The following is a 138081-nucleotide window of genomic DNA, read 5'->3' on the forward strand; positions in this document are numbered from 1 at the left end:
ACTGTCCTGAACCTGGAAGGCTGTGCTGACGGGGGCAGGGAAGCAGCGGTCCCCACTGACATGCCACCCTGTTTTGACAGTCCATGCCCTGCTGTCCCGAGCATTCTGGGGTGGGGAGCAGGGTGGCAGCAGCTCGCCAGGCCTCAGTGCCGTCTCTTCAGTTTGTCAGGTGTGCCTATGTCATCATCCTCATGGCGATTTACTGGTGCACAGAAGTCATCCCTCTGGCTGTCACTGCCCTCATGCCTGCCTTGTTTTTCCCGCTCTTCAAAATTCTGGACTCCAAACAGGTGAGCAGCCCCAGCGCATCCGGGCGGCTTCCTGCTTCTCTCCCAGTGGCTCCTTCTCCGAGCCCTTCTCTGAGCTGCCTAGGACCCGGGGGACCAGATAATACCCTGTTTGTGGGCTCTCTCTGGCATAGAGACATACCCTTGACCCTCCATCCCCATTCCAAGCTGCCCTGAAGTCAGCATGCTCTGCTCACCTATCTCTGGGGACTTGGGTGACCCTGAGCCCAGGTAGTGTGTGGCCAGGGGGCAGGCCTGATGGGGCCTCCATGCCGTCCTGCAGGTGTGCGTCCAGTACATGAAGGACACCAACATGCTGTTCCTGGGTGGCCTCATCGTGGCTGTGGCCGTGGAGCACTGGAACCTGCATAAGAGGATCGCCCTGCGCACGCTCCTCTGGGTGGGGGCCAAGCCTGCCCAGTAATTACGCCTTCTCTCTCTTACCGCAGGGCTCTGCAGTAGGCCCCAGGGCCAGGGAGGGGCATGTGGCACAGGCCAGATCCCCCACAGGCACGGACTGGCCATGGCCTTACCTGGGCTTTGCAGCCAGCAGACCCCTGGGTGGGTGGAGGCTGGATCAAGCCATGCCTGATACCCCTAGGGGCTTTGTGGGGAAAGCGGGAAAGAGATGGCTCAACTATGCAGCTCAGGGGGGAGCAGAAAGGTCATCCCTCCAAGGCTGGCACATCTACTCCCTCTGCAAAGCTGCTGCTTACCCCACCCTTCCCCCATTACTCAGTCGTCTCACCCCTCTCCAGGATCTCCCCTGACAGTCACAAGCCATTCCGACCAAGCCATGGAGTTGATACAGCAGAATCACATGGGTGTACCGAGCGCCCACAGGGCCCCGGGCATGATACCGGGGGCTTATTTACCACCTCATCTGACTCTCACCGCACCTCTGAGGGTTGGGGATTATTCCCATCACCCGCGTTCTGTTCTGAGGCAGAGAGGGGTTAAATGGTTTGCTGACGTCACATGGGGATTAGACCGGGCCTGTCTGATGGGGCCTTGCCCCCTCTAATTGGGAACTCAGCATGCACCTTTTTTTGAGGCAACGTGCTCCCTAAATGATGGCGTGACCCAGCTCAGCCCTGGGAAGGCAGGTTGGTAGCTCACAGTAAATCCCTCCTGCTGCGTCCTCATGTCAAGGGCCATGCTGGGCTCTGAGCACACAGAGGCCCCTCCTGCTGCGTCCTCACGTCAAGGGCCATGCTGGGCTCTGAGCACACAGGCCCCGGCCCGCCCGCCCGAGCACCCCTGGCGCCTCAGCAGCCTTGAGCGAGGGCTTTGTGACTCTCCGACCTGTCACCCGAGCCCCTCCAGTGACTGGTTTACAGTGTCAAATCAGAAGCCATTGCATTTTCTAGAAATGTGAGGCCTCAGAGTTCCTGTTTTCAGGATCCTCTGAGTGGTTGGCTTTTCTCCGTCAGCGGGGGTGGGGCTCATTCTGGAGTGTGCTGGAGCGCCTTTGCTCCCAAACCCACACGCTTCTCTGCTCCTTCCTGTCACCTGGCTCCTCCTCCGAGCCTGGCTTCCAGCTGTCCAGGGCACTGCCTGTGCTGGGGGCGACCTGTATGTTGAGGCTCCCTTGATGCCTCGGAGCATCATGTTGAAGCCTCATTCATGTGAACTCTGACCCTCATCCTAGCCTGGATCCCAGCCTTTGTACTTATGGGTCCATGAGGTCTACCTGCATGGATACCAGCTAAAGCCCAGTGCAGTGCAGCCCCGAGACCCTTCTTCAGGCAAACAAATTAGTGGCCCTGGGGAGGAGCCTGACTGCAGAGGGGCATGGAGACCAAGAGGTTGAGTTCCATTTAGCCAACCACCCCTCCCAAGCTCCTCTGCTCCTGGCCTTGTGCCAGGTGTGTGGGACCCATGGAGAGGAATCAGACCTTCCCTGCTCATGTGCTAAGGAGAGAGCAGACACGGAAACAGTTTCAAATCCAGCCAGCGAGAAGTGTCCTAGAGAAGACTGAGGAGGGTGTGGTCAGCCCTACCTGGTGCGCACTGGGAAGGAGGTGACAGAGAAGGGATGCTGCCTGAAGGCTTTGAGAGACCGTGAGGAGTTTTCTAGGCAGATGACACAGGTGGCACAGAGGTGGAAGGTGGGGTGTTACACGGAAAGGGAACGTTTTCTGAATACTGTTTGGGGATCTGGTCCACTGCAGAGCGGAGGGTGGCAAAGAGTGTGAATGGAGGGAGGTGGGGCAGGGGATCAGCCGTGAAGGAGGTCCCACTTCCCAAGGCCCTCCCTGGCTCATCCTACCCTTGAAGGCTGACTCCACGCAGCCCTTCTGAACTCGTGAGGGGAGAGGTGGGGTCAAGGTGGGTGGGAATCTTCTAGATAGAAGTGGGAAGTTTGGTCTGCCTGCACACAGGGCTGCTCAGCGCACCCCTACGTCATACTAGGGCCGACTCTCCACACTGGGTCCACACAGACTGGATGCTGGTGCTTCCCTGGCTAGATGGTGAGCGCCTTAGGACCACGACTAGGCTTAGGCTGCCTGGTGACCCGGTAGCCAGCAGAGTAGATGTCAGTAATGTTTGTGGGAGAGAGGGGCAGAGGGAGGAAGGGAAGGGAGGGAGGGAGGGAGGGAGGCAGGCACTAAAACTGCAATCCCCTCCTGGATAGCCAACCTTGAACTGGCCTCAGCACCTTGGCCCTGACCCCTGGCTTCCCTGCAGGGGCCGCCTCGCCCCCCGCTGCTCCCTAGGGGCTGTGAGAGGTGGGGGCGGGGATTCTCCGGCTTTCCTCCCTGCCCCTCCTCTGCAGGCTGATGCTGGGCTTCATGGGCGTCACGGCCTTTCTCTCCATGTGGATCAGCAACACGGCCACCACGGCCATGATGGTGCCCCTTGTGGAGGCCGTGCTGCGGCAGATGGAGGCCATGAGCGCAGCCACCGAGGCCAGCCTCGGGGCTCTGCAGCTGGCAGACAAGGGCAAGGCCGGCGAGCTGCCAGGTGAGGCCCTGGCCAGGGCAGCCTTCCCCTCTGTTGCCAACAGCTTTAGCCACTCCCTGCTTCCTGGAGCCCTCCTTTTAGCAGGCACGTAGAGAAATACTTAGAAGACACTGTTTTCCTAAGTTTTAGGAATGTGATTAGTGCATAAAAGTTAGATCCTTGAGTAGAGCTTATAGCAAGTTCCTGCCCTCCGTTCCCGCCATCACTGAAATGAATATGTGTTGATTTGATCATTCATTTGGGTATCTTTTGAGCACCTACTGGATGCCCCTCAACCCCTTCTACCCCTACTCATCCTCAGGGCGGCCTCCTCTGAACAGGCCAAATCCCTCCACACTCTGTTCCCGCAGGTACTGGGGTTGGTCGTCCCACCTTTGCTTCCCCGCTAGGCACCGAGCTCAGGAGAGTCAGAGAGTGCCTGTGTTTTTCTCTGTCTTGTTCGCTACCCCATCCCCAGGGCCCGGCGTGGGGCCACTCAGGGCCTGTGCTGACAGCCTGATTGCCGGACCCTGGGCCAGGTCCTGGGGCTGCAGAGATGAAGCAGACACACTCCTATCGTGCAGCCCGGTGGGACGGAGTCAAGAGGCCCCTTGGAGAGTTCGTCTGACTTGGGGGAGGCCAAGGGTTGCCATTAGCCAGACACTGAGGGAGCGCAGAGAAGGGAGAGGCCTTGCTAGGAGGAGAGGACATCTGGGATGGATTTGGGCCCCTCCCTCCAGATGAAGGGAGCAGCTAGAGCAAGGAGGCAGGAAAGGAAGGAGTGTGTCTGACGTCGCTGACTGGGCTCGCCGAGGGACGTAGCTGGGGGCCACGTGGGGCCGGATAAGAGCACTGGGCTGGAGGCGGGGGACAGAACCTGGGCGGGGAGCTGGCAGACCTGGCACGCCTGGGTCCTCAGGTCAGCGGCAGGGTCAGGAGCTGAGGCTGGGCAGGTGGTCCCCAGTGTGCCCACGGCAGTGTGCCCACCACAGGGAGCCAAGAGAATTTTGAAGGTCCCTCCATGAGGCAGCGGGAGGTCGACAGGAAGAACATATGCAAGGCCATGACCCTGTGCGTGTGCTACGCAGCCAGCATCGGAGGCACTGCCACCCTGACCGGCACGGGACCCAACGTGGTGCTCCTGGGACAGATGCAAGAGTGAGTCGCTGGCCATGCCTTTTGGGGACAATAGTCGGGGGAGGATGGGGCTGGAGGGGCCCACCCACCTCTCCCTCCTCTTCAGCTGGGCTCTGGAGCCTGGATGGGGGTGGGGGCCGCCTGGCAGGGGTGAGAGGGTGGGCCGCCATCAGCCTCTGTGGCCCAACCTCCCTGCACATGCTCAGGACCCCACAGCACAGGAGCTGATGTCCACAGACCGGGTTGCTTTCTGCTCAGGACAAGTCCTGCCTTTCTTTCCTGGGCTCAGGATTCTCGCTCAGACAGGGAATGTGGACTGAACGTGGAGCTAGTCATGGGAATTGACAGTGTAATTCGAGAAGCGGGGTCCTTGGTTAAAACTTGTAGAAAATAGATGCCCCTGAAGATGCTCCCCTCAAAGCTGGCTCACGACCTCGGTTGTTAATGGCGATGGTCCTATGACACCTGGAAAGGTTAGAGGTTAGGTCACCTGGTGCCTCACCGGCTCTTTCACTATGGCCCCTCTAATTGCCCTTGAGAGGGACGTGTGCTCCTGTGAGGCTCCAGGTGGACCATGGGGTCGTTTAGAACTTTCCAGCCTTGGCCACAAAGGGACCCAGGCTTTGAGGACCCAGTTCTGTTCTTGGTCTTGTGCCGGGTGGGGCTTGGGTCACAGAAGTGAGAGGAACCTGGGCTCTGCCCATGGGATACTCGTGGGCAGCTGAGGGTAGCAGACACCCAGAGAGTTCTGGCGGGTTGTGTTAACGAAAATAAGTACAAATTGCAGTGGGCGCAGAGGGAAGGAACAGAAGTACGACGGTGCCCGTCCTGTGCAGACAAACACCCTGGACAGGGGTCGGGAGGGCAGCTGGGAGGTGGGAAGGGCGGGCCTGCAGACACTCGAGATCCAACAAGCAGACTGTTTTGCTCCTGCGAGTGTTTTCTGTAATGACAGCCTTATGGTTTCCCCTGAAGTTCCTATGGGCTGAATGGGAAAAGCTCTGTGGCTAGTTTGACACCCTTGGGCTAAAGGGAGCAGTGCCTGGGGTTGGGGGCGGAAGTGACCCTCCTCCAGCCCCCAGGAAACATCTTCTGGTCCCACCCTGGGAAGCTTTTGAGATTTGATTTCCTAAGGGGGGGCCTTCCCTTGCAGAAGCCCACGGGGTGAGGTTCTGAGGCATCTGTGGACCCCCTGAAGCTGTTGGCCAAAATCTGTGTGTACAAAGGGGTATTTTTCTGGACTGAAGGGCCATGCCTTTCGTGAGCTTCTCAGCGGGGTGTGGACCTCCAGGAGGGGCAGTTGGTCGCTCCTCAGGCTTGCCTTGTGCGTGGCTGTGTTCTGGGGCCCTTGCTTGACTGGGGTAATGCTGAGGGACAGTGTGGGTGGCTGGACTTCAGGAGGAGGGGGCCCCACTCCAGACCCCCTCTCGGGGCCCGGCAGCTGCTCAGCCTCCGCCCGCTCTCCGCAGCTCAGTGTCTGGTAGAGATGTGGACCAGCATTTTCCCCTTCAGATTGTTTCCTGACAGCAAAGACGTGGTGAACTTCGCCTCTTGGTTTGGATTTGCCTTCCCTAATATGCTGATCATGCTGCTGCTCTCCTGGCTGTGGCTCCGGTGTATTTATATGAGATTCAAGTAAGTTTGAGATGCTTACGGCACAGAGGATCTAACCGTGCCTCGGCTCAGCAGGGGAGTCTAGAGAGTCCCTCCTGTCTGGCCCTGAGCATTTCTGCAGCCCCATCTCCGGCTAGTTTGCCCTCCAGTTCGCGCTACCCCTGCTGCTCACCGTGCCTTTGCACATGCTGTTCCCTCTTCCTGGAATGCCACTCCCTGCCTTCCTACCTTCCAACCTCCTCAGTCCTCAAGGCCAGTTCAAATGCTCCTTCCTCAGCGACACCCTTCCCAACTCCCCCTACCCCCATTCTGATTCTGACGGATTGCCTGCTCGCTGTTCCGGACTTCCCTGGGCACACCACGCCTTGCCCCTTGGCACCTGTAGTCATGCTCCAGTGCCAGCCCTCCCCTGACCTGAGCTCCTCTGTGGCCTGCGGTAAGTCCTCTCTGACCCCTACACCCGGCCGGGCTCCCAGCCCAGGGAGAAAGAGTAGGTGTATCGTTGTCAAAGCAATTAACAAGAAACTTTGTTCTTGGTGCCGGTCAACACTGCTGGACAGACTTCCACTTGGCTGCCAGTGTCTGTCAGGCCAGGTCACAGCAGACCTCCTGATAACATCCACGTCAGTCCAAACCCAGATTTACTGAATGCTTACAATGTTCCCAGCAGCGCACAGCTTCTGCAAAGTTTACCTTCCAGTTCCCAGCACACAGTTGACCAAGAGTCAACCTTGACAGCAGCCAGACTTTGGACAGAAACCATGATGTGTGGCTGACAAATACCTCAAAATGTTGTTGTCATTTTTAAATGCACAAACTTCTCTATGGCGTGAAGGTGACCCTCTCACACTGGAGTATAAAGTTCCTAGCTGTGAGCCATGTGCTCTGTGCCTTAACTCACATGGCGCTTGAGCCCAGCAAAAAAACAGAGGCCTATGCGGCCCAGAGATCTCAGAGCTGACAGGTAAAAGCGCCCACGAAGACCTGTGCGTTAATGGGAAAAGGGGCACTCTGGTTAAGCTTTCTCCTGAAGGAGGAACTGTTTTCAAGACTGCCGTTCAAAAAATCTCTGTCCATAATCAAAGCAGCCATAATGACGACATAACGGTAGCTGTAGGCATTCGTCGCACACCCCACCCTGCCCGGTGTCCGGGCCCCCGTGTGAAAGGGAAGCTGCTCCTACGGGTGCTTGGCTGCACAGTAGGAGTCCCTCATCTGGTTGGTCGTGGAGAGCAATGTCAGGGTCATTCCCTCCAGCCTAATTCTGAAAAACTCTATCTTCCTGAGTCTATGGGCAGCTTCCTAGGCCACATCCAGCCAAGGGAGCCACAGACCCTCCCAAGAGCACCCAGGACTCTTGGGATATTCCTGCTGGCTTACACCCAACTTTCCTCACCAGGCTAAGCCCTGAGTTAGGCATGACGGTTCTCCTGGACCCTGCCACGGGGCTCGGGGTCCCTTTGCCTCTCCTGCAGCGCACTGACCCAGTTCGTCATGCACCCACCCAGCTCCCGGGGCCCCCACAGGAAAGCTGGATCCATCTGCCTGCATCCCGTGCCAGCCCAGCGGTCACCAGACGGATAAACCCAAAGATGAATGTGAAACCACTTAGTGTGGGAGGGACCTGAAGGCCCGGGGGCACCACTGCAGGGGGCCGGCACTGGACAACTGCATATATGATGCAGCCCCCGGAGTCTGCAGCCAGTGTGGTGTCGGGATGTGTCTCCAGCATCAGACAGGGGCTGGGTGGCTACCAAAGTCACCCCTTATCCTGGAAGCCTGAAGCCTCTGGTCCAGTCCCCGAGTCTCGAGAACGACAGGTGGCAGCAGATCGGTAGTGGGTGGAACACAGACGCTCTCAGGCCAAGGGGGCGAGGACAAGGAGGCCAGCTCCCACGCCAGCAGAGCCATCCCCATGCTGGATGATCTGGAGGTATCCCTGGCGGGTGACCCTGAGGACAAACGTCCTTGCCCCTTGTCCAGAACGGAGATCTTGGCCGGCGGTGCAGACCTGAGTCCCCATCACTGCCACTTCCTTTCCTAACCCCCGAGCACCACGGGAAGCTGTGTCCCAACCTCCTTGAGTCCCTGCTCTAGGCCGTGCCCCATGCCCTGCATGGCCTTCACCCTCTCAAGGGTGGTTCCCGTCCAGCCCTGGCTTCAGCATTCGGCACCTCAGCATGTATTCCATTAACCCCTGTGCTCCTGGGAAGTCTGTTTTAGGGTCCCAGGAAGGACTCCCACAAGGGAAGCCTCTCTAGGGATAATCCTCTTGGCCTTGCCCCCCACCTTCAGGCTGACGGGGGCTGGAACGTGTGATTGGAATCCTCAGCGGATCCCTCGGGGTTGGCATCCTGTGTGCCAGTGGCCCCAGTCAGCCCCTCCCCAAGGCTAGGTACCCTCTATAACTCCTCCGAGATCCCTCCTCCTTCCTGCCCCTTCCTGCCAACACTCCCCAGGGAAGTCCTGCAGGGTGCCCTGGGCAGGCATGTTGGCCAATGGGCACTGGTTCCTAGGGAGCCCATCCAAGAGCAGGACCTGGCTGGCTTCCCTCCTGCCTTAGCCACAGCTACTACGAGCCCCAGAGTCTTCTGGGTCCTTAATCCTACAGGTCAGCTCCTTGCAATGCAAGTACCCACCCTGTTCCTGCCTGACCCAGTCTGCTGGGACCTGTCCTTTTCCTTGTGTCCTCTTGAGCCACCTGCTGATGGGGACTGGCATCCTGGCACCATCGAAGGCAGCTCCAGGCCGCAGTGGGAGGAGGAAGACGGAGCACGTGAAGGAGCCTCGGCCCCACCTTGTGCCGGTTCCAGATTTCTCACGGCCACCCCCAGATGTCGGCAGCCACCGGTCTCTAGGCGACTGGCACCTGCCGGGACCCCCTTGCCAGCAGTGGCCTCGGCTCTGCTTCCTTCTGCTTCCGATGCTCCTGTCCATCCCCTGTTCCCTGTTTTGCTCAGCCTCCCACCCTCCTGACCATCCTCTCTTCCTACCGCCACTGTCCCTGACACCCCACCTGTGCCATCTCAGGCTTCTTCTGGGGGCACCCTGGGGGCATATGCTGGGCCCATAAAACAGAGACTTTGCCCCACTATGTCCTGTGAGGTAGGGTAGGCAGATGACAGAATTGGGGAGTGGGAAGGGACTTGCTCAAGGGCCCCCGGGTGACAGGCAGCCCTGTGTGGCTTTCTATCATGTTCTGCTGCCCAGTGTTCACGCTTCCATTCAACCAGCCCTGAGTCAACCAACGCGCCCCGCCATCCTCTTGTCTTTGCATTCTCTAGTATTAAAGAGTCCTGGGGCTGCGGGCTGGAGAAGAAGAGTGAGGAGAAGGCTGCCCACGAGGTGCTGTGGGCGGAGTACAGGAAGCTGGGGCCCCTCTCCTTCGCTGAGGTCAACGTCCTTCTCTGCTTCTTCCTGCTGGTCGGCCTGTGGTTCTCCCGGGACCCCGGCTTCATGCCCGGCTGGCTGTCAATCACCTGGGTGGAGGGCAAGACAAAGTAAGTGGCTCCTCCCACAGCGCGCCCACATGGCTCTCCTCCTTTTCTGCTGTCCAGTTCTGGAGCACTCTGTTGGTTTCTGGACTCATTTTTGTCTCACCAGTCTTCCTGACAAGCTCACAGATGTGTTCTTGTGGCCCCTCTTGCCCCAACAGGCTGGCAGGGTAGCCAGGCTGTTATAGAGAGAGGTCGGTTGGGCTGGGACTGGGGCTCTCAGCGCTCTGGTTTCCAAGTCTCTGTTCTGCCATCTTTCCTTTCTCATCTTTCTTCAGGTCCGGGCGAGTCCCTCTGAAGACACACATCCTGGGGTCCAGAAGCTTCTTTAGACAGAGACTTGGCAAAGGGGGGATATGAAGTTTCTCTCCTGGCTGTTATGTGGTCAGAATAGAAGAAAGGTTGAGAAACATGCGTATCCTAGAAAGGGCAGGAGATGTGGACAGGGAGATTGCTGCCTGTTGCTGCTCACTCCATTTTGAAGGTCTGCTTGGGGTAGCCCCAAAGTCCTTGTGGCCACCCTGGTGAACCCAGAATCCCAGAGAATCTGGCTGGGAAGAGCTCATGAAGTTCACCTATGGAGCAACACAGACAGAGAGGGAAGTGAGCCGCTCAGAGCCACTTGAAGTTGGTGGCAGAGCTAGGCCAAGAACGCCGGAGTCTCGGTGTCCAGCCAGGATTCAGTCTACCTCACCCCTCCTGATCTTGGCCTTTGGGGTTCCAGTTTTCTTACTCAGATGAGCCTGTTTCCTCACGTGGGAGCATTCAGACACAGAGCAGGCTTGCTGCATGACTGTCGTGTAGCCAAGATGGGCTAATCCCGTGTGCTCCTCCCTGCCCAGGTATGCCTCCGATGCCACAGTGGCCATCTTTGTGGCCATCTTGCTATTCATTGTGCCTTCGCAGAAGCCCAAGTTCAACTTCTGCAGCCAGACTGAGGAAGGTAAGGCTCCTGTCCTGGCCTCCCATTCATCAGGGTTGGGGCCCCGGCAGCTAAGGATCTCCATGGTGTTCCCTGGGCCTGGGAGGGAGAACATCTCACCCTGCTGAAAAGGACTGTGGCTAGATTACAAAGTCTGGGCACAGCGTATTTTCCAAGGCTTCTCTGCATATTGTTTAGTGCAAAATCTCCTCTTTTGCTTTTTAAACATTTGAAATCGTATTTATTTTACAACAGGAACAGAAAGAGATTTCACATTTCCCATAATGCCATCAGTATTTTGGGGGTTTCTCTCTCCCTCCCAGTCTTTGTTAATATGCATATATATTATATGGCTATAATCAAAACACACATAATTTCAATCCTGTTTCTTTACTGGTTTTTGTTTTCATGTTTTTGCTCGTGGTTATGCTAGAAACATTTCCTGCTATTGCCACAGTCTTCCAATTCATTTTCTCTAATACCGGCATTATATTGTATCGGGGGCTGTAACCATTCCCCTGTCATGGAGCATTCTGGCTGTTTTGAATTCTTCATTATTATAAATAAATGTTTTCGTGAATATAGCTTTTTCTTTGAGGGTGTTTCTTCTTTAGGATAAATTTCTTGCAGTGATTGCAGCTGGGGTAAAAGAGTATATATGTCTTCAAGACTTTTAAAATGTATTGGTAAATTGCTTTTCAAAAAGACTGCACCAATTTATAACACTAACAGGAGTGTGTAACAGCTTTACCATACCATGTCTTTACCAGCAGTGGGTGTTGTAGTGATTACCGTAAATTTTAGCTAATTTACAGATATGAGATGGCACTCATTGTCCTCGCAGGCTTTTATTCCCCTGCATTAGATCTGTTTTATCTCTTTTGCTTGCTAATGCTGCTCTGGGCTATGTATGGGTTTTTGTTTTGTTTTTTTCCCTGGCCACGCTACGTGGCTTGTGGGATCTTAGGTCTCCAACCAGGGACTGAACCTGGACCCTCAGCAGTGAAAGCACGGAGTCCTAACCACTGGACTGCCAGGGAATTCCCAATGTATGTGTGTGTGTTTTTATCATCTCTTCTCAGAAATGAAAACACCATTTTATCCACCTCCGCTGCTGAATTGGAAGGTGGCCCAGGAGAAAGTACCCTGGGGCATCGTGCTGCTCCTGGGGGGTGGCTTTGCTCTGGCTAAAGGATGCGAGGTAACTTCTCCACTGTGGGCTGCCTAGGGCCCTTTCCTTCACCAAGAGGGCAGCTGAGAACTGCTGCACCCCTCCTTCTCAGCACCCCAGGCCTGTGCCTGTGTGCTTCTGTGTCTGTCTTCTCCATGTAACTGTTCATTTCTTGAAGACAGGGCCTCTGCCTTGTCATCTAGGTACCCTGCAGCATGAATAGTGCCTGGAATAGAGAAAGTACTCTCTGAGTGATTTTCAGAAATGAGTGAATGAGTGACCCTGGTTAGCCAAAAGGGATGGGGGATGCTGGGAGGTCTCCTGTGGGGTTTGGTAATAACAATCTCTGCTTTGATTTATTCTAGGCAGATCTTTCTTTCAAGTCTTTGTGAATATTTTCACCATTACCTTTGGTTCCTCTTCCTGCTGAACTTTGTTCATATGGTTGCCATTAAAATTTTTTTTCTCTAGCTAGGTATGTAGTGACATAGGAGGAGAGGAAGAGCTTTTGGGGGAAAACACCCAAAAATGCAACTTTCTTACCTCCCCCCTTCCCTGATAGGGAAGAAATGAGCCAGAGGGAGGGATGCTTGGTGCTGCTCTCCTCTGTCCAACCGTTCATCCATCTATCCAGGAATAGAGCGTAATACACAGACTTGGTCTATCTTACTATTGCTGTTTCCTCAGCATCTAGGACAGAGCCTGGCACATAGTGGGTACACAACTATTATTTGGATGAACAGATCCATCCATTTAGTCACCTCTCCATCCATCTCTCATTCACTCATTCATTCATCATCAAACCTTCCTATCATGTCTGTGTTAGGTCAGGCACAGGAATTACAGAGGAGATTGATATATGGTCCCTGTTCTTGAGGATTTCACAGCCTAGAGAGGGGGGCATGTTTGGAAGAGCATTTCAGAAAGAAGTGACACATGAGTAAAGAAATCAGCGTGTTGTATCCAGCTGAGGAACAGCAGACGATAAGGCTGGTGAGGCTCACAGAAGCCACTTCACTGAGGGTCAAGACAGGGAGTGTGGACCTTATTCTGAAGGTGGTGGGTAGCTACTAAAGGGTTGAGGCCAGAGAGTAACTTGGTCAGATCTGCACTTGGGAAAAATCTCCTGGATGTCTGAAGTGGGGGCCTAGGCCGGACAGGGGTTGGGGAAGACCCAGTAGATGCTCCATAGCCTTCACCTAACACAGGCTCAGAACACTGGACTCCATGGACCACTGTCTCCTCCTTGAAACTCCTTCCTCCTTTGGTCCCCAAGACATCATTTTCTCTTGTCTACTTCTAACTCTGACCATTCCTGCCCTGCCTCCTTGGTTGACTTTTCCTCTGTTCTCCCTTAAATATGAGTGTTCCTGAAGGTTCTGTCCTTGGCTGCTTCTTTGTTCACGTTCCATTCTCGCCCTGGACAATCCATTCTTAGCCTAAAGCCCCAAATCTAAATTCCCAATTTCTGGCTCAAATCACTCTCTTGAGCTTTAAGAACTGTGGGAGACAGAGAGGAGATGATGGACATGAGATGTTTTGGGTGACATGGTGACTGGGCATAAGAAATAAGGGGGACAGAGACCCCAGGATGACCCCCTAGCCTTCTAGGTTGGACACTAGGTGAGTCTAGTCACTGGGCTGGGGAGCCCAGGGGGAGCAGAAGATGAATTCAGGTTGGGGCATGTTGGGTCTGACACACTCATGGGATATCTGGGTGGAAGTCCAGACAGCAGACCAGCTGGGCTGGAAACGAGGATTTAGGAGACAGCAGAGTGAGGATGGAGATTGAAATTGTGGGTATGAATTAGATCACCTATGGTAATGTATGCAGAGAGAGAGAATCAGAAGTGAACGTGGGCTGAGCTCTTTGGAGACAGATGAAAGTCCCTCCAGGCTCCGGAGGAACCGTGAGCCACGAGCCCTGTGGTGACTGCCCTCCCTGTATTTCCCAGGCCTCGGGGCTGTCAGAATGGATGGGGAAGCAGATGGAGCCCTTGCATGCTGTGTCCCCAGCAGCCATCACCTTGATCTTGTCCACACTCATTGCTGTGCTCACAGAATGCACAAGCAACGTGGCTACCACCACCCTGTTCCTGCCCATCTTTGCCTCCATGGTAAGTAGCCCTGCTGGGGGTGATGACCCTTAGTCGTCATTTCATAGGAAGCTGACCATATCCTGGGTCCCTAGAGAGGCAGTGACATCAGGGGCCCAAGCCTGGCCAGGTTCTGGAGACCTGGGTCCTGAGCCCTGCTCCAACACAGACTTGTGTGCCCTTGATGGCCCTGGGCCTGCGCTCAATGCTTTGCTGGTTCTTCTTTGTATCCTCCACGCTGACCAAAAGTGCTAAGCAACAACCAGGTGCCCTAAATTTATTTATAAATGTAATAGATTATTTCTCAAGCTGGGGAGACAGGGCTTACACCAAGGATGCCATGGGGGAATGATAGAGGGTCTCTCAGAATATAGCACAGGAGAGCAGAAGGCCTGCAGGACAGGGGGACACCATTGGCTGGAACCCACCAGGAAGAATCTTGGGGGAAATGGAGCCTGGGAATGGTGGGAGGGGAGAGGACGTTCTGGGAAGATGGAGCAGCCCACATAAAGGAAATGAAGTGCATGACTGAAAACTCCCAGAAGCCTTGCTTGGCAAGCTCAGGGACTGGGGATCGGTGGGCACTGAGCCCAGAGAGGCTGCGGGTGGTGGTGGACGGGGATGCTGAGTGCCAGGCTAAAGAGCTGTGTTCCGTGGGCAAGCATGTTTTGAATTGGGACTAAGAAGAAAGCAGAGCTTACAGGAAGCTCGACTGTGACCTTCTCTTGCATTTCCTTTTGTCACTCATCACTTGGCAGTACCAACCTCAAGGTGGTACAGAAAAAGCCCTAGGTTCGGAGTCAGAAGACCTGAGTTCAAGTTGTGGGATCCTCAAACCCGTCACTCGAGTTCTTTCTCCTACTCTTGTGCTGAGGGTCAAGTAGGATGAGGCCTATGAAAACCCGCTGTAGATGTAAAACGAGCTGGGGAGAGGCTGGGGCTGTCATTCTGGAGTTGGGAGGACAGACTTACAAAGGCCTCAACACAGGATTTTGAAGTTGGTAAATTGTCATTCAGTTGCCAGGGTGTTCACGTGTAGAAAAAGCAAACCCAAGTGATTTTCTCCTTTTATTCCAAGAGAAGATGGAAGTATTAGAAAGAGCAAGGCGGCCCATCTCCCCCTCCCCTAAGCAGGCTGCCCAGGGCGAAAAGATGCCGAGGAACGTCTTCTGATGCTGGTCATGCCATAGTGAGGACTCCTTCCCCTAGTAGAGGCCTGGCTTTGTCACCTCCAGACACTAGTCAAATGGGGGTCTTCACCTGAGAGGGTGGCCAGGCCCTTCGAAAACAAGCTTTTCTAGAATCCAAAGTCCTGACTTAGATTCCACACAGACCTCACACTCCTGCCTCAGCACCCACCTGCAGGCAAAGGGAAGGTGGTGACCCCCCAGCTGGGTCACAGAGGCACATGGGGTGCATACCCCATGGGGAAACCAGGAAGCAGACTGGTTCCTCTCAGTTACTCCTAGGAGTGTAACTGGCGCAGCCTTTTCAGAGACCTGTTTACCCATGGGAACCATAACCTGAAACCTGCTCATACCCTTTGACTCTGGGAATTTTTAATTTTTTTTTCAATAAAATAAATATTTATTTTTTCCTATGGTTTAGAATATATCAATACAGTGATACCTGTATATATGTTATAATAAAACCCCCTATATTAAAAGTATATGCTAAAATACTTTCCTGATAGTGGTGAAAATAAAGAAAATTGGAGGCCACTGGTAAAAAAAATATTATGTACATATTTATATTTTGTGCATAGAAAGGTTTAAGATATAAGGTTTGTGAAAATAAAATGACAAGGATTTAAAAAAACCCTACTGCTAAGAGATTATACCGGACTCTGAGAATTTTATGTCCAGGAATCTGTCTTAGGAAAATCATCAGAGATGCCTACAAGCTTAAATTATAAAGATGCACACCAAAGAATTATTTGTTATAAAAATACTTCCATAATAGCAGAGATTGGTGAAATAAGTTATCATATATTCATACAATGTAATACTATCAAGCCATTTAAAAAAAAATCACAGTCCTGAAGGGTATTTCATAAAATGGGAACACATAATTTTTCAAAGCTGAGAATGTGATACATACACACAGCCAGAAAACGTCTAATAATACTGAAGAGTATACAGACCCTTACAGACAACTCCTGTCTAATAATACCAAAGAGTATACAGACCCTTACGCTCTAGCTTCCTCCCTAGAGACAGCTCCTGTTATTAATTTCTTAGGTATCTTTCTGGACGTATTACACATACAGACACACACACACATTCTCCTTTTAAACAAATGGCATTATTCCATGGTCCTGTTCTGCACCTTATTAAATCTAATCATATATCTTGGCGATCCTTCCATTGTTAGCACATAAGACCTACTCAATTCTTCTTTTCAGCTGCAAACTATTCCATTGTTTGTATATATGTATTTTATTTGACTGTCCTGCTATTGATGGCCGTCGAGTCTGTTTCCTGTGTGTTTTGCTGTTACAATATTGCACTGAACATCTCCGCATATGTGTCTGCTCTCATGTGCAAGTAGATCTGCATGATAGATTATTAATTTTGATATTGACAGACATTACAAATTATTATATCATTCATTCATTCAACAAATATTTATGAGCATCTGTCTACTCTGTGCTAGATGTGGCTGAATTTTAAGCTTTGAACAGATGGATACCAAATTTCATACACAAAATGATCCCAAATGTGTACAAAAACACATCCATCCAGAGGCACACACACAGGTGAGAGATGTGGTCCCTGCCCTCTAGGCTCTCTCTGTGTCAGGACAGACAGACATGTGCACACATGGGCTGCAGCAGTGCCCAGCATGGTCTCTGGCACATAGTAGGTGCCCAAGAAGTATATGCTGAGTGAATTGAGGGGGTTCAGAAAGGCTTTCCGGTAAGTTTAGCCTTCAGGGTCCAGCAGAGTTATCATCCAGCTGTGGCAAAGGGTAGAGGAGCCAGCAGGACAAAGGCACAGAGGTGGGAATGTACACAGTACATCAGGGAAAAGCTTTTTAGAGTGATGGTCCCCAGGAGCTTTTGTTTTCTGCATCTGTGACGTTGTAGTGCTGTGTTTTTCCCCAGTCACGTTCCATTGGCCTCAACCCGCTGTACATCATGATCCCCTGTACCCTGACTTCATCCTTTGCCTTCATGTTGCCCGTGGCCACCCCACCTAATGCCATCGTGTTTTCCTATGGACACCTCAAGGTTTCCGACATGGTAACGCAGCCGCTTTTATTCACTCCTATCAGTTATGATGCTTGTGTCATGAGGGATGCCCCATTTATTAATGACTTGTGGTGTCAAACAGTTTGGGACCAAATGTCCAGACCTAACTCATTATTTGAATTTATATGCAGCTTTTTTCTTCTTTTTTGACATGATCTCTTATTTCATAGACTGTTCTGTCTCCCAAAGCTGAGAGGTGGGTTACAGAATCTCCCACCTGGAAGTGCCCGAGCAGCCACCAGGGGAGCCTTCACTGAGCACTTGCAAGGGGTGAGGGTGGGAGTCCCACATGGACAAGATGGACTTCACAATCTAGTAAGAACCCGTGAGGACAGTCAGGAGGGGCAAGGCTGAGATGAGGGGAAATGTTAATGGCAGCCAGAGAGATCGACAGAGGTGTCTACAGACATGGAAGCAGGCAGGGGGAGAGACACCACTGCCTGGGAGCAGATGCTGCCTTGGAAACAAACGCTGCCAAGGGAGGAACTCTTCAGCTCTGCTTTGGCTTTATCCCAGCCTCCGGTGGGAGGAGGGCAGCTCTGCAGCTCCGGAGTGGGGAGAGGCAAGTGGGCAAGCAGGGGAGGCCAGGAAGGCGTTAGCTAACTCAGAGCCTCCGCTGGGTATCTTTGGGACTCCATGGAGCATTCTCACACAGAGGGTGGGTCCCAGAAACCAGGAATTGCAAACTCAATTCCAATCCCCAGTGAAAACTCTGCCACAGGGTTTGAAAGCAATGGTTAGTGAGCACCCGAAGAACGCAGAGCATGCCCTAGAAAGGCCAGCACGTGCCCGTGGGACAGTGAAGGCGCTGGGGTGAGCGCTGGACCTGCAGTCAGACCCGGGCCCCTCCAGTCACTCCCTCGCCTCCCTGAGGCCCAGGTTTCCAAACGTCCCAATGGGCCTGAAGAGCCCACCTGTCCTGCCTGTTTCCCAGGCTGCTTTAGCAGTGGTGCTTCTTACTGGACACCAAGTTGCTCTGCCTGGGGGGTGGGGTGAGCACAGGGCCTGGCCCGGGGACGGGAGGCCCAGCAAACAGTCTGTCTGTCCTTTGTTCCCTTCTCCCAGAGTGCTGGTTCCCAAGGCCCATTCACCTTTGTTCTGACAGCTTGGCAGACCCCAGGGTGCTGACTCTGACCCTGTTTTTTTCCAGATGAAAACAGGACTAATAATGAACGTCATTGGAATCACCTGTGTATTTTTGGCCGTCAACACCTGGGGACGGGTCATATTTGACTTGGACAGTTTCCCTGACTGGGCTAATGTGACAGCACATTGAGACTTAGAAAGAGCCGCAAGACCACGCCCAAGGCCCCTGCCTTCCTGAGGACACCCGAACCTTCCAGTACAACTCATAGCAGAGCTTTGGGGTTCATGCCCCAAGGTGACCCCATGATGCCCACAGCCCACAGAGACCCAGCCAACGGGCCACCTCTTCCTCTAAGCCTGGGGTCTCAGCTGGGGATGGGTGTCTGGAGGGCAGGCTCGGAAGTGAAGGGAGCCTCCCATAAGGCTGCTGGCGTCCATCTTTCCTGGGGGCCTGCCATCATCTCTGGGACAGGCAGGGTCCGACCCCCACTAAGCCTCGAGCTGGCCCCATGGCTGGGCTCTGGTGTTCTCTCGTCATCCAAATGGCAACCAGATCCCAGCTCTGGAGGTGAGAAAACAACCTTCCAGAGCCTGTGTCTCTCCCAGCTTACCTCGGGCTGCCTCAGATCCCTCCTGTCACTCGGAAGGGACAACCCAGCCTGGGGACAAAATGTCTGGTCCTGGGAAGCTTTCCACTGCTGGAGCGAGTGGGAATCAGAGCCTCCTGGGACCACCAGGAGTATGGTGCCACCCCCAAAGGATGAGGAATTTGAGTCGATAACTTCCGGACGACACCACCTGCAGCACCCCACTGACAGTTCACTGCTCCATTTGAACTGACAGTTTGGACCCCCTTCCCAGCTCTGTGGGGCACCTCCTTCAGCTCCTAGGCCCCTCTAATGTCTGGCCGACATTTGCTGGAATCCGCCCCTTTTGTCCCAGGCAGGTCAGTTTGGCTCTTCCGGGAGATGCTTTTCCTGCCCCACGACAGCTGGGATCACACTCCAAGTATGGGCAGTGATGGCCTCCTTTGGGGCCACAGGCGGAGGTCTAGGTCCTCCCTCACCTGCAGACCCAGAGGGAATACCTGTTAACCGCCAAAAGCAGGGTTCCTTTAGGGTTTGTCTGTCATGCCAGAGTTTGGGCACCTCTGGGGAAAGCCTCCCTCTGCTGACGTCTTGGCAGTCTAGCCTGCTGCTGACAGAGCATCGTTGAGAACAAGCAGTGCCCAGCAGTCCCTGAGCAGACAGCCCCTGCCCATGAGCGAATCTCCCTGAAGCTGCTAGACAGACTCCAGAGTGGTCTGGGAACCCTCAGAACAACCTGTGAGAGACACATGAGAGAATCCTATCCTCCTACCACCAACCCAATTTCCCTTCCTTCTTGTGCTGCTCCATTGATGGTATTTTTCAGAGCAGGAGAAAGTATGGGAACCCAAGGAACCCCCATGCCCCACCCGAGGACCAAGCATACGCCACCTGGTTCCTGGGTGGGACGATGTCTGAGCGCCCAGTCTGTCTCCCACGGAAGGTGCACGGCGCTGTCTCTGGCTTTCTGCTGTGTGTAGGGTGGGGGTGGGCAGGCAGGTGGATGAATGAACACTTACTGCCCACCTCCAGTGTGCCAGGCCTCCCTGGCCCTGGTGCATCAGACAGTTATCTCATTCAGTCTTTGCAGCAGCCTGTGAGATAGGCAGGCATTATTAACCTCCTCTGTCTTTCATTAATACTGGGGCTCAGCGAGGCCAGGCCATGTCCAAAGTCACACATCAAGTTCGTGGTGGCTAAGGTTCCAATATGGATCTTCTGCTGCCATGTCCACTGCTGCTTCCTCTAGCCATTAAGGGCCTTGGCCTTACAGGGACGGTAGGGAAAGGTGGGTGGCCAAGAGCACATCTACCCCAAGGCCCTGCCTGCTCAGGGATCATTCACAAGAGCCCTTTCTGCTGCCTCCTCTGCGATGGGCTTAGGTCAGTCCTGGAACAGACAGGGCTGGTCTTTGCCCAGAGAAATAAAGCCTTTGGTTGGAGAGAGCAGTATGGAAATGGCTACCTGCTCCCCTGCCAAGATAAAACCGACCCACCCCTCTATCACTACTCCCTACACGGCCGCTGTTGATGTGTCTGCCCCACCAGTGAGGGCTCCCAAGGACTTGCACTCCCTGCTGGGTCCAGTGCTAGCCCTATGGCTAATCCACAGCACACCACCACAAGTGTCATTGGTAAATAAATGATTGATCAGTGTTGTCAATCAGATGTATGCCTGGTGGTAGTGAGCAAGGTCAGTGAAGGTCATCCAACGTGGGCAATGAAGGATGAGTAGGACTGGCCAGGCTGATGGGGGAGGATGTGGTGGGGTGGGTGGAAGGGTGGGGGGATTCCATCTGGTTGAGGAATGACAAGAAAGCTGGGCGGGGGTTCAGGAGAACAGATCCCAAGGTTGAGGAGGCTGACCAAAGGCTGTTTCTAAACAGCGTCTTTTGAAGTTGGCTGGAGCTGCACTAACATTTATGGCCAGTGCAGATCAGGATTGCTTTCGGCTGCAAGTAGGAGAAAACCTAGCTAACAGCGGCTTAAATCATAAGAGCATTTAATATCTACTTAACAAGAAGTCTGGAGGTAGACGGTTGCTGGCACTGGTCCAGCAGCTATCTCGGGCCACCAAAGACTTGGGATTGATCACCCACTTTGCTATCTTAAGGGTGCTATGCCTTTGCTGTCATGCTTGACCCTCATTATACACATCTGCATTGAAGGCAGGAAGGAAGGTGTGCGAGATGGGGGCATGATGGCGCCTGCTGCATCTTTCCCTTTCATTAGAAAAGCAAAAGCTCTCTCAGAAGGCCCTACAATCTTCCCTTTATGTCTTGTTGGCCAGAACTAGATCATATGCCCACCCTTAGGCCAATCACTGACAAAGGGGAATTGGAATACCATGAGACCAATTAGGACTCATTTCTTGGGCTTGGGAAATTGGCCTGTTTCCTGAAATCAAGAGGTTTTCACCTACTACAAAATATGGCTTCCGGCAGGGGAAGAAAAGGGGGAGCGGCTGGGTAGGTGATGAACCAGGGTCTGCTATTATGACCCTTTCAGAGGGCTGCCCTCACTCCAGGCTACTTGAGTGGCTCCCTTTCCATGGAATTCAGTAGAAACACATTCCTAGGTAGGAAGAGAGTATGTGTTTGGTCAAGGGCTTCACCTCTGCCTCCACTTCCAGGAGAACCACTGGATTGGGAGGCTAGAGTCTGAGTCATGGACCAAGCTCAGTCCTGACGTTGGATACTGAACAAGTCAGTACACTCTCTGGGCCTCAGTTTCCATTAGGAAGGGGCCGGACTAGAGCATCTGTAAGGGCCTTTCCCCAGAGTCATGAACACCCTTACCCCACTGACCCTTCATCTGCTTGGGCGAGATGCAGCCCCTGCCACATCCCCATGATGTCTTGGTTTAAAGTCTATTACATGGCCCACTCCCTGCTCCCATCTGGGTCTTAGCCATTTGCTGAAAGCCCTCTGAGACCTTTTCCCCACTGATATTTTTGCCTCTTATATTTTGTAAAGAGGTTCTACCCAAGACCCTTGATTTCCTTCTTCTTTGCATACATCAAACATTTGGGCCCAAGGTTAGCTGAACACATAATCCTGACCAGGATTGCTCTCTGAACTGTTTTGCCAGGGACTTATGACTCCACAAGGATCCCATGCATTCCAGGGTTCCTTATCCTTTGATCTGGAATTGGGATCCTTCCCTGTCCCTCTGAGCTGAGGACTTCCTTAGGGAAAGATCTGGACTGCCTCCTCTGGCAAAGCCAGTGAGCAGGGCATCTCCCTGGGACAGGAGAAGTCTTCCTTCCTCCCCACCATCCCTTACACACAAGAATAATGGATAATGAAACTTTTGCTCTGGACTTCAAGCAGGGAGTCAGCTCACTAGCACAGAGTCCAATTCTCAAAATGAATACGGACATTCCCTGGTAGGACCCTTGATGGCATGTTCTTGTTTGTGGAAATAAAGACCAAATGCTGGACTGTCTGGTTAAAAATTACACCTGGAAGTCCTATTCTTAGCTCAGAACTCCTTTTTCTGGGGTACTCTCTCCCCTGGTCCCACATCCTCTTAAAAGCCTTGTCTTCCAACCCACCAAAGCAGCTTCTTTTCACATTAAAAAAAATTCCATCATGATAAATCTTCCACATCATGGGATGGCTTTTGACATTCTCCGACAGAAAGCTTATCATTTCCTGCCCAAATCCTTGTGCTCCGATAGATATTCAGTTTACTTCCTGTGGTGTCCTGAGCCAGGATTCAGGTTCTCACTTCCCTGCCCCAGAAACGCCTTCCAGGCGCTTCCCCTGATATGCTCGTGCAAATGCCCACTTCTACTCTGAGACATAGGCCTACCCCACTGCTGGCAGTGTTAGAGTAGCATTTATGTCCCTGCTTCCAGCTATCAAGGGTAGAGAAATATGACAATTCAACCTCAGAACACCCTGTTATCCAATCAAGAAATTTTAATTAGTTTTTATATCTAAAAAGTTACCATGAACACAGTGAAAAAATTCCAACAGTACAAAAAAGTACTGAGACATGTCCCTCCACTTTAGACCTTGAGGCCTCCAGGCCCTTCCAGAAAGGCAACCATTGCCCAACATTTTCTTACATGTCCTTCCAGACATGTTACATATACAGTCAGCCCGCAGGGGTTGGCTCCAGGATCCCTGAGGGTACCAAAATCTGCAGATGCGCAAGTCCCTTGTATAAAATGGCCTAGTACAGTTGGCACCCCCGTATCTGTGATCCTGCATGGTGGTTGGTTGAATATGCAGATGCAGAACTCGAGGATACCAAGGGCCAACTGTATACAAGCTTATGTAATAGGTATGTGTCCTCTTTATTACATCTGGGAGCATACTATACACATTTTCTGTCCTTGTTTCCACCCCTCCCCCTTAATTTATTTGGAGATCATTCCATTTCAGGACATATTAAATTTGACTTTATTTCCCCATTCAATAGTTAATTTTGTTTTTATTTTTTCATTTTTTATTTTTGGCTGCTCTGCAGCTTGTGGGATCCTAGTTCCCCGACCAGGGATTGAACCCAGGGCTCGGAAGGGAGAGCACCAAGTTCTAACCACTGGACCACCAGGGAATTCCCAATTTTGTTTATAAACTGAGGTAAAATTAAATTCAGTGAATTGCACAGATCTTAAGTGTACAATTCAGTGATTTAGACAACTGTATAAAAGGTGTAAGCAACACCTCATTTCCATCTCCTTAACCCCTGACGGTTCTCTTGCCCCTTCCAGGAATCTGCACCTTCTTGAGGCAACCACTGTACTGATTTCTGTCAGCATGGGTTGGTTTTGCCTGTTGAAATTCATGTAAATGGAATCATACAGTACCTATTCTTGTGTCTGATTTATTGTGTGCAACAAAATGCTTTAGAAATTCATTCCTGTTGTGTGTATCCATTCATTCTTTTTATCGTTGTTGCTAAGTAGTGTTCCATTGTATGAATATGCCACGGTTTGTTTATTCTCCTTTGATGGACGTTAGGTTTGCTCCAGTTGAGGGCTATCTGAATAAAGCTGTTATAAAATTCTCTGCATAAGTCTTTTTGTGGACATGTGTTTTCACTTCTCTTGGCTGTGTGCCTAGGAGTAAGCCTCAGTCTTTTTAAAAGCTGCATAGTATTCTATTGTAAGTGTATACCGTATAATAAACAAGACCCCTGTTGATGGGCATTTGGGTCATTTCCAATCTTTTGCTAGGACTGTAATAAACATGTCTGTACTTAAATCTTTGTAAACATACCTGAGTAGAATACTTGCCTAGAATGGCATGCTGGATGAAAACATATATGTATTTAAATCTGGGACAGAGGGGAATTCCCTGGCAGTCCAGTGATTAAGTTTCTGCACTTTCACTGCTGAGGGCCCGGGTTCCACCCCTGGTTGGGGAGCTAAGATCCCACAAGCTGTGTGGCACCTCGGCCCCCCCACCCCCCAAAAAAAATCTGGGACAGATATTGCCAACTTGCTTTCCAAAAAGGCTATGCCAATATATATTCTCAAGAACTGTGCATGAGGAATCCCTGGTGGTGCAGTGGTTAAGAATCCGCCTGCCAATGCAGGGGTTCGAGCCCTGGTCCGGGAAGATCCCACATGCTGTGAAGCAACTAAGCCCGTGCACTGCAACTACTGAGCCTGCACTCCAGAGCCCGTGAGCCACAACTACTGAGCCCGTGTGCCACAACTACTGAAGCCCGTGCGCCTAGAGCCTGTGCTCCACAACAAGAGAAGCCACCGCAATAAGAAGCCCACGCACTGCAATGAAGAGCAGCCCCCAGTCGCCACAACTAGAGAAAGCCAGCAACGAAGACCCAATGCAGCCAAAAAAAAAAAAAAAAAAAGAACTGTGCATGTGGCCATATTCTCACATATCCTGAATAACTCTGTATACAATCAAATTTCTCAATCATTGCTACTCTGATAGTTGCAAAATGCTATCTCATGATTTTCATTCTCATTTCTTTAAACTGCAAGTAACATTTATAATTTTTTCACATATTTATAATCCATTTGTGTATCCTTACTGGGGGGGTAAACTCCTTTTTTCCTATTTTTAAGAGTTTTTTAAAAAGGCCTTTTCTTATTCACTTATAAGAACTCTTTATATATTAAGGAAATTAGTCATTTGTCGTAAGAATATTTATAGTGTATGCTAAAATATGGTAAAACTCTGTTTATTCTTCTTTTTAATCCTCCCCACATCCTGCCCCCAGCTATTATCACATATTTTTCCATAAGAATTTCTGAATCAGCTTCTCTAGTTCCAAAAAAAACCTGGTTGGCAGTTTACCTCTCTGACTATCTCTTTGCTACTCTGCCTCACTCTCCAGGGTTTCCTGACCTCAGCACAACTGGCATTTCAGACCAAATAAATCTTTGTTGTAGGAAGCTGTCTATGCACTGCAGGATGTTCAGCAGCATCCCGGCATCTATTCACCGAAGACCAGCAGCAACCCCGCACTTCCCACCCCCCCGTTGTGACAATGAAAAATGTCTCCAGGCATCCCCAAATGTCTAAGAACCACTGACTCACTCTGATCTAACTACACAGGCCTCTTTGCTGCTCCTAGAGCACACCAAGTACACTCCTGCCCCATCACCTCCTTTAAATCTCTGCTCAAATGTTACTACTAGTCAGCCTGTTTTAAATTATAACTCCCCACCCACCCCACACTCTCTATAATGTCTTTGATTTTTCTCTATTGCATTTTTCATCTAGCGTACTATATAATTTACTTCTTTACTTCTTTATCTTGTTTGTCTACCTCTCTCCTATCTTTAAGACTGTAAGCCCCATGAAGGCAGGGATTTTTGCCTGTTTCGTTCAATCCTGTATTCCCTGTGCCTAGAACACACCTGGTACACAGTAATGGCTCAATACACATTATGAATCTAAATGAATCAGAACAGGTTTATAGATTAGGTTAGATGAGAAATGACATCTTTATAATATTGATCCATGCTACACAACAAAATGTCATTTTTTCATATATTAAACTTTTATGTCCTCCTGTAAAGTTTTCAAGTTTCTTACAAATAAGATATACTAAATGTTTTTTGCAGTAAACATTTGCCCAGCCTGTTTTTCCCCATTTGTGGACTTGGGAAGCCAAAATACCTGACTCAAAAGGGGTGAGGACAGGCTGCCAGCTGCTTCCCTGGCCAGTGACCCTTGGGCCTGGCGTCATGTCTAGAAGCCCTCGCTGTCTCTCTTGCCCATCACCCAGCCCAGAGTGCTTCCTCCTGGCAGGGCCTCCACTGCGGCTGATGGCACTCCCTAGGTATCCATCTCTGTCCACCTCCCTGAGGGGCGCCAGCTAAGGGATATTGAAGTGATATCGCTCAAGACAATCCCACTGTGTGGGGACTCCCCAGAGACCCAAGGGCTCACCTCTGAGCTCTCGTGTGGGGCAGGTGACAGACACACTGAGGGTGACTTCACCTTTCCTGGCCAGCTCCCTAGCCTAACAGGAGGGGCCTGTGCTAGGGGACAGATTGTCCAGCAGAGTAGGGGTATTGGAGAAGAGGCCTGTCCTTGACAGGCTCTGAGAGGAGAGAAAGAGGCGGCTTCCTTCCTGTTCTCTGTTTCCCCAGACCCTTCCAGATGGGCCCCTACTCCCCACCTTGCACTGCACTCCCGCCCAGGTCTGAAGTATAGGAGTGGTGGTGAGACCTGAGGCACAGCCGAGCTCTGGACTTCCTTCCTGGGTGTGGTCTCTCACCTGTGAAACAATGACCCTTCTATGGTCTGAGAGCTCTGGGCTGGGCACAGGGTGGGCACTTGGTGAAGGGGCTGCTCTTATTTTATCAGGCATCACTGCCGCTCCTGGGGTCTCCTTTTTGGCAGGGCCTATGAGGATGCCCATCAAGACCACATGAGCCCCAGGTCCACCCCAAGGTCACCCTGACTGTGCCCAAGGTAGCCTCCAGATGGATCTGAAGCTGTGACTCAGTACCACCCGGGGGGAGGAGTGAGACCTTGAGAAGCAGTAAGCTTCAAAACGATTACGGGCCCCCCTCCTTTTGCATAAGTCAACATAAAATAAGATGATGCTTGTGAGGTAAGACCAGAGGCCCTGACTGCTGGTGTACAAAGTGCTGTGTGGTGTCCTGCCTGCCCTGCCCCCAGCCGGGCCTTACACTATGCCTGGGACCTCCCGGGGGTGGGAGTGGGTCAGCAGCCTTGTTCAGAGTCCAGAGCGGAGCCGGTGGACAGGCCTGGGCTGTCTCAGAGGGCTGGCGGGGCCTGAAGCTTCCTGGGAGGCAGGGAGGCTGGGTGGGGGTGGGTGGGCTCCTGCCCACTGTGGGGCTGCGGCAGTGTCCCATGGTTCACCACTTCACATTTATAGCTCCAGTGCTTCTCAGCTTACTGTCCCTGCGGTGGGAGGCCCAGCTCTCTGGAAACCGCAGCCGTGGGTAGTTGGATGCCTGCCTGAGTGCTGAGCTGTGAGGGAGGCTCACAAGTTTCCCAGGACGGTGGGCCTCAGCCCCAGCCCCTGCCTCAGGCTTGCCCTGGTCTCTTCCTAGAATTTGGCTGGAGGCTGGGGGGAGCTGCCAAGGTATTGAGGGTCCATCACCCTGTTGGCCCTCTGTGAGAAGCAGGAATCTTGCCAAAGAGTGGGGTGCTCCCTAAGGCTCCAGTGGGACTCTGGGACAAAGGAGCTAATGGAGGAGGTGAGGATGAGCCAGAATGAGGCTCACAGAACAGGGCTGGGGTGCCTGGAGCTTCTTTTTTTTTTTTTTTTTTTTTTTGCGGTATGCGGGCTTCTCACTGTTGTGGCCTCTCCCGTTGCAGAGCACAGGCTCCGGACGCGCAGGCTCAGTGGCCAGAGCTCACGGGCCCAGCCGCTCCGCGGCATGTGGGATCTACCCGGACCGGGGTACGAACCCGTGTCCCCTGCACTGGCAGGCGGACTCTCAACCACTGCGCCACCAGGGAAGCCCTGGAGCTTCTTTTTTAAAAATAAATAATTAATTAATTTTTGGCTGCGTTGGGTCTTCGTTGCTGCGCGGGCTTTCTCTCGTTGCGGTGCGCGGGCTTCTCATCGCGGTGGCTTCTCTTGTTGCGGAGCACGGGCTCTAGGCACGTGGGCTTCAGTAGTTGTGGCTCACAGGCTTAGCTGCTCCGAGGCATGTGGGATCTTCTCGAACCAGGGCTCGAACCCGTGTCTGCTGCATTGACAGGTGGATTCTTAACCGCTGCGCCAGCAGGGAAGTCCCCAGAGCTTGATTCTTGATGAGCACACGGGAAGCATGGAGTTGCTGCTCTCCAAACCAAACTTCTCACCCTGCGAGAAATTCATCGTGGCGTGGCCCTCAGCAGACCCGTGCAGCAGGTCTGGCTCTGTTTGGCCAGGGAGGGGTCTGAAGCTGGGAGAGGGTGGGAGGTAGGCGACCTGCCTAGATGCTGGCAGCCGAGGAGGAGGAGCCAGGCCCAGGCCCAGCACCGCGACAGTGACACCAAAGCCTCGTTCTCTTCACTGCGTCATGCAGACCTCGAGTTTTGTCTGAACTAGGGAGTGGGGCCCTGCTGGCTTGACAGAGACCTGGGAGGAGCACGGCCTGGCTCCTGTACCCCTAGCTGTGAAGCTGCCCTGCTCTGGCTCAGTTAAGGGGCTGACTCCCTGCCCTGCCCCTCCTCCACCCCCACCCCCCAAGGCCTGGGCCCTGACAAGGGTAGGTCAGGGAGGGAGGGAGGGAGGGAGGGAGACTGGGGCCGGCATGAAACAGGCCTCTGGGGCGTCTGGAAGCTCTCACCCTGCAATCGAGGGAAACCCCAGAGAGCAAACAGGGGAGGGGATGGGGGCAGGTAAGGCCATGATTACCGGGTGCGGTGTAGAGGGGCCCTGTGGGAAGGCAGGGCCCACCTTGGGGAGGTGAGGCAGGATGGCAGTTACCTAAAAACAGAGCTGATTTTCATAGAAATAGAACACCTATTGGGTGTGTTTCTTTTTTAAAGTTAGGCTTTATTTCAGTGTTCCCTTCCTCAGCAAACATCCCTAGCACGCCAGCCCTCGGTGGTTTCAGCCAGGTGACTTGGGCAGCTGGCTGGTTCAGGTCATGGTGCCCTTTATCTGGGACTCTGAAGCAAAGAGCAATTCAGTTCTACATTTACTGACCCCTGCTAGATGCCTGCTCTGTGCTGACAGACAGGGTCACAGGGAAGAATTGGGTTCTGTCCCTGCCCCCAAAGGGGTACCCAAGTAAACAATCCTCCTACTGATTGTATAGGAGCAGACGGGGTTAACTCAGCTTGTGTGACTCAGGAAAGCCTTCCCAGGATCTATCCTAGGCATACTTTTGAAGGATGAATAGTTTTTCAGACTCTCCTTTTTTCTTGCAACAAACAGCAAGCAGGGACTTCCCTGGTGGCGTAGTGGTTAAGAATCTGCCTGTCAATGCAGGGGACACAGGTTTGATCCCTGGTCCGGGAAGATCCCACATGCTGCGGAGCAGCTAAGCCCGTGCGCCACAACTACTGAGCCTGCGCTCTACAGCCCGCGAGCCACAACTACTGAAGCCCACGCGCCACAACTACTGAAGCCCACGCGCCTAGAGCCCATGCTCCGCAACAAGAGAAGCCACCGCAATGAGAAGCCCGCGCACCGCAACGAAGAGTAGCCCCCGCTCGCTGCAACTAGAGAAAGCCCGCGTGCAGCAACGAAGACCCAACACAGCCAAAAATAAATAAATTAAAAAACCCCCAAAAAACAAAACAAACAGCAAGCAGCCACTACGTGCCAGGTGTCAAACTAGTAACAAAGAGACAGGACACAGGCCCTGCCCCCGAGAAGTCTAGTAGGAGAGTCATGTGAATGGTGACAATAATGTCTTAAATGTCAAAATAGAAGTACAAGATGCATCAAAGGCCTGAGCAAGGAACTGTCCGTTCTTCCTGTGGGACACGAGAGCAAGGGTCTGTGCAAGGAGCTGGCTGAGGCAAGGAGCTGTGTGCTGCAGAAAGTTGTGCTAAGACAGGTACTGGGATTGGGCTTTCTTGGGCTCAAGTGCTTAGCAAGTTGCCGGGGGTGTGAAACCACCAAGCAGCAGCTGGGAGCAGGCCTGGTGGTTTCAGGCAAGCTGCCTATGGACGAGCCGTGTGATCTGGGGGAGTCTGACAAGTGGGTTCCAGCTCCCACTCCTTCACATATGGACTGGGTGGCCTGGAGCCCCATACTTTACCTCTCCGCGCTCCATTTCCTCATGTCTAAAGTGATGATTACGAGATGTGAGTAAATGGGATGGTACATGTGAAGGACCTCCGACAGAGCCCAGGCCTGCCTGCAGTTTATGGATAAACGGGAGCTAGCCCATCTCCCCCCCAGGGTTCCCTGGAGGCAGGACTGGGTGTGTGGGGCCACGTGGAGGAAGGGGCAGTGGGGCTCCAGGTCTGTGAGGAGGGACCCAACCCCACTCTTGCTCTGTTAGGGGTGTCTTCGTGGGGCTGAGAGGTGGTGTTCTTTGGTGGATCCCAAGATGGGGAGGGGGCCTTAATTAGCCTAGGCCTGGTTAGTCACAGGGGCTGCCTGTGTAAGCCCAGCTGGCTTGTGCTCCCTTGGTTTCCTTTTTCTCGTCTTTTCTAAATTAGGCCCCTTTGGGCAATGGCAATGCCAGCTTATCTGTGACAACTGTGCCCAATAGCCAGGGCTTGGCCTATCTGACCCTGGGACCCTGGGAAGGGTCTGGGGGAGAGCAGCATTCAGGAATCTTCTAGAGTGCAGAGGCTCTGAGATGGGCCTGACCAAGGGAGGCTGGCCTGCTCCAAGGTGGTGCTCCCTCAGCTCTCCAGGCCCCTGGCTCAGGCCTGAGGCTCAGGTTGGGCAAAGCATCACAAGTATCGGGGGTCTTTTCAAGAGCCCAGTGTTGACCTGGCCTTCGTGCAGGCTGCCCCGAGAGGGGCTCCACCAAGACGAGCCTTGTGAAAGGCCGGTTACCTGACAGTGCTTGGTGTCTAAAATAGAATCTGGAGAAGCAGCAAAGCCTTTAATTCAATGTGTCTCAGCAGCGGGTCGGTGTGAGGATAACTATGATCTGACTGGTCTTGAGTTATAATTATGGAGTCAGAATAAAAAATTACAGGCATTGTGTGGGCTTGTTTTAAATATAACGTAATCCATACCATCCTCTCTCTTATTTGCTAGATTTGAGGTGGAGTCTTTGGCCGTTGGCACAGGTTCTGCCTGACATGTAGCAGATAAAAATGGCCCTTGCCCAGTGAAAAGGGCACAGGAGGAGGCCTCCCCAGACGCCTAATGTTTCCAACTGCCCACAGCCCATAACCCACAAGCCCACGTGCGCATGGGTCTGTGCAGGCCTCTTTGTTGTTCACATTATCTGTGTGCTGCACCTCCACAACCAGCCTCCCTGTCACCAGCCTCCCCCAGCCAGTCTACCAGAAATATCTTTGTAAAACACAGTCTTGAGGCTTAAGAACCCATTAATGGTGCCCCTCTGTCTATAGGGTAAATCCAAACTCCAAGTCCTTTCAGGTCTTGGCCCCAAACCACCTTTCAGCATCATATCTGGGAACGAAGAACAGCCAAAGAACAGAGGTGAAGGGCCCTGGGTTCCAACTGTGGAGGATTAAACTCAGGCTCCACGTCTCATGCGCTGAGTGAGAGACTGGGCAGGTTACCCCATCTGTGTGCTTTAGCTCCCCACTATCATAGGTTGTGAGGATGGAATGAGATAACACACTCCTGGGGTGACCCCAGGCAGGTCCCTTTTCTCACTGAGTCTCAGTTTATCTATTAAAAGGAAGCAACAGACACACTGCCTTTCAAATAAGTAAATTTTTTAAAAAATGATATTTTTTCATGTAGCTGTGTGTAGTGAGATAAGCGTGTGTTTTTTTTTGTTTGTTTGTTTTAGGCATGTGTTATTGGTTCAAACTTTCTGGAAAGCAAAATAGAAAGACTAAAAACATGTTTATACCCCTATGAGTATGAATTTAATCTAAGGGAAAATTCAAATTGTGGACAAAGATTTATACTTAAAAGATGTTTACCTCAGCGTTTTTTTTTTTCAGTGTGTTTTTACATTCTTGAAAAATGAAGAAACATAAATGCCCAACATTTGGATAATAGTAGGTATTTATGGTGTGTCCACTCAAAACTCTTATTCAGGAATTAAAAGTGTTTATGAAGAATATTTTGGGACTTCCCTGGTGGCACAGTGGTTAAGAATCTGCCTACCAATGTAGGGGACATGGGTTCAAGCCCTGGTCCGGGATGATCCCACATGCTGTGGAGCAACTAAGCCTGTGCGCCACAACTACTGAGCCCATGTGCTGCAATTACTGAAGCCTGCGCGCCTAGAGCCCATGCTCTGCAACAAGAGAAGTCACCGCGATGAGAAGCCCATGCACCGCCACAAAGAGTAGCTCCCGCTCGCCACAACTAGAGAAAGCCTGCACGCAGCAACGAAGAGCCAATGCAGCCAAAAAAAAAAAAGAAGAAGAATATTTCATTATGTTGAAAATACTTATATCTAATTTAAAGTGAATAAAGCAGATACAAAATTGTATATACTATATGATCTCGGTGATAATAAAAATATACACAACCATAGGAAAAAATGTTGAGATGGAAATATAACAGCAGTTATCTTTGATAAATCTGTAGTATTGCATTTCCTTCTTTACTGTTTTCTTTATTTTTCAAATATTTAAGAATGGGCATATGCACTTCTTATATAATAAGAGTTTTTAAAACAGCCGAGCGTTGGACTTCCTTGGTGGCGCAGTGGTTAAGAATCCACCTGCCAGCTCAATATCAAAAAAACAAACAACCCAATCCCAAAATGGGCAGAAGACCTAAATAGACATTTCTCCAAAGAAGACATACAGATGGGCAACAAACACATGAAAGAATGCTCAACATCACTAATCATTAGAGAAACGCAAATCAAAACTACAGTGAGGTGGTGGGATGAATTGGGAGATTGGGATTGACATACATACACTAATATGTATAAAATGGATAACTAATAAGAACCTGCTGTATAAAAAGTAAATAAAATAAAATTCAAAAAAACAAACAAACAAAACTACAATGAGGTATCATCTCACACCGGTCAGAATGGCCATCACCAAAAAATCTACAAACAATAAATGCTGGAGAGGGTGTGGAGAAAAGGGAACCCTCTTGCACCGTTGGTGGGAATGTAAATTGATACAGTCACTGTGGAGAACAGTATGGAGGTTCCTTAAAAAACTAAAAATACAATTACCATATGACCCAGCAATCCCACTACTGGGCATATACCCTGAGAAAACCATAATTCAAAAAGAGTCATGTACCACAAAGTTCACTGCAGCACTATTCACAATAGCCAGGACATGGAAGCAACCTAAGTGTCCATCAAAAGATGAATGGATAAAGAAGATGTGGCACATATATACAATGGAATATTACTCAGCTCATAGAAAGAAATGCAATTGAGTTATTTGTAGTGAGGTGGATGGACCTAGAGTCTGTCTTACAGAGTGAAGTAAGCCAGAAAGAGAAAAACAAATACTGTATGCTAACACATCTATATGGAATCTAAAAAAAAAAAAGGTTCTGAAGAACCTAGGGGCAGGACAGGAATAAAGACACAGATGTAGAGAATGGACTTGAGGACACGGGGAGGGGGATGGGTAAACTGGGACGAAGTGAGAGAGTAGCATGGACTTATATATACTACCAAATGTAAAATAGATAGCTAGTGAGAAGCAGCCACATAGCACAGGGAGATCAGCTCCATGCTTTGTGACCACCTAGAGGGGTGGGATAGGGAGAGTGGGAAGGAGATGCAAGAGGGGATATGGAGATATATGTATACGTATAGCTGATTCACTTGGTTATATAGCAGAAAATAACACAACAATGTAAAACAATTATACTCTAATAAAGATGTTAAAAAAAAAAAAGCAAACAAAAAAGAATCCGCCTGCCAATGCAGGGGACATGGGTTTGAGCCCTGGTCCGGGAAGATCTCACATGCTAAGGAGCAACTAAGCCTGTGCACCATGACTACTGAAGCCCGCGTGCCTAGAGCCCGTGCTCCACAAGAGAAGCCACCGCAATGAGAAGCCTTCACACTATAACGAAGAGCAGCCCCTGCTCGTTGCAACTAGAGAAAGCCTGCGTGCAGACCCTGCTCGTTGCAACTAGAGAAAGCCCGGGTGCAGCAAGGAAGACCCAACACAGCCAAAAATAAATTAATTAATTAAAAAAAAGAGAAACAGCTGAGTGTTAAGAATATTAGATGAAAGGGTAGAAAACTTGATGTTTGAGTTCCTGTCTGGCTTTTAACAATCTCTTGGATTCTAATGTGCTAGGACCATCCATGGAGTCTGAGAGGTGACTGCAGGAGCCCAAACTCTCAAGGCCTGTCTGCCTCTGTGACAAGTGGCAGCAGGCAGGTCCGGAGCCTGGATTCAGCAACCCACCAATCACGGGGGTTCATCAAGGGCACCTGCACAGCTTCCCTTGAGGTCAGCTGCCTTTCTGAAATCTTCCCAAGTGCCCATGAACCTTCAAGGCCATTGGCAGTGGAGCAGTGTGCCAGCCCCCCGTCCCTGCCACACTATGGAGTGCTGGGGGCTTCCTATCCACTTGGGGCCAAGTGGGTTTTGTGCCTGAGAGGTGAGCTCTTTCTGCCACTTCAGGCAAGGGGCTCACTGGAGCAAGAAGGCAGGTCAAGCTGCTGTCACCGCTGTGGGCCCCTCTGCTGTCCACACGTCTGGACTCTGGGGGCCCCACTCACTGGCTCTGTCAGACCACACATTCCCAACTGCCAGGATGTGCACGTCTGTTTGGCGAGTTGTCCTGAGGCTGGAGAGCCTGGAACACATCATTGGAGGAGATCACTGAGGGACAGCCTGGTCATTACCAGCTGTTCCTCGGGAGGTCAGCCCAGATGAGCCCGCTTTGTCTGAGTTCACTGGGGAGGGAGGGAGGCCTTAGAGGCCAGGGGGCAGTGTCCAGGTCCAGCCAGCAGCTTGTCAGGGCTCGTCTAGGACCTTCATAAATCAGCCACATGTCTGCCCAGTTAGAAACCAGAGAAAGACAGGATTCAGAGGCTGAAAGACCGAGACAGACAGGCTTAGAGAATGAGGCCAACACTCAGTCAGTGAGAGGCGGGGAGGTGGAGAGAGACAGACACACAGGGCCGGTGACGCAGCAGGAAGGCCATCGCAAGAGTGGACCAGTACCTACAACAGGCTCATCCTCGATGCAGTCAGGGAAACGCACACTGGAGTAGCAATGTGCCACTCCACACCTCCTAAATTAGCACACATTAAGGAAATGGTAACATCTCATGCTCCCGTGGCTGTGGAAAAAGCTGCTTAAACACAGTCAGTGGCCCCATAAATTAGCACAGCCTTTTAAGGAAGGAATTGGGCAATACGGCTCTAGAGCTATTTTAAACGTTCATCCCATTTCCCGTGGTAATTCCACTCCTGGGAATGGGTTGCAAGGAAATAATAAACAGAAAAATAACAGCTTTGTACATAAAAGATGATGAGTGCAGTGCTATCCACATGTCCAACATGCTATAGTATGGCTGCTGTGAATATTTTTGCCAATAGGGAATACGAAAACCATGGTATGTGCAAATAAACAAAAATAAAACTATCTGTACATAAAAAGTAATAATTACATAAAACAGCCACCTGGATGCTTGGGCGGCCCACCGTACCTGGTGAAAGGTGCTCCTTGACTCCTGACACACTCCTGTCTTCCCAAGGGACCTACCCTGTCGCTCCCTGTCTGGAGCTCTCCAACCGTGAAGCCTAACCCGCAGACCTCAGACTGGTTGGGAGACAGTCTCAGCTGAGGCTGCCCACCTGGCCAGCTCACTCTGGTGGCCCCAGGGAGTCTGGGTGATGCCCGCTGAGTCACTCCAAGGTTATGATCAAGAAGCCAAACCAGAACAGACATGGTAGAGTTGGATCTTCATTTAAGAAAAGGGATAAAGTGATTTGCAGGCTCTGAAGTGCCTTGCTATTTGTAAGCACAGCAATCTGTTTAAGCAGCTGAAGTCTGGACTCCCAGCAGAAGCATCACGGGGTGAAGGCAATTTATAACAGACTGAAGGCAAAGGGAGGGAGGGGTCGTGGGGTCACCCCTCCTGGCCTGCCCCAACGGTAGGCACAGGTCTGATTCTGAACTTGAATCTTCCCGTTTACATCTTCCCCTAGCTCCTGGAGGCCATCTCAGAATCACTGGGTGGGATTTCAGTAAATCATGGGTGAATAAAAAGAAGGGGAAACAACCATGTAGTATATGAGTGAGCGTCTGTCACCGAGCAATTCTGTCTTTCTTCAAAGTCTGTATGGCTTTCCAAATGTGCCCTTAATTGTGCTCTAGAGAAGCTACACCCCCTGCTTACTGCCAGGGGATGCCCTGCCTTACAGGGGCTGAGAACATTCAGTGATCATGCCTGCGTCCAGACAAACCTAACCTTGTTCATTCGGTCTAGGCATAGCTACTGAACACACAGAGGCTTTGTGATAGTCCCTGCCCTTGATGTGCTTTCAATCTCATGGGAGAGACAGGAGTAAACAATGAGAGTAATTTAAAGAGCAATCACATGGGTGCTGTAAAAAGAGGGAGCTGCAGTGGGGAGGAACAACACTCAGGAAGTGGGCTCAGGGTGGGATGGAGGGGAGGTGGAAATAGAGCAGGGCCGTGAGGACAGGCAGGATTTTACCTGGCAGAAGGATCATCAGAGGGCCAAGGGTAAATGTGAGAGTTCACCTGGCCTCCCCCAGTTCCTCACCCTTGAACCTACCAAAGACCTGGGCTCACCACCAGCCAATCCTGCCCAGACTGACAGACGGCAGTGGCAGTCTCAGTCTGAGTCCAAACTGCTGAGGGTCCTGAAATTCATCCTGACCATTCATTCATTCTCTCACTCATGTTTACCACAAACACTTATTACACACCTGATCTGTGCTAGGTATCATTACAGGCTTTTGGGGATATAGTGACAAACAAGTCAGGGTCCTTGCCTTTCCAGTGGGGAACACAGACAGTAAACCAGCAACAAATAAAATAAATTCGCATTGTGGAAAGTGCTACGGAAAAATGTGAAATAAGGGTTGGGGGTATTTAATCAGTAAAATCAATATTTTATGTAATACCTAAATGATGTGAAGAGGCAAATCATTAAAAAATCTGGGGAAGAGCATTCTAGGCAGCATACATGGAAAGTGCAAAGGCCCTGAGGCAGGAATAAACTTGGCATATTTAAGGATTAGCATGAAGGCAAATAAAGTGAAAAGGAATTGGGGGTAAGGGGAGTGATAGGAGGTGAGATCAGAGAGGCAATGGGGAGCCCGGCCTGGTCATAATGTTGGTTCCTGGGAATCATAGCATCTCTTGCATCACAGCCAGGCTCCTGCCTTGAGTTAAAGAGGTCTCAGGACTGGACGCAGGCCCTGCACACTAATGTGCTTGACAGGGTGTTGGTACATGACACACCCTCATCCAGAAGTGCCCACTTGGTCACACAAGGACAATGGATAAGCCACACCTGGTGTATCGTCCTCACAGAACACCAGGTCCTGCAGCTGCTTTGGCTTCACCTTCTCCCATTCCTCTGTTCCTCCTCTTGCTCCTTCAGGGAGTGGCGCTGGAGTCCCAGCGTATGTTGGAAAGACGGCACAGCAAGTGTGCTTTCAGGAGTGAGCACAAGCACAAAGTGGCCGTAGCACAGAGCGCCTAGAGGGACCTGGTGGCAGAGATGCCAGAGAGCTGAAGGCCAGGCCAGGCGTAGCACAGGAGGTGCAGAAGCCCTGAAAGTGTCTGAGGGAGAGGGGAATGAAAAGAGTGAAACGTGTTTCACAAAACATAATTTTGGTCGCATGCTGGAGATGGATCAGAAGAGAGAAAAGGAAAACCAGGCAGAGAGATGACTCTGAACTAAAAAACTCTGAACTAAGGCAATGGCTGGTCTCAAGAGACAAAACAGACAGATCCACTGGACTGACTTGTATGAAGGTGTAATAGTGAGAAGTCAGAGGTAACAGATTTCTGCCCGGCAGCTGGGCAGATGACGTTATTCACTGAGGAAACGCAGGCAGAGGTGTGTGGGAATATGCCCGAAATTATGGGGTGGAGTTGGGACAGGAGGAAGATGGGCCAGTTTTGGACATTTTGAGTAGAAGATAAATCTAGGCCGTCAAGAGCAAGATGTCCAGGCCAGTTGCTCAGGAGAGACGTCTGGGTGGGAAGGCCATCAGCTCTCAGGCAGCAGTTGGCACCATGAGTGCTGGGGTGAGGTATGCACAGTGATAAAAGAAGGCTGAGGAAAGAACTCTGGGGACCGCTGATGTCTGCAGGGTTTCAGGGGCAGGGAGAGGACTCAGTGAAAGAAGACGGGGCCAGAGTGAAGCTCATGGAAGCCAATGGGGGAGAAAATTTCCAGAAGGGGATGGTCCTTGGGGTCAAATGCTACAGAAGGGTCAGGGAAGATGTGGACCAAAGAAGCCACTGGATATGACACTGGGAAGAGCAGGCAGAGACTTTGGGAAGGCTCTCTAGCCCTCTCTTAGAGCACAGCAAACGCTAGTGGCGAAGAGCACAGCAGAGGAGCCGGCCTGGGTTTGGGGCTTGGCTCCTCTTCCTCCTAGCTGGTAACCTGGGGTAAATCACTTAACCTTTCTATGCCCCAGTGTTCTGATCTACCGCATGCAGATGTGAGGAACAGGAGTGCTTTGAACGGTGCCTGGGGGAGAGTGAGTGCTCAACGCGTGTTGGGTGCTCTCCAATAATCAAGGCGAAGGGAATGTGAAACACGAGAGTGTCCCCCTAAATCAGTGTGGGCACATAACATGAAGATACTGTGACTTTCCAAGATGAACATGGCTAGGGCCGCATCCTGAATCACAGGGCCTTAGTCTGAGAAACACTAGACACCGAAGCATCCCCAGGGTGTTTTGAAAGTCCAGAGATGAGAATGCAATCTGGGGATGGAAGACGGGAAGTGGCTGTGGCAGTGCCACCTGGAGTGTCCCGCTGCAGGGGAGGACCAGGGTGCTTGTGGAGCTCTGGTCGCTCTCAGTAGTGGTCACCCCTGAAGGCCAATGAGCTGGATTTTCTGTTAACAATTGTCACCTCAGGCCTGGCGTCAGGCCTGTGTGCCGCTTGGCATTCCCTTGAGGTTTCTGCTGGGCTAAGGATCAGCCTTTGCTGCTGTGCGGGGATTGCCTGACCTCTGCTGTCCACTGTCTGTCATGGCACAAACTCAAAGATGGTCACGGACTCACAGGATGCACTTTTCTCCAACTTTCTGGACAGTAACTCTCAATATTAACATATTTTACACTGTGACAATACAGAAAAGTTTCACAAAGAAATTCTTACCTTTACTATGTGTGAACACTCTGATATATTCTATATTTTTCTATTTTTATTTCATTAATAAGAAAAATGCTGATTACAATCCACTAAATTGATGTCACAGCCCCAGGCTTTCTCATGGAGTTCAAAAAACATTCCCTTAAGGAACTAAATTAGTGCCTCGTTTCCCAAACACCAGTCAGTGTATTCCACATTACTTTCAAACTTCTGGCCACACCCAAGGCCGATTGTTTATGGAATCTGATTATTTTTTCTTTAAATCAATTCATTTAAACATTTAAAAATGCCTACTATAGGGCTTCAATGGTGGCGCAGTGGTTGAGAATCTGCCTGCTAATGCAGGGGACACGGGTTTGAGCCCTGGTCTGGGAGGATCCCACATGCTGCGGAGCAACTGGACCCGTGAGCCACAACTACTGAGCCTGCGCGTCTGGAGCCTGTGCTCCGCAACGAGAGAGGCCGCGATAGTGAGAGGTCCGCGCACCGCGATGTGGAGTGGCCCCCGCTCGCCACAACTAGAGAAAGCCCTCGCACAGAAACGAAGACCCAACACAGCCAAAATAAATAAATTAATTAATAAACTCCTACCCCCAACATCTTCTTTAAAAAAAAAAGCTTACTATAGCTGAAGTAAAATATTGGTGAAATAACAAGTTTGAGGGCTAGTTATATTTTTTAATCTAATACACACTGAAATAAATATTTAATTATCAAAATAAAAAATGTTTCCATACCTCCTAAAATCCTCTTGCACACCAGCAACGTTTGCATTCCTCACTTTGGGAATCACAGATCTGAAGATTAGTCCAAACATCTCATTTTCAGTGGGGGCAGTGAGGCCCAGAGGGGTGAATTCACTAATCCGAGGTCTAGTTTTTCAGTCAGTGGGAAGGTCGGTCTGGTCAAAGGAGGGAAGAAAGAAAATAAAGGAAACTGGAGATCTCTAGGCTGTCCCCGGCCAAAGTCTTATCAGTCTTATCTTTTGAGAGAGGCCCTACCTTGTCATCTCTCCAGAGTCCAGATATCAGTTTATAGTTACCTTGGCAGAGCCATTTTAAGACCTGGGTCTTAGATATTCTGATTTTTGGAGGTCCTGACCCGTATCCTATCACATATATTACAATGTGTGCACATTGGCACTTATTAATTTTAATTTTGCTATTTTCTTCTTCTTGTATTTTGAAGCCAATGAAGTTTTCAAGCTTCAACCATTGTGGCAGGCCCTTACAAAGTTCACAACTTGTAGGGTTAGAGCCTGCCACGCCTAATGGATGAAGTGGCTCTGGATGTGGTAAAGGAATCTGATCAACGAAGACACACTAAAGAGCAATTTATTTACTTCAGCCCTTTCTCCTGGTATATTTAAAGGGTAATGTGGACAGGCCACTGACAACTAAATGAATGAGTTTCCAGTGGCAAAATCTTTGCTATTCTGACAGAGTGGTTGGGGCAGTGCCACTGCAGGTAGGCTAAGTGCCATGTGACTGGCAAGATGTTCTCATTCTGTGCCTCAGTTTCCTTATTAAGTAAAACAAACAGATTAGACTACATTGATGATTTTCAAAATATATTTCAAAAATGAGGGCAAAATCAAGACTTTATTGGACATATAAAAACTGAAAGAATTCATCACCAGCAAACCTGCACTAGAAGCAATGATTAAGGAAGTCCTTTAAGCAGAAGGAACATGCTACCAGATGGAAATCTGGATCTATACAAAGGAGTGGAGAGCATCAAAACTGCTAACTATGTGAGCAGAGCTTTTAAAAGTTATCACTTAAAATTCTTTAAAAGACAATCAACTGAATATTTAAAATAGATAACCAACAGGGACCTACTGTAAAAAAAATTTACAAAAAAGACAATCGGGGCTTCCCTGGTGGCGCAGTGGTTGAGAGCCCGCCTGCCAATGCAGGGCACACGGGTTCGTACCCCGGTCCGGGAGGATCCCACGTGCCGCGGAGCGGCTGGGCCCGTGAGCCATGGCCGCTGAGCCTGAGTGTCCGGAGCCTGCGCTCCACAATGGGAGAGGCCACAACAGTGAGAGGCCCGCACACCGCAAAAAAAAAAAAAAAAAAAAAGACAATCGACTGTTTAAAGCTAATATGCTAACAATGTACTATGGGATTTGTAACATGTATAAGTAAAATGTATGACAACAATAGCAAAAAAAGTCAAGAAAAACAGAAGTATACTCTTGTAAGATTCTTATACTATGGGTCAAGGAGTATAATATCATGTTAAGGTAGAATATGAAAAATCAAAAAATGTATATTAAACCCTCATGAAACTACTAAAATGAAAAGAGTAAATATGCCAACAAAGGAGATGAAATGGAATAATTAAAAGTACTAAATTAGTCTTAAAAAAAAAAAGGAGAAAAGGCAACAAAGACCAGAGGGAATAAATATAAAACAAACAGCTAGATGGTAGATTTAAACCCAGCCATGTCAGTAATTACAGAAAATATAAATTGTCTAAACATCCCAAGTAAAAGGCAGAAATTATTAGGATAAAAAAGAAAAACCAACCAAGATCCAACTATAATACTAACAACAAATCTACTTTAAATAAAGACACAAATAGGTTGGAAAAAGATGCACCATCTTAACAATATCAAAAGAAAGCTAGAGCAGCTATATTGATATCAAATAGATAGATTTCAGAGCAAAGAACATTACCAGAGATAAGGTTATTTCATAATGATAAAGGGGCCAATTTATCAAGAAGCCATGATGATGCTAAATGTTTCTGCACTTAATAACAGAGCTTCAAAATAATAATGTTTTCGGAGTCTCACATGAATGAGAGTGTTCTGTAGAATTCAGTATAAATGTTACTTCTGTCTCTCTTCCTTTTCTATTTTTAGTATGATCCACTATGCTCATTGTAAATTAAATTTAAGGACACTAGATCTACCTTCATTTGGTTATCAAAAGAAACCATCCTAGGAGGTAGTCAAAAGTGGTTGCTAGCACCTCTGCTCCTGGCCAAATTACTTTTGGCTTCTATGGACTTCAGTTTTTCCATCTGTACCATGAAGATCAACCATTCGGAAAAAAAGTTTTTAAACGGTGAACTGTTTCTCCAGCCTAACAGTTTGTGGAACCCCCTAGAGGCTGGGTCAAGTACCAGCTATCGTGGGATGGGAGCAGCGGTAAGAATGGAGGAACCGGAATCCTGGGAGATCCAGATGGGCCCTTGACCCAAATATCTTGCTGGTTGGGCTCCTGATTCTTTCCATGGCTCATGTGATCTGGGGAAAGAGTGTTGTAGTAACAGAATTCTTTCAAGTATTTTCAACACAGCTGACAGAAAATAATATGCTGAACTTTGTAAGCTGCCTTCAGCTTATATATAAATGAATGGATTATGAGAATGACAGGTGCTGACAGGTACTTAGTTTTTCCAAACTAACCTGGTTGGCAACAACTGAAGGCAGGTCACGGCTACTACCTAGATCAGTAAGTCTAACGGATTAGTAGATGGAGCCATGCGACGCCTTCTTGGCTGGGAATAGAGGACAGCACTGCTCTTCGTTCTTCATTGCACGCACGTTGGGCTAGCGATTGTATACCATGTCACACATACAAAAGCACCTCAATTTATCAAGAAGCCATGATGATGCTAAATGTTTCTGCACTTAATAACAGAGCTTCAAAATAATATTGTGGGACATATTATTGTGGGAAATAATATTATTATTGTGGGAAATATTTTTTTGCGGCACGCGGCCCTCTCACTGTTGTGGCCTCTCCCGTTGCGGAGCACAGGCTCCGGACGCGCACGCTCAGCGGCCATGGCTCACGGGCCCAGCCGCTCCGCAGCATGTGGGATCTTCCCGGACCGGGGCACGAACCCGTGTCCCCTGCATCGGCAGGCAGACTCTCAACCACTGTGCCACCAGAGAAGCCCTCTTCTATTCCTCTTTCCCTCACTTTCCATATCCAACAGTCATGTCAGCTCCACTTTCAGAACACATCCCTAATCTGCACTCTTTTCTCTAGCTCCACTTCTGCCACCCTAGTATAAGCCACTATCATCTCTTACTGGACCACGTTATTAGCTTCCTAACTAGTTCCTGTTTCCTCTCTGGTCCCCTACACATCACGGTTTCTCAACCTCACACTATTGACATTTTGGACTAAGTGTGTTAGTCCAAACGTAGTTCCCTTTGCTTGGGGGAGGGGGGCTGTCTTGGGCACTGTAGGAGGCCTAGCAGCATCCCTGGTCTCCACTCACTAGATACCAGTAGCAACTGTCCCCCCACATCGTGACAAACAAAAAAAAAGTCTCTAGACATTGCCAAATGTCTCTTGGGGGATAAAAATCACCCCTGAGAACCACTGTCCTACATCCTACACACAGGAACCAGGATATTTTTTAAATGCAAAATGCATCATGTCACTCCCCTGCTGAAAACCCTCCAGCGTCTTCCCACTGACCTTAGAATAAAACCCAAGCTCCTTATTGTGGCTTTCAAGACCCTCTATGAACTGGCCACTGCCTGCTTCTCTAACATCCTCCCTTCCATACAACGCTCTCCCTCCCTAAGCTCCAGCCACACTGGTCTTTTTTCTGCTCCTTGAACAGTCCAAGCTTGCTCCCCTTCATCCCTTGGACTTGGCTGATTTCCTCTACCTAGAATGCACTCTCCCCAGACCTTTGCATGGCTCACTGTTCACTAAACAAGTCCCAGATCAAATGCTGCCTAATCAGCAAGGCCTTCCCTGACCATCCCATCTAAACAACCCCCTTACATTCTCTATCACATTACCTGTTTTATTTCCTTCATAGTGCTAATCACAATACAAAACTCTTGTTTTGTCATTTGTTGTCTGCCTTTTCACTAGAGTGTAAGCTCCCCAAGAGCCAGGACCCTATTCGCCTTGTTCACTGCTATAGCCCAAACGCTAAAATAACACCTGGCACAGAGTAGGTGCTCAATAAATATTCCTCCCCTGTACCTCCTCAAATCACAGGTCAGGTTTCCTTTCTAAGATTATTCTTGACTGGGGATGTAGTTTCACTTTGAGCTACATTTGACCTATGTTAAAATGCGTGTGGCTCGGGCTACCATGCACAAGAGCTTGGCATAAAGAAAATAACAATTCTGAAACATAAACACAGGCCAACTAATTAATTAAGGAAAGTCTGCTCCTTGCCCCTCAGGTTTGCTGCAGGCATATAATCATTCCACTGGTCATGACTTCAGTTTGCTCCTTGTCCCTAAATTTGAAGCAGCAAAGGTCGTTCAGGGGCTAAGAATCCAAAACTCACCTGCCTCAGAGGTTCAAACAGCCTCTTTGTCCATCATCTCAATATATACAATATATAGGGCCCGAAAACTTGTGCTGGCTTCAAGTTAAAGTAGTTCACTGGGTCAAAGGCAGGAAAGGATGGTCCAGGGTGCAGCAGGGTCAATGAATGTTGGCTGAGTCCTGAAACCGCAGCTTGGCTCTTAAATTGATTTGTGGTCTGCTTCCAGGAAACCAAAGATGATCGGTCCACCTGGCAGCAGGCTGGCTGCGAACTGGAGGCAATTCTGCCCTGGCCAAGGGCCATGGCCCTCTCGTGGCTCCGAGGAAGGAAGCATTTCATCGGGCCTTTTGGACATTTTGGCGAGCGGCCGGCTGCTCCCGCCGCGGCGGGCTCTCCACGCGGTGCAGAGACGTCTCCACCCGCAGAGACAAGGCCCTGACGCGGCGGGAGGCCGTCTCCGTGCGCTGCGAGGCGGTTTCCACGTGCTGGTAGGACACCTCGAAGACGCGAGGGGCCCGTTTGCCAGAGGGGGAGACGGAGCACCCCTCGCTGCGGCACTGGGTAGTCTCCACCTGCCGGGAAGACCTCCGCACCTCACGGGAGGTCGTCTCCACGCGGTGGGACGACGTCTCCACGCGGACCGTTGCCGTCTCCTCGGAGCGGGTGGCCTCAGCCCGGGGCGGAGAGGGCTTTCCCCCAAGGGGTGAGGCCATCTTACAGGGGTAATGGAACCAAGCAGGCCTCGCGAGGCCCCACTGCCCCACGCTCCTCGACGGGTTACGTCACACGGTGAGGTGTGACATCACATGGCACTGTGACGCATGCACAGCGGTAGCCGAGGATCCCATGACACAGCCACGTGCAGGAACAGTGGTCCTGGCGGGGGCTGGTGACGACCCCTCTGAAACCCTGGGTTAGGCCCCGCGCTAGGTCAGCCCCCGCATCGCCCCCTAGCTTGCCAGGAGCCCGCGCGGGCGGAGGCGGGAACAGGCCGGGCCGGGGCGGGCTTGGGATGAAAGGAGCCGCCCGCCCCCGCGCGAGGCTCGGCCCGCCCCCCGCATCCCACACTGCACCGCGGCAGGAAGGGGGAGCCGCGGCTTCCGGCACCTCCCCCGCCACTCCCGGCGTTCGCGGTGTCGGGCTGCTGGCTGCTTAGTTCCTTTGCTGGTGATGGCAGCAGCTGTCACTATGGAGACAGGTGAGTGGCGGTCCGAGCCGTGCGTTTTGGCAAATAGAACTATCCTGGGCCCAGACACCTGCTCCCGCTTCCCCAGGTTCTCCTTCCAGGCCTAACTCCCCGCAAGGTGATTGTTCGGACCGGGAGGGGCAAGGGCTCTTCTAGCGTCTGGAAGGGCGAAGGTAGTTTGGCCTTTTCAGAGTTTGTTTTGTTGGTGTATCCTTTCTCCTCCCTTGTTATTCAGACAGCGACCCCGGCGAGGGGTCGGCTTCCGGCGAGGGGTCGGCTTCCGGCGAGGCTAAAGGAGAGATTTTGGATCATAAACCGCTTCCTCGATTTGTTTTCTGCGTCTTAAATGAGCTTGCATAAGTTTAAAACATCATCGACAAACTCGTGTATTATTTTGCAACTGACGCGTCTCACCGAAGCAAGCGTTCCCTGATCTTGCGTTCTCACCATGGTCTCTTTCAGCTTGCGTTCTGAACTTTTCTTGATAGGTTTAGCGTTTGCTTTGTTTTTGCTTAGCTTAATCACTTAACAACTTGTAACACATTAAAATAAGGCAAGGCACAGTTACCGCAACTTACCACAACAGTGGTCAATGTTAAAATCTCAACATAGTGGCTCACGAGTGATAAATGTTCTGCCCCGTGTGTGATCCTGTTTTCTTTGATAACTTGTCTTTAACATTAGAGAATTCATTCATTCCTGATTAAACATTCCTTTTAATCAGGGCTTTGCTTTCCTTACACTTCTAAGGAAGATTTTTCTCCTCCCTCGCCCAGTTTAGGAAAACCTTCACGTGCCCTTCTTTATGTAGAAACGTATCTCATCATTAGTCAGGTTTCTTTACTGCTGTTTTCTTTCTACAAATTAGTATTGTATATGGTGACGTTTATTTTGGATGATTTTTGCTATCTTCTCTCCTAGATGATGCTGGAAATCGACTTCGGTTTCAGTTGGAGTTGGAATTTGTGCAGTGTTTAGCCAACCCAAATTACCTTAATTGTAAGTTGTTGAACACCTCATTGAATTGAGTAGCTATTTATAATTTCTGATAGAAGAGTTCCAATTCATAGTTGGCCCTTTGTATCCTCGGATTCAACTGCAGTTGGTTGAATCTTCCCATACGGAGGGCGACAATACTGTCATTGTCATTGCGCTATGTTATTTTATGTGAGACTTGAGCATCTGTGGGTTTTGGTGTCTGTGGGCTCTCTTAGAACCAGTCCCCTGTGGATTTGAGGGATGACTTTCGTATCTGCTTTTGTACATTCTCAATTGAACAGAATTATTGCTACACTTACATTGGTATATATATAATTGAGCAAACTGGGACTTCTGTTGTGAATTCAATGAGTGTCGGTGGTGGGGATGTTATGTAAGTAAATTCTTTACTTGTATGTTAGGAGTCACAAATCAGTAGTCCAAGGATTGATTTGCTCTACAGGTATATTTTTTTTTTTATGCCTTTCAGTTCTTGCCCAAAGAGGTTACTTCAAAGACAAAGCTTTTGTTAATTATCTTAAGTACTTGCTTTACTGGAAAGAACCAGAATATGCCAAGTATCTAAAGTAAGTTTAATTTTTATAGTCCTAAATATGTGTGTACTTTATTATACTCCAAAGCACTGATATTTAATAGACTTCTTAGTTTCACATTGGAAAAAATACAGTTTGAATCTCTGCACTTCTTTTAGTTGTCTCCATTTTAATATGAGACACACTGATCTCTAACTTAACTTGGATTATTTCAGTGATATACTCACCAGTATCCCTGCTTTCTCCCCACCATTCCCCGCCCCCAAGCCAAACAAAGAAGAACCATTTTCTACACAGAAGCCGACTTGGTATCTTAAAAATAGAAATCACAACATTCCATTAGAACTCTTCAGTTGCTTCTCATTGCATGCAGAGGAAAATCTAGTCTCTTTTCTCGAGCTAAAGACCTGTATGATCTGGCCCTGTCTTGTCTGACCTTACCTTGTACCACTCACTCCATCTCACCGGGTTTCTGACCCAAAGGAACCCACAGTCTATATATGCAATGACATAGCCATAGCCTGAACATGAAAGACCATAGAAAGGGGTACATACTTGTAAGGAAGGTTTTCTGGAGGAGGTAGCCTTACCTGAGTCTTAGTAGCTGCTTATTTTATTTTATATATTTTACATAATAAATATATGTATTATTCAAGTTGTGCAATAGATGCTTGCTTTTTAAGGCTTATGAATTGCAAGGAGCATACTATAATCATGAACTTATTCCTTTTTTTTTTCTGCTAATTTGCAGTAGTGCTATAGCTTACTTTTTTTTTTTATTTTAAATATTTATGGATTCATTTGGCTGCACCAGGTCTTAGCTGTGGCATGCGGGATCTAGTTCTCTGACCAGGGATCGAACCCGGGCCCCCTGCATTGGGAGCGTGGAGTCTTAACCACTGGACTGCCAGGGAAGTCCCTGAACTTATTCCTTTTTAATGGTAAAAAAGAAACCGTGAATTCCCACCTGTGCTTTGTCTTAACTGGGTAGTCAAAAAGCAATGGTGAAACTTTTAGTCTTTCTTTTTCCTAAACAAACACAAGTTTGAGAGGAAAACGTTTCAAACTTGTACTCCCACTTTTCTGATCTGTGTCTTATAACAAGGAGGATGTATGAAGCCCACATCCTCCTGTAGCTTGCAGGACCCTTGGCACCCTTACTGGCCCTTTATAAAGAACCATTATTCATTTAATAATCCAGAGAAAAGACTTTTTTTTATTAGATTGCAACATGTTATATGTATGTAGACTTAGAGACTCAGTGTTGGACACTGGGCCCTAGACACCATCAAGTTCAGTTTCACCCACAACATTGCTGAGATGGTCATCTACATGCTGGCTGGAGGTTTCCAGTGAGCCCATACTACTCCATTCAGGGGCAACCAATTCCATTGTTAGCTAGATGCTAGAAAGTTCTTCCTTGTATAATAATATGATATACCTCCATGTAACTTCAACCCATGTTGAGTTTTATCCCTGAATTAATCCAGAACCAATCTATGCCCTCTTGAGGAACAGCCATTCAGATATTTAAATTCAAGAGAGGTTGCAAATTAACCCCCATTTCATTTCTGCACAAGGTTTTCATTTAATAGTTGCCAACATTTGAAGATTAGAAAGTTTCATATTTTAATCCAGATTTCTAGCTACTCTCTAAAATTCTGGAGGATCTGGTAACCCCAGGTCTTTGTTCTCCCACGTCAGCCACTGGCTAGAGCAGAGGAGCAGTTGCCTCTTCTAGACAGTTTCCACCATTTCACTAATAGCCACGACTTGCAACTATAATTTATCTCTTACATCTTTTTTTCTCACCTACCTTCAGCCATTTCTCATGTGCCCACCTTTGGATATTTTGCACTTATGCCTTATGTTTTTCAGCCAAGAGCTAAACACAGGCCTTCAGATGTCAAGGTACAGTGGACCAAATAGCTTTTTATTCTTCATATGGACATTATACTTCTATTTGTTCAACTTAAGTTTACATTACCTTTTGGGGGGGCAGGGAATGAGGGGGCAAGGATTCATATTGTTGACTTGCTGGGAGCTTTATGTCAACTAAAATCTTTCAGTTCTTATTTTCATCAATGCTGTTAGTTTAGTTCTCCATTTATTTCTTATTTATTTTTAAAAAATCTAATTGCAGAACTTTCCTTTTGTACCTCTTCTATTTCATCTGGTTGGTTAATGCTATAATTGTAGCCTATTAACATATTTATAATTCCTTATTTTGTCATGTAATGTATTCTGAGCATTGACTCTACAAGTCTGATAAATGATCACTGTGTGTCTAAGTTCCAGTTACTAAATGCTACTTGAAGACCATTCTCTTGGTCGTCACATTAACTTATTTTACAGTTGAAGAAACTAAACCTTAAGGGAGTTTAAGTACCTTGTTTGAGGCCACTCAGCTGGAGAATGGCAGAGCTGGTTTCAAACCTAGGTCTTTTTAACTACCAACACTATCCTCATGAAAAGGAAATAGCCAGGGTAGGTGTGAGTAGGGCTTTCCAGGCTTAGCTGCTGACAATTACAAGCAACTGTGAATCTTTGGAGTATAGGAAGCAAATCTGTAATAAGGACAACACGGTGTAGGGCCCTGCTACTCAATGTGGTTCTCAGACCAGCAACATTGGTATCACTTGGGAGCTTGTTAGAAATGCAGTCCTCAGGCTCCACCCCAGACTTCCTGAACCAGAGTCTGCATTTTAAGAAGTGATTCACGTGGGCTTCCCTGGTGGCGCAGTGGTTGCGAGTCTGCCTGCCGATGCAGGGGACGCGGGTTCGTGCCCCGGTCCGGGAGGATCCCACATGCCGCGGAGCAGCTGGGCCCATGAGCCATGGCCGCTGAGGCTGCGCGTCCGGAACCTGTGCGCCGCAACGGGAGAGGCCACAACAGTGAGAGGCCCGCGAACCGCCCCCCCCCAAAAAAAGAAGTGATTCATGTGTGCATTAAAATTTGAGAAGCACTGCTGTAGTGTACTGTCCCCAAACTTTAGTCATTTGAATACCACTTGTACAATTTTGGCTCTATCTGTGTACTCCCTATAAGACTCACTGTTTTTTAATTGACTCATTTAAATTTTATGTCTTTTCTATTTGAAATAATTTTACTTAAAAACAAATGGAAAAACAGTAAGAAGAATTCCTGTATATTCTTCCCCCAGATATTCTAAGTGCAAACTTCTTATATAATCATAGTACAGTGATCAAAATCAGAACATTAACATTGATATATCATCTGATCTTGTTATCTAACCAGCAGACCTCACTCACATTTTGCCAGCTGTCTCACTAATGTCCTGTGTCTGGGGCAGTGTCCAGTCTAGGCTCAGATGCTGCATTTTGTTGTCATGTCTTATTCTCCATTAATCTGAGTTCATCAGTCTTCTTTTTCTTCCCCCCATAAGTGTGACACAGAAGTGATGTTATATCCTTCTTGGTATATCAGGAGTCATAGGATGTCAATTTGTCCCTCTACTGCTGATATTAATTTTGGTCACTTGGTTGAGGTGGTGGCTGCCAGTTTTCTCTGTATCAAGTTACTATTTTTCCTTTTGTATTTAATACATATTTTGTGAGGGAATACTTTGAGACTATGTAAATATCCTGTTTCATATTTCATGCTTTTACCTAACTTTAGCATCTGTGGGAGATACTTGCTTGAAACAATTTTTACTGTGGAGATTTTCTAATTCCATCATTCTTTATTCATTTATTAGTTGGTATTCAGTTGTAAGGAAGGAACATTTCCTTGTTCCTGATTTATTTATTCATTTAAAAAAGTTACATCAGTATGGACTCTTGGATTCTTTATCTTGTGGGTTATAATTATGTATCTTCTTGATCCCAGATATAGCCAGTGGGAGCCCCTTCACATTGGCTCCTGAGTACTTTTGATGTATCCCTATAATTTTCTGAGCATTTTTCTTTCTGGCACTACATTAATATTCCAGGCTCATCTTGTACTTTCCCTCTGCTAGCCTTAGAATCAGCCATGTCTCCAACCAACCTTGGATAATTCTATATAAAACCCATGATCTGGGCACTCAGTGTGCTCATTGGTGTCACTGCTTGTAGGCCCTCTCAACACACAAAGCTAGAAATTGTGTGTGTGTGTGTATATAAATATCTATTTCTATATCTGTGTGTGTGTGTGTGTGTGTGTGTGTGTGTGTGTATGTATATATATATATATATATATATATATATATAAAAAGCCATGAGTTCATACTGATGTTTTCAATTCCAACTCAGTAACAAGATTCATTCTAGCCTTCCGCTTCCTTATCTGAAACTCTTTTTCTGAGAGCCAGAAATTTGGCTTTCTGTCTACAGCATATTTACTTACGTATTTGCTCAACCTTAGAGTATATGTACTTAATTTCAGAATTGTTATATCCCTATGGAAAACTAGAATACAATATTTGTGCTTAGTTCTTTCTGAGATTGACTCAGTTTTAAAATAAAAGTTGTCTTATTGTTTATGGAAAACCAGTAGGTATTAATTAAACACATAATTAATTACTAAAATAAAAAGTGTTCGTGTTCCTCACCTTGGAAACCACTAGAAGAGAATAGCATGATTTGTCCCCCAATGTTGACTCCGTTTACCAGTTACTGTGTGGTCTTAGGCAAGTTATTTAATCTTTCTGAACTTAAGTTTTCTCACTTTTGAAAATTTTGCTGACTTTTGATGCATAAGCAGGGAAAAAAAGAACTGTACTACCAAAGTATACTAAATTAATGTTACAGAAATGGTAGGCTGCAAGATCGTTTTTAGGTGAGTAACTGAACTAGAGCGTGGTATTATTACGTTATGTCGCTCATTAACTTATAAACTTAACCCCAGGTACCCTCAGTGTTTACACATGTTAGAACTGCTCCAATATGAACACTTCCGTAAGGAGCTGGTGAATGCTCAGTGTGCGAAATTTATTGATGAGCAGCAAATTCTGCACTGGCAGCACTATTCTCGGAAGCGGATGCGCCTTCAGCAAGCCCTGGCAGAGCAGCAACAGCAAAATAACACATCAGGAAAATGAACAGTTGGATCCAGACCAGGCTCTTAAGACATGTATATATTGCTTTTGTACAGTGAAGACAAAAAAACTCTTCCTATGTACCTTTACTGTGGTAGCACCTAGAACCGTTAGTGTGCTATTTAATTGAACTAACTTTTTCTTGTTAATAGATTATTTCTGTTAAACCAGAATTGTTTTACTTTGATTTCCCTGTGGCTTTGTAAGCTTTTATTAGTATTTAACAGTCAGCTGAGTAAGAATAGAAATGTTAGGTGTTTCAGACCAATTTAAGGCAGCAGGGGGCGAGGTAAGGGGAGGGCCACTGAACATCCCAAACTCTAAGCCGAGCTCTGTTTTCATGTACAGTGGGGCCTGAGACAAGTCTGTCTCCTGGAACCTTGCTGTCCCTCAGATCGGCTATCCTGCCCTTCATCTACAGAGTGAGAGGTATGGAGTAAGTGACCTCTTTACGTCAGGCAGCAGGAACCGCATAAAGGTTCTTAAATTCTGCAGGGCAGGAGACATACCTGTATCGCCAGTTGCTTTGCAAGAGAGCTTTAAGGAAGAATCATTGGTATGTCACTGACCTAGTAATGGCAGGGAGAAGATTGGTGGTTAACTACTAATTGGACCCTTGGCCTTAAGACTAGAACAAAGGTGAGGAGCCTCAAATATTTGTGCTCATTTGGGAAAGCTGACCTTTATTTGGCAGATAACCACAAACCAGGCACAATGTTAAGTGCTTAGTTGCATTCTCATTTTATCCTCAGAACGATCCATGTTCATAAACGAGGAGACTGAGGTTTAGACAGGTTAATGGTTACACAGCTAGGAAGTGATAATCAGTGAGACTGACTCACAGGCTGGAGTCCTTCCCATCACTAGGTTATACGGTCTCTGACCTCTCTGCCACCCGCCTCATCCCAAGTAGTGAAGCATATTCAGACAGCTGTGACAAACCTGCCAGCATTAAGCAGAGGCTGGATTAGATGTGCTGTGCTTCCCTTCAGTGGTTAGGTTAAGTTCTACATTCAAAGCCAAAGAAGGAGTTTCAGGAATAACAGCTCTTTGTAAATTCGTGGAATTTAAGGTAAAAGATCCTAACTCCTTTAGAGATTTGGAAGCTGTCTACGGCACTATTAGGGGCTTTTAGGTATTTCTGTCATCTCCAATAATAGCTTCCTTTGTGCTATTACTGCCACTCCTGAAGAATTATTTTACCTATGGTAGCTTAAATATACCCATATATTAAAGCAAACTGAGGGTTCATGAGCATTTTAATAGCATTCTCTATTGTTTAGACATGTACCAATTTTTTTACATCATCATTTATTTATTGCTAACATGAATTCAAAGCAAGTATGCAGATTCTTTTATACTAGAGCAAATCAGGAAATAAAGACACAATTGCCATCGTCAAATCTTAATCTTCAGAGAACAACATCCCCACGAGGTTGGCCTGAAGACACTCAGATTCTACCAGTTTTTGAGGCTGTAAGAGAACAACAGTCATATCTTAACCCACAGCTACAAAAATGTTATTAGGAGGGGAATGAGTTGTTCTACCTTGAATGACACAAGTCTTGGAACAGAGAAATTATGCTATTCAGAAACTATTAACTAGTTGTAACAAGCTTTATGAAATAGTTAAGATATTTACCTTAAGGTGAATCATTAAAATACTTGGCTCCGTGGACTAAAACAGGAGACAGGAAGCCTGATGTCACCCCTTCCCTTTAACTCTTTAATTTAGAATCCCAGGGCCATGACTAAACTAGAGGACATGCCCTTTCTTTTCATCCAGAATTATGGATTAAGTCGAAAACAACTATTGATGCCACTGTTTTAAGGAATTGTATGTTAACCAACTTTCTTCAACAGTGTTTACAGAATTTTAAAATAAGGATGGCTTTTAAAAGGCATGAAAAGGGGCTTCCCTGGTGGCGCAGTGGTTAAGAATTCACCTGCAAATGCAGGGGACACGGGTTCGAGCCCTGGCCCGGGAAGATCCCACGTGCCACGGAGCAACTAAGCCTGTGCGCCACAACTACTGAGCCTGTGCGCCACAACTACTGAGCCCGCGTGCCAAGAGCTTGTGCTCCACAACGAGAAGCCACCGCAATGAGACGCCTGCGCACTGCAACGAAGAGTAGCCCCCGCTCGCGGCAACTAGAGAAAGCCTGCACACAGCAACGAAGACCCAATGCAGCCAAAAATAAATTTAATTAATTAAAAAATAAATAAAAAAATAAAAGGCATGAAAGGGCTTCCCTGGTGGCGCAGTGGTTCAGAGTCCGCCTGCCGATGCAGGGGACACGGGTTCGTGCCCTGGTCTGGGAAGATCCCACATGCCGCGGAGCAGCTGGGCCCGTGAGCTATGGCCCCTGAGCCTGTGCGTCTGGAGCCTGTGCTCCGCAACGGGAGAGGCCCCAAAAAAAGAAAAAAGGCATGATAAAAACCCTAATATTTGCATTATTAATAACTTATTGGGGTAGGCCATAGGGATGGACAGCCATGTGTATTTTGAATACATTCTGAAGAGCAATGTGATATTTGGGATGAAATGTCAAGATCTTTTCAAATTTGAATCCAGAACAAGTTAAAAGAGTTTTGATAGGGTGAACTGTATCCCCAACACAGTTAAAGAAAGATACTCACTGTTCCATATTTAAGTAGTGTAGGCACTCCAGTTAATTTCAACTTTTTCCTGAAGTCATTATTTGGCTCTTTCCAACTATTTCAGAAGGAGAAAGTGATCATGAAAAACATTTACTTGGTTTCTTACATTCTGCTTTGTATTTGATATATTCCCACTTTCAGTCTTTCAGTAATCATTGTTTTTGTTGTAAACATTTTAAAAACCTTGACATCTACAACATATATTCTCCTGTGCAAAGTTTTCATTTAAGTGAATATATACTAAGATATAAAATAAATGTAAAGACAAGTTCTGAACTAACATCAGGCCAAATTATTGAATTACCCTTACCTAATACAAATGGCTGAACATTCGAATTTTTAATTCGTATTTAATATATTCTAATTGCTTGACTTATCCGACTGTATCTTAGAACTCAGAACCTGAATCACAAGACCCTTCCCGCCTAAATTTGCAAGAGTCTAGTGCATGTCTGGGAAATAGAGTACGCATTGCCACTTACTAAGGTTTTTCTCCTACTTGGCAGTAGATGAACACACATCCTTCACCAACATGCTTCAGCCCCTCTCGTACGACCGGTTCAGCTTTTTAAAAAGTTGATAGAAATAATTACCAACTTTACAATCAGGCACTGATGAACAGCGTCCCTCTCCCCTCCCCTCCCCTCCCCTCCGTCTTGGTAAGTACTCAGACTTTATCCTGCAGTTAACTGAGGAGATAAACGGAAGTCACGTGTTTTTTTCTGATTTTTTTTTTTTTTTTTTTTTTTGAGAGCCACTTTAAGGGTAAGGACCCACTTTCAGTCCTGATTTGTCCCCAGGCCACAGCGCCCAGAACAATGAAAGACAAATATTTGCTGACTTACCATAAGGAGACCAATTCACGTCTCCTGTAAGACACTAATCACATTGGGGAAGTGAAAAGTTCTAATGGACTAGATTCCAAGATTACCTGGGTCGAATGGTAGAAGAGCACACTTGGCGGGGCGGGAAGGACTTAATAGGAGGAGAGTCGGGAACAGGGTAGGAAAAGGCAAGGTGAGAGCTCAGATCGCCCTGCGGGACTCCGGTAACAAGACTCCCTCCGCTTCCTCTCCACCCCACTCTGGCCATAGCCTCGGCCTTCCTGCCACTTACTCTGGGCTGCAGCCCCCGAATCCCGGCCTCACCCTGCACGCAGTCGGGGCACCAGCTTTTGCCTTCGGCGTCCTTAGAACCAGAAAAATAGGCGAAAATGGTCTTGCCACTGTGCTGCTCCACCGCCTGCATGAACTCCTCGTAGCCGTACACGCTCACCTCTTCGTAGCGGGCCATCGGGAGAGCGTGCCTCGGACAGCTAGAGGTGTCTTGGGCCGCTGGGAGAAGCTCCATGCGGGGTGGGGCGAAGCTGTTTCCGGGTGGGCGGGGAGCTGGGCAGGGCCTGAGAAAGCAAGCCCGGCTCTGAGGTGCTACGGGAGCCTCTGACGGCCAAAACTCCTCTGCACCGTTTTTCTATTCTATTTTCTCAGGTCTCTCAGTGCTGACTGCACCCCGAAACCCCGGCTTTTGCCCCTGTCTGGTCCCGGCCCCAGCCCATGTGCAGTGGCTGCAAAACCTGCCGCCACGCAGCCCCTGGACCCTTAGGTGGCTCCGGAGCCTTAACGGCTCCCAACCCGCCCTGCGCCCGTTGCCATGGCGACTGGGTGAGCGGCCGGAAGGGAGGCCTAGTTGCGGCCCCCAGCCCGCTTTCTGGTAGGCGCGCTGCGCCCCAGACCAGGTGGGCTCTGGCCAGAGCTGGGGGGATTGTGGGAAGCCGCGTTAGGAGTCATGGATCTGCGGGAGAGGAGACTTTGACCCAGCGCAGATCCTGCCGCTCGTCGGGCCTAATTACCTTTTCTCCTGCCGAGGCTTTAGTGGGGCCCTGGGACCGGGGGGCGGGCGTCCGGGACTGGGCGGGGGTAGGGGGCTGGGAGGGAGGAAGGCTCAGAGGGCTAGAGCTGAGTGTGTGAGTGCGTGTGTGGAGCCGCTCTGGGAGCCGGTGCTGAGACAGAAAGTGCCGCGGGGCTGCGTTGGGAAGGCGGGAGTCGCCCTGGAGCGATGAGTGGGGCGGCTGGCCCAGGGGTCTTGCCGGGGCTGCGCAGGGGCGAGCTAGCGGCGGAGACGCCGGGCCGCTGCGTGGGGCCCAGCAGGTTCGGGCGCGGAGTCCGGCGGCCGTGGGAGAAGAGACGAGGTGCAGGGACGTCCCGAGGCCGTGGAGGGAGGCGCCGGGCGAGGTCCTCGGTGCGGGAGACGCGCTGTGTGAGTGCGGAAAGACTGCTGGACTGTCGGCGGCCATGGGGGAGGAGACCTGCAGCGGGGACAGCCCAGGCCGCCGGGGCGAACAAGGCTGCGGGGACACCTGGCACGGCAGTCTCGATGGAGGTAGCAAGGGACCTTGGGACTGTGTGGGTGAACGGGGCAGTGGGGGAACCCCAGGTGGTGGGGCCTGTCGGCTCTGTGTGGGTGACTGGCACTGGGGGGGAGGAGGAGACGGCTTATAGGAGCCCCCGAGGCTGTGAGAGAAAAGGTCGTCCGGGATCTACGGGGCATGAGAGCATTCTGGAACTGTGGTTGAAGGTGCAGGCTATGAGGGCAGCTTCAGGTTGTGGGGAAGGAAGCAGAGTCGAGCTCCATCCCGTGTCTGCAGGAGAAGGGCCGGTTGAAAGGGGGGTTCCTGGCCGGGCTTCGTGGGTAGAGACCAGCTGTGGTGGTCTCACCGGACCATGGGTGAAAGGCCAGGCCAGGCCAGTCCCCCGGGCCGCAGGAGTAGCCATAGCTCCGGACCTAGGGGCAGGCTGTGAGAGGGCCTCAGATTGGTGTGGGCAAGGCCAGGCTGTGAGGATGCCACCTGTGGCTGTGCCTGGGGCTCTGGAGGCAAGTTCTGGGATTGCCCCACACCCGCGGGGGAGAAGACAAGCCGTGGCGGTGCCTGGGCCCGTGGAGGGGATAGGCTATGGGGTTGCCCCGGGCTCTTGGGGAAAAGGGTCGACTGGGGGGGTTCCCGGGGCCACTGTGGGGTGGCCTGAGGCTGTGGAGGTACCCAGAGCTGTGGAGGGAGAGCCAGGCGGCAGGGCTGCTCCAGGTCTGCGGGGGAGGGAGCAGGCAGCGCAGGCGCCTGTGTGTGGGGATACCCCAGGCTTAGGGGGAAGGGGGCGGACCGCAGGGGTGCCCAGAGCTGCGCGGGAGGAAACTCCCTCTGTGGGTGCCCCAGCCGCGTGGCGGAGGAGACAAGCCGTGGAGGAGACAGACGCCGGGCGTCTCCCTGGCCTGTGGGGCACGGGACAGCCCATAGGGGTGCCTTGTGCGACTGGAGCAGGAACGAGATGTCGGGGTGAGCCAGGATTCGGGGAGACGGGGCAGGCTGTGTGGGTGGAGACAGGCTCTGGGGGCGACTTCGGGTCCCGGGAAGCTGCACAGCCTGCAGAGGTGTCTGGTCCTGGTGAGCAGGAGGCAGGTCCTGGGGGCTCTCCAGGCCTATGGGACATAGGACAGGCTATGGGAGTACCTAGGGCTCTGGGGCCAGAGACAGGCTGTGGGAGTGTCTGGGGTCTGTGGGGAACGGAACAGCCTGTGAGGGTGTCCCAGGCTCCGATGGTAGCGGGAGCCGTGGGAGAATGGACCATCGGCGGTGGTGTCCCAGGCCTGTGGGCTAGGCAGCAGGCTCTGGGGGCGCCCCCGGCTGATGCAGTGATGGGGACTGTCAGGGAGGAGACCTGCGGTGGGAATGTCTTGAGTTTGTGGGAAAGGAGGCGGGCTCTGGGGGGGCAAGAGGCTCTGGGGGGGCAAGAGGCTCTGGGGGGGCAAGAGGCTCTGGTGCCTGCAGCTTTAGGGGGACCCGGGTCTGTGGATCAGGAGGCTGGCTGTGGGGATGCCTCATGTCTCTGCATGAGAAGACAGGCCGCGGGGCTGTCTGAGGCAGTGGGGTCGCCAGAGACAGCAGGTGTGTCCAAGCACAGGAGTGCCCCAGCAGGGGCGTCCGCAGCTGTGTGTACGTCTGGGTCTGGAAGCGTACCTGCCAGAGTGCCTGCCGCTGTGTGGGTGTCTGGCTCTGTGTGTCAGGAAGGCGGCTCCAGGGATGACTTGAACCTGTGGGGAGAGGTTCGCACTACCAGGATACCCTTAGCTTCAGGGGTACCTGTGGCTCCCCAGGAGCTGTGGTCTGTGGGAGAGGATACTGGTTATGAGGCTTCCCCAGGGTCATGGGGAAGGAGACAGAGTGCTAGGGTTCCTGTGGCTGCTGAGGTGCCCATGGCTTCTCGGGTACCTGGTCCCCTGGGGTTGGAGACTGGCCCTGGGGGTTTCTCACGCTTGCCAGGGAGGGGACAGACTGCGGGAGTACTTCTGACCGCAGGGGTGTCCACAGCTGCTGGGGCCCCTGGACCGCTGGTGGGTGATGCCAGCTCTGGGAGTGGCTCAGGGGTATGGAGAAGGAGACAGGCGACTGAGGTGCCCACTGCTGCCAGGGCTTCAGGACCTGGGAACGGGGAGACTGACTCCGAAGGCGTTGCAGGCCTGTGGAGAAGGAGAGCCGATGGAGCTGTCCCTGGGGCTGTGAGGGTACCTCTGTTTTTGGGGGTGCTTGCAGCTGTAGGAGTTCCCACGGCGGGGCGTCGGCCTGCCGCAGTGTGGGTGACTGGGTCTGCAGGAGAAGATCCCAGTACGGCTGTCTCCAGCTTCACGGCGGGGAAGAGGCCGTCCACAGAGAGCCCCGGGGCTCCAGGGTGGGAGACAGGAGGTAGAAGTGTCCTGGGGCTGCCGGGGGGCGTGTCTTACACCTGTGGGCGTGGGACCAGGTTATGGAGCTGCCCAAGATCTGCGGGGGAAGAACCGGACTCTGAGAACGTGCCAGGGGTGTCCAGGACAGGCACGGCTTGGGGGGTGAATGAAGCCGAGGAAGTGCCCCTGGTTTCAAGGGAGGAGACAGGCATTGGCCACTTGAGAGATCATGCACAGCAGGGTGGGAGGAGACAGGCTGCAGGAGGGTCTAGAATCAGAGGGAGGGGGAACAATTTGGGAGAAAATTGTGAGGGGGAGGACAGATTGAGGGGTGCATTCCAGTAGTATATATAGGGAACAAGTTGGGGGACCCTGGGGCTCTTTGGGAGGGAACAGGTTGGGGGGAGATTTGTCCTGGCTTATGGATGAAGGCACAGGCCGTAAGGGTGTCTCAGGATGGGGGAGAGAGATACTTCCTGGAGATGCCTCACCGTATATGGGATAACACATTGGGAGGTTTTTTGGCGCAATGGGAAAGGGACAGGTTGCAAGGAGAGGGGTGTCCCAGGACTTTGTATAGGGGAACGGTTCGGGGTGGGTGTCCCTGGACTTTGTGTGTGTATGTGCTTGTGTGTGTGTGTAGATCACTCGAGGTATCCTGGAACTGTGGGGATCACCTAGTTTCTTCCTGTTGGAGAATGGACTGTTAGGCCTTTGGCATCCAGGGGGAAAGTACTGACCACGTACAAGCCACAGATGCCCAGGCCCCAATTCTGCAGGCTCCTTCATTCTGCGGCTCCGGCCCCTGGACTGTGGTGATGTCAAGCCAGTTGGGATTGCCTCACTCGGGTGCTTCCTCCCATCTCCGCTTTTGATCATGTCTCTACAGCCTTAGAAATAAGGAATCTTTATATTTCTACAGATGTGTCAGTCTTTAAGCAAATCCAGTCTACAATCCTTGAGTTTATTCAAAAGCTTAAATTAGGGATCTTTAAAAAAACCTGCATTTCCCAGTTGAGTTCCTATGGGATTCTTTGAGAGGGCAAGCTCCCCCATGAAGTTAACACTAGTCAGTTTATGGAAAATCTGCTTAATTCGACAAATGTTGAGTTAAATTGTCCACTATGCTCAAAGCACTGTTGTGGGGAATCTCAGAGAAGAGCAAGACAAGGCCCTAACCCTCCAGGAACCTTGTGTAGCTGGGAAGATGAGACAGATACCTGTGAAATAGGTAAATAACAACATGAGCAAGTGTGTGAGTGCAGGGGCAGTAGTGTCTATAAGGAGGCATTCAGAATAGGGAGAGGCACTGATGCGTGTGTAGTTTACAAAACGCTCTTATCTGTTAGACACTGTATGTGAATATAGGGTGGGGGGAGTTTGGGGGAAATTGAAGATGTACAGAGGTCATTCAGCTAGTGAATGGCAGTTCCTGGCGTCAGTCTAGGTACTCCGATGCCACAGGTTTACTTAGAGTCATTCAGAGTTATGTCCTTTTGAGCTACCTAGAAGAGTGAAGTGTACTGCTTTTTGGTTAGTAGTTAGGATTTATTAATGTAGGCTGTATATCCGTAAAACTTCCTTGCGGGAAAGTGCTTGTTTACCGTAGCAGAGCTCTGTTTTTGGTGACCTTTGAGATGTGAAATTTGGAATGAAAAGGGCTCAAGAGATAGTCATTAAGCTAGTGTGTCCCCTATTCGCTTGGAAGGTAGAATTTCAAAAGTGTAGTTGCTTTAGTAAGTGGAAGAAACTGTCGTATACCTGTCCTTAAGCATTCACTCTGTAGTATGAGGTGGCTGGGGGCTACTACAATATTGTTATATGAGCATGGCACTGTGTTTTACTTACTCTTTCCTTTCGTTTGAATACAGTTGGTCTGAAAGTACTTTCTTTTATTTTAGGCAATGATTTTAGGAGAGAACTGTTGGCTGATGACTGAGCTTTCACTATTGTACTACACTTTCTGACATGATGGGATCAGGCAGACCAGCCTCAACCTGTGTTCATCTAGCATCTAGTGTCCAACTGGATGGGAGGAGTGACCCCAGGAAACTTCAGACCCAGGTAGTTTCGTTCTATTTTTCTCTTCAGAGTTTTGTTATGAAACATTTCAGACAAAGAAAAGGGCAATGAACACGTTTTAAATCACCTTTTAGATTTAACCATTATCACACCTAAGAAAATGGACAAAAAATAATTCCCTAATATTATCTAAGAACCAGTCTTTATTCAGCTTCACCCAGTTGTCCCCAAAATGTCTTTTCTCCCAGCATTGTATTTACGCAAATCTTCAAACATACAACAAACAGAATTTTACAGTGAACCTGTAGATTCCATTACTATTTCATGTGTTTGTTCCATTGCATATCTATCCTTCAATCCATCCCTCTAGAATCCATTCATCAATCCCTCATACTTTTGGACTCAGATCAAAATAAATTTCAGGGGCTTCCCTGGTGGCACAGCGGATAAGAATCTGCCTGCCAAGGCAGAGGACATGGGTTCAGCCCTGGTCCAGGAAGATCCCGCATGCCACGGAGCAACTAAGCCTGTGCGCCACAACTACTGAGCCTGCACTCTAGAGCCCGTGAGCCACAACTACTGAGCCCGCGTGCCACAACTACTGAAGCCCACATGCCTAGAGCCCGTGCTTCTCAACAAGAGAAGCCACCGCAACGAGAAGCCTGCACACTGCAACGAAGAGTAGCTCCCGCTTGCCACAGCTAGAGAAAGCCCGCATGCAGCAACGAACACCCAACACAGCCAAAAATAAATAAATAAAATAAAAATAAAATAAATAAATAAATTGCAGACTCTGAGTACCCTGAGTACTTGAGCATGCGTATCATACACTAGAATTCATACTTTTTTAAAGATTTTTTTTTTTTTTGATGTGGATCATTTTTAAATGGTCTGTATTGAATTTGTTACAATATTGCTTCTGTTCTGTGCTTTGGTTTTTCGGCCCGAGGCATGTGGGATCTTAGCTCCCTGACCAGGGATTGAACCTACACCCCCTGCATTGGAAGGCAAAGTCTTAACCACTGGACCACCAGGGAAGTCCCCTAGAATTCATCCTTTGTTTACCATTTTTTTCTTTTGATGTACATTTTACATCTGCAACAAATACACTGAAATGTATACATCTTGTCACATTTGCTGAGTTTTGACAAGTGTATACACATGTGTATACACATGTATAACCCATGTATAATACCACTATCAAGATACAGATCATTTACATTACCCCAGAAAGTTCTCTCATGCCCCTTCCTAGTCAGTCCCACCCCGGCCCTCCACAGGCAACCACTATTCTGATTTTTTTTCAACATTGTTTCAACATTTTTATCAACATTTTTTCAACATTAGCTTTGTTTGTTCTAGAGCTTCATGTAAGCAGAGTCATATACTGTGTACTCTTTTGTGTGAGGCTTCTTTCACTGGGTATGATGCTTCTGAGATTTGGTGTAATATTTCTGAGATTCATCCACCTTGCTGCATGTATCAGTACTTTGTTACTTTTGAATACTGAGTAGTGTTCCATAGTAAATGTGTACCACTGTTTATTCATTCTCCAATTGATGGATACCTGGGCTGTTTGGGTCACTATGAATGAAGCTGCTATGAACATTCTTGTACATTCTTGTAAACATGTTTTCATTTGTCTTGGGTAAATACCTGGAAGTAAAATTGCTGGGTCATAGGGTAGGTGTATGTTTAGTTTTTTAACAAACCAACAGACCTTTTTCCAAAGTGGTTGTACCATTTTATTTTCATACCAGTAATGAATGAGAGCTCCAGTTGCTCTACATCTTTGCCAGCATTTGCTGGTGTTTTTTAATTCTATATATTTTTTAATTATACCATTCTGGTGGGTGTATAGTAATATCTCAAAGGAAAACTTTTTTAAAATTTTGACATAATTTCAGACTGACAGAAAAGCTGCAAGAATAGTACGCAGAATTCCTGGATACTCTTCTCCCAGATTCCCCAAATGTTAGCATTTTATTACATTTTCCCTCCCTCTCTCTCTCCCTCCTTCCTTTTTTTTCTCTCTCTCTGTCTCACTACACACACACACACACACACACACACACAGACACACTTCTAAACTGGTTAAGAGTAAGTTACAAACATGATGCCCTTTTGCCCCTAAGTACTTTTGCTTGTATAATCATGGTACAGTGATCAAAATCAGGAAATTAACATCAAATGATGCTATCATGTAATCTACAGACCTCACTGAGATTTTGTTAGTTGTTCCTATAATGTCCTTCATAGTGAAAGAAAATCTAAGATCATGAGTTTCGTTGTCATGTTTCTTTAGTTTCCTTTAATCTGAACGATTTTTTTTTGAGTCTTTGTATTTCATAACATTGACATTTTTGAAAACTACAGGCTTGTTATTTGAGGATTTCCTCTCATTTGGGGTTTGTCTGAAATTTTCTTATAATTACGTTCAGGTTATGCACTTGCGGTGGGAAAACCACCGAGGTGATGCTGAGTTCTTCTCAGTGCATCATATCAGGAGGTACACGCTGTCGATTTAGTCCCATTACTGACAATGTTAACTTTAATTATTTGATTAAGGTGGTGTCTGCCAAGTTTTCCATTGTAAAGTTACTCTTTTGCCTTTTGTAATTGGAAGTATCTGTCTTTGAGACTATGTTAATATCCTTTTATTCCCCAAACTTCATTTGCTAGTTTAGCATTCACTGATGATTTTTTTTTTTAAATGGTGGGAGTATGGTTTATTAAGCTGTGCCTTAGTACAGGCGCTGGGGCTTGCTCATGGTGCTCTGAAGGTACAAAGCCCGAACGTTCTGCCAGTTTTTCCTGAGCAACGACACCAGGAAGCTGACAGCTAAGTGGATGTTGTACGCAGGCTCATCATCTGTCATTTTCATGTGGCCAGCAGCCACCGCCAGACACAGCACCTTCTTCATCTGGAACTTGATTGCAGACTTCACTTCATCAACTTGGCCACCATGTTCTCATTGTGGGTCAGCAAGGAAGGGAGCTTGCCAGCCTTATTCAGGCCTGGGCCCAGGATTTGTGGGATCTGCTTGATCATAGATTCTGAAGCCAAAAAGGCATCATACTTCTTGGCCAGCTTCTTGACCAGTTTCTTATTCTTGCTGAGTTTCTTCAGGGCCTCAGTGTCCACGGGGGGGATATCCACAGCCTTGGCCTCATCACAGTGCTGCTGGTCCCCCAGAACACATACGGAAAACTTGGGGTGGGGAGTGGACTTAAGCCTGACGGTGCCTGAGAAGCGTTTGTCCTTCTGAGAGTCGTAGTTCTTCAGGCTGATCTGAAGCTCCACCGTCTCCAAAAACTTCCGGCGTTTGCGCTGGTTCTCGTGCAGGACTTCCTGCACCACCTCGTAGAGGGAGTCTCGGGAGACTTTGCTGCTTATGGCCCCTCGCGCCGCGATAACCGGAAAAGAGCTCATGGATGATTTTTGCCTGAATCAATTTTGTATTATGATGTGGTGGTGACTTATTTATTTATTTATATCAGAGCAGACTTTGAGAGTGTTACTTAATTCAGTATGATATTCAAATTGTCTCTGGGGCCTCCCTGGTGGCGCAGTGGTTGAGAGTCCGCCTGCCAATGCAGGGGACACGGGTTCATGACCCGGTCCGGGAAAATCCCACATGCCGCAGAGCGGCTGGGCCCGTGAGCCATGGCCGCTGAGCCTGCGCGTCCAGAGCCTGTGCTCCGCAACGGGAGAGGCCACAACAGAGAGAGGCCCGCGTACCGCAAAAAAAAAAAAAAAAGGGTCTCTGATTTGGCCAGTGAAATGAGAGTCACTTCAAGCTGATTCTAGTGTCCCTTTCACGTTTCCATCAATCTTCGACCACTTTTTGCTATAAAAAGATATTCCAGGCTCAGCATAATTTTCCCCTGTCCCAGCCCTAGAATCAGCCATTTATCAAAGGAGACTTCATCCCTTTGATGGAGAATGGATTTTAGGAATCAGTATCCGGGTACTAGATGTGCTCATTGGTTCTTGGATGTCAGTGTTTCTCTTATATGCCCTCCCAGAGGACGTAATTGGGAAATAGATACATATACTTGTGTGCCTGTACACACATTTGTATGCAGATCTGCACTTCCTCCTTCCTTCTCCCCTCCTCTGTCTTACTCCATTCTTTCCTCCCTTTCCGTGTTTCTGTTTGTATATCTACCTATCTGTCTATATTAAACCCATGAGTTCACACAGGTATCTCCAGTCCAATCTAACACTTCCCATTTGTAACTCCCGTATTCAACAATGTGAAACCAGTCTCCAGTTATCCACAGTATGCGTACTCATTTGCTCAATCCTAGAATGTACAAAACTGTTTGAGAATTGCAATCCATGCCTCTGCAAAAAAAGAACCCTACAAATTAGAGTTCAGTATTTGTTTAGAGAACTTTTTGTCTTTAGCCTGAGGGCATATAGTCCAAATGCTATGTTCAAAAGTTAATTGGGTTGATATTTTTTTTTTTTAAACCTCCACTTTTTCGTGTGGTTATGTTAGTCGTTTGAACTTCATTTTGGTTCATTGGTTTCTGTTAGTATTTATTTTTAGGGTTTTCCTTCATCCGTATGAATTTTATTTATTATCTTCCTCCCTTTCTCCCTCCCTTCTTCTTTTCCTTCCTGTCTCTCTAGTACATGGGAAACATTAATGTGGTTCCAAACAAACGTGTGCAAAAAGGGACATTCAGTGAAGTATTACCGCCCCCCCATTCCCTCTATCCTTTCCACCCAATTTCTACCCACACCCTGTAGATACCTAATCTTATTATTCTCTGATTTTTCTTCCCTTTGTTTCTTTCTGCACAAATGATCAGATGTGTATGTGCTTTCTCATGAAGTACTTCTCCCCTTTTTTGAAGGGTGGAGTATTACAGATACTCTTTTTTGCACTTTGCTCTTTTCACTGAACAGCATATCTGAGAAATCCCTCTGCATGAGTTCATACATATCTTCCTCATTCTTCTTAACATCTTCATAGTACTCCTCTGTGTGGATGTAGCATAGTTTCTTTTGTTTTCTTTTCTTTCTTTATTCATGTCTACGTTGGGTCTTCGTTGCTGAGTGTGGGCTTTTAGTTGCAGTGAGTGGGAGCTACTCTTCGTTGCAGTACACAGGCTTCTCATTGCAGTGGCTTCTCTTGTTGGGGAGCACGGGCTCTAGGCACGTGGGCTTCAGTAGTTGTGGCACACGGACTCAGTAGTTGTGGCTTGAGGGCTCTAGAGCACAGGCTCAGTAGTTGTGGCACACAGGCCTAGTTGCTCTGCGACATGTGGGATCTTCCTGGACCAGCGCTCGGACTCGTGTCCCCTGCAATGGCAGGCGGATTCTTAACCACTGCGCCACCAAGGAAATCCAGGATATAGCACAGTTTGAGACATGCTTCTACATAGGCATTTAGGTCAATTCCAATACTTGGCAGTTACAGTAGAGCAGTGAGTAACCCTGTGCATCTGTATTGTTGGGGGTGTATCTTCAGGATAAATTCCTGGAAGTGAGACTGCTGGGTCAAAAGGCAAACACGTGTGGTTTTGTTTGCTGTTGCCGGAGTCCGGTCTCTGAGGGTTGTGCTCCCACCAGCATCCTGTGAGAAGGCCTGTTTTCCCAGTCTTGCCAACAGCATGTGTTGTTATATCTCTTAATTTTTGCTGATCTGTTGCTGTCTCAGTGTAGTTTTAATTTGTGTTTTTATGAACTTGACGAACTTTTCATATATTTAAGGGCCGTGTTTCTTTTTTTGTTGTTGTTAGTTGTCTGTTATGTGTTTTCACCATTTTCTACTGAGTTTTGGTCTTTTTTCATCTCAATTTACAAATATTTTTCTTCCAGTTTTTCAGTTCTTTGACTTTGTTTATGGTGTTTTTAAACCATAACAAACAGAAATTGTTTTAAATTTTTTTATTTTAATGTAGTAAAAATTATCACTCTTTTATTGCATATGGATTTTGAGTCACAGTTAGAAAAGCCTTTCCCTACACCCAGGTTAAAGAGGAATTCATTCTTTCATTTTTTTTTTTCTAGTACTTATATGAAATCCCCTAGGTATTTTAGGTTATTTTTACTTTGGGGGAAGATTTCTCCAATAAGGCCATAAGTTCCAAGTATTGTTCCTCATTCTGTGCACCTTTCAGATGGTAATTATTTTTTTTCTCTCTCATCTCTACTTTTTTTCCCTAAAATACTTTCCTGAAGTTTTATCACACTGGGTTAGTTTAAAATAACTCTTTATACACATGATTGTATAAACACATGTTCTTGTGTGTGCTGTGAGAGTTGGGGAGGCCGTCTCAAGAATAAGGCATCGCAGCACAGGCTGCACTGGGTTTGCATGCACGGATTCTCCTAGTGCTATTTACCTGCCATGGACAGGTCCAAAGCCACAGAATTGTTTGCTCCCTTTGACCTAGTAATTGCAGAACAGATCATTTATCCTAAGGAAATAATTTAAAAAGAGAAAAAAACTAAATGCATGGGACTATTAATTGAAGTAATATTTCTATTAGTGGAAAAGCTGAAACAATCTAACTGTTTAATAATAAGGTTATAGTTAGGTTAAGCATGAAAAGGCCATTCATTGGATTTTGGAAAGTGCAACTGTGAAAAATAATGAAAACTGTGGGAGTATGGAAACATGCCTATGTTTGTTAAGTGAAAAACAAAACCTGTGTCTATCATGATTATAACTAACAAACACTTAAACTTGCATAAGAAGGTGAAGTGGACTGTTTAGAGCAAGATGCACTTAGGTGTAGGATAAGAGATGTGGTCTAACCACCAGATGAAAAATCTCGGGAAGAGTATTGTCAGTGGCTTAGGTTCTGTGTGGTGCATCTGTGGAGCAATTTTCAGGAACACTCATAATGAATTGTACTGATCACTTGCTGGAAACTGACATTTTGATACAGGGCAGAAGTCCATCACTGGGGAGTTGAGGAACTTACTGGGTCTGTTTGAAGCTTTCTGAGTTGACTTTGTGAGGAGGATTCTAGTATGCTGCTAGTAAACCAGAAGTATAATACTGGGGACTGGGTGATGGTAGGATAGAACCAGGGGTGTGTGGTTAACTCAAGGGTGTGTGAGAGTAGCTGATTCTATCAGTACAACAGGAAAATACCTCTTAGCACTAATAATCGTGTGGGTGAAATGTTAGAAACTTGATTATAGACATATACTAACTATGCAATATGTTCTTTTTCTAATGTGTGCTTGCTTTTATTTTTTTTTTTTTGAAGAACCAGCTGCAGTTTAATAGGAATGTTCCTACACATTCAAGCAACTTGGCAATCCAATATTCTTGCCCACATGGAATTAGAATTGAAAAACTAAAGCACTCATACAATGAGTCATACCATTGTAGAGATTCAGGTTTTAGAGACGGTCCTGACCTGGGCAGTTCTGTTTCATTTTCTGTCATATCAGAAGAGAGACTTAGCTATGCCGTCCATCTAGCCAAAAGAGATGTAAAACGAAGACAACTTGAAGAACATATAAAAGAACACCATCTCAGAAGTCAGCCCCAAATCCTTCAGAAATGTGGACAGTCTAACCATAAAATATCTGACCATAGAGTGGAAAGGAAGGAATCAAAGAGTCGGGAAGTCTGTCACGGCAGCAACCAGCCATCCAAAGTAGAAATTTCCAGCTCAGGTGCCAAGGTATCCCTGTACACATCTCATCCAGGACAGTCAGACCTCACCATGCCAAACTCGCCACCCACTCGTGATCCAGGACTTCAGCCACATTCCAGGATAGGTGACCACAAAAGCCTATGTGGACACAAAAGCCTGCTGGAAGTTCAGCGACTCCAGAAAGAATTGAGCAGTTGTATCCATAAAATTGAAGAATTAACTAAAAAAGGTGAGAAAAATTGGACTCTTGACTTCGAAAAGACGCTATGAGAGGGTATAGTCCAAATACGTTCTTCGGGATCCCCGCCCCCTGTCACATTCCATTCTCTCCTGTCACTAGAGTGAGCACTCATGACGAGACAGGTGGACTTTGAGTTTGACCAGTGTCTTTTTTTCTGACGAGTTTGTTCTGCCCTAGCCCCTCTTTCCAGCAGAGGCACCTGAAAGAGCCCCTTTTCCTTAGGCTGTTCTTGGTAAGTCGACTGACTGAGGGCCCTGCCTAGTAATTGCGGTACCTGTTGTCTGAAGCTTAGGTCTTCTAGCACCTGAGTGCAAATTATCCTGTAATGTTTTGCTTCTGTATCCAGAAGTCCTTCTGGAAAAATTAATTTGTTCAGAAAAGAGCATAATACCTGTATATTATAGCTAAAACCAGTTCTAACTTAGGCAGTGGTTAGATGAGTACACAGCAGTGATGGGGGGTTATGGATATACGTATAAAATATCTGACCACAGGGTAGAAAGGAAGGTGTGTAATCCTCATATACTGTTCTCTACAGTTTTTCAGTGTTCCCTATGCCCTTGCATTTCCCTGGGGAGTAGAAGATTGATTGCACATGGAAAATTTGGGGTTACCATAGCTAAGAAGTAGGGGGATCAAGCCCAGCTTCCAGACTGCAAGGAATAGGAAGTTAACATCAAAAGGAGCTACTGTGCTAAGATAACACATAGTCTATAATGATCTTTTGCACTATAAAGTCAAGTAATGTATGCATATGTGTGCGTATGCATGTTACGTAAGGAATTTAAGGTGCCTTACAAAAACAGATTGAATAAGATAGAACGAAAATATGTAAATGAGGATATTTTGGCACAGGAAAAAATAAGGAAAGGAAAAATAAGATTTATTAGGAACGGGTTACAGATTTGTTTCTGAGCTTCCTCACAGCTCACCAGGAAAATGTGATCAATTGCAGAATTTACAAAGAAAAAAACAGTTGTATGAGGAAAAAAATTATACCACATATTGAGGCTGGAAAAAATTTCTCTGGTGGGTCTTCATAAAGAGAATGTTGTGTAATATGAACAATTTGAAAACATTCCTACATCAGAATAGCAGCAGTGTTGTGGCTTGTTTCTCCTAACATCGCTCAGTGGCGGTCTGTGGCATGACCCCACAGTATAGTTTGGTAGAAACCATGATACCAGGGGAGCAAAGCCACGAGGCCCGCTGCTCTGGTGATGGGGCCTCATACAGGGGACCTTTAGAGCTGAGCTGCTCAGGCAGTCTTCCAGAAACAGTTTCTTTGAATGAATCTTTTGAAAATGTGGAGCAGCAGTGTGTATGAGGGTGTGCTTCCTGACAAATAAATGAAGACTTTGGACATGCAAATAATTTTAGCCCTTGGTGTCTTAATATGTTGGAGAAAGGACTTCTCATCTGGGTTCAAGATAAGAGAATGCAAAAGAATCTTGCTAACATAAAAATAGGTTAATAAATGGTTTTTTTAAAAAATAGAAAGCACGTGACTTCCCTGATGGTCCAGTGGTTAAGACCCTGCACTTCCACTGCAGGAGGCATGGGTTCCATCCCTGGTCGGGGAACTAAGATCTTGCATGCCACGTGACGCGACCAAGAAATTTAATTAAAAAAAAAATAGAAAGCATTATAGATTTGGGTTCAATAGAAAGAATTTAAAAATAGTAAGAGATGCATAACTGTGGTATAGGCTGTCCAGTGGGATTTGGTTCAGGGAATTCCTGCCTGGAGGGAAGCTTGATCTAGTTAGTCTTCATGTCTCTTCCATCTCTGAGTCAGGACACAGGCCCACTTGCTGGTTCCTAGTTTTATGGCTGAGGAAAACTGAAATTTTTGGTTATGACAGCTTCATTTTTTTTCTTAATAAAACTAGAGATTGTCAACCTCATTATCTCTTTGAGTAATTGAAGTTTTTATAAGTTTTTAAAGTGTGGTTTATAATCCACTCTTGGGGGAAAAATATTTTCAGATCGCATGGAAGAAGCTTTGGATCCAGATGAAGAGCGGAGAATCCGTGTCAGGAGGAAGGAGCAGGCCGTCCGTTCTGCCCGAATGCTCTACGTCCTCCAGCAGCAGGTGAGGAGGCTCAGGGACCGGGGACCTTCTCAGGGAATTCCTGTTTTCCTTTTGTCTCAGCAATATCAGCACCAGGTATCCTACATGAATTCTGATGTGTTTGTGAGGCCGAATTTCCTGAACACGTGGACAAATAATTCTGCTTCTCGTCCTCAGCCTTTATGTGTGTTTGTGTATTATGTGTATATGGCCAAACTCTTTATTTTATTTTTATCTTTTTAAAAAATTTTTATAATTTATTTTTGGCTGCCTTGGGTCTTTGTTGCTGCGCACAGGCTTACTCTAGTTGCTGCGAGCAGGGGCTACTCTTTGTTGCGGTGCGTGGGCTTCTCATTGCGATGCCTTTTCTTTTTTTTTTTTAATAAATTTATTTGTTTTATTTATTTACTTTTTAAAAATTTTTGGCTGTGTTGTGTCTTCGTTGCTGTGCACGGGCTTTCTTTAGTCGTGTTGAGTGCAGGCTACTCTTCATTGTGGTGCACGGGCTTCTCATTGCAGTGGCTTCTCTTCTTGCAGAGCGCCGGCTCTAGGCACACGGGCTTCACTAGTTGTGGTGCGCGGGCTCAGTAGTTGTGGCTTGTGGGCTCTAGAGTGCAGGTTCAGTAGTTGTGGTGCATGGGCTTAGTTGCTCCAAGGCATGTGGGATCTTCCTGGACCAGGGATCAAACCCGTGTCCCCCGCAATGGCAGGCGGATTCTTAACCACCATGCCACCAGGGAAGTCCCTGGCCAAACTCTTTAAATACTGAGGGATTTTTTGTTTTGTTTTTGTTTTTTTCTTTACTTTTTGGGGTCATAGACTCTTGAGAATCTACTAAGAGCTATGTGTCCTTTCCCCAGAAAAAAATGCTTATACAGCCCATATTTTTGCAGATAAATTTAAGTGGATCAGTTACCCTGAAACCTGTGGTCCCCAGTAATGCACCTTAGAGGATAGGGACCTTGTTAGTTTCCCATCTGTCTCATGTTTATTGTGTATTAGAAGCTTAGTAGATAGTAAATAGTTTAATTGTCTTTACTAAATAGTAAAGAGTGAAGAATGTGTTAAGTGTCTTTCAGGACACATGGAGTGGCCGATAAGCAGGCATTTACTTTTTTTACATTGTGGCTAGAATTTTTAAATGTTTGTTTTAACTTTATCGCCTTACTCATTAGTAAGCCTTGAACTCATTTCTGGCCACTTAGCTCACGTGTTAGCCTTATTGCTGAACCCGAAACTGGACTGTTTCATTTAAAAGATAATGCCTGCGTTAGATTTTGTTTTGTATTCTTGTTGGGTTCATTTTGTTTTTTACTCTGCGCTGCTGCCGTAAAGATTGTTCTGAATCATGAATCAGAGCTGTGCGTGAAAGGTTTGATTGGCTCGCCGTTACTTAGAGGGTGGAAGCTGAATTCTTTAGCCACAGCACTGAAGACATCCTGATCTGGCCCTCCTACCTTTCCAGAGTCACCTTCACCTTCACTCCTTCACTGGGGACCAAGGGATGGAAGGTGAACCCTGTGCTCTAGTCACCATCTCGAATTGGAAACCAATAGCTACTTTGGGGGTGAATGAATGAAGAGCCTTGTTTCATTTTCAAGTGACTTGAATTAATAAGGGTTATATTTGGGACTTCCCTGGTGGCGCAGTGGTTAAGAATCCGTCTGCCAATGCAGGGGACACGGGTTCGAGCCCTGGTCCAGGAAGATCCCACATGCCGTGGAGCAACTAGGCCCGTGCACCACAACTACTGAGCCTGCGCTCTAGAGCACGCGAGCCACAACTACTGAACCCCTTGGACCTAGAGCCCGTGATCCACAACAAGAGAAGCCACTGCAATGAGAAGCCCATGCACCGCAACGCAGAGTAGCCCCTGCTCGCCACAGCTAGAGAAAGCACGCAGCAACGAAGACCCAGCGCAGCCAAAAAATAAATAAATAAATTTATAAAAAAAAAATAATAATAATGGTTATATTTGGACAAGAGAAAATGTATCCTTTTCTACAGAAAAGATCAGTGGAAAGGTACGAAGTTTTCATTTCTCCCCCCTTTACAAAACAGGTTAAAGAAATCCAGGAAGAATTGGATAAATTGAGTCCACATAAAATTAAACATACTAAGAAGGTATGATGCAATTTAATTATGATTAATACTACTTATAAACTACATTTCCAGTATTTTGTTAGTATTATGTGTGGGTTCTCTGCACTAATATTATTTTCAGTGCTTGTAGAAACCTATTAGGGAGTGAGCATCTTACATATTCTGAATATGGGCTCATCTTCCAAGAAACAGTTTCTGAAAATCGATTTTTGTTGTTGCTCCTGGTAATAAGAAACTGAGCATGAAAGGGAAAAGACTTTTTCATTAGAAAACCTTTAAGCTTTACAATTCCCTTTACTATGAAAGAGTTTTTACAGTAGAAGTTGTTCTTACATAGAAAGAAGATTGGCTATAAATGTTCGTAAGGGTTGGGTTAACGTTTAGAAGTTGTGAGTATTGAAATAACTCTCGCATCTCATTTATTGCCAGTCATGGGCAGTGTCCAGGCTGGCAGCTGCCCATCGAGGAGCCATTCGGGCCTTACAGATGTTTGTTACTCAGTTTACTGACCGGGTGGAGCACGCAGTTCCTATTTGGTGCAAGGAATTGGGCAGTCTCATCCGCCAGCTTTCACTCTGTTCTGCCAAGCTGGAGGCCAATTCTTCTGTCCCTGATGTGGTGATAGATATCCTGCAACAAACTGAGGTATGAAATTGACTCCGATTTTTGTTTAAAGTGCATTGTTTCTAAGCAGGGAAGTAATGTTTACCATTGCCTAATTTCATTGAGATTTGTGGAGAATACAAGACAAAGCTGGCACCTAGTAAATTCAAGCTTTGCAGAGGGCAGAAGAAGCACTTCATTTTAATTTTGTTTTTACAATCTAGTCTATATTGTATTTCACTGCTTTGAGAATTGGTGACTTGAGTCTAGAACACATAACAGCTCTTAACCAGGTCCATTAATTAAACAGAATGTTCCATACCGTGACCAAAAGAACTTATTAACATACAAAAGGAAAACAGTAATGCACTGTTTAGATTAGTGCTTAGATTAGAATATCAGTGTGCAATCTAGATAGATTTTTGAAAAAAAGAAACACAAAAATATATGGAAGCAGAGTCTGAAGTCTTGTGCTATGGCTAGAGACTTCTGGAAATCACAACCGGTATGTACTAGTCAGGAATGGATAGTGTTTTTAGTTTTATTGGTGACAAAGACAGCAAAAACACTGTGTCCTTAAATCTTTATAGTTCTTTGAAGTTTGTGGAGTGCTGTCATTTCATCCTTACTGCGTTGCTGTGATTTGCAATAGGTTTTATTACTTTTATTTTACAGATTAAAAAAAAAGGTCAGAGACATGACACAGTTACTTCTCTCGATAGCTGGAAATCCAATGCCTGTTTTCTGACTCCCATGCCACTGTTATTTCCACTGTGCCACACATTTTCATCCACAAATAAAAGGATGGCCTTTCTGTTAGTGTGACACAGTAAGCTGTTGGCTATAGAGGAAGGATGCTGTAGTGGGAAGAGTTCGAGACTAAGTGACAGACCAGTTCTACCATTAACTAGCCCTTGGTGATCTTTAAGTCCCCTTCTGCCTTTACAGTTTCATTATCCAGCAAATACGTTTGTGATTTACGTTGGTTACATTTGTGTGTATAGAACTTAACTATCAGGAATGTTATTGTCAAATGGAGACCTTTAGGTAGCATATCAAGTTATGTGGTGCTTTTTAAACTTATCCATAAGAAATATTTATTGGCCAGATGATTTCATTTAGAGGACGTATCTTGCTAATCCTAGAAAGAATCTCAAGAGATATAGTCCCTTTCCCAAATTTTGAGCAGAAGTGCCTTAACATAATGTTTCTTAAATATAATGTTTGTCTCCTCTACATTTGAAAATATTCAGTAGCACAAGAAATTTATTCTTTCTTGTTGATGTCTATGGCACCAACCCATAGCTTATTATTTTCTTATTGCCTTACTGTCATCTGAACTAAATGTCCCTGGCTGTGTTCAGTTGTCCTTAACTTGTACTGACTGGAGGGAGACTGGGCCCTTGCTGCCTGGTGACGAGTGGGTACTTGTTAGAGGACATACCTCTCTTAGAAGGAGGGGCACAGATCTCCCCCGTTGTGGTAGATGAGTGACCAGAGCCACTGGGCATGCTAAGTTTCCATTAGTTTATGAAGATGTGCATTAAATACAGTCTGTGTGCCCACTTAAAGGATAATTTAGGTTTATGAGGTTTTCATTGAGAATTAAAATGCTTATATAGCATATAGGATTATATTCTGAAGACTGTGGTTAGTTTTTAAAATAGGAATCCTTAATTTTAGAATTTGGATGCCGTTAAGAGTGTTCATATTCTTTATTTTTTTGCTATTGGTTTTAGTGAGCTAAACATGTAAAAGAACATGCAGAATTCTTTTATTAATTGGATTCCTAAATAACCAAGTTTTAAAATTTAGTGATGTTTCATTAACAATTAGAGATAGCCATTTAATAATGAGTTTCTCTGGAGTTCCCATTTTCAGTTTTATAATTGAGAAGTCAGACTTTTGTGAGATAAACTAAGAGAATGATTAACTGTTTCATGGCAGGCTTTGGAATCCCTCCTGGAAAAGACACTGTCACCAAAAAAGGCAAAGAAATGTCTCAGTGAAATTCAGAGCAGATTTCCTATTGGTAGCCAAAGGGCCTTAGAGAGATGGCGAAGTACATCACCAAAGAGTGAGAGGAGGCCCTTCGTAGCAAAGGAGATATTTCCACAGGAAACAAGAGGACCTTCAGTGGCAAAGAAGCTTCTTGCTGGTATGTGTCCTAAAGTGTTTATTACAAGATACTTTATTCTTTGAAATTGTCTGGACTGTAACAGTTGCCCCCCTGGGTCAGGATTTAAAGCCTAGTCCACAGTAGGTGCACTTGAACTAGGATAAAGGAATAGCATCCAAAGTGCTTCCTTAGGCTGGAGGCCGGAGTATTTTTCCTTAGAGGGTGGAGAAAGTAAAATTCCCTTTTCCTGCACCATAGCATTTGGGCTAACCAAAGTAACTCCCTGCAGAGCTGAAAGTTAGCAGCCTGCTTTTTTTTCTTAAGTTTCTTTATTTACATTTTAACGATAGATATATACATATCTACACAAACACACGTTTGGTTGATACATATGATCTTCTTTTACGTAGGTAATAAATTCTCGTTATTCCAATAAGCAGAGTTGCAAGCTTACGTGGTGTGCACATTTAAACAGATACTGCCAGCTTGCCCTTGAAAATGGGCATGCAATTATGTTTTGTTTAGCAGTGACCATCAGTATGTGTTTCCCCATATCCTTGCCAAGTACTTTATATAATGAAATATAAAAAATTTCCAGTCTCTTGGTGGAAAATGGTACCTTACTGTTTTATATTGTGTTTCCCTGATTCCTAGTCAGGAAGGCTTTTCTTTCATGTGTTCCTTAGCCTTGTTAATTTCCTCTTCTGTGATTTATCTGTTCATATCCTTTGCCATCTCCCTGCTGGGTTCTGTCTTTTGCTTATGGGTATATAGAAGTTCTTTATATATTTTGGATCTTAATCCTTTTCTGGTTTACATGTATTGTAAATATTTTCTCTTAGACACTTACTTTTGAATTTTGTTTATGATATCTTTTCTGGCACAGAAAATTTTATTTTTATTATTTATTTTATTTACTTTTTTCAGCTGTGCCACGAGGCTTGCGGGATCTTACTTCTCTGACCAGGGATTGACCCTGGACCCTGGCAGTGAAAGCACCAAGTCCTAACCACTGGACTGCCAGGGAATTCCCAGAAATTTTTAATTTTGTAGGCAAAATCATCATTCTTTCCTACATATTTTAATATTTTAAGAGGTAGTTCTTTCCTCTTTGTTGTTGTGCTTTTTCAAAATTTTGCTGATGGTGATTGCTTATCTTCAGAGGAATTTAGAATGAGCTTGTCAAGTTCCATGAAAAGTGCTGTTGGGAGTTCGATTGGTATTACATTGAGTTCATAAATTAATTAGGAGAAGAATGACATCTTTACAATATGATCTATCAATTTATTCATGCCCCTTTTCCATCCCTTCAGTTGAATTTTATAACTTTCTGCATATGATAATCCCTGACGTAGGAATATAGGAATTCCTCAATTTCTTGTTAGGTTGATTTCCAGTTTTTGTTGCTATTGTGAATGGGATCTGTTTTAAACTTCATTTTGAAATTGGTTATTGCTACTTATAGGAGAGCTGTTGGATTTCTACATTGCTCTTATCGGACACCTTGCTGAGATCTTTAATTTGTTATGGTGCTGTATTTCATTGGTTCTAAGGTTTACATTTGAACATTTCTGAAATTGGGATGCATTCTTAAATTGATGATATCTTACAATTACTTGACGATATTTTAAAATTTCGTATTGGTACATAAAATAATGGTATGTCTTATACTTGATACTTCAGATTTGATGAAATATGAGGTTTTGTTAACTTTTATGTATTTTTCCAGATAGATGAGCTCACTTAAGTTTTGCCTCTCTCTTTGCAATTTTTATACCTCTCTTTTTTCCTCTTTCTGCTTTATTGAATGGATTTTAATTCAGGGTAATATTGAATAATAGCTGTAATGGTGGACATCAACTCCCTGTGCGTGCCGCCCCCCCTTACCAGTTTAAAGGGAATGCTTTTTCATATGTGATGCTGACTATTGATTTTTGGCAAATCTGCATATGAAAGTTAAGGAAATTTTCTTCTGCTCCTATTTTGCTAAGAGATTTTCTTTTCCTCTTTTTTTTTCCTTCTTAAACTGACATATATACATTGATAGTATTTTAAAATAGTTTTAAGATTTTAATATTGAACTTTTTAATATGCCATTTATATCAGAGTGTGGATGAATCCAGTAAACTAGTTTTCCTTCTTTTAATTGAAGTGGAATGTACAGATAGAAAAGTGCACTATAAATTTACAGCTCAGTTATCAGAAAACAAACATTTGTGTATGACCACCACCCAAGTCAAGAAATGGAACATTACAAGCACTAAGAAATCCCCCTAGACTCTCCTCTTCCAACCTCCTTCCCCTGCTTCTTCCCCTCTATTAACTCTCACTGTGATTTTTAATGCTGTACTTTGGTTTTGCCTGATTTGGAACTTTATAAAAAATAGAATCACACAATTGGTATTTTCTTGTGACTGGCTTCTTCCACTTAACACTTTGTGAGATTCATCTGTTCTGTTTGTGTAGCTGTGATTTGTTTATGTTCATGGCTGTATTCCATTGTACGAATATATGGCCATTTATCTCTTCTGTTGTTTTAATCATTGGGTTTTTTCCAGTTTGGGTTGATTATAAGGGAAACTACTGTGATCGTTTTTATATATGTCTCTTGGTACATGTGTGCCTGTGTTTCTGTTGGGTTTATTCCCAGGAGTATAATTGTTAGGTCATCAGGGTATGTATTGGTTCAACTGTAATAAAGAGTTTTTTCAAAGTAGTTTTATCCTTTTATATTCCAACCAACCGTGTATGAGAACAGTTGCTACACATCCTTGCCAGCCCTTGTTATTAGTTTTTAAAATTTTGGCGACCTGGTTGATGTGTAAGGCTGTCATTGTGGTTTTAGTTACGTTTTCTGGATGTTTAATGGTGAGTACTTCTTCATATATTTATTGGCCATTTACATGTCTTCTTTTGTGAAGTGCCAGTTCAAGTCTCTTGACCAGTCCTCCCTCCCTCCCTCTCTCTCTCTCTCTCTCTCTCTCTCTCTCTCTCTCTCTCTCTCATTTTCTATTCCCTTTTTTCCTTTCTCTCTCTCTCTCCTTTTCTTTATTGATTTGTAGGAGTTCTTTGTAGGAGTATTCTACATAGGACCCTTTCTCAGTTACCTGTGTTGTAAATATCCTCATAGAAATAAGATGTAGCTTGCTTTTAAATGTTGCCGAGGTGTCTTTTGATGGACAGAATTCTTAATTTCACTGTATTCCAATGTAGCAATCTTTTCTGTATAGGTTCTTTTTGGTTGTTGTTTGTTTTTTGGTTTGTTTCTGGATCCTGTTTAAGAAGCTTTTCCTTATGCCAAAATTAAGAAACTATTTTCCTGTGTTATTTCCTAAAAAAGGTTCATTTTCTTCCAGGTGGATATGTAGTTGAGCTAGCACTCTTCGTTGAAAATATTATTCTTTCCCCACAGTGGCATACAGTGTCACTTTTGTCATAAGTTGTGTCCACATATGTGTGGGGCAGTTTTTGGGTCCTCTTTTCTCTTCCACTGGTTTATTTGTTGGTTCTTATGCTAGTGTACACTATCTTACTTAACTATTCTAAGTCTCGATATCTGGTAGAACAGCTTTTGTCACCTGTTCTTCCAGAATGTCTTGGCAAATCTTGACCCTTGGTATTTCCATAGAAATGTTAGGATCAGAATTTGTTAATTTTCATCCCATCCCCCTCCAACAACAAACAACCTATTGGAATTTTGGTGAGGAATTGTTATCTTTACAATATTATATTTCCCAGTCCACCAGCAGGGTATATATCCCTCCATTCATTTAGGTTGTCTTTAAATACTCTCAGTAACTTATAATGTGTGTGTGCGTTTGTTCATCTTTATTTAGAATTATTCCTTGGTATTGCTATTTTCAGTGCTCTCAATGCTTTCAGTAAATGATATCTTTTTAAAAATTTAATTTTTACTGAATATTGTGGATATACAGACATATGGTCAATTTTGTGTGTTGATCTTATATCTAGGAACCTTGATAACCTAATTTATTTCTAATAATTTATGGGCAGATTATTTGTGTTTTGCAATGTATATAGTCATGTCATCTATGAATATAACCATTGGTTTATTTCCTCCTTTCCAGTCTTTATTCCTTTTATTTCTTTTTCTTCTATGGTTTTCTGGTTTTATTTACTTGATCTGTAGATGACTGATATAAAGGTATGTTAAAGTCTCTTGAGACTTTTAAAATTTCTCTTTGTATTTCTATTCATTTTTGTTTTGTACATTTTGAAGTTGTGCTGTTAGATGCATAAGCGTTCCTTACTGATAAATCTTGTGTGTGTGTGTGTGTGTGTGTGTGTGTGTGTGTGTGTGTGTGTGTGAGATACGCGGGCCTCTCACTGTTGTGGCCTCTCCCGTTGCGGAGCACAGGCTCCGGACGTGGAGGCTCAGCGGCCATGGCTCACGGGCCCAGCCGCTCCGCGGCATGTGGGATCTTCCCGGACCGGGGCACGAACCCGTGTTCCCTGCATCGGCAGGCGGGCTCTCAACCACTGCGCCACCAGGGAAGCCCTGATAAATCTTTTTTCTGTGGATTTTGTATGTTCTTATTAAATATCTCTCTTTGCCTTTTTAACGTCATTCGCTTTGGATTCTGTTTTGTTTGATATTAATATTGTTTCATCTACCTAACTTGTTTGGCATTTACCTAGAATAACATTTTCCATCCCTTTATGTTCAGTTTTTCTTCGCTGTTTTATTTTAAGAATGTCTCTTGTAAATAGTTTATTGTTGGTGTTTTTAACCCTGTTGTAGAGTTCTATATTTAACCTACTTACATTTACTGAGATTAATAGCACCTTTGAACTTCTTTCTACCTTATTTTTTGTTTTCCACTTGCCACTTTTATTTTCTTTGTTGTAATTTATTATGTTAATCAAGTTCTTGTTTCATTTTGTTTCCTCTAGTGATTTGAAAGTTATATATCAGTCTGGTTTTCATTTATTTCTCAATCTAAACTAATTCTGTGGAAATCTGTAGCTTAATGCACTGCCTCTATCATGACTGTAACAAAACCTAACTTACTCAGTTACTATTAGATATTTACTCACTGTAATGTGGTATTCTGTTCCTTCATTGGTAGACAGGTAGAACTAGTATAGCACCTTCTTTCTAACCAGAAGGCTGCCTTTGCCAGCCTTTCCCTCAGGACGGGTGTGATGTCTATTTGCCGCTGTATCCTCTGTGGTAGCCCCAAGGCCGACACATAGTTAGGCATTTAAATGAGTGACTGTGAAGAAGTGAAATAGAACAAGAAAAGGCCTCTGAGCTGCAAATCACAGTAACCTGAGATCTGGGTGCTCATTTATGATACTCTGGAGGGAATGTGGTGAACTTTCCAGGCCTGCACACAGAGATATGTTCCCTAAATGAGTTAAAAGATGAGAGGCGCCCATAACTGAGTTGTGAAAGATGAGGACCAGATTCAGAGAGAGAAGTTGGGAAACCTGCTAATATAAAACTCACTGTAGGCACCAATGTGGGAAAGCAGGAAGACAGACCACAGTGTGAAAAACGGGGACCAGAAAGACCTCACTCTAGTCCCAGCTCCGCCAGTTTGTGATCCTGGGTTGATGACTTAATCTCTCTGAACCTTCATTTTTTCATCTGTGAGTGGGGATAATACAGGCATACCTTATTTTTTTGTGCTTCACTTTATTGTGCTTCACAGATACTGTGATTTTACAAATTGAAGGTTTGTGGCAACCCTGCATTGTCAGGTGATGGTTAGCATTTTTTAGTGATACAGTATTTTTTAATTAAGGTGTATACATTTTTTAAAGACATAAGGCTATTGCACACTTAATCGACTACATACTACATAGTGTAAACATAACTTTTATATGCACTGGGAAACCAAAACATTTGTGTGGCTCGCTTTATTGTGATATTTGCTCTATTTTGGTGGTCTGGAACCGAACCTGCAAGATGTCTCAGGTACGCCTGTGGTCCTTATCCGATGTAACTGACTTAGTTGTTGTAAGTAGCAAATTAGGTAATTCATCAAGAATTAAGTGAGCTTCGGTTATCTGGAAAATGTGTTTATGTGGAACAGCTCCGTAGTTCCTGGCAGGGCAGAATGAATGGGCCTTGCCCTGGACTGAGAGAGTCCGAAGATGTGACTCTGCTGCTTGCTGACCTTGTGACCTTGAGTAAAGCACTTAACTGTTACTTCCTCATCTGAAACACCGTAGTAATCATTGCCCCACCTGCTCTGTGTGTCATGGTGAGCCTCAAATATGAATGCGAATTATGTTAGATACTGAAAATGTGTGCAGATGTCAGGGCAGATCATAAAATCACTGTCGTTATCATCATTAGAAATTGAGGTATTATGGTTAGCTGCTTTGCAAATTTAATACAGTTGCTCATGGGGAAGGATATGGTAGCCCTCTTATTTATTTTATTGGTATTTTTTTGGTCTTTATAATCTGGATTTCAGAAGGTTGCAGTTTCTGTTTCTGTTTTAGATCTCACTCTACCTAATACCTCCATTCTGAGTTCCTAAGGTCCCTTCTTCCCAACGCCCCCCCCCAAAAGTCATAGGGAGCCACTTGGGTGGAAAACCCCGTCTTTTCAGTTGGGATATATGTGTGAGCCTGACTTGATCTTGTGATTTATATAATTGTTGGCTGGCACGTTTCTTTAGCGGCTTCTGAAATGTTCTTGCAGTGGTTGATTGCATTAGTATAACTTGTCAGATGTAAGGATGCTGGTTCCCTCCCCATCACCAGCAATGTTCTCAAACTCAGCTGCCCCTGGAACTTGTACTACATTTGCAGTTGATTTATGCAAGTCAGAACTGAAAAGGCATCAGGACCTAGAGGTCAGAGTTGCCTTGCTATATGTAAACTTGGGGATTAATAAGTTTTAGACTGAGGATTTAGTCTAAGCATTCTTTCCTTCCAATTTATGTATCCTTGCAGCATAACTTCCATGACCTTGAAAAGTACCAGATTAAAAAAGTGGTGCGTGGAGAATCTGGCCTTTGGCCGGATTAAAGTAGTCTGAATGTAGTTTAGACTACTCTTAAAGTAGTTAAAGTAGTCTAAATGTGGTTTTCCTTTTATTATGAAATATTTAAAATATATAGAAAAAGAATGAAAATAATAAATACCTGTATATCTACTAGCCAGATTTAACAAATTGAACATTTTTGTTTTATTCGCTTCAGAATTTTTTTTGGAAATAAAATATGACAGCTACAGCTGAAGTGCCTTTTATATTTCTCTCCCCATTCTATACCCCTCCCTCCCTCCCTCACCAGAGGTTACTCTTGTTATAATATGGACCTGCCCTGTTTTTATACTTGTACTGCTTATGTCTCTATCCATAAACACTATAAAGTATTGTTTCATATGCTATGCGTTTCATGTCAGTGATATCTTACAAATGCAACATTTGCAGTTTGCTTTCCCCTCCACTTACGTTTGTAAGACTTGTTCATATTTATACATGAATCCTAATTTATTAATTCAACCACTGGATAGGTTTCCCTTGTATGAATATACCATAGTTTATTCTCAGTTCTTATTGATGGACATTTGGGTCGTTTCCACTTTTTTGCTGTTACAAACACTGATGAAGTGAATATCTGTGTTCATGTCTTCCTGTGTAAGCGTGAGGGTTCCTCTAGGCTGAGTCTGTGCCCAGGAGTGAAACTGCTGGGTGACAGTGTGGGTGAGGCTTCAAGTAGCTGTGCCAGTTTACTCCTGCACTAGTAGCTTGTGAGAGCACTTGTTTTTCTACATCCTTGTTTATACGTGGTATTGTCACACTAAAAATTCCCCCCTAATCCGATGGGTGTGAAATGGTACCTCATTGTCTTAATTTCAGTTTTTCTGATTAGTGATGATCATCTTTTCATGTTTTTATTGACGGTTCAGATTTTCTCTCTAAATTGCCGTTTTCTATCCTTTGCCTGTTTCTCTGTTGGATTGTTTGTTTTTCCTACAGATTCATAGGCGTTCTTTACATATTCTGTATATTAAGCTTATATTAGTTATATGCATTACAGAGATGTACTTCCAGACTCTGGCTTGTCTGTGACTTTATGGTGTCTTTTTGTCAAAAGGAAGTTGTAGTTTCATGTAATTAAGTTTAAAGATGTTAACATTATTTGACTTTAAGAAAGCCTTTTCTGCCCTGATGTCATAAGCATATTCTCCTATATTTTCTTCTAAAATCTTTAAAGTTTTCCTTTCACATTTAGGGCTTTGTTCCATTTATAATATAAGCGTTCAGTTTGAGGCAAGGATCCTCACGCTGAACAGTTAAACTTTTATTTTGTTACCTGTGGATACTAATAATTTCAGCACTATTTATTGAACAATCCAGTTCATATTCACTGATTTGTCATACTGCCTTGGTCATATCCATCCTGCTTCATTGGTTTCTGCCTCTTCCTGTATCACTCCCACACTGCCTTCATTATTACAGCTTTATCACGAACACTTGATCTCTGGGAAAATAAGACTCCCACCCCTGCCCTATTCCCCACTTTTTTGTTCTTCAGAATTATTTGGGCTATCTTGGGATTTACACTTCATAAGAATTTTAGCATTAACCTGTTTAGATCCCCAGAAAAATCTGTTGGGATTTTAATTGAACTTGCATTTGAAATTGTAGATCACTTTGAGGAGAATTGACAGCTTTACAGTATTTTTTCATTCATGAATACAGTTAATCCAAATTTTCTTTCATGTCCTTTAAAATACCTTTGAATATTTTCTGTAAAAGTCTTGTACACCTTTCATTAGATTTCTTCCTTCGTGCCTTACAGTTTAGTTGCTAATGTTAATGGCGTATTTTTTCTTTTATGTTTTCTCTAATTAGTTATTTTGATGTGTGGGAATGATATTGACTTTTGTATATTTTTCTTCTTTTATCCAGAAACCTTGCTGAACTCTGTTCTTAGTTGTAATTGCTTATCTGTAGATTCTCTTGGATTTTTTTTCTATGTAGGAAATATCTCATCTTCAAATAAAGACAGTTTTACTTTCTTTTCCACTGCAGGTTATATGTCATGTATGGAGTTCAGACTTTATTCTCTATCAACTTAGGAGCCATTGAAGGTTTTGAGAAGTGATATTTAAATATTTACATTGACAAAAATAATTATGGTAGCCAGGAGAAGGTGTGATTGAAGATAAAGAAGGGGTCAGTTAGAAGATGCTGTTGTTACAGCCACAGGATATTGCAAGCCTGACCTTGGGTAGTGGCACAAGGGAAGGAAGGACAAGACATATTTAAGAATTGGGATCTGAGGGACCGGGTGAATAAGTAAATGTGGGAGGTGAGATTCAGGGAGTCAGCCATGGCGCTTAGGTTTCTGCTTGTAGAACTGCAGTAGGAGTCATAGGATTAGGAGCAACTTGGACAGCAAAACACCTCAGTTTTTAACAGGGTATTATTGTGAGCTTATCTGTCTCTAGATAATCACTCTCACTTGATTTGAACAGCATTTCCCTCAATTTGTCCTTCTGAAATCTCCATGTAGATAAGTATCAACCTGATATAGAGCTTCCAGTGACCCAGAGGTTGGAAAACGAGCTTGATGTATTAGATGCGGATATCCTTCCGGAAGAAGCTCCATCTGTTGTAGACCAAAATGCGAACTTCAAAGAAGAGGCATTAGCCCTGGCAAAAACAAGAGCAGGGAGAAAGAAGCTTGTGACTGAGAATGTGCCACCCTTTAGGAAGAAAGACACTGTGGCACCGGCAAGACTCCAGCAAGTATGAGATCACTCCTTTCTTCTGGCCCATTTGTATTAATCTGACATTGTCCAAGGTCACACAGACTGGTAAGAGGTGGAGCTAGGATTTGAGTTCTCAAGGCTTTGAATGCCAGAGCCCTTGAGTCCAACTATCTAAACTAAGCTTAGCTCCAGGTCATTTTTATCTTTTAACAAAAAACAAGTTTTAATACTGTTACTAAGGGCAGGGCATTCTTTCTTGTCCTGGTTTAATTAGAGCCTAACTGTTTTGATACCAAGGTCTTCACTGGGTAGGCTATTTTAAAATTCAGGTTTTTTCTGCTTCTGATTTGGAAGTGTGAAATTTGAGGGGATTAAGATTTCCTGCTAAAGATAAATATCGATAAATATTTGATATTGAAAGACATCTTAGGGTGAGTACTTTCTAATATGGCTTTGGGAGCCAGCTGGCTTGAAAGTACATTATATTTTAAGCTTCTATCTAAAATTTAACTTAAGGCCCTACCAGTGGAGAACTGGCCACAAGACCACCTCCTAGTCTAAATACCCTTAATGTAGTTACTACCGTCTGATGGGTTGTCCAGAGGCTTATGTAGCAAACCTGCATATTGTCAGGTGACCCCAGAAAAAGGATATTGGCAATTATCACCTGTTACTGATAGGTCATGGATTAAGATCGTCTTTATTCCTTTTCAAACAAACCCTTAAGGGGGGTCATTGGGAAATCAGGATTCAGCCTGTGTAAATTCAGCCTGGTGCTCTCCTCCGAGGCAGCCTCCTCCTCTACAGTGTTTTACAGTAGCCATTCTGTTTAGATGGCGTGTGCCTTTCTGCCTTCACCGTTGTGCTCCTCCTCCGTTAGCCCTTTTAATCTTCTAGAAATTCGTGAACACATTAGCTCCCATTTTACAGATGGGAAGCCTAAGACTCAGAGATGCATTTTAACCAAGAATGTTTTACAATTTACCTCTTTTGTTTAGTTAGGAAAAATTATTTAAAAATCTATATATATATATATAAAGACGGCCAAGCCAGGGATTCCAGTTTTACGCCTCCACCCCTCTCCCCACAACCAAAGTTGTTACAGTGTAATTTGTACCCTCCCCAAATTTCTGCTACGGTGCTTTCCACTTAGGTTTTTGCTGAATGGGTGTATGAACATCATAGGGCCATTTGAAGCTTCAGTAAGCCAGAGGTTACAGCCAGTTTCTTTGATATCCGTTTGGCTTTATAATTCATAGTTATCTCTTGCAGGGACTCCACAAAGCTGAAAAAAGTAGACCACCCCAATCTTACAGCAAAAGCAGGTTGCAACGGACAACAGTCTCCTCCAGGTTAAAAATGAACCAGCAGCCTGTGAAGGACCATAAGGCTCCTTGGATACCTCCAAACCCCACATCCCCACTGGCATCTCCTAAATGGTATGTAAAAATTCACGGAACCGTTTGGGTATTTGACTTTATTTTCCTCCACAGATCAAAGGCGACCTACTCCTTAGAGCAAATAAAGCAGCATCCTTAGTTCCCATTAAGGAGAAAAGCTTATTTGGATGAGTAATATATACATGAGACATTTTTTGCTAGAAGCCTATTGGTTCCTCTTTCCTACCTGGCTATGGGTAGAGTAACTCCCACGGGTCACCCCAATACCCTGTGGACATGTTCACCGTATGGAGGATCATGGGCTGCCCTTCACTTGTCTCTTCACCCAGTGGATCCTAGTTACTTGAGGCCAGGAACTGTGCCTTCCTTATATCTGAATGTACAGTGCCTGATAGTAGACATCTAGTAAATCTTTGCTGAATGAATGAATATTTAAAAATAATTCCTATTCCAAGTCAAGACACTATGGATTATAAAACCGTACAAATCTCATAGGCACTGTCCTGACCGCAGGGGACAGTTAGGATAATGCTGACATTACTGCCTTGTCACCCTCACTCATAGCACATGGAGAATGAGGACCCGCCATTCCACGGAGCTGGGGAGAAGGCATTGTCCTTCAGGGGCTGCAGAGTCCAGTTAGGTGGAAGTAGTCTTTGGGGAATTGGTTAAAAGTGAAGGGGAGGACTTCCCTGGTGGTGCAGTGGTTAAGAATCCGCCTGCCAATGCAGGGGGCACGGGTTCGAGCCCTGGTCAGGGAAGATCCCACATGCCGCGGAACAACTAAGCCTATGCGCCACAACTACTGAAGCCTGTGCTCTAGAGCCCGCGAGCCACAACTACTGAGCCCATGTGCCACAACTACTGAAGCCCGCACGCCTAGAGCCCGTGCTCCGCAACAAGAGAAGCCACCTCAACAAGAAGCCTGCGCACTACAATGAAGAGTAGCCCCCACTTGCCACAACTAGAGCAAGCCCGTGCGTAGCAACGAAGACCCAATGCAGCCAAAAATAAATAAATAAATTTATAGAATATATATATAGGAAAAAAAAATTAAAAGTGAAGGGGAGCGTGTATACTGTGGGACAGTGGTTCTCAAAAGCACAATGGAAAGGGCCAGGAGGTAGGACAGTAAAAGGAAAGCAGCCAAAAGTAGTAATGGGGGGAGGAGAACAAGTGAGAAGATAGGTGACTTGAAGGGTTCAGCTTTTAAGAGGCGGGCAGGAGACACGGTGAGAAGCCTGGTGGGATGGAGTACCCGAAGACTCTGAATGACTGTGAACGGATGGTTTTGCTTATTCCTCGACTCTCACTTTAAAGCTGAAGAAACAGTGTCCAGCGAATCTAATGTCTTGCTTATATAGCAGAGCTGGGACTAAAATCAGGTCTTCTGATTTCACACTGTATGTGCTTTTTTGCTTTTATTTCTCTGCTCTAAATTCTTTGTTTTTGGGGAATTCCCTGGCAGTCCAGTGGTTAGGACTCCGTGCTTCCACTGCAGGGGGCATGGGTTCGATCCCTGGTTGGGGAACTAGGATCTCACATGCCACCCAACATGGCCAAAAAAAAAAAAAAAAATCTGTATTTTTATATACGTGTTAGTATAGAGATGTGAATTCAGTTGTAAGCTCATAAAAACAGCAGTTGGCTGGAGTTTATATTGCAAACCAAATATACAGTGGACTGTCTTCTAGAGTGTATGTGTGGTCAGTGGGGGAGGGGAGGGCATAAGGCTTACGGGCTCAAAGTGCTGTATTAGGTCTTATTAAAGGCACAAAGTTGCTATGTAACATGGAATGTAATCAGTGACCCAAATCTATATATTAAAACAGGGTTCTGTTGAGGTTCACCCATTATTCTGTAATGGACAGTTGTTTTTTCATTTACGATAGTGATTGCTTCTATGAAGCAAAGGAGGACTTCTCTCCTTTGACACTGAGCCTGAACCCTGGAGGATCTCACTCTGCTTTACATTCAGTTTCCAATTCAGAGCCCCATCCTGTAGATCACCATTAATTTAACGCTCTTGTCTTCTCTGAGCTGGCACCTTTTACGAGTCATTGGATGTGGAGTGAATGATTACAAAGGCATAGTTTTCCATTTTTTTGCAGTGCTGCCTGGCTAAAGGTGAAATCTAGCCCCAAAGATGCCGCAAAAGAACAGTCTCTCCAGAAAGAAGATACTCAAGAGGAAAGTCAGTTGAGAGGTGCTGTTGAGCACAAAGCAGTGAGGTTTGTCCTGGCGTTCGTCAAGTCTTTGAAAAGTAAAGGCCCCCTTTCACGAGGATTGTAAAGCGAACTCTTCTCTTTCCCATGTATAAAGTTGGCTATTTAAAATGGAAATCACTAAACTTTTCTGTCAAATTATGCAGCTCAGACAGTGAACCCCTTTTTTATTCCTTGTCTAATTCATTCAAAAATTATGTATGTGTCAGTTGTCTACCAATTGCTTGTTTTGTATATGGTACAGTTGTGAGCTCTCTGGAGACTTTTAAAAGGGGGCAAAAAGGACAGAATCCCAGCCGCTGCTTAGTAGAGAGGACATATCACTGACTATAATTTAAGATAGAACATCGTATGTCCCCTGAGAACTGAAGAGTTAAGAGCTGAGAGAGTTCAGAACGGGGACAGGACACCTCTGCAGAGATCTATGCTTTGTGGAGGGAGATGGAAAATCAATTAGGACTTAAAGAATAGGCTTTAAATAGGGGGTGATGAGGTGAGGCCATTCCATGACAAGAGAGCAGTGAAAACAGGTTGCTCTGCATTCATTTGGCTGGAATTGTTCTTGCAATTATAGGGAAGCCAAAGCGAAAGTGGACCGTTAGATAATTTGATACTATTCACGTACCCTAAACTGAAAGCATCAAGCCCCAACACATACAGTAAGGTTGTTCCGAGTCAGCTTTTCCTTTCTGTTTTTATTTGACTTTTCTCTGCCTTTAGGGCTCTCCTGGGAGCCCATTTCTTTGAGCTGGAAGATACAGGAACAGCTTTGTTTTACAGCTGAGCAAGAAGTCCTAACTGCAGCAATGGCTAGTTTTCTCGAGAATATTCGTGGGTATTTCTTTTTTGTGGCTCTGCACACTCACTAGGAGTGCTCTTGCGGGTGAATGTCTTTTTACATGAAACGTTACACGGAGAGCTTTACTGGCCCAGAGGCTGCGTTACCTCCTGAGTCTTTAATGGGGCCAGGATTGGTGCTCTGGGGGATCCTGACCTCTGGTCTCTTGACGTGGTAATGCTACCTGCAGGTCAAGGCAGAATTGGTCTGAGTCTTTTGTACTGTCTGCTAGACTCACTTGGCTTGATGCTGAAATTTCCAAAAGATTAAAGGAATTAGAAGAATTAAAAGCCGAAGAAATGGACAAAATGCAAAAACAGAGGTAACTGTATGTTTCTGAGGTAGAGAAAAACCACAGCAGCAGGGCTGTTCTACATCATCTAGTCATTTTCACAACTAGTTGACATTGTTGAGTGGTGTAGTCACACTTCTCATGTTTATTGACCATCTGCCTGCTTAAAGTACTTCGAAGTCACCTAAGAAGCCAACAGTGGAGCCCAGACTGGAGCCCCAGGGAGTCCTGGCTGGTTTGAGGAGAGTTAGGGTGACTCTGATACCATCCTCTAGGCTCAATTGGCTTGATGCTGAAACTTCCAGAAGAACAAAGGAATTGAATGAACTCAAAACTGAAGAAATGGATAGACTTCAAAAACTGAGGTATGGGACTTTCCTGGTGGCGCAGTGGTTAAGAATCCTCCTGCCAATGCAGGGGACACGGGTTCGAGCCCTGGTCCAGGAAGATCCCACATGCCGCAGAGCAACTAAGCCTGTGCGCCACAACTACTGAGCCTGTGCTCTAGAGCCTGCGAGCCACAACTACTGAAGCCTGCGCACCTAGAGCCCGTGCTCTGCAACAAGAGAAGCCACCACAATGAGAAGCCCATCCACCGCAATGAAGAGTAGCCCCTGCTCGCCGCAACTAGAGAAAGCCCACGCGCAGCAACAAAGACCCAACACAGCCATAAATAAATAAATAGATAGATTGATTACTTAATTAATAGGGGGAAAAAACTGAGGTATGTGTTTGCTTCTGAGGAAGGACAGTGAATGCTTGCCTATTCTAATTGGTCTAGATAGTTTCTAGATAGTTTCTAGATAGTTTAGACCATTTGGGCCTAAGCTCACTAAATGAATGAATGAATGAATATCTGCATGCCTACGTGTATTTTACACAGTATTTTTGCTAGGAATTATTTCTTTTGTGTGGAGTTTGAATGATATGGTATCTATAGTTTCGGAGGAGTTTAATCGGAAAGATCAGTATTGTATCTATTTGTTTGTACTGCACTCAGAGGTGCTTTTCTCCTGGCTTGGTAGGGTAGGAGGTTGACATGCAATCTGCTCTTGTGAGTGGCTGTGTGGATACTTTTGCTTCACATGTTAGCTTGAGTGCAGCCTAAGGTTTTTGAATTAGTTTGCTTTTCCCATTTGCCCCCAAGAGTGTTACCACCTAACTACGGGCACGAAGAAGTTCATGAGAAGGTTTAGTTGATACTACTGCGGTTGGCTCATTTTTCTAGCTCTGATAATGATTCACCCTGAAGTCACATGAACAGAATTCTCGTTGACACAGCTGTGCATGCTGTCACTGGTCATGATAGAACGTTCTTCACTCCCAGGCTGGAAGGGCTGTGGCTCTTGCTTTAGAGGGTGAGCACTGTGAACCACCACCCCAAACCAAGAGATAGGTCAGCACCCCTGCTCTCAAACTCCCTGTGAGTCCCTCTTCAGTTGCATCCCCTTCTTTCTCCCCAGAGTTCACCACTGTCCTGATTCCTGTGTTAATCTTTTCATTACCCTTATTCATAAATCTGTTATATAAGTGTGTATCGCTAGCCATATATTGTTCATCCTGACAGCTGAGAAGCAAGCCCAAACCTAGCTAAACAAGGAAAAGGCCATGCTGCTGGTAGTAGATGAAGATTCCCAGGGAAAGTAGGCTGCACAGAGTCCATCCTGCACTTCCCTAGGAGTTTTTAGGTGCCCATCCTGGGAAGTTAATGGGCAAGGTCATGAATGAGTCCTTGCAAATGTAGGGCTTACCCCATTTGGGGCATCTGGAAGTGAACCAAGTGCAGTGGACTTCTGGAAGAAGCCTGGTCAGGGGGACAGTGGGCTGCCTTGCATAGTTTTCTGTTTTATTGCCAAGAAGTATTCTATTGCATGACTGTCCCATAGTCTGTTTATCCATCCTCCTGTGAATTAACCTTTGGGGTATTTTCCATTTTTAGTTAGTATGGGAGTTACTTTCTAGTTTTTCCACATCCTAGCTGACATTTGGTAATGTCTGGGGTTTTTTGTTTTATTGTTTTTTAATTTTAGCCATTCTGGTGAGAGTGTGGTGGTCTCTTGTTGGGATTTTAATTTGTATTTTCTTGAAGTCTAATGATGATGAGCATCTGTTTTAGTGCTTATTGTCATGTGTCTATTCAAGTCTTTTTGCCCATTTTTTATCATTTTTTTAATTATTGATTTTTAAGAGTTTTAAAATGTATTTTCTGGATTTGAGGCCCTTTTCAGAATATGTGCAGCAGATATTTTCTCACAATACTGTGGCTTGCCTATATATTTTCTTAATGGGGTCTTTTGATGACTAGAAGTTTTAAATTTTGATTAAGATCAGCTTATCAGTTTTTTCATTTTACAGTCTCTTTTGTGAAACAAGTAATCATTGCCAATGCTGACATCTCAAAGATAGTCTGTGTTTTCTTCTAAATGCGTTATAGTTTTAGGTTTTATTTTTATGTCTGCAATCCATTTTTTATTAATTTCTGTGCATGAGATGAGATGCTGACGCAAGTTCATTGTTTTCCTTATGGATATCTGGCTATTCTAGCACCATCTGATGGAAGGATTATTGACCTTGAGCTTTACTCTAGGGTCATCTGGGTGGACTGTTGGCTAAGGACCCTCATGTGGGTCTTTAGGTCTTTCCTTTGGGGTAGGTCAAACTATCCAGAGATGAGTCTTTTGATCTTCTGCCTGGAGGGTGAGGACCTGATGCCAGAGTCCTAGGAGCTGAGCTGGGCAGGAGGGTGGTGAGTCTTACCACTTGGCATTCAGCTCACGTACATGAACCCCCTCTTTTCAGTAGGGCCCCTCCTGTCTCAATGTAATTGGCATCCCCTAGTCAAGAGGCCCCTCCAGAGAATGAGCAACCAGACTTCCCTCAGAGCTGGAGAGAGGCAGTGGTCCAGTTGTGCGAAGGAGGGAAAGGGACCTCGGGATCTAACTTCTCAAACATCATTTGACTCTTGTCTTTTATAGTTAAGCCACCTCCTCCCAGCTCACCCCCAGGCCTAGGCATACCTGGTGCTACCAGTCTTGGGCCTCTTTAAGTCAGCAGTACAAATTGTGTAAGTTCTCAGGTTTCCCCATTATGACCCTAGAATTCAGCTTTCTCAGGCCAGTAACTTACTTACCACTTTTGTCCTTCTGCTTCCAGCACCATTTTTCCCCCTTGTCTTTGTGAGTTTATGTCTAATTCTGTTATTGTCGGGCTTGGAAGGGAACAAAATTGGTTTCATTTGTTGAGTCTTCTGCCCTCTTTAGTTGTTTCAAGGCAGCCATTATTCTTTCAAAATGGATTCAGAGCCTAATATACTTCTTCAGATGTTATCTCAGCCCTTGTCCTCAAAGTTAGGTTCACGACCAGCATTATTGCATCACCTGAAAGCTTGTTGGAAATGCAGACTCTCAGGCCTCCCTCAGACCAAGTGAATCAGAATCTGCATTTAACAAGATCCCCAGGGATTTCATATGGCCATGAAAATTAGAGGCCCTACAGTTTTTATAATCATTTGGTTTCCCTTCGGCTGGGGTGGTAAATAAATATGCACAATAGGATATTTTCTTGCTTTTGATTTTAATTTTCAGTTTTATTTCTAAATAGTGTTTCTGCCACCCACTTAGCGGATAAGGTAGAGAAGGCAGTTCTGGAGCGTTTGAAGCCTCTCCTGGTCAAGGCCCAGGTAATCTAGTTCATCCCGTGTGCTTGCCTTTTGGAAGTTTCAAATAAAAAGAGTTGCTCCAGAGGTCACACTGAGCCTTTGCAGGGCTGAGTGTCTGGCAGCTGGAAGCTGCGGTGCTGCTCCGTGCTTCATAGCGTGCGTGCAGCGCTGCTGGGGCCCCTTTGGGGCACCCACATTGTTGATGTGTCTTCCATTGTGAGGAAGGGAACAAGATGGGGGAAGAGAAAGTACCACTTTTGAGAAAGGTGAGATTTTAGTTTGGGGAATGAGTTTCTATTGCAATTTACGTTCTTAATCAAATAGAGCTATTGGTGGTGTTAGTGTTCCGTTCACTGCTTCCACTCTAATCCCATCACTGCTCTTTCACCTCAGTGATTTGGAATGATTTGCTCTATTTTTCCCAAGGAGAGAGATGTTAGGACAGCTTTCTGTGCACAAACCGGTACTTTCTTCAAGATGAAATTGCATAGAGCCTCACCAGCAGGTTGTGCCATCCTCCTGTGAGCGGTGAGCTGAAGGCTACGGCCAGACCCTCTAGATCCACCCCGTAAATGGAAATAATCTTGTTTGTGTGAGTAGATGAGGCCACAGAAGAGCACTAGAATCTTAAATAGAATGAAGGACATTCTGGGACCCTGAACAGACCACTGAACTTCTGTATCTCTTGGTCTAAGAAATGTTAAATCATTTTTAGAGTCCATGGAAATCCCAGGACTATAGAACTGGGAGGGTTCTGAGTGGCCAAACCGTCCAACCTCCTTATGTTATCAGTGAGGAAACTGTGGAACAGAGAAGTTGAGTAATTGCACAAAAACACACAGCTACTCTGACAATGTTTACAAAGTTGAGGGAAGACAAGGGGCAGAAAGCCAAGATCAGCACATGGCATTTATTTTCATGAAGACAGAGTGCTTTGAATTCCCGCAAAAAGCCTGATTTAGCTAAAGCTGATGAACGGTTCCACACAGAAGTTATTCTGGGAGCAAAATCCATTTGTACTAATATGGGTTGTAAATGTTCATCATTCATGAGCATGCTTGTCTGTTTTAATAGAGAGTCAATTCTTCTGTGGAAGCAGATACTCGTTTGAAGGATCGACTGTCAGTGATCGCAGCAACAGCCCAGCCTGCGGAGAAGGTGTGTGTTGTGTGGGGCTGGCATTCTGGCCTGACACTGGTATTATTGCATGATAATGTCCTGGGTTGTAAGGAAAACTGATAGGCGGATTACCCTGCAAACACTAGACTATCCCGCTGCAGAGGGTGGAGGTTGTTTTTCATATTTGGCATATTCATTCTTACAGTGTATATTTAGCATTATGACTTAGATGAGCCTTGCAGACAGCTCACAGAAATCTCTGGAGCCACAGGTTTTTGTCAGCGGCTTTTTCCTTTCCTCCTGATGACAGAATGTGGGTAGACTGCGTGACCCTGAATGTCGATGGCCTGCGGCAGAAGAGTGGCTGCCCTCATTTCCTCTGATTCAGCCTACTTTTGCTCATTACTGGCCTAATTTCCTTTATACTGAGGGCCTAATACTTCTTGTTAGGCAAGCATGTTTTGAGTGCCTAATAATGACCAGTACCTGGCCTGGCAGAGAGAAGAGGTGGCTCAGGAGCAAATGATAACATTTGAGAAGAATGGAAACATATCTTGTGGTTGGCCACCCTCGTGCTCTTCCTCCGGAGGACTTGTGTTCAGCATCTGTGGGAATGTTCCCACCCTGCCTAGGCGTAGGGACGGGGAGGTGCAGGCTGCCTCTAGTGGGTCTTTGTGGAGGTTGGAAAGAAGTTACTGCTTTACATGCTCAAAGCAAGTAAAGGGCAGAGCAAGGGTGAAGGTCTCAGAGTTAGAAGGAAGTTGGAATGAAGTTCCACCAGCCCAACCTTAGGAACGGGAAGAAAGATTTTGAGAATGTATCCCTGTTCTAATTTATTAAGCAATAGTTTAGTTTTGGTGTATTTTCATAATTTCTGCAATTGTAATTTTATTGTACCAATATTTTGTGACAGAATCTCACGTGAGGTGAGGCTTCTGAGACCGGAAGCTGAAAGCCTGCCTCTGACTTGTACAGACTGGGCACGCTATGGCTGGATGCTTTGTGCATCAGAGCCACCAAATACCTTTTTCCCTAGCAAAAAATGAGACTAGCCGCTCATCTAGGGAGGCAGCTCCATAAGGCATATTAATATGACAGAAATATGAAGTGGCCATAAATGCTGTCAGTGAAGTAGACATGTTTGAATATTACTAGAAATGATCATTCTTATATATAAGAATCATTCTGGAGGCATTAAATGGGCTTTAATACAATTTCTTGAAATAGAAAAGTAACTCTATCCAGTATTCAGTGTTCTGGGCTGCTGTTACACAGCATCACTGCACAGAATTTCCCAGGCAGCACCGTCAACAGTCAGTTTTTATAAATAACTGAATAAAAACCAACTCATTGAAGTTGGCATGATGAAGTAAAAAGAGTTATTTTGCTGTGTTAACTTATAAAAGAGCTGTGGGACCTTGAACACATATTCCCAGAGTTCTCATCTCTCAAATGGAGAAGACGTTTGCTGCGCTTTGCAAGTAAACTGAAGCTCTCGGTAGTTTTCTTGCAGACAAGACGATCCCTGGTATCAGGAAAAAGGTTTTGGAAGGATGCCATCATAACGTGTTTGTCTCCTGCTGCTGCTGCCGCCACTAACTGAACTTGTGTGTGAAATGCACTTTTCCAAAGTGTGGTTTTTTAAATTAAAAGTTGTATATGCACGTGGCTAAAAATGCAAACGATTCAGAAAAAGTGTAATGTAAAAAGTAAAAGCCCCCCACAAACGGATACCATATGCTCTTCTGTATCCAGCTTCTTCCTTTATATTTTGGTGATCTTTCCATACCAGCATATTGGGACCTTATCTCTCATCTCGTAGTATTCTTGATATTCAATTCTTTAAATATTAAGAATGAAAATACAAATAAACACATCTTAACCAGACCTGTATTATTGGTTTAGTTGTCTCTGGATTTTTTTGTTAATTTTATTGTATTGGTTATTCAACTGATATTCATTTCTTTAACTTTGGTTAAGGTTGAGCATTTCTTTATATCTTGATTGGCCATTAATATATTTTCTTCTGTGAACCGTTGATTAAAAGGTTTTAAAAATTACTATGGCGGTAACTGTTCTTCGTGCCAACCACTATTGTAAGTGTTCCAATGTGAAAATGCTCATGTAATCCTTACAACTCTGAAATACAGGATTATTATTTCCATGTTACAGACCAGAAGGTTGAGGCCCAGAGAGGTTAAGTAAACTTGCCCACACTTGGAGGCATACCAGTAGGCAGAACCAAGATTTAGTCCCAGGAATGTCTCATTCCAGAGCCTGATATGATTATTCCCCCAGCAGACATTCTTTGTAAAAGCCTCTTTCAGAGCAGATTATAGACATATGTTAGAATCAAAAGAAATAACAACACATGTAAAAATGCTTTGCAAGCTGTAAAGTGAATGTAGAGAATACAAGGTCAAGAAAGGCTGGTAGAAGCTCTTCCAGGTTACAGGTGGAAAGTCTCAAGCAAAGACAAGAATCATGAACTTTCGTGATGTCATGAACAGGTGTTTTTACAAAGCACTGAACCAAAAAGAGAATACTGTAGGTATGTCCTCTGTAGTATGTGACATGTGAAATATTGGACATTCTTCTGAGTATAGCACAAGGAATATATTTGCTTTACCAACTGGCAAAACAGGTAATAAAGATAATTCCCACGGACAGTAATGGTACTCCTCAGTTGATGTTACTGTTTAAATGACTGTGGTAGAAATTGTACTGATGTCACTGCTCTTGACGTTTACTGACTTAGGAGAGGTTAGATGTAGTGTAGAAACTGCATGTTAGATCACTGCGTGGTTGGTTTATCATGAGTAGCATTAATCTTTAAGATCTCTGTTATTTCTGATTCGCCTCTCCATCCCCTTCCCTTGTTTTGCAGGCTACAGCTATTGATTGTGAATCCAGCAGCATTCAGCAGCTGGATGATTTTTTGGAAGATGCCGCTCACGAGCTCTGGGCTGTGACTCACTCTAAGATCTCGGAGCCTGAGGCCTTAGCCACCTGGGGGGACAGCAATGACAGCCCATGTCTGGAGGCCATGATGCTCCGCATGGAGGAAATGGAGGTAAGGCCGGGACTGCCAGCTCTGGTCGGCGGCTGGCTGCTGACTTCTGCCGAGCGCCGCTTCTCCTCATGGCTCTGTAGCTTAGAACTTCAGAGTCACCTGGTCCTGAGTTTAAATCCCAGCTCGACTGCCAGCCCAGTGTACGGCCTTGGTAAAGTCCTGTACCCTCTCTAATAAGTAGGGTGCTTTTAAGGACAAAATGAGGTATGAAGTATCAGCACCCTACCTGACACATAACTCATCGTTGGTATGGGATACGAAAGACACTGGACCGGAGCCCAGGCCCACCGATGCGACCAACAACTTAACTTCTTCATCCCTCAGCTTGTAAATGCTGTTCAGTTGCCTCTTCTGCTCTGCTAGCATGTGATCCTGGCAAATCACAGCTAACTTTACCTTCTCTAATTCCCATGATACTACTTTAGAACGCTTTTCCCAGAGAATTTTAGACCTCAAACATTACTCAAGCCAACCCCTGGATTGTTCTGAGCAGGAAATTGAGACCCAATAAGGGAGTAAGTGACGTGGCCAAGGTCACACAAAAATTCCCACCAGAGGTGGGCTGAGAATCCAGGTCTCCTGACTCCTAGTTCAGCATTTTCTTTTTAACTCCACCATGATGAAAGCTCATTTTGGCTTTGCTGCTAAACAGAAACATTATAGGGAAGGCAACTTTTAGTTGGTTTTTGAAAATTTAAAAATGTGTAGTTTATCCTAGTCTTGTAACTGATTACCCCTCGTTAACGGTCTAGACCTGAAGGGTCCAAAATGGTAGTCTGTAGCCACAGATGGCCATTTAATGTAAATTAATTAAGATTAAGTACATCACTCACATTTCAAGTGGTCAATAGTTAGTAGCTGGTATATTGGACATGGCAAAAATAGAACATTTCCATCATCACTTCAAGTTCTAGTGGGCAGTGCTGGTCTAGATTAGATTAATTAGATTAATTGCTTCATTTTCTTTTACATTTCATCTCATGAACTAATCACTTCCTGGCCCTGGGAGATGCCTGTTTCTGGTAATGGGTCTATAGGAAATGTCTGCTGTACTAGTCTCTGGTTTGTAATGAAACTAATTTTTTTCCTCATAAATTATACTTTTTTTTTTTTTAAAGAAATACCAGGAGACGGTTCGCCAAAGATATAATAAAATTGTATTTACTGATCCTCATCTTTGGATGCAGGAAGAAAAAAATGGTGAGTGTTTCCCCACTTTTTCCCTTGACATTGTATTCTGAAAAATTTCAAACATACAGAAAAGTTGAAAAAATTCTGCAGTGGACACCCATATACGCATCTTCTAGATTCTACAATTAAAATGTTGCTGTGTTTGCTTTATCATATGTCTACTTATCCTCTGTGCATCCATCAATCCATCTTATTTTTGGATGCATTTCAGAGTAATTTGAAGACATCAGTACATCTTATCTGAAATATTTCAACATTTGTTATCACTAACTAGGGCTTAATATTTATTTATGGCTTTTTTTCCTTTTGAGATAAAATTCACATATAATAAAATGCACAAATCTTAACTTATTAAGTGTTAACTTATTAAGTGTTGTTTGATGGGTTTTGACAGACGGGCATACCTTTGTTACCCAACACTTCTCTCAAAACAGAGCTTCTCATCACTGTGGAGAGTTCCCCTATGCTCCTTCCCTGTCAGTTCCGCCTCACCCAGGCAACGACTGTGCTTTTTTTTTTTTTAACTATAGATTAGTTTTGCCTATTTTAGAATTTCATATAAATGGAATCATACATGTATTTACTCTTTTGTCTAAGGCTTCTTTCATTTAGCATGATATCTTATAAATTTATCTATTACTTGTTTCCTATTGCCACAGTAACAAGTTAAAGCACAAATTTAGCAGTTTAAAACAGATTTTTTCTCTTACAGTTCCTGGAGGTCAGAAGTTTGAAGTGAGTCTTAAAGGGCTAAAATCAAGGTGGTGGCAGGGCTGGTTCCTTCTTCCAGCTTCTAAGGCTGCCTGCAGTCCTTGGCTTGCAGCCATATTACTTCACACTGCTTCTGTTGTCACATTGCCTTCTCCTCTTCTGAGTCAAATCTTCCTCTGCCTGCTTGTTATAAGGACATGTTGATTACACTTAGGGGCCACCCCAGTGATCCAGGTTACTCTCATCATCTCAAGATCCTTAAAGTCCCTCTTGCCATAGAGGGGACATTAACAGGTTCCAGGGAATAGAATGTGGAGCCAGCGTGCAGCCTACCACACTTTGTATCAGCGTTCATTCCTTTTTATTGCTGAGTAGTATTCCATTGTACGCATGTACCACATCTAGTTTATCCATTTGCCTGTAGATCTGCATTTGGTTATTTCTAGTTTGAGGCTATTAGAAATAAATCTGCTATGGGTGTATTCATGTATAGTCTTTGTACGGACATAAGTTTTCATTTCTCTTGGATAAACACCTGAGTAGACTTGCCAGGTTATGGGATAGGTACATGTTTAACTTTATAAAAAACTGCCAAACCTTTCCCCAAAGTGGCTGTACCGTTTTACACTCCCATCTACATTGAGTTCCTGTTGCTAGAGAGCTTTGCCAATATTTGACTTGTCAGTCTTTTTCATTGTAACCATTCTGGTGGGCCTGTAGCAATATCTCTTTATGGCTTTAATTTCATTTCCTTGGTGAATAATGATGTTTAGAACATTTTCAAGTAGTTATTAGTCATTTGTATGTCTTCCTTTGTGAAGTGTCCAAATCTTTTGTACGTTTTAAGAAATTGGATTGTCTTTTTATTTTTGAGTTGTAGGAATTCTTTATGCATTGTGGGTTTGACTTCTTTGTCATATATATATATATATATATATATATATATATATAGTTTGTTTTCAAAACAGCTTTATTGGATGTAATTCACATACCATAAAATTTACCCTTTTACAGAGTTCAGTAATTTTTAGTATATTTACAGAATTGTGCAGACGTCATTGCTAATTCCAGAACGTTTTCATCACTGAAAAGAAGCCCTGCATCCAGTAGCATCACCCCGCGTTCTCCCTCCCCTCATCCCAGCAGTCACTAATCTTGTCCAGCGGATATCTGCAAACATTCTTCCCCATCTATAGCACACCTATTTATTTTCTCAAATGTGTTTTATTATGAGCAGACATTTTAAATTTTGATAAAGTCTAACCTGTCCATTTTTTCTTGTATAGTTTTTGCTTTCTCTGATCTAATAAACCTTTGCCTACTCCCAAGTTGAGAAGAGAGACTCTGGTTTTCCTCTAGAAGCTTCATGGTTTTAGCTTTTATGTGTGGGCCTGTGATCCATCTTGAGTAAAAGTTTGCCTGTGGTTTGAGGTAGAGGTTCTTTTTTTTTTTCCACTAATGGATATCCACTTGTTCTTGCTCTGTTTGTTGAAAAGACTTTCAGTTTTCTCTTCCGTTTTAAAAAATTCATACATATGCATTCTGGCTGCAGTTGCTAGGCTACTATCACAATTCGGGCTGGGAAGTGTTACTCAAATTCTCTTTGACACATGCTTATCAGTTATTACTTTACTCAGTGAAAGGAGGAAAATAAAATGTGGTTAAACATTACCTCTAAAGGAATTTCAGTACTATGAGTATTAAGAGAAGTAAAGGAAATTGTGGTTATAGAAGGTTTACTACAGCAGCTTATGTATATATACTTTTTTTAGAGTATGAGTTTGGGGTATTGTCTTAGGAAAAGTATTCTCCATGTCAAATTCTGACAGAAAGATGAGCCATCTAAACAAAATAACAAATTTGTTCCTTTTGTCTTCTGTAATTTTTCCAGCGCTATTCTTTGTTCATGTCGTTCTCTCTTTCCCCCATTCCTACTCCAGCTTCCATTTTCATCCTCACATGACAGTTGAACCATTCTTCGAGGCCCGGCTCACGTGATCCTACTCGGCCGTGCTTTTCCTGGCTTTCCTAGGCTGGAACTTTGCTCCCTTCCTGTGAACTCCCGTAGACTTTTGGCATGTCCTACCCTGTTAGAGCTCTTTATCTCTCCCAAAGAAGCCACAGAATATTTGAGGCCAGAGAGTTTTGTCATATTCAGTTGTGTCCCGACGGTACCTAGCATGGGCCTGGCACAGGGAGGACCCCTCTAATCATTGCTTAGTGAATCCGTGGGCATCTTTTCGTAAGGAAGCAGAGGAGAGGGAAATGTTGAAGGGCGACTGTTTCACTGATGGTTTGGCCAATGGCCACAGTCAGGTTGCATCATGCAGAAGACAGCCTTACCAAGGACTCAGTGTTCTCTTTTTCAAGGACAATTTAAATTGTTAGTCACTATCTCTGACTCTGCTAGAGTCTAGGTTTGCATTTAAAAGGAGCTCCGAAATGAATTTTTGGACACTTTAAATCCAGAATCATGAAATCCTCATAAGGACCCTCTGTTTCTAATTGTTCTGATTGTATGTTCAGTTGCATCACAAAAACCAAATTTAAAGTGATTTTTGAATTGTGCAGTGTCGAACGAACCTATAGCTCTTATCTTCTCTTTTCTGAAATCAATTGAAAATTGATTGTACTCTCAGTAATATTTTCTAATATTCTTTTATTTTTTAGATGTTGGGGGTAGGAGTTTATTAATTAATTTATTTTTGCTGTGTTGGATCTTCATTTCTGTGCAAGGGCTTTCTCTAGTTGTGGCAAGCGGGGGCCACTCTTCATCGCGGTGCACGGGCCTCTCACAATCGCGGCCTCTGTTGTTGCGGAGCACAGGCTCCAGACGTGTAGGCTCAGTAGCTGTGGCTCATGGGCCTAGTTGCTCTGCAGCATGTGGGATCCCCCCAGACCAGGGCTCGAACCCGTGTCCCCTGCATTAGCAGGCAGATTCTCAACCACTGCACCACCAGGGAAGCCCCTCTCAGTAATATTTTTACAAAAACTGACTTATGCAGTATTTCTGAGCATAAAAAATCATAAGCATATAAATATGTGGGTCAGAGATTCTACATTTTTTAATTAGTTATCTATTTTATACATATTAGTATATATATGTCAATCCCAATCTCGCAATTCATCCCCCCCACCCTGCTTTCCCCCCTTGGTGTCCATATGTTTGTTCTCTACATCTGTGTCTCTATTTCTGCCTTGCAAACCGGTTCGTCTGTACCATTTTTCTAGATTCCACATAAATGCGTTAATATACGATATTTGTTTTTCTCTTTCTGACTTACTTCAGTCTGTATGACAGTCTCTAGGTCCATACACATCTCTACAAATGACCCAATTTCATTCCTTTTTATGGCTGAGTAATATTCCATTGTATATATGTACTACATCTTCTTTATCCATTCATCTGTTGATGGGCATTTAGGTTGCTTCCATGACCTGGCTATTGTAAATAGTGCTGCAATGAACATTGGGGTGCATGTGTCTTTTTGAATTATGATTTTCTCTGGGTGTGTGCCAGTAGTGGGATTCTACATTTGAAATGCATTTAAAATGATAAGTAATCCAAAACTCAAAAGAGCGGTCAAGCCTGCAAGGTATAGTTAATAAGTTAAATGTTTTGACTATCATCATGCAGATTTTTCCAACGAAGCCCAGAGACAAATCAGCTAATTAAGTGTTCAGGTGTGAGTGGTTTTTTTCCTTCTCCAGCAATCAAATCATTTAAAGGTTAAAAAACAAACCCAACTGCTTAAGACTCCTCGGAATGGGGGCTGGATCCTAATGGAACCTGGCTTTGCACAGACCTCTTCAAAGAGTCTTCCAAAGAGCTGACAGAAGCTTTTAAACAAGTTCTTTATTTCTTAAAACTGACTCCTCATTGGTTTGTTTCTTGGTAACTTTTATTTTTTTATTTTTTAACGACAGGCCCCTTAATATTATTTATTTTTTGGCTGTATCGGGTCTTAGTTGCAGCGTGCAGGATCTTCTGTTGCAGCACGTGGGCTCCTCGCTGCGGTGTGCAAGCTTCTCTCCAGTTGTGGCGCGTGGGCTCTCTAGTTGTGGCGCGTGAGCTCCAGAGCACACAGGCTCAGTAGTTGCGGCGCTCGGGCTCTACAGTTGTGGTGTGCAGGCTCTGCACTTGTGGCGCACAGGCTGAATTGCCCCGCAGCATGTGGGATCTTAGTTCCCCGACTAGGGATCGAACTGGTGTCCCCTGTATTGTAAGACAGATCCTCAACCACTGGACCACCACGGAAGTCCCTCTTGGGGACTTCTAAATTCCCCTTTTCATTTAAAACAAGGGCACTTTTTTCCCTTTGTACTGCTAATGCAACCTTTATGCTTAAGAGATGTGCCCATGACTTCCTCACAGGTTATTGGCCACCAAGACAGCTCTGATATATACACCAGCATTTCTTTATATGCAGTCATTTTATGCTTCTCCTTTTCTAGACCAAAATATCCCAGCAGTAAGTGAAAGGCGTCTTTCTCCTCATCCAATCAGGATCACAAAGACAGCAGCTCGCAAAGACCCAGATGTGAACATCGTGTTAGAAAGGCCCTGCAATGGCACGTAAGTGGTAACGAGACTGTATGATTTCATTGTAGTTGGTTGCCTTTGATGTTGTTAGATTTCACATTCCTTCAATTACCACAAGACAGAGAGAGATTCTCCTTTTGACCAAGATCTTGACAAACTCCAAGATGGCCCAGTAAAATAGTAGTGCTTGTAAGATGGGCATTGAGTGTGTTGCATCTTAAGGATCCTTTCAGTAACGTTTAGCTGGTTTTTACGATTGAAAGCATCACACTGGCACAGGTGATTGTGCAGGTAATTACTGCAAGATCTGCTTTAAGAATTCTTTTGTCCGTGGGACACATGTTCCTCCTGTGTGGAGGGTTAGTCCGGTGTAAAGGAGAAACAATGAGTGGTGATAAGATGTTGCGTTTTGTTCAGTGTGAGGAAGGGAAATGGAGGTAAACCTTTGGTTGTCAAACCATCAGGGTGAATTAACAGTTTACCCTCGCTTGCAGATGATTTTGAATGCTCTCATCATTTTTATTTGCTCTCAGTTCCCTAGATGAAAGTGTGGGAACAGAGGAGAGACCGGAAAAAAGAGAGAATCCCCTTCTGTCCCTTTCAGAAGATGCTCAGCAGAAGGAAGGCCGAGCTGCCCTCTTTGTCCCGCGGGGCATGCGGCGCAGCATTGGTGACTACTGCCGCCGCTTCGAGCAGTACCTCCGGGTTACTGCGCACGAGGCTGTGGGCTCCTTCAACCCGTGGCTGATAGCTGAAAGGTCAGTAGAAGGTTTGTGCTTTGTTGAGGAACTGGGTGCCACGTGTCAACTTACGGAAAGGCTGGAGAAAGGCCTGGCCAGGGTCTCAGGCCGTGCTTTTGCGCCCTGGAGTTCCAGTGGCTGCTTCGGGGCTAGTGAACAGGCTTTCTCTGCTAAATGCCTCTCTTCAGGGAGAGGAGATGGGAAAACTGCATGGCTGATGGCATCCAAAGGAGCGTTCTGCAGACTCCTCTCCTTAGGTAGAGGCACAATATTCAAGACAGGACAGGTTTCCTGTTGCTGTTACTGAGGGCTGTGTCATCAGAGAACACAGATTATTACTGGGCAGGAAACAGTTATGATCATGAAATCTTCACGGTCGGGACAAACTTACAGTAGGGGGCTTCCCTGGTGGCGCAGTGGTTGAGAGTCCGCCTGCCGATGCAGGGGGACACGGGTTCATGCCCTGGTCCGGGAGGATCCCACATGCTGCGGAGCGGCTGGGCCCGTGAGCCATGGCCGCTGAGCCTGCGCGTCCAGAGCCTGTGCTCCACAATGGGAGAGGCCACAACAGTGAGAGGCCCGCGTACGGCAAAAAAAAAAAAAAAAAAAAAAACTTACAGTAGGAGCAGCAGGCCTACAGACTTTGCTACACTTAACCTCCTCCTTCTGGCTGTCGCCTCCCCTAAGAAGGGGAGTTTTGTGGAGTCAGAAAACAGTCCCACTGCTACTAAATATTTGAAGAATGGGTAGCCTTCTTTTACGTAAATAGTTAATCGAAAGGTGTGTGTAAATTCCTTCTCTTAAAATGGAGCCCAAATTTAAATTCCTCATGAGCATCACTTTATTACATACGTGCAGATAATCTTCATCATTGAGCCAAGCAGTATACCATGATGACATTTCTTTCTTGAACAAGTTTCAAACGTATTCCAGGATTTAATAACTGCCTCTTTTTTTTTTTTTTTTTTTTTGCGGTACGCGGGCCTCTCACTGTTGTGGCCTCTCCCGTTACGGAGCACAGGCTCCGGACGTGCAGGCTCAGCGGCCATGGCTCACGGGCCCAGCCGCTCCGCGGCATGTGGGATCTTCCCGGACCGGGGCACGAACCTGTGTCCCCTGCATCGGCAGGCGGACTCTCAACCACTGCGCCACCAGGGAAGCCCTAACTGCCTCTTTTTAATTTGCCTATTCTTTTATGTATTTGTTATCGTTTCCCACATACTAGCCAACACGTCTGAACATAATTTTTCTCATGATCAGATATGTTGATTAATCTCTGTTTCTCGCCTCCACCCCGACTCTTTCTCCTGAGGCCCTCTTTCCTTCTGCCTCAGTCTGGCCCAGCCGCTTTCTAGGTCTGCAGTGTGGTTCTGGTCCTGGGAACCACATTGAGTATGCGATTCTCCCTCCCATGTTAGGATCCTTGTTTTCTGTTTGCACGTGTCCTCCTCTTTCTTGGTTTACTCTCTTACTCTGATGGAGCCTATACTGCTTTGTGTGATTAGAGGACATTTCTTGAGACTTAAAATGTTTGAAGGTGTCTATCTTCATACTTGATTGATGATTTGGCTGGGTTTTAAATTACTGGTTTATTACTTTATTTATTTATTTTTGGCTGTGTTGGGTCTTTGTTGCTGCACGCGGGCTTTCTCTAGTTGTGGCCAGCAGGGGCTACTCTTCATTGTGGTGCGTGGGCTTCTCATTGCGGTGGCTTCTCTTGTTGCGGAGCGTGGACTCTAGGCGCACGGGCTTCAGTAGTTGTGGCTCACGGGCTCAGTAGTTGTGGCTCGCGAGCTCTAGAGCGCAGGCTCAGTAGTTGTGGTGCACGGGCGTAGTCGCTCCGCTGCATGTGGGATCTTCCCGGACCAGGGCTCGAACCCGTGTCCCCTGCATTGGCAAGTGGATTCTTAACCACTGCACCACCAGGAAAGCCCCAAATTACTGGTTTATTTTTTCCAAAGAATATACCTTCCTTTTATTGTGGGGGTCAAGCAGGGATCGTCAGGTAGCTGCCAGGAGCAGACGTGGAGACCCATCAGTCTAACTGCTTGTTCTGCAGATTCTCAGCCAGTTGCTTCATTTCCTACTGGATCCTTCATTCCACTTTCATGGTTCCTGGTTCTCTTACTTCCAGAGTCTTTCTGTGAGACGTGTTTTGTGAGACAGATCAGCTTGCTTTTCCTTGGCATCTCCCTCTATGTACCCTAAGGTTTCAGCTTCCTCTGTATTTTTCCTCTGTACTGCTGAGTCAATTTTGATTCTTCCATGTGCTTTTTATCTTCCGAAAATCTTGGACATTTCTCATCTAGTTTTGTCTTTTTCTCCTTGCAGATTTCTGTGTTCATTTATCTCCTTTTATTTTGGTGGGCTTTTGGGTGAGATCAGAGATGATCACTTATGTTCTATCTCTCAGGTTTAGCCTGAAGTCCTGGGACTTCTCTTAATATACATACCCTTCAAAGCATATGAGACCCTTTGTTCTGTTGAGACGCGCATTTATTTTCTGGAGAGGAGAGTAGGTACACTTGACTTGCTTCCGTGTGTTAACACGCAGTCCTGTAGCATACTCACTGGTTTGCACAGAACCTGTCTGGATTGGTTAGGCTAACTGGCATCTTGGGAAGTCCAAAATAAGCTAAGGAAGATAGACTGTTCCTTGTATGTTCTTACCACTTGATTAACGATACATTTTGTTCATAGTTGTTTTGTAGATGTAGGGAAAAGCTCTCTCAGTTTATAAGGACTAATAGGTTAAGATGTTGAGGTCAGATCTATTAAAATACGCCTGAATTTCACGGATGTTCTCTTCTCCTGTCCTTGACCCTCAAGTGACAGCACATCTAAATATTCTAGCTCTGTTTTTGATCTCCCTTGTTTTGTTTCTTAATTTGAGTGTTCCAAAGATGAGAAGTATATTGATCAAATCTTGAAAAAGTATCCAAAGACAGTTGACTTCATCTGATAGCCTCTGGGTGAGGGAGAAGTAAGCTGAGTTTTTCTCCTTCTTTTAATGTCTCCACTCCTCCCTCCACGAGAAAAGCACTGTTCCAGTGGTCAAATGGGGCAGGTGATATAAACTGGATGTAAATAAAAGAGTCATTCTGGAAGGGAAGGCTTAAGGTGATAATGCTTTTAATGAAAGCAAACTCTTAAAGGTTCCTTGTTTGAAAAACAAATCAGGAGGCTTCTGGTTGAAAAGGTCAGATTGAGGGCTTCCCTGGTGGCGCAGTGGTTGGGGGTCTGCCTGCCAATGCAGGGGACACAGGTTCGTGCCCCGGTCCGGGAAGATCCCACATGCCGCGGAGCGGCTGGGCCCGTGAGCCATGGCCGCTGAGCCTGCGCGTCCGGAGCCTGTGCTCCGCAACGGGAGAGGCCACAACAGTGAAAGGCCCGCGTATCGGGGAAAAAAAAAAAAAGAAAGAAAAGAAAAGGACAGATTGAACATATGATTTATCTCTACTCCCTATATCCCTAGCCCACTGTATGCCACTGAAAGACTAGATAAAAGGCATGAAACCATAGATGACAGCAAATAAGAAATAGCAAGAAAAATTTGAAAGCCACAAAGCAGTTAGAGAAATGGCAAGTGACTTAGCAGACCAGAGAGAGCCAAGTGCCTGATGAGGGTCGAGCCAAGACCCTGGCTGATTTGTGCAGAAGAACCTTGGTAAGACTCAGGAATGAGGAGCACTAGATGCGTGGGTCCAGGGGAATCAGAAAGTAGGAGGCTTAGTTGAAACTCTCAGTCTTGAATATAGCAGATTGCTAAGCGATCCAGACATTTGCTGAAAACCATGAAAGCTACATAGGCTATTATAACAGAGAAAACATCTGCATAATAAGAGTTCCAGAATGTGAAAACAGGGAAAAAGGAGGCATGGAAAATTATTGAGGAAATACTATAGAAAAATCCCCAGAAGGTTGTTAGTCTCTAGATTGAAAGGGTTCGCCAGTTGCCCACTGTGAGTGAGTGAGTGAGTGAATAAATAAACAGAACAGAACACATCACGGCATGCTGTTGTGCAAAGGATAGGTGGGCATCCCAATGTAAGGAGAAGATGACAGAAGGTTCCAGAGAGTTAAAAGTGGGCACATTCAAATAATCAGAAATGAGAATGGCATATTGTTGTCAGTAGCAACCCTGCTAGAAGATATTAGAGCATGCCTCCCATATTTACCCTAGAATTCTGTGCTCAGCTAAATTATTGATTAAATAAAAGGGTAGAATAAAGACAGTTTAAGGTATGCAAAGTGTCCAAAAATGTAGTTCCCATGCACTGTTTCTCAGTAAGCTACCAGAAGGTGTGTACCACCAGCACAAGGTGCACATTGAGAAAGAGGAAGACAGGATTTAGGAAACTTAAGACCCCAACGTGGAACTTGCAAGAAAATGGGAAGAGCTATTTCTAAGAGAATTTTTCAGTGAGCATAGAAAGCAGCTAGTCTAGATTGGAGTCAGGAGGACAGAGGGCTCCAGGAGGAGTAGTTTCCAGCAGGGGAAGCCAGCGTGAGGAAGGTTAAAAAAGAAGAAGAAAACAGATACATTACCTCATGTGTTTGAATGTATTGGGAGCACCTTTGTGTTTCTCTCATAGTTTGAGGATGAATTAGTGATAGGAATATAGAAAGCAAAGCAAGCATAAAAACAACGTAATCACTTCTGCTTCTAGTAATGACACAGTTGGTAATTTTGGACCGCCTCTCCCACTGAGGATAACTGTTAATAGAAAAGCTAGATTAAAAATAAAACGTACATGCTTGAAGGCACCAGGAAGTTAACTAGGTAATGAAGAATAACTGGGCCAGGATCCTGAGGAGACAGAGACCCAGGGAGGTTAGCCCTTGTCTGGCACTGGATTGGCAGTTCTGGAGGAAGATGAATGGTACTTTCAGTGGCCTTTTCAGATCAGAGGACAGAGGTGGAAATTAAGGGCTTGCCAAGGGCGGGGAACTGGCCTGATGAACTTCCCTTGTTTCTGATTGGGACCCTGAAGGGTGGCACTCTGGAATAAGGGTGACTGGGAAGCCGGCAGGCCCTCTCAGGACTCCACTCAGTTCCACATCATCTCACTTCCTGAGATTGCGTTGAGGTGATTCTAGATTGTTGCCCCGCAGGCACCGAGCAGAAGCAAACTTAACCTTTCTCTGAAGATTTATAATATCATCTTAGGATTGAAATTATTTCTGCAATTTTCAAATTCAGTGTCTGGTATATGGTAAAAAAAAAAAAAAAAAATGGCAGGCAACAGAGAGACATGACAATAACAAGAACCAGACCCACAGCAGCTCCACATGTCAGAGCCACTGGGCACAGATATTGGAATAACTGTGCCCACTATGTGCGTAGAGATAAAGGACACACTTCAGAATTTTAGCAGAGAACTGGGAACTAAACTAAATCCCCGTGGATGTTCGAGAACTGAAAAATACAAATTCTGAAATGAGCAGCTCATTGGATGGGCTTAATAGCCAATTAGACACATCAAAAGAAAAGATTAGAGCCTTTTGGCTCTCTGAGCAGCACCATGGCGTCAGCAAGAACAGGCGTCTTATGAAAGGCGGCCAAAAGGGAGCCAAGAAGAAAGTGGTTGACCCATTTTCTAAGAAAGATTGCTATGATGTGGAAGCACCAGCTATGTTCAATGTAAGAGATATTGGGAAAACACTAGTCACGAGAACTCAGGGAACCAAAATCGCATCTGACGGCCTCAAGTGTTGTGTTTTTGAAGTGAGCCTTGCTGATCTGCAGAATGATGAGTTTGCATTTAGAGAATTCAAGCTAATTACTGAGGATGTTCAGGGCAAAAACTGCCTGACTAATTTCCGTGGCATGGGTATTACCCATGACAAAATGTGCTCCCATGGTCAAAAAAATGTCAGACCGTGATTGAAGCTCACGTTGATGTCAAGACTACCGATGGTTATTTGCTTCATCTATTCTGTGTGGGTTTTACTAAAAAATGCAACAGTCAGATTCGGAAGACCTTTTATGCCCAGCACCAGCAGGTCCGCCAGATCCGCAAGAAGATGAGGGAAATCATGACCCGAGAGGTGCAGACAAATGACTTGAAAGAGGTGGTCGATAAATTGATTCCAGACAGCATTGGAAAAGACATAGAAAAGGCTTGCCAATCTGTTTATCTGCTCCATGATGTCATTGTTAGAAAGGTAAAAATGCTGAAGAAGCCCAAGTTTGAATTGGGAAAACTCATGGAGCTACTTGGTGAAGGTAGTTGTTCTGGAAAAGCTACTGGGGACGAGGCAGGTGCTCGAGTTGAACGAGCTGATGGACATGAGCCAAGGATCTGCTGAAAATTCAGACTTTTAATGGTGACAAATAAAAGATCTTATTTATGAAAAAAAAATTAGAGACTTGGGACATAGGACAGAAGAAAATATCCAGTGTGATGCACGGAGACACACAAAAAGATGAAAATAAAGAAGAGAGGATGAGGGACGTGGAGGATAAAGGGACAAGGTCTAATATCCATGTGGCTGGAGTCACAGAAGGAGAGGAGAGAGGGAGAATGGGGCAGAAACCACATCCATAGAGAGAACGGCTGATAACTTCCCCAAATAACAAAAGACATCAGGCCGTAGATTCAAGGAGCTCTAAATGCCCCAAGCAAGAAAAATAAAAGAAATCCATATGTAGCATATCACAGTATTGTTGGAAAGTGAAAGATAAAGAGAGAATCTTAAAATCAGCCAGAGGAAGGAAAAAGGAGAAACAGAAACAATGGAAGCTGGATGACCTGGTGTATTTTCTAAAGTTCTAAAAGAGAAAACTACCAATCTGGATCTAAGCCCAGTGAAATGTGTTTCAAGAAGGAAGGCAATAAAGGTTCTAAACAAAGCTGAGAAAATTTATTACCAGTAGACCGTCACTATAGGAAACATTAAAAGGGTATTTTTCAGGCAGAGCAAAAACAGTCACAGATGAAAAGTCAGAAATACGGGAAGGCATGAATTAAGAAAAAGTCAACATGTAGGTAAGTGAATATTGACTGTATAAAACAAAAAACTGATGTCTTATGGGTGTGTGTATGTATGTATATATACATCTGAAATCCACGACAAAAATAGCATATGAATTGGGAAGGGGATAAATAGAGTTAATATTCTAAGAAGGTTCTTGCATTGTCTGGGAAAATGGTAAGAATATCAATTAATGTTAGACTCTAAGTCAAGGATGCTTATTGTAATCTAGAGTGGCCACTAAAAGAATAGGAAGAGTGTTTAAAATCCAAGTTAATAGTGAGGAAAGAATGCAATTTAAACAATCACAAAATCCTAAAAAAGGCAAGAAAGAAGAGAGAACAAATAGACAAATAGAAAGTACGTAGTATTCTAGTAGTAGAAGCTCAAATATATCAGAATTACATTAAGTGAAAAAGAACTATACCCACCAATTAAAAGACGAAAGATTGTCAGATTAGCCAAAATAAAACTGGGACAGGAATTGGGGTAGAAGGGATGAGAGAAGGGGAAGGACACTTATCTTCGTTTACCTCTTTTGTATAATTCTGACTTTTGGAACTGTTAATGTTTCCTGTACATCCCTCCAAATCATCAAGGATGGGGGCGGGCAGTGGAGGTTGACCCTAAATTGGAATACAAAAAGAAATATGACACTAACTGTATTTCCAAGAAATAACCATACTAAAGGGATACATACAGATAAGGCCTTGTCTGAGTTACTTTTTTTTGTTTGTTTTTTTTGCGGTATGCGGGCCTCTCACTGTTTTGGCCTCTCCCGTTGCGGAGCACAGGCTCCGACGCGCAGGCTCAGCGGCCATGGCTCACGGGCCTAGCTGCTCCGCGGCATGTGGGATCTTCCCGGACCGGGGCACGAACCCGTGTCCCCTGCATCAGCAGGCGGACTCTCAACCACTGCGCCACCAGGGAAGCCCCTGAGTTACTTCTGAATGCAGTATTTTGACTCTGTACCTTCTGGCTAAAGACAAAAAGACTGTAAACACATATTAGATTCTAATAAGTAGGTTTCTTTTACCCAGCAGCGTGGGTTAACAATTCTAAAACTACTTTCTCTATATTTTAGGGTTGATCAAATAACTAAGTATATTGTGAATAATGAGAGCCAGGTTTCTGGGGGAAGGCTAGAATGAATCCCCTGTTTTGAAGTGGGATTGGAGGTATTATGAATTTATGGTTTTTGTTAGATATAGAAATAGACATGGGGTGTGTGTCTATGTGTCTGTTTGTCTGTCCGAGTCTATCTGCTGAGAGGGCCTAGAAGCGATGGCACACTTAGTAGCAATGAGCACACTTAGTACCCAGATTTTGGTTTCTAAATACTCTTCTCCATGAAAAGGTACCAGGGCTCCTTGGAGAAATAGCCGATTCCAAGACTGGGGCTGGGAAAATGTAAGATGAGGCTGAAACATCATCTTGTGGCAGAAAGGAAGTGTTCAAAGAATGATGGGGACGTGTCAAGAGGACCTGGGAGCTGGCTTGAAGGGGCTCCTACTGGCCAATCTGGGACACTTTGAGTATCAAAATAAGTAATAATAGAAACAGATTACAAACTGTTGAATAAAATAAGAATGTGTAAGACCAAGCCGATATAAATACATAAATAAGTAATAGAGAAGGGAAAGCTCTTCCATGTAGTTGGGAATGACAGAATTAGAAGATCAGTGTTGGCAACCCTGGAATAATTGATTCAGCAAGTTTGATGAGAAACAGGATATTTACATAGTCTCGAAGTATCTCCCTGCAATATAAGTATTAATTACAAAGGGAAAATAGTGACTTTACAAGGGAGAAACCTGGCAGACATCAGCGTAACTGTGTGATAGAAATTAGCACTCATCATAGTAAGACAAATAGATGTATTGAGGGACACAGTATCCCTTCTGGACATTTGTCCCCAAAATGTAGAACCTGAACCTGATAAACCCAAATTGAGGGACATTCTAAAACAACAAAAAAATAGCCTTTACTCTTCAAAAAATGTTCAGGTCATGAAAGACAGATTGAAGAACGATTCTAGATGAAAATTGACTAAAGAGATGTGGCCACTGAATGCAACATGTGATCCTGCATTGAATCCTGGACTAGAAAATGTTTTCTTTTAAAGGACATTTTTTGGACAGTTGGCAAAAATTTGAAAAAGGTCTGTAGGTAAGATTAGATAATAGTATTGTATCCGTGTTAATGTTAAGATTTTTATAATTGTGTCAGGGTTATTTAAGAGAATATCCTTGTTTTTAGGAAATGTACCCAGAAGTACCTGAGGGATATCAAGTCTGCAACTTACTCTCAAACAGTTTGGAGGCGGGAAAGTGTGTGTGTGTATGGGTGTGTGTGTATGTGTGTGTTGAGAGGAACCTGGAATTTCCTGCCCCCCCCCGCCCCACAGAGAAGGCCCACACCCTTTTCCTCTGTCAGGCAGTTGGGTGGCTGTAGGAGGGAGATCTGGATTGGGGCTGGGTTGCAGCTAGTTAGTTTCCAGTCACCTCTGGTTTCAACCATCTCAAGGGTGAGGTCCGCCCAGTGTGTATTACAGGCCCCTCCCTCTAGCCTGACTTTGGGATCTCAGCACCACCATTTTACTGTCTAGGAAAGCCAGGCTTCTCACCTCGTTTTTCTTCTTTAAAATTATCTTGGCTATTCTTGGCCTCTTGAGTTTCCATTTAAATCTTAGAAGTGACTTGGTAAGTTCCTCAGCTGAGTAACAGAATGGCTCCCATACTTGGCTGTATGTACCTTTAGCTGTGTTGTTTGTCTTCCAGCTTTGCAGAAGAGCTTGTAGATGAAGCTCTGGGGGCCGTGGCTGCTGAATTCCAGGATGTGTGTGAAGATTATGCAGAAGCCGTGTTCACCTCAGAATTCTTGGAGGCGGCTACATAAAGGCTCTCCAAGGCAGGGCCGCCAGTGTCACTGGTGAGGGGGCGGCACCACCCTTTCTACTAGCCACAGGAAATCTTTTTCCTCAGCTGTCCATCCAGGCCCAGAAGGTGCTTCCCACTGAAAGGAAGGAAGTGACAGTGAGGCCATCCTCACTTTGCATCTTCTCATTGTCAGAGCAATGGTTCTGGTAGTTTAGGATGGACTGTGTTATATTTATCAGTGCCCAGGAAACGTGAATCAATTATGACAGTATAATATTTGCTGAATGTATAATTTTCCCGTTGAAATACCATGTTCATTACACTGGCTCAGTTTGGTGATCAGAGCGTTTTGAAAGATAACAGATAAGTCTTCACACAGGGATTCAAGTTGCTGTTGATCTGTGGGTGGCCTTGATGCCAGCACAAGTGCAATTACTCTCTGGTCCCATCACCTGGCTCGTGTTTGCTTCTTTGACAGTTTCCTACGAGGACACCTGTCCTGCCGGGTTACAGACTTGTGTCGAGCACAGGACTTAGTTATGCTGCCAAAACTGCTCCATCATTAAAATAGGAACCCAGCAGTTATCTGTGTACAACAATAAACACACATTTCTCTAATTCTCAGTTGCTAGGTGCTTCTTCACATTTTGAGTTCCTCAAGTCTTTTGTCGCTGTGGGTTGACATATTCTGATATACAGAACTCTGAATTCAGAGGAAGTTTGAGGACATCAGGAGAGGCTGGCCTTCTCTGGGGCCTGGTCAGAGGTACAGAGCTCACCCCCCTCTCTGCTGAGGTCACAAGTTGCTATGTTTCCACACCAAAAAGGAGCCTGTGTGGGAGGAGAAAACAGATCTGGGTAGCGTGAAGACCACAGGGTCTCCCCCAAGAAAGGAAGAAACTTTAAGAACCACAATAGCTTGGTCCTCGAACGTCTTATAAGTCATATTTTACCAAGAGAAAAGCCTCTGTGTTTTCAGAAACTCTGGATTCAGAAAAAGAAAAGGAATGTGTATAAAATAAGGCCACTGCCTCGAAAAAGTTTCCCTCACTTTTTTGCCTGGGGCTTGGTGAAAGAAATGTGGAGAACGAGTGACGTGAGACATACCCCACAGAATAATGTGAATCCTTTTATAGCACATATAGTGTTGTCATCTGGGATTTTTCTCTGAAATACAAGAATTTCAGGTGATAATTTAAGCTGCTTGATCACACTTACTTGTGCAAAATTGATTTTTGTTTAATGTTTTCCTGCTTAATTTTATATAAACTCAGAATTTAAAAGGCTTCAAGGGAAATTAAAGGTCCTCTATTTGAGGAGTTATATATGTACACTTGATAGGAGTGTCTGTTATTGATAATTTGTGTGGCAGTTTTTACTGTGCTCATTTTTTAAATAAACTCAATATTTTAAAGTATGTACATGTCGGTTTGAAAAAATTTACATCTCCTTTTTTTTTCCAGGCAAAGTGAAATGTGATTTACAGAAACCACTGAGAATACTTTTATGTTTAATATGAGCGTACTGGATTATTTGCCACCTCTCACCACCCCCAGAAAGAAATAAATGATAATAAAAGCTAACATTTTATTGAGCACATACTATGTACCAGGCATAGCTCTAAATGCCTTCCCTGTATTAACTTACTTAATCCTCATACCTGTGTGTGGTAGATACCATTAATGTGCCCATTTTGTAGATGAATCAAATGAGGCACAGAATGGGGAGATAATTTGATCACATAAGCCTGTATTCAGCAGCACCGTGGTCATGGATTCACTTACTCCCATAAAGATAGGTGTCAGAGTTTTGAGAGTTCACTCAAGTGCATCCTCCTGCCTCTTCCTGTGTCCGCTCAACATGTCTTAGACGCTGTTGTCTGGACCAGTCCTTTCCTAAGCACCTCCTGTCCGCTGAAGAGTCAGGTCCAGACTCCTTTGCTTGCAGATCTTTCCAGTATCTCTCCTGCTCCTCCCACCGGCTGGGTCTCCCTGTCTCTGGCTCCTGTGGGTGAGGCTTACACCTACCTCCGTGTCTGCTGTCTACTTTATAGCCCTGGCCCACAGTGAACCTCCTCGGCCAAAGCATTCTCCAAAGATGCAAAAATAAATTGCAAGAAATAAACACTTCCATTTGAAAATGGAAGTTGAATCCTTAAAATATAAATTTTCCTGTTTATAGCCTTGCAGTTATCCCAGACCTCTAGAATTTTTGCTCTTCATGAGCAAAGGCTGATCCTCTATAGGTTATTCTCTAACCCCTTCCAGTTTTCTCCTGACCTATTCATGCGTTATTTTCAGAAACAGAGAAATGCGTGAGTGTAGTATTTCTGCGTTACATAGGCTGTCCCAATGGACGGACATGCTGAAATTCCTGATCTGTCCAGCGTCACAGCTCTGGCCCTAGGGGGTCTTACCTGTTTACATGCTTGCCTCTAGTCTGTACAGCTCCTTGAGGGCAAGGCCTCTGCCCAGCATGTAGTTAGTGCTCAGTAAATTCTTTTGAGTTAATGAAAGAAGGAAGGCACACTTTTTCCTGGGGTCGGTTTTGGTTTGCGATGGGGGTTCTATCACATCTCTGCGGAGTCCACAGACATCTCTGTTAATCTTTTGTGACCTGATGTAGGATGTCGCCTGTGAGGAGCTGCAGATCCCATCTCCGAGGTGCCGATGCATCGGGGATTCCAACTCAGAACTTCCAGAACTGCTGCAGAGTGGGCTTGGCGGGGGCCCAGGGCTCGGGCAGAGGGCAGAGGAGTGGATGCGGGACCGCAGCAATGACTGCCTTGATGCCGGGGTCCCTTCCCCCTCTGCCTGCTGGTGCTGGGGGCCGGAGGGGAGGCGGTGAGTAGCATCCTTTCTGCCTCTCCTCCCTCTCTTCCTTTGCTCGCAGTTCCTGCTTCCCTGAAATCGAGGGGAGTATGTGTGCAGGGAGTGGGCAGCCAGAGGCAGTGCCTGGAGGAGGCATGAACTGTGCACTGGTGGGTCTGGAAGGCAAGAGTGAGCATCGGAGCGAAGCCCCCGGGGCCCAGAGGAGAGGAAGGGACTCTAAGCCCGGTCGGAAAGCTTCCGGTTTTCTCTGTGGTGCCATGTAGGTTTCCTTAACTCTTGAATGTTTCTGAGGAAGTGTTTTAGCAACTTGAGGGAGTGATGAGAATTCCCCGCAAACCCTGTAAATCAGGGGTGTCTGCTCACCACGCACGGGTCACCGCAGGAGCGCCCTTTGGGAGGGCCAGCGGGCTGGAGAGCTCTCGGTTCTGGGGGCTCATGAGAAGCAGCAGGAAGGCAGCGGTGTGACCACTATCTTCCTAAATAGTGGCCTCTCCCATTCGCCTCTGCTGGCTCAGGAGCAGAGACCTCTCATCTGTTTATTAGTTGTTTGAACCTAATGATGCGGGCTGGCCTGGAAGGGCTTCCACCAGACGTCCTGAGGGCTTCCCTCGGTCGGGGCCCCAGGGAATCCCATGTCGGCCCCGGGCTGGCTGTCAGGCCCAAGTGATCTCAGTCAACTCGTCCGTCAGTGCGGGTCCCACCCTGACCAGGCTCGCAGCTCTGATAATGACTCTGGGCTGGCTGTGTGGCCAGGCCTCCTCTTTGCTTTGCGGCTCCGGTTCTAGGTCCCTCTTGCCAGCCTGCCCAGGGCCCTGTTCCTGTGACACTGGGCCTGCTCTGCTCTCCCCAGTCTTCCCAGAGCCTCAAGTGTGGCCTCTGACCCTCAGCCTGGAGCAGGGAGCCCCAAAGTTGCCCCCACCCTCTCTGATGAACCCCCTTTATCTGCTGCTCTTCCTAGAGTCCCCTTAGCTGTTTCTGTGCTCCATCTGCCTGGTAACCCTGATCGATTTTTCTTGAACCAAACCTGCTGCCTCTCACCTTTTTTTCTGGCTGACTTTCCATCCACCCAGCGGGACTTTTCTTGTGGCTGAGTCCATCCTTCCCGCCACTGAATCAGACCCCCCACCCGCATGCCCCAGCGGGTGTCCGGAGGTTGGGCTACTCCATGTCCCGACACCACGAAATGAGCAAGACGCCTGCGCCTCCTACCCTTCTCTGAGCTCCAGCTCTCCCGGGGGCTGACTGAGGGGCTGCTCCCCTCCCATTCTGCTCTGGATCCAAGAGAAGTCACCCTGTCCCAGAGCCCCTCTGTCACAGCCTTTGCCTCCCCAGGCGCTGTCTCCCTTTGCTTCCATTGCAACCCTCCCCCGGGCCCCTCGGCACCCCCTCTGGGTGTGTCTTCGCACCTTGTGCCGTTCCTCGCCCTCCCCTCCCCAGCCTCCCTCACTGCCCCCTCCCTGGACCAGAAGCATTTCCCTTCTGCTCTGGTTGTCTCCCTGGAATCTTCCATCCACACACTGTTCCTCTGTCTTCCCTTGGGTGGGGGTGAGGTCAGCCTGAGGCCTCCCACTGTGGGCGCCATGCCTGTATCTAGAAGCTTGCTCTGTCTCTATCCACACCCGGCATCCCATTTGGGAATGCGAGAATTCCAGCAGCGTCCGGCTCTTGACACACTGTGATCAGATCCTGGACACTTGGGCTCTGCCATCTACCCCACAGCTCCAGGGTTCCCTAAGCCTGGGCTGAATTACCTAGGAGGCCCCCAGCAGACGATTCCTCGAGATGGCATGGGAGGCTGGGAGTCCAGAGAGCTGGGGAGATGAGGCTGGCCACCAGCACCTGTGCAGCCACTTGTCTTTATGGCGCCTACAGCCCGAGCTCCAGGGCCAGGCCCAGGAGGAAACATGGTTCTCCTTAGCCATGATTGTCCAACACACTGTTCTTGGAGAGTTACTGAGAGGCTGAGAGAGGTTAAGTGAATATTTGGGGTTTAACCCCATCCCACATCTACTCAGCACTTTACAATTCACAAAATGCCTTTCAATACATTCCCTTCTGTCTTTCAGTCACTGTAGCCACCCTGCATTGTGTACCAGCAGTAACACGGACTGCTTAAGAATGTGAGCCACGAGTTAAAATCTCCTGGGACCTCCATGCCTCAGTTTCCTAATCTGTGAAATGGGGATAACAGTAGTATCCACCCAGGGTTACTGTATGGATTAAGGGAAGTAATCCTTGCAAACATTGAGAAGAGCACCTGGCGGATAGTAAGTGCTCAGCAAGTGTTCACTCTTAGGTTTGTCACTGAGGACTTAGGAGGGGGACGCTTGTGGCTGTTCTCACAGCCTTCTTTCTGAAGTGCTCTCCTTGCCTCTTTGCTCTTGTTGTGTTCTTCCTGCCTACAGCCCTGTGTCTCTTCTTGCCTTGCCCTCGAAGCCAAACACTTGGCAACAGTTAGCCATTCCTTTGGCTGCCCTGAGCCACACAGCTGGTTCCCCCTCCAGCTTATCCCGCTGGGCCACCTCAGAGAGATGTCCCTTTTGGCCACGGGACTAACTGCACCGTGGACAGTGGTCCTGTACGCTTTGCTCTAGAGCTCCCAGTGCCACCAGAACCTTCTGAACTGGACCACATCCTTAAGGGGCAGGCAGATGAAGTATTACTAGCCTTGGTTTTTTTTGTTGTTTTGTTTTTTGTCTGCGTTGGGTCTTCTTTGCCGCATGCGGGCTTTCTCTAGTTGCAGCGAGCAGGGGCTACTCTTCGTTGTGGTGCACAGGCTTCTCATTGCGGTGGCTTCTCTTGTTGTGGAGCATGGGCTCTAGGCGCGCGGGCTCAGTAGTTGCGGCTTGCAGGCTCAGTAGTTGTGGCGCACGGGCTTAGCTGCTCCGCGGCATGTGGGATCTTCCCGGACCAGGGCGCGAACCCGTGTCCCCTGCATTGGCAGGTGGATTCTTAACCACTGCGCCACCAGGGAAGTCCACTAGCCTTGTTTTGCAGATGAAAAAAATAAGGTCTACAGAAATGAAGAGGTCGTGTGGACACACAGTGACAGAACCAAAACTCAATCTGCATCTTTTGACTTCAGACCTAGTAACCTTTCCATTCTGTAACACCATTTGGTCTTTCTCTCAAGCAGATGATTCTTAGATGGTCTAGAAGGTCTTAGTAGATGTAACTGTAAGTGGTCCTGCACTCTGGTCCTGCACTCTGCCAGACACTAGGCTTAGTTTGGGGCCTACAAAGGTGACTAAGATGCATTTCCCACCTTCCTGACACAGCATCCCCACTGCCCAGAGCTGAGCTGCTGCCTCAGTTTTCATCTTCTGCCTCCCTCATCCCCTGCGCTCCTGCTGGGGCTGACCCCTCCCCAGAACTCAGCCCGCAGAGTAATGATAATTGTCCACGGCTTGAGTGCTGACCAGGTAGGTGCCTTATTTACACGATCTCATTTGAGTCTCACACTAAACTGAAATAGAGATTATTAACGTGTTTTACAGATAAAACTGAAGCCAAGTGAGAAGGAGATTTTCCCAACGAGACAGCGGTTCTGGGTCTGCTTACAAATTTGGGCTCTTCCCAGTGTACCGCCGTGGACCCCCCTGGGCCCTGGCATCCTGCCTGCTGCTCAGGCTCCTCCCCCAGAACCTCCGGCCGGCCGGAGGCTGAGCGTCCGCTCAGAAGGCAGCCGAAGCTACAGCTGTGGCCTCGCCTCCTGTGCCCGGAGCATGTGCCGAATTGGACATGCTGGTACAACCCTCGCCTGGGCGGTACCTGGGCTTTTGCTCTACCTGCCAAGCACTGTTCACAAAAGGCCTCTGCCCTGTGCAGGCCAGCCTCAGTGGCAAAGCCAGTGTCCCCGCCCTCCGGTCTAATTTCCTCCTTTGCCTCCTCAAGGCATCATTCTCAGGCAGCCCCTCCCCACATAGCGTCATGCAGGGCCCCAGCGGCCCCAGCTGGACATTTTTCTCCTTGGCAACCTCAGCAGAGAGAAGCCCTTCTCTCCCAGAGGTGCCACGAAGGCTTCAGGGTCACTGCTCATTGGTCTGATGGGCCCAACCCAAGGAACAGACCCATCCCCGACCTAATGCCTGTGCTCTGATTGGTCAGATCTTAGTCACATGTGCATCTGGAAAAGAGGATGGATCAGCAGCATCCCAACCACATGGACTGAACATGGAGAAGCGGCAGCTTCCCAGAGGAAAACAGAGGCCGCGTTACCTGAAGCTGGAGAGTCTGCCAGTGCGCACTACAAAAAGTAGCATGTCTTCTTAAGACTAGGTCGCAAGACACATTTTAATTTTCATTAACAGTCATGCAAAGTTTACTACATCTATGGAAATCCAGAGATAAGTAAGGCACAGACCCTCGTTAAGCGAATGAAAATTAAGGTGAAACAGAGAGAAGCAACAGAGCATGGTTGTGCGTTCAAAGGAGTGACTCATTTTTATTGAGCGAAGGTTGCAATCCTGGTGGTCTTCATGGAGGGCGTGGCATTTGAATGAGACCTTGAAAGAAGATTGAAACTCTAGTAATTTTAGAAGTAGGGGAGGGACCCTCCAGGCAGAGGGAACAGCAGGGCAAGGATTGCGCTTTCGAAAGGGAAGGGCATATGCGAATATAATGCGATTAGGCTAAGGTGCTAGAGGGGTTTAGCCAGAGCTGAGATGCCTGCACTGGGAGCCTGTGTGCCCGAGACTGAGTGCATCTGAGGCAGTGAGGAGTGGCCTTGGCAGCTCACGACTCCTGCCGACAAAGAATTTTTGTCCGGCTTCGAGAAGATGCCATTGAACAGAAACAAGCAGTTTCCCCGGGAGAGCGTCCACCCTCGCTGCCCTTGAAAGCAGGATTTGCCCCAGATTACCCCTTGCTCAGGCTTCCTAATCTTTATTCTGTTTCCAGATGGGGGGAGTCTATTGGGAGCCCCAGGCCCCTGCCAAGTGCTCCATCTGTACTTAATCAATCCCTCCTCTGAAATCCAATCCGTCATAAATTCCAGCCTCACAATAAATGTGCCGAGCGGTCTGGAGGGACGGGCTTTTATAGTGAATGAGAAACAGAATCGCTGCCCACACTGTTGAACTGAGAACAATGGGGATCCGAAGGAGGTGCCGCAAGAGGGGCAAATATTGAAGGCTGCGCAGCAGAGGGGGAGCCCGCGGAGCCCCACCGCCCGGGCCCGCTGCACCCTCGGCTTGTCCTCAGCCTGGTCTCCTCGCCTTTATTAGCTCTTGGTAATGGATTTTCTATCTGCTCAGTGTGACGGAGTCGTCTTGGCAAGCCTCAGAGACCTGCAGAATTTCCTCCCGGCCCTCCAATGAGAAGCCGGCAGCCTCCGTCAGCCGCGTAGGTGGCTCTCCAGCCAACATTTACTTTAGTGTCAAAAAGAAATCCCAGGCATGTTTGGAACAGATGCAGGGCCCGCTGAGCCATGGGGTCTTTGCGAGGACAATCTAGGCCGGGCCTCAGGGTGTCAGCCTTCCTGTCAGTGTTGATCCTGTCGTCCTTGCCTGGGGAGGGCACGCTGGGGCCTGAGACCCAGGCGTCGGGCACTGCTGCAGCCCTGTGACCTGTGGCAGGCGTGGCAGAAGGCCACCTTGCCGTGGGAGGACACAGGGATGCGGGCTTAGCTCTGCCAATGCTTTTAATTAACTCACATAATCATTCACAGGTTAGACACGAACATGCCCCAGACTCCCCACACTAACTCAGGGGGCCTGTATCCCATCCGCACAAAGGGATGGACGAAATAGGAGTTCTTGCTGTTTCAGTAAAAATCCCTTTAAAAATCTGGAAAAAGCTATGGGCCCTTTCCTCAGAAAACACACACACACACACACACACACACACACACACACACGCACACACACATACATGTGCGTGCACACATTATATGCACACATACACATATGTGCATGTACACACACACACATACACACACCTGCAGTGCCATGTCAGGGGGCTGGCAATCCCCAGATCCAGGCTGGCCTGGATGCCTGGTTAAGGAGCCCTGAACTGAATGATTCTGGGGTCCGGCCTCTTCCCCTGTAATTCTCTCCGAAGCCGTCTAGGTACAAGCCGTGCCCCCATCACAAAGCATTTTCTAACCTCTTACTCTGAGGTAGACAGAGGAGGGTTTATTACCCCCTTTTCTGCAGAGCGGGGACGGGTCTGATAGGAAATCAATAGTGAAAGTGGGGCTCATCAGCTCCACCAGTGTTTCCTCTAACTTTTTTAGGCCATGCTCCCTTTTAATGCACAGAAAAAAACCTCATTTCCCCACCCTAGGACTTTCTAATAACTCGTGGGGAGGGGAGCAGAAATCTACTGAATCTCGGGCCAAGTTGTTAAATTTTACTCTCTATAGCTTGAAATATAATTTGAACTCTGAAAACCATAGTTGTGCTTAATTCCCAAGTATGAACTATTGTAACATTGGAACATTTAAAACCATACAGCCTGCGGCAGCCTGGACTAAAGAGCACTGTGGAAGGACTGACAGCCTCTCCACGTAGTTGCGCGGTTAATCCAGCCCCTTCCCAGAACTTTCCTGCCGGGGGCACACCAGGACCCTCGTGCACGGAGGATGCCAGGGCCAGATGACTCTAAACAGCAGACAACAGCACTCTCCTGAAGACTTTTGGAACCCTTAACTTTGGCAAGTCTTCAGGATTGAGTTTTGGGGGGATTGCAGGGGCTATGTCATCCATAAGATGACACAGCCCCCAATATCCAAGTGATTTGGAACGCACGATGCAGCCTTTCATGTGGGACACTCCCAGTGCCCTTGGAATAGAGTCCTGGGAATGCAGGAGCCCATCTGCCATGGCAGGATTCTCAGAGCTCCCTCTCCCACTGCTGGAACCTGGGACGTGCTGCCACGTCCCAGCCTTGGCCAATCAGACCTGGCTTGAATGAGTGGTGCAAAGATGAGGTTCCTCCAGAACCCACTCAGCGGTGGGGCTGTCCAAGGTGCAGGGAGTGACCCTCAGGCCAAATTGATCTGCCACGAGATGGCTGTTGGGCTTTACAGTTCTCTGCCCTCTGAGCTGCCTTTGTTCCTGTCTGCTCTCCAAGCCTGTCCCTGCAGCCTCAGCCCCGGCAGCCCGCCAATAAATTCCCTTTTGCGTAAGAGAGCCCGAGTCTGTGCCTGCTACAATAGGAAGCATCCGTGTTGCATGCACAGCATCTGGACCTCGTGTTACTTCCGCGAGCAAATGCTACCTGGGCACCAGCAACACCCCCACTTCTCCTGGCAGGATGGAGTGGAGGGGGTCAAAGAGAGTAGAAAAGACTCCTTTCCACAAGCCAGCAACACTCCCTCCACCTTCATGCAGGAGTGTGAGGAGAGAACCCTGAGAGATGAACCTGGAGACCCTCTGCCACCAATGCCCTGTTTTTTGTTTTTTCTTTTAATAAATTTATTTATATTATTTATTTATTTTTGGCTGTGTTGGGTCTTCGTTGCTGTGCGTGGGCTTTCTCTAGTTGCGGTGAGTGGGGGCTACTCTGTTGCGGTGCGCGGGCTTCTCATTGCGGTGGCTTCTCCTGTTGCAGAGCACGGGCTTTAGGCATTTGAGCTCAGTAGTTGTGGCTCACGGACTCTAGAGCACAGGCTCAGTAGTTGTGGCGCACGGGCTTACTTGCTCTGCGGCATGTGGGATCTTCCCAGACCAGGGCTCGAACCCGTGTCCCTTGCATTGGCAGGCGGATTCTTAACCACTGCGCCACCAGGGAAGCCCAATGCCCTGTTTGTGACTCCCCGCTTCCCACCCCCGGTACCTGGGGCCCAGCTTCCCCATCTGTACAGTGAGGTGCTGGGTCCGCTGAGTTGGAGTTGGATGCGGTGAGTGGGGTCTGGAGGTCCTTCCAACTCCAGCCCTGAGTCCAGATACCCTTCAAACTGTCCAACATCCTCAGAGGCATAGACGAACAACCTCCCAGCCCCCGCCCACCTAGGACTCACTCCCCTAGGACTCTGGGTCTGAAAGCAAGCAGTGTCTTGACCCCTACCTGGCATTGGTCCTGTGCGTCACATTCTGGAGCACCAAACACCCTTCATCCCTCTCTCTCCCTTATACATTTCATGACCAAAAGTCAAGTCTTCCCGTGAATACGCTCCTTGTAGTCTTTGCCTTCCTGCCTTTAGAAATGGATTTGCATAAAATAACCAGAGGGGATTTCTACAGCTGCCTCTTTATTCACCTGCAGCCCTTCTAGGCCAGGATGTTTCCTTGATGGACTGAGATCCTTCAGCCGGTAATTTAATTGACACCTGCCCAGTGCAATGTCTCCCCATGTGGTTTACTGGCAGCGGCTGGGCTCGGAAAGGGATGTTTCTGTCTTCAAGAAAGGCCTGGAGTCCCTGGAGCGTCCTTTCACTCAGCGAGTAATCTAGTATATCTTTAATAAGTGGAGTCAATTCACTTTCAAAACCCTTGTAAAATTCAGCCTTTTAGTCACTCTGACCTGAAGCATTCAAATTCCAATAAGAATAGATAGCCCCAGCAGCACCCACCCACTCCGGCCAGGGGATGAGATCCGGCCAGGGGATGAGATCTGGCCAGGGGATACGGGCCGATAGCCCCAGGAGGCCTCTGCCTGGGCCAAGGCCGCAGCATCTGTGCCCTGGAGACTCCTGCTGACTCAGCTTCTTCACCTGCCAGAGCATCTTGAATGTGGGCTTTGGAAAACCACGGGGTCAGAGCCCAGCGGAAAGGTTCTGGGAAACCTGTGAATCTAGTATAGACAGGGCAGGGCGGTGAGCTGTCTGAGGCTGTACCTGGAGTTAGTGGCAGAGCCTCAGCCTCTCAGTTTCCTGTGTCTTGCTTTTGTCTTATTTATTTCTTGTCTTCTTCTCTCTAGAGGTTAAGGTGAGAATCACAGACATCCTAGGGCTTGGGTTGGAATACTTGGTCCAACCACTTACTAGCTGTGTGACCTAAAGAAAGATACCTAGCCTCTCTGGGCCTCAGTTTCTTATCTGTGAAATGGGGATGGTTAGAATAATGCCTCCCTCATTATGTTGCTATAAGGATTAAATGAGGTAACACATGAAAAGTACTTAAAACATTTCCAGGTACATAGTAGTCACTCAGCAAATCTATTCCTGTTATTGTTGTTATTGTGTTGTTGTTACAGCTGGAGAGAAATAGAGCAGATGTGAAGAAGAGCTTCCCAGCTAGCCTAACAGAGAGAGCTGAAGGTTGTAGCAAAGTCTGGAGGCAGAAGGATGGACAGAATGACCCTTTCTTAGGGGTTCCCTCCCCCCAGTGACTCTGTCTTGGCTTCTCTTCAGCAGCTGCCTGAGCCCCAGCAGTGTGGGGTCCTCTCTGGGGAGTTAAGACTAATACACTTTGAGATCTGTATCAGCAAGTGCAGATGATGCCTCTGTGGAGAGGGCAGGGTGGGGCAGGTCTGCAGCGGGAGCTTATATCACACTTGGGCCATGGGGGCTGCCAGCGTTTATTCCTGGTGAATAGGAGGCCTTTCTCTGCTGACTTCAGTTCAGACTGCCCACCTTCTTCTCCATCCCCTCCTGGGGAGGCTTGTGGTGGGTACCACTGTGCTCGGACCTGGAGGAGAGAGATGAAATTTGTATCACAGGCCGAGCTGCCTGCTCAACGAGGCTGCAGCTGCCCTGCTCTCTCCGTGGGAGACAGGGAGTGTGGAGTGTTCTGAGCGGATGGAGACTGGGCTGGAAGTCAGAACAGTCGGGTTCTAAACTAGGACAAGGCCCTTCCCTGCTCTGGGCCTCGGTCTTAATATCCATCAAATGAGGGTATTGGCAGAACACTCTCTCGAGAGCAGCTTACTGATGCGGTGATTAGGGAAATCTGCGTGTTCCCAACGGCCCTGCAGTTCCAGTGCTGTGTATGTGCCCCAGAGAATCTCTGACACAGAGAAACCCAAGAAATGCGGGGGATGTTTGTTACAGCAGCATCTGTAGCAGCGAAGGGCTGTGAAAACTAAATGCCCATCAAGAGGGGATGAGGAAATACAAGATGAGGTCTTATCACACTAGGAAACATTATCATCGAAAGGAACCCGCCAAATCCATAAATATCAGTATGAATAGATCTGAAAACAATATTAAAGGGGGGAAAGTAAGAAGCAGAACGGGCTAGCCATGGTGCCATTATGTAATGTTTTAAATACTTTTTTTTTTTTTTTTTTTTTTTTGGCGGTACGCGGGCCTCTCACTGTTGTGGCCTCTCCCGTTGCGGAGCACAGGCTCCGGATGCGCAGGCTCAGCGGCCATGGCTCACGGGTCCAGCCGCTCCGCGGCATGTGGGATCTTCCCGGACTGGGGCACGAACCTGTGTCCCCTGCATCGGCAGGCGGACTCTCAAGCACTGCGCCACCAGGGAAGCCCCATTATGTAATGTTTTAAATGCATCCATGCAGGTATATAATGTTTAGGCTACGCAGACAGGAGAAAGAGCTTCTGAAGTTAGATGGGAAAAGCACACAGCATTTGGAAGAGAGGAATGGACTGGGGGTGAGGACAAAAAGAGACCAAAAAAAAAAAAAAAAAACAAAGACTCTGCTGAGACTGCTAGGAGATGCCATGAGCTGGTAATACCAAATCCTATTATATCCTATTAGGTGCATCTCGGGTTCAAACACAATAGATAAAGATGGTTTGGGTCTAGATGATTCCCTCAGGACCTTCCAGCACTGCCATCCTGGTACTCAGCCAGAGCTGGGACCTTGTAGGGGTCCAGAGCAAGGGCCATGCCGAGTTGTGGAGCCTGAGCAAAGCCGTATCTGAAGAAAGGTGTACAGGAGCCCTAATAGGTGTAGGTAGTCTACTAGGTGCCAATGAAGTCTGTTACATAATCTATTTACATAATCTGGTTGTGATTTCCTGCCTCAATACAGTTACATTAGTAATCAGGTCGCACGGGCTGATCTATTGTTTCCTTAGTGCCTTATCATCTATACCTGTGTTTGCTTCTCTGTGTTCTGGAATCTGTCATAAACAATGTCGTGTGGGGGGCCAGGGCAGGGGAGCAACGAGTCTGAGGTCGGAGCTTTGGTACATGCTTGTTTGGGGCTGCTGGCACTGATGCATGTTTGCAGGAGTGTAGACTCCAAGGACCACTCTTGCGGTGCGTTTTAGATTTTCAGCCAGTTCCTCGTTTGTATTTGGTCTAAATATAACTTGAAGACAACTGGTCTTGCTTGAGGCCAATCTCAACAGTCTTGACATCAAACAAACACAAAACACAGCTCCAACTGCAAGCGCTGAAGGAGGAGATAAATTGCTAACCCATTGGGCAGCCTCTTAAATCAGCTCGTTCCTTAGAGCCGCGGCCACATCTCTCTGCCTCCACCCAACCCCCTCTTTTCTTAAAAAATCTCCCTTCGGCCTCTCCAGACCCTCTCTCCAAAATCCCATCTACCAGCGCACCCCACTCGGAAGAACAGCGAAGCCGGCTAAACAGCAATTGATGAAATAAAATCTAAACTTGAGGTCTTGTTCAACAGGTTCTGCAAGATGTCTCCAAGCATCTTTCGAAAATACTGAGGATGCAGGAATGTGAATGTCATCTAGATTTTGCGGCCCACCCTTGTGGGCATAGAGGGGGGACCGTGGTCTATGTAAAGGCAGAGCATTCACCTTGGTCTACTAGGTCAGTGGGTGGGTGGGTGGGGGTCTTTCCTGGCCAAGGGTTCTTACACAGGGGTCTAGGGCTCACCTAAGAGGTCATTTGTGTTGATCTTAAGGGAATCTTCCTGCCTCTGCGTGAGATCACAAGTGAGAACCTTGGTGACCCAGTGCCTCCTTCACAGGATCTGCTGTGAACGTGAGGCTGGGGTTATTAGTGTAACTGCTGGGAACGGGCCCTCGCCAGCAGGGAAGGGGACAGGCAGGGTCCTAACCCTACTTAAGGTTGAAGGTGGAAGCACGGACTAGATAAGCCACAGCTCCCAGCAAGGAGAAGAAGAAGAGCTCTAGATGCGAAGGCACATTCTACCCAGTGTCCCGGATGGTGGGCAGAAGTGGGGGGCAGCCTGGTGCAAGAAGGCGATGGTGAGAACAAACCAGCCACTCCCGGTTGTTCTGGAAGGCTCCAAAGAAAAGCATCTATTCCTAGGGCTGCTTTTGTGATTGGGGGCGAGCCTCATGGCAGTGGACAACCCCTAAGTTTCTTTAAAGTGTGGGAACCAGCGAGGAGGGGCCCGGACGGCTAGAGCCAGGACAGGAGACACTGCAGGGAGGGAAGGCGTTTCCAGCAGCTCGGGTGAGAGAGACCCACGTGACACCGGCAGAGGCCGAGGGACTCACTGGCGCCTTTGCTGCCGGGCTCGAGTTGGCCCTGGTCCTGCCCCAGGCCTCCTTCTGTTGGCGTCCATCAGCAGTGGACAGGGGTAAGTCACTTAACCAGACCACTGTCCTGCTCCTGACTTCCGTGCAAGTCACCATCAGAGAGTTGGACAGCGGCCATACCAGGCCCAGCAGGCACTGCAATACCGAACTCCACCGGTTGCGACGTGTCCAAAAAGGAAATGAGTGTAACCTGGCGTGGCTGCCTTTCCACGGGGCCACGATGGCTCTTGATGACGGTCACTTACCTCTCCAAGTGCCTGGACACCCCCTGCCCGGGATGGATACCCAGGCCTTGGGTCTGTCATGTGGAGGAGTCACCCAGCCATGTGCCTCTCCACACCCTCCTGGACCTCTTCGCTCCATCCACATCTGTGTTCACATTCTCCTGGGGACCAGGTAGCACTGGCCTCTGCACTTTTTTCCCAGTTCTCTAGGCTGGAGTGCTTGGCTGGGCCCGGGGGGCAACTGGCTACTCCAGAGGCGGAAGCTTAACAGGCTGTGGGCAGAGGAAAGGGTCTGGGCAGCGGGTCCCAGAGGAAAGATCCTGTCTGGAACCCTGACCCCGTCTCTCAGTCACAGAGCTGGGAGGCCCAGGAAGCACCGGCTGACTCTGGCTGCTCTCTCCTGCAGGCAGCTGAGGTCAGCGTCTCTAAATTGCTAGTTATTCCTTTCTTCAATTAAGGACAATTCTTCTGACGCAGGAAGTTAACTCCCACCAGTTAATCTAATGGCCTTGAGTCCTGATGTGTTTGCTCTATCTGAAGGCAGGGCCACAAATTCCTTGGTAGCAGGTCACAGCCCACGCATTCAGGAGCTGCCCTGGGGGGCCAGGGCCCCACATTCCCTGTTGGACTCCAGATCCACGCAGCAGCACTGATCTTCAGACAGGGACTGGGGCTGCGGTGGAGGTCCAGAGTGGAGAAGCCACGGATGGCTCCCGGAAGTGGGTTGTCATGTGGCAAGCCTCCTCCATCTCTGGCCCATTGTCTTCCCATCTGAGAAATGGGGGCATGGAGGAGGGTCTGGCTAGATGATTTCTGTAACTCCCATCAACTCGGCGTCTCCCCTAACCTGCCCCACCCACCCCCTCCCAAGGGTCTGTGGTGACTGGACGGAGAGGTGGGAGGAGTCTCAGTGCCCACCTCAGGGAGCATCTTCCCTGAGCAGGATGTGTTTGCCTATGAAATACACACACACGCACGCACGCACGCACGCAAGCGCGCAGTGCTGCCTGGAAGTAGGGCCCCTGCCAGACTGTGGTCACTGCTGCGGCTGTGAGCCAAGGGCCCCAGGAGGTGCTCAGGCCCGGGTGTGTCCCCTCTGAGGCTGCTTTATTGTTCCTCTGTGACAACTCACACCCACAGACCAGGTGGCCGAACCTGGACATTATCCAGGCAGTCAGGCCTCTGACTGTGCCCTGCCTGCAGGGAAGGGTGAGAACCAGGCCCGAGGGATAGAACATAGGCTCTAAATTTATCCTGCATAACTACAAGCACGGAACTTTCTCAGCCTCCCTTTCCTATGTGTAAACTGGGGATAATACAAGACATCCGAGGGTATTATGCACCAACTGCCTGAGGGTTAAAAGACATGATATATGTGAAGCCCCGAGCATACTGCCTGTCCACTCATTGCTGTCCCTGCCTCCACCATGCCCGAGTAATGGGGAAGGGCTGCAGGGATTCCCTCACACACTCCCGGCTGGTGACGGATGGCACACACCGGCCAAGAGCTCCGGCTTCAACCTCGGAGCTTCTGAAATTTTGTCTATTGGTCAGCCCTGCTGTCTGGTCTGGGACCCAGAACTCTGGGGACTGAGGGGTTCCCTGGGATGTGGGACTTTCAGTGCTAAAACCAGGAGTCTCTGGCAAACCCGGATGGTTGGTCCCTCTTGGTGAAGCCACACTAGGGAGTTTAGACAGAGGGCCCTTGGTTCTGTTGAGTGAGGCCACAGAAGGACCCACAGGTGGGTCATCTGAGGTGCAGATTTCAGTTCAAATGAGGGGAAACCTTCTCACGGTCAGCAGCATCCGAAGATGGAAGAACTCTTGCTTGAGGTACTGAGCTCCCTGTCCTTGGATGTAATACACCAGGAGCTGAAGGGCCACTTGATGGGGATCCGGTGGATGGAGACAAAGCCCCGGGGGGTGGGGTGCTGGGCTAAATGCCCACTGAGGACCCTTTCAGCACCATATGTGCCCCGTTTCCATAGAGCGGCTAATGGGACCCTGGAGTCGGGACAGTGGCTACCCTAAGGGTGGAATTATCCTTTTCCCTGGAAGGCGGGTGTGGGACAGGGTGTGTGAGGTGCCTGGCTACAGCCGGTAACTGGGCTTTAGCTTCCCAGTTCCTCAGAAGGAAGCAGAGGGCAACTTCTCAAGGGATGGTTTGGTGAGAATTAAAAGGTCATCTGAGAACAGGTACCCCCTAGCCCTTTCCAGCAGCTGAGCCAGGCAGCCGGCTTTGGGGATGTTGGGAGCTGCCAAAGGCTGGGCAGACATCTGCTGGACCCACCGACCTGGCCCAGCCTTGAGCGAGGCAGAGGACTGCTCTCCCCTGGGGCCTCCCATCTGGCTACCACCCAGGCACCACCGAAACGGCTGGCCTTCTCCCGCCCCCTGCTGGGGCTGGGCTGTGGATCCCCGGCTGCCCCCAGGCAGAAGCCACAACCCCAGCCTCCGCTGGGACTGTGCACCAGGATGTCTGCGTCCCAGGTGTGGGAAGCAAAGGGGGCTACAGCTCACAGCTAGGCTCCTGGCCTCCCCAGCCTGCTCCAGCCTGGAATCCCAGGTGGGCTTTACGTGTATTTTACAAGTTCCTTTAGAACTAAGGGCACAGAAATCCCTTCCCCTCTGAGGCTAGTTCAGGTCCAGGTTGTGGATCCTAGAAATGATAGCCTGGAGTTGGGGCTGATGGAGGGGTCCATCTCTTGCCTCGGATCCCTGGAGACACCTCCCTCTTGGCTTCGCGGGAGCCTCCCGGTGCCCGTTCTTCCTTTCTCTCTCTCCTCTCTGCTCTCTGTCACTCTCCAGGTGCCAGGGTCTCGAATCTCCTCCGAATTTCTCTCCCCCTCTCCCCGTCGGTGTTTCGGCCCCAGGGGTGTCTCTAGCGCCCAGTCTCAGTGGCTCTCGCCCCCGACTCGCGGTCCGCGTGCGCACCTCCGCCTGGACCGCAGCGCCTCAGCGTCTCTGCGCCCGTCCGGGGCTCGGAGCCGAGCGTTTTGGAGCGGCGGCCGCGGCCCCGGGCAGGGGTGCGGGCCCGCGGGGGCGGCGTTGGGCGCCTTCCTCCGTCAGTCCCTCCCCGGCGGCGCGGGGGGGCCGGCGCGGCCGCCGCTCGGCGCCTTTAAGGGAGCGGGAGGGAGCGGCGAGGCGGCGGCGGCTGCGGTGGCGGCGGCCGCGGCGAGCGGGGCGGGGGCGCGGCGCGCGGCGCTCGGAGTCCGCTCGCGGCCGGAGGCGGCTGGGCGGCCGTGGCCGGGCTGGGAGCCGCGAGGAGAGCGGGCAGCGCCGCCGGAGCCCGCCGGCCGGGCCATGGCCAAGGCGGGCCGTGCAGGTGAGGGCGGGCGCCGGGAGGGCTGGGCCGCCGGCGGGGGGAGGGACCCGCGCGTCTCGAGCGGGGGGCGCCGGCCCAGGTGAGCCCCCGGCGCAGGTGGGCGGAGGTTCCGGGCGGGCTGAGGGGGCGGCGGCGCGGCCGGCCCCCGGGAGAGTGGAGAGGGGGCTCCGCGCGCCCCGCGCCCTTCCTGCGCCCCCGGTCACCTCGTGGGACACCGCGTCCCCTCGCCACCGCCCCGCCGGAAAGGGCCAGGTCTGCGGCGCCTCTGCCCAGCCCGGCGGTGGGGAGCTCTCGCCGCCCTCCCGAGGCCCTGGGCAGAGCCGGGCGCGGGGACCGAAGGCGAGGTCCCGCGGCCGCCGCTCCATCCCACGCCCCCCAGCGCCAACCAGGACGCGCCCCCTTGTCCGGCCGCTCGCTCTATCCAGGACGCGACAACCCCCCCGCCCCCAGCTCAGTCAGGAGACCCAGATTTCTTCTGAGGAAGGAGGGGTGCCCCGCTCCGCACCGGCCAGTGAGCCGTTCCCCCCCTCCCTCCTTCCGGACCCCGGGAGGCAGAGCCTCAGGTGTGGAGGTCTGAAGCGGGGCCTCTTCTGGGGTCCCCAGGGCTCTGCCCTCCCCCAGACACAGGCCGTGTGGCCCGTGGTGTGAGGGAGTGGGCGTTAGTCATTCGTTCATTCATTCAGCCAGACGATCATTCGCCAACATCTGCTTTGTGCCAGGCCCGGAGCTGGGCTCTGGGACCAGGAGGTGGTGGAGACTCGGATCCTGTTTGCGCTCTCCGGGCCCATGGTGCCTTGGGAGGGCGGTGGAACGACGGTGGCGGCAAGCCTGGACACAGCAGGGCTGGCTTGGGAGGCTGGCATGTGTAAATCTACCGTGAACTCACACCCAGCCTGTGACGTTGGCAGGTGCCATGCCATCCCCTTGGACTCGACATTGGGCTGGCACGAACCCCACCCTCTACCCACCAGCGAGGACAGTGATGGCATGAGTGTGAGTTCACCCCTGCACACACTTGGGCTGGATACCGCTGGGCTGTGTCAATCCACTGCCACCCCACAAATGCTGCCCTGACCAAGGGCCGGGTCCAGATGCCCCTGTCCATATGCTGGGTGTGTGATACGGATGCCTGAGAATACACTCCTGTTCTGTCCCTGAGGAGTCTTCTTGGGGTGGGGCTGGTTGTGTGAGACAGCAAGTACAGAACACATGTAAACACCCCCTTTCTCACTTCCCTCCCCTTTCCCCCCAGGCAGCTGGGAAAGGCTGTCTCCCTGGGTCCTTACCCACCCCCCTCCTCCCAAAGGGCACATGGCAGGGTGTGTGTCCCGCCCACTGCCCCTGCGCCTCTGCTGCCTGTGTGTGTGTGTGTGTGTGTGTGTGTGTGTAAGTGCATGCACACCCCTTGCACAGATCACCTGCCCGAGAGCACTGTCATCACAGCAGCAGTTAACAATTGCTGCTTGTCCTAGGTATCAGGCAATGTGCACAGCCATGCCGGGAGGCAGGAAGTGTTACTCTTCCCTTTTTAAAACATCTGGAAACAGGTACTCGGAGAAATAGCTCCCTCCAGGTGGCCCAGAGGGTCTGGGCAGAGCTTAGATGTAGACCCAGGCTGTAAGGACTTCGAGTACTGGATTTTCTCCATTGCTACCCTCGTAGGTTGCCCCCCTCACAGAACAAAGATGCGGTTCCGGCCCCTGCACCTTGGTCTGTGGGTGCATTGGTCTCTAGACTGAGAGTCCGTGGGAATTTGTTCCAGTGATGGGTGAAAAACTGCTCTGCTTTGAGCATCAGTGCCTGGTGTTCTAACATTTTGTCTTTCCTGCTGCAGTTTCATGCTTGGCCCTTTCCCTCAGGGCAGCACAGACTCCCCTCCTCTGTGGATCAAACCGCCCAGGCTCTTTTCTCCCACCCTCAGACGCCACCGCAAGGAGCCTTTAGGATTGACCCCAGCAAGATGGGATTGCTCGTCCTCTTCTTAGCTCTTTCAGCCTCCTTTGCATTTTGTAAAGGTCCCTTCTCTTCCTAAGGCTTCTAAGCTCGCTGACTTGAAGGCAACTTGTGGTGATGTGTGCACGGATGTCAAAATCTGTGTAGGATGGACTGGTGAGCTTTAGAACAAAGGGAATCCTTGGAGGTAGGAGCCCCAGTCCCTCTCTTTACAGCTAGAGAAACTGAGGCCCAAGGAAGGGCTGTAACTCAGACAGGAGTGGCTATTCAGGACCATCTACCGTGGATGGACAGGCTGATGGTCAGTCAGAAATGATCAGGCCTTCACTCTGGCGGAGAAGAGGGTGCTGTTAGAACCAAAGGAGGCTGAAGGCTGTGAGAAGCTAGACTGAATGAGGGAGTGTGCTCTCTGACCTGTGAGGTGTTCCGTCTAAAACTGGTCAGAGGAGCCACTGACTGGAGATAGGGGTTTGGGCCTCAGGGCCACCATAGGGCATGACTCCAAGGTCATCACTTTGTAGTCTAGCGAAGGCGTCCCAGACCTGTGCAGTGCACAGCCTGAGCAGCCAGCCATGGCCATGTCAACCATGTCACACAGGAGCTGAAGGAAGGCAGTGAAAGGGACTTCCATGCTGCCAGGAGAGCCCAGGTACAAGAGAAAATGTAATCAAGTCCTAGAAAGGATTGGATAAATGGCAGAGGGTGGATCCCCAACGGGCGACTACCAAATCTCTGGGGAGATTTCAGCACACAGAACAGGATCGTTATGGTGCCCTGTATCCAGTCTTGAGAGAAAAGGCAAGAGGAGGAGAGCCATTGGTCCTGCCCTGAGGGAGCGCTCCGTCTAGTGGACAAAGGAGGAGAGAGGCCTACCTTGGGGATGAAAGTCTGCAGTAGGGAGGTGAGGGCTGGCAGTGGGGAGGGGCCGGGAAATGCACAGAGCTACCCATGGCGGCAGGCCTCAAGTGCAGTGCAGACAGAGAGGAGGCCAGTGGGGGCTTGAAACAGCGAAGGCTGAATATCTCTAGAAGTTGGGCCTTAAAGGCTGGCAGAATTTGGACAGGCAGGTGGCAAGGGGCAGGCTTCCATGGGCAGGTGAGGCTAGGAGGGTGGGACGGGAAAGGTGTAGGTATGGCGGGTGGGAATGGGGGTGGGGGGCGAGGAGGTGCCCAAGGGTGGCGAAATCTGTCTGGCTGGGGTGAAGCATCCCTAGGGGGCTGCAGAAGGCCGAGAGGAGCTCCGGAGAGCATGGGGGATGGGAGGGTTGTGTAAGGCTTGGGTGTTTTGGGGTTTTTTTTTGTGGTACGCGGGCCTCTCACTGTTGTGGCCTCTCCCGTTGCGGAGCACAGGCTCCGGATGCGCAGGCTCAGCGGCCATGGCTCACGGGCCCAGCCGCTCCACGGCATGTGGGATCTTCCCGGACCGGGGCACGAACCCGTGTCCCCTGCATCGGCAGGCGGGCTCTCAACCACTGCGCCACCAGGGAAGCCCAGCTTGGGTGTTTTGACAGATCCCTCTGGCTGCTCCTGTGGGGGCAAAGCGAGGCCAGCCTGGCTGGGCTGTCTTAGTTGGGAAGAGTTTGTGCTGGTTCTTGCCAGCCGCACGGCCCCTCCCTTCCTCCCTGGGCCCCTCTACGCCTCCCTCCACACCCCAGCAGGTTGGCAGGGGTGTCTGCCCACCTGGGGGCAGGGCAAGTGGAAGGCCGTGCCGGGCAGGAACAGAGACAACAGCCAAGAGGGTCTTGGAACCTCTCAGGCTGGGCCAGGACCATCTGGATAGGCGGGGCTGGGGCCGCAGGGCTGGGCCTTCCAGGCTGGAGGAACCAGTTTATTTGCTGCCAGGTGTTGACCTCTGCTCTGAGGGGCGGAGCCAGCGGGCTGGACTGTATCAAACCCAGTAATTCGAGTGAGTAAAATACTGATCCTATAGTGGCAGAGC

General features: G+C 47.2%; 7 protein-coding genes and 1 pseudogene across 13 annotated transcripts in view; 5 read left to right on the plus strand and 3 right to left on the minus strand.

Moving 5' to 3' along the window:
- Positions 1 to 20326, plus strand: part of SLC13A5 (solute carrier family 13 member 5) — a 26352-nt gene extending 6026 nt beyond the window's left edge. The window contains exons 2-12 of the mRNA XM_082861357.1: positions 162 to 290; positions 571 to 707; positions 3067 to 3254; positions 4226 to 4391; positions 5883 to 6005; positions 9269 to 9484; positions 10321 to 10421; positions 11483 to 11601; positions 13527 to 13688; positions 16774 to 16911; positions 18071 to 20326. Of these exons, the coding sequence (XP_082717483.1) occupies positions 162 to 290; positions 571 to 707; positions 3067 to 3254; positions 4226 to 4391; positions 5883 to 6005; positions 9269 to 9484; positions 10321 to 10421; positions 11483 to 11601; positions 13527 to 13688; positions 16774 to 16911; positions 18071 to 18196 (1605 nt within the window). The 3' untranslated portion in view covers positions 18197 to 20326. The remainder of the gene's footprint in view (positions 1 to 161; positions 291 to 570; positions 708 to 3066; positions 3255 to 4225; positions 4392 to 5882; positions 6006 to 9268; positions 9485 to 10320; positions 10422 to 11482; positions 11602 to 13526; positions 13689 to 16773; positions 16912 to 18070) is intronic.
- Positions 20327 to 44532: 24206 nt separating this feature from the next.
- On the minus strand, positions 44533 to 44910 carry LOC309975130 (uncharacterized protein C17orf100; the record flags this gene model as incomplete). The annotated part of the gene is made up of 1 exon (XM_082860060.1): positions 44533 to 44910. One exon carries the CDS (start codon positions 44908 to 44910, stop codon positions 44533 to 44535), a length of 378 nt encoding a protein of 125 aa, XP_082716186.1.
- A 404-nt stretch (positions 44911 to 45314) lies between these two features.
- MED31 (mediator complex subunit 31) lies at positions 45315 to 52463 on the plus strand. Its single transcript, XM_082860532.1, has 4 exons — positions 45315 to 45395; positions 46305 to 46382; positions 46852 to 46948; positions 51765 to 52463. The coding sequence occupies exons 1-4, from the start codon at positions 45368 to 45370 to the stop codon at positions 51955 to 51957; spliced, it is 396 nt and encodes a 131-aa protein (XP_082716658.1). The 5' UTR covers positions 45315 to 45367; the 3' UTR covers positions 51958 to 52463.
- A 749-nt stretch (positions 52464 to 53212) lies between these two features.
- TXNDC17 (thioredoxin domain containing 17) lies at positions 53213 to 55978 on the minus strand. Its single transcript, XM_082860531.1, has 4 exons — positions 55764 to 55978; positions 55098 to 55179; positions 54595 to 54670; positions 53213 to 53428 (listed from the first exon to the last, which is right to left on the minus strand). Exons 1-4 carry the CDS (start codon positions 55963 to 55965, stop codon positions 53360 to 53362), a joined length of 429 nt encoding a protein of 142 aa, XP_082716657.1. The 5' UTR covers positions 55966 to 55978; the 3' UTR covers positions 53213 to 53359.
- A 692-nt stretch (positions 55979 to 56670) lies between these two features.
- On the plus strand, positions 56671 to 59167 carry LOC309976144 (uncharacterized protein; the record flags this gene model as incomplete). Its single annotated transcript, XM_082861621.1, has 2 exons — positions 56671 to 58872; positions 58976 to 59167. 2 exons carry the CDS (start codon positions 56671 to 56673, stop codon positions 59165 to 59167), a joined length of 2394 nt encoding a protein of 797 aa, XP_082717747.1.
- A 1959-nt stretch (positions 59168 to 61126) lies between these two features.
- On the plus strand, positions 61127 to 116173 carry KIAA0753. Of its 6 annotated transcripts, XM_082860189.1 has the most exons (18): positions 61127 to 61392; positions 68590 to 69214; positions 71214 to 71320; positions 73361 to 73423; positions 73832 to 74047; positions 75953 to 76163; positions 85631 to 85866; positions 87102 to 87268; positions 89341 to 89460; positions 90525 to 90614; positions 90860 to 90949; positions 94185 to 94263; positions 95317 to 95400; positions 98249 to 98434; positions 99553 to 99634; positions 104792 to 104912; positions 105413 to 105637; positions 115378 to 116173. In XM_082860189.1, exons 1-18 carry the CDS (start codon positions 61297 to 61299, stop codon positions 115493 to 115495), a joined length of 2916 nt encoding a protein of 971 aa, XP_082716315.1. In that variant the 5' UTR covers positions 61127 to 61296; the 3' UTR covers positions 115496 to 116173. The 6 variants fall into 6 exon arrangements, with proteins under 6 accessions (XP_082716315.1, XP_082716316.1, XP_082716311.1 ...); XM_082860190.1 differs by lacking the exon at positions 90860 to 90949 and having other exon boundaries at positions 90483 to 90614; XM_082860185.1 differs by lacking the exons at positions 90525 to 90614; positions 90860 to 90949.
- On the minus strand, positions 63622 to 64783 carry LOC309975569 (large ribosomal subunit protein uL1-like; the record flags this gene model as incomplete). Its single annotated transcript, XM_082860750.1, is given in 2 exon segments — positions 63622 to 64306; positions 64309 to 64783. Coding segments are annotated over 2 exon segments (687 nt in total). The 3' UTR covers positions 63622 to 64094.
- LOC309975217 (small ribosomal subunit protein eS1-like) lies at positions 111127 to 113189 on the plus strand (annotated as a pseudogene). Its single transcript has one exon. The product of its transcript is annotated as a small ribosomal subunit protein eS1-like (transcript).
- Positions 116174 to 138081: the final 21908 nt, after the last annotated feature.

Source organism: Leucopleurus acutus (genome assembly GCF_964270905.1).
Source record: "Leucopleurus acutus genome assembly, chromosome: 19".
Taxonomy (NCBI): domain Eukaryota; kingdom Metazoa; phylum Chordata; class Mammalia; order Artiodactyla; family Delphinidae; genus Leucopleurus; species Leucopleurus acutus.

Coding starts and splice junctions, on each gene's coding strand:
- MED31 (XM_082860532.1), top strand. CDS start 45,368: ATGGCAGCAGCTGTCACTATGGAGACAG. Junction 46,383..46,851: donor CAACCCAAATTACCTTAATT/GTAAGTTGTTGA, acceptor TATGCCTTTCAG/TTCTTGCCCAAAGAGGTTAC. Junction 46,949..51,764: donor GAATATGCCAAGTATCTAAA/GTAAGTTTAATT, acceptor ACTTAACCCCAG/GTACCCTCAGTGTTTACACA.
- TXNDC17 (XM_082860531.1), bottom strand. CDS start 55,965: ATGGAGCTTCTCCCAGCGGCCCAAGACACCTCTAGCTGTCCGAGGCAC. Junction 55,180..55,763: donor GTGCCCCGACTGCGTGCAGG/GTGAGGCCGGGA, acceptor CTTTTTAAAAAG/CTGAACCGGTCGTACGAGAG. Junction 53,429..54,594: donor CACTACTTAAATATGGAACA/GTGAGTATCTTT, acceptor GTTCTCTTACAG/CCTCAAAAACTGGTAGAATC.
- KIAA0753 (XM_082860189.1), top strand. CDS start 61,297: ATGATGGGATCAGGCAGACCAGCCTCAACCTGTGTTCATCTAGCATCT. Junction 73,424..73,831: donor AAATTAAACATACTAAGAAG/GTATGATGCAAT, acceptor ATTTATTGCCAG/TCATGGGCAGTGTCCAGGCT. Junction 74,048..75,952: donor ATATCCTGCAACAAACTGAG/GTATGAAATTGA, acceptor GTTTCATGGCAG/GCTTTGGAATCCCTCCTGGA.